Genomic DNA, 128,264 nt, shown 5'->3' with positions numbered 1-128,264 from the left:
GAGGAAGGAATCAGGAAGCAAACAGACCAAAAAATGGCATATAGTTCAAAACCACAGGTTAGCAGTACAGGTTCTGAATTTAGATTTTTCTCTCAAAATTTATGAATTCATTTCATTTGCACATATAAATGCTTATCAAGCACTGTAGTAGATACATATTCCACTGGCTATAGCAGATTACAGGGTTAATCCCAACATTAATGGCTAAAGGAAATATACTCCTCCCCCTGCTCTAGCAGAGTTCACTAGTCAGAGAGTAAAGATGGGAGAGGTGTAGGGTAGACTCCAGGTCTACAGAGGAGGGTGAGAGAGCATGGCATGCCAGGAAAATGGCATTACCATGGAAACTGATGCCCTGCAGATGTACATCTACAGAATTCTCTGTGTTTGTGGCCAATAAGATAAACATTTATCTCTGTGACTTTAAGGTTTTTTCCTAATAAAGACCATGTCAATAAGTAGTTTTCCTTAGATAATTTGATCCTACAATACATTTAGTACCTGGTTTCTTATGTCAGGTTAGATTCCTAATACACTTTGACATAATTAAGAAATCACAAATCAAATCTTCATCTTAAGAGAAGATAGAAACTATTTTTTAACCTACTAAATTATGGGTAATATAACTCCATATAGCTTGCAAGAAGATATTAATTAACATTTCTAAAAAGAGGTCAAGAGATGGGACTTCCCTGGTGGTCCAGTGGTTAAGATTCCTCGCTCCCAATGCAGAGGGCACGGGTTTCATCCCTGGTTGGGGAACTAAGATCCTGAATGTTGCACGACACAGCCAAATTAAAAAGAGGTCAAGAGATAGAGCTACAACCATTCAGGGTGACAAAACAGGGAATCTTCCTCTTCAGTTTGGGGTTTTGCAGAAAATTAGATGAACAGGTGCACTTATTTGTTTATATACTGGAGAGAAAGCAAGAAATAGATATTGAGAACTAGGGGAGATAACTATGATTTGGGTCTGATGGGTTGATAAGACCATTAGGTGCTTGAAAAATCTATTATAGTTAGCAACACATCACATGGTAAGGATCTAGAATGAAGGCTGCTTGCTGGTCTCTCATATGTTCCTCCTCCCAACATACACACACACACACACACACACACACACACACACACACACACACACACACTGCAGCAGATGCTACTGGTTTTCTGCCCATTTCCTTAATTTCCCTCATTCTTACCATTTTGGAGCACACTGGCTTGATTTTCAATGGCCAAGATCTGCATTTCTTTGCCTGATATCTCTCTCTGGTCACCAGAGCAAACAGAGCTGTGCAAATGGCAAGTTGGAAATGCTGAGGAATCAAGACCCCCAGGAGCAGCCCTCACCCGAACATGAGGTGTACAAACACCCCAGATTCACAGCTCCCTCAGAGGTATGTATTCTACATAGGCTCTGAGAATTTCCCAGCGAGACTGAGCTTAGTTACACACAGTGGAAATTTTCTTGATAGCAAGCTCTTTATGGCTGACTTTTCTTTCCTGTTTTTCTTCTCTACTCCCCACTGCTGTTTCTTGGAATTATCTCCAGATAAATTACTTACAGTCAAATCTTTGTCTCAAGGTCTGCTTTTTGGGAAAGTTGAACGATGACACATACATTCACAAACATATAGCAGGATGTTAAATAGAATTTTTCTTATTATGTCTGACTTTTGACTGAAGCCTCAAAGCTAGGCAACATGGGTTTTAAGTACTCACATGCTTCAAAGAGAGAAGCCAGTCACATTTCTACAAGACTTGTTAACGGGGCCAAACTGGCACAGTGGGTATTACTCACAGGTCTGTGTAAGGGAACACTACAGATACAAACCTAGAAATGCAAAACTATAAAAGGACTGGTTGGAGAAAGAACTTTTTTGAAGAGAGTTTGTAGGGAGCCCTGTACTGTTTCATGATGCTTCTTCCTATCTCTGCCAAGTTGGGGGCTGCAAGAAGCTAACATAAAGTGGAGTTGTCTGCAGGAAGGGAGACTGATACCTCATTTCCTTGCCAGATGCTTGCTGAGCTGCAGAAACCCATAGACTCGCTCCAACGCCAATAGAGGAGAGTGGGAAGGAGATCACAAGACAATTTAATTTGTGTCCCCAAGAGTTTGAGAGTGAAGTGAGCAAGGTGGAAGTGGGCAGGAGATCAGCCGGAGCAGCCTCAATGGCAAGTTGAGGGGAGAGGACAGTGGCTGGAACATCTGCATGTGCAGAGTTTTCCTTGGGCTAAGTGGCCTCCACAGAATGCTACTGGTCTCAAGTCACCCCAAAAAGCCCCTGCTTGAAGGAGCAAGGGGATCCCCAAGATGTGCTGATAATGGTAGCTGAGAGGTGTTGTGAGAGGTCAGAGAGCATCACTCTTGTCAGAGACTGGGGGAGTGAAGAGGTTCCCACGGAGTACTCTAAAGAATCCACAAAGGTCCCTTGTGAAAGGGCCAGCCAGCATCTGGAGGTGTGCCACAATAGAGGGCAGTGAAAACCAACAGAGGACCACAGATGACTGGCCATCTCTGAACCCTCCTCCATCTCTGTCATCCTCCTCTTCGGTCCAGACCTGAAGGAACTGAAGGGAGGGGTAGGATAGGAAAGAAAGAAACAAGGGAACAAAAGGAGAGGCCAACCCTTCCCTCTTCCCCATGACTTGACTTGTTCCAGATCAGGCAGCAGCTGGGAGTTAGAGGGGCTTTGAATTGGGTGAAAAATAGAAGTCTGGACTACTGTAATAGTCCAGAGTTAATGAAAAGCTACTGTTTTGCCTGAGATATTGTTCAAGGGTCAGAAAAGGAGCTTTGACAGAAATGCTTGCAGACAGTTGTAAGAGAAGATTGAAGCTGTTTCTTAAGTGTACCTGCCAAGTTCATCATGTTCAAATGGGTTATGTGTAACATAGGATAGAAAAATGCTTGCATATTGTTTACAAATATGAGTACTGTAGTATAAGGGGAAATGCTCCGATAGGACCAGAAATCATGAACAGTCCTTGAGAGATAAAAGCAGATAGGTAGAGAGTGAAGGAGAAAAATCACAGCTCCTAAGATAGGACTAATGCAAAAAATCAGAGGAAGTTTGGAGTTCTGTCAAGCCCAGAAGCAGGGGAGGAATGTGGGTGTGAATGTTGAGGAGTTTGAGTGGGGTCCCTAGTGGAAGCACACACAGATGGTGTGGTCCTCCCTTCTTCGAGCACTTGTGCCAAGCAGTGAGTAGCAGAGATGTCAAGATCTGCATCCTGTTCTGTTGGGTTCTTTCCACCTCTTAGGAGCAACCTCTTTCAATCTCTGATGCCTTGATGTCCAGGGGCCTATTTCTCCTCTTTTCCTGAAAACTCCTTCTCTATATGACACTCTTCATAGGGATTTTTGAAGTTTGGTTTCATTCCAATGTATGTATCTCAATTTGTGGAATTTCTAGCAACAAGCCAGAAATAATGGTCATGACCTTGAAATCACAGTAACTTCAGGCCAACATGTCTGATACTGGAAAGCAGAAGCAGTCCTGTGCTGATTGTTTTGAAGTCTCCCTTGTGTACTCTGTCTGGCCTTTTTCTCTGTGCTCATCCTCAGGAGTCATGAAATGTAAGTTGGTTCCATCTCGTGATTCTGAGAGATCTGGTGGACTTAATAAGCACTCTTTGCTCTGAGAGGAGGCATTCTTTTGGTGGTGCTGAATTTTAAATTATTTATGGCGAAGATTAGAGCATACCAGCTCCCAGGCAGGCCTCTCCTTTACAAAAATGTATTCTGTATATGTAAACTCCAGAAAAACTCCATGTAGGCTAATTACAGTTTTATACCTATGAATATTTTATTTCTCAATAATTCATAATGGTCCTCAAGGAGCCATTACCATTAAGTAAATATGCATAATCAGAAACCTCCCAAGATTGTAATTGCCCATATTTTTGTTCTGGGTAACATGTATATATACAGTGGGCCACTTATCAGTTTTATTAAAGGATTGTTCTCCATCTCTTTCTCCCACTTTCCTAGCTGCTTTCCTTTCTTTTGCATTCACTCACAAAGCTCAGAAAACAGCACCGAATAATATTATCCTGCCATACAAACTCAGTACTGCCTAAAACTAAATTACCAATGGATGGGCCAGTCTCAACTTTTTTGTCTTTTAGAAGGCATATTATCCTATTACGTATGAAAATAAATATTGGAAGACTTACTGGATTTGGTCTTTTCCCCCCAGAAGTAAAGTGAAGGCAGACTTCATAGCTAACTAAGGAAAGGAGAAAGAACGTTTGCAGGCATATGTCCCAAGGGGCAAAGAGGTACCCGGCTCCTGCAGACTAAAGCAAAAGTCTCAGGGTTCATCGGACCTGAATCTTGGGCCAGTTTCTAGCCTAGAGATGGAAGAGGAAGTAAAGGGGCATCCAAAAGGCCCCACTGAATCTATAGCCCAAGGAGAGGTTGAAGAAAGGCCAGAGCAGCACGAAGGAAAGCAGTTGCTTCAAGGGAAATAGTTGAGTCACTGAAAAGTGAACTTGAATTACCCCCACTCCTGAATTCACCCAAAACGCCATGAAATGGGTAGACAATATTTCTTCAAAGCTAGAGCAATGGTTTGTTTGCATAATAAGTAAGTGTTTTATTGTGATACTCTGGACACTGTTTTAACAGTGGGAATGTAGAGCAGGAAAGAAAACAAGAAGAGTATGTAAGAGACAGAGTGTCATACACACAAGTTCCTACCCCCTGCTCTAAGTAAACCCACACATGGGTGTTCTTGGATGCTGCTACCTCTTGATTTGAGGTAAAAGGGCACAAAGAGGGACTTCCCTGGTGGTCTAGTGGTTAAGACTCTGTGCTCCTAATGCAGGGGGCCTGGGTTCAATCCCTGGTCAGGGAACTAGATCCCGCATGCTGCAACTAAGAGCCCGCATGCCACAGCTAAAGATCCTGCATGTGGCAATGAAGATCCCACATGCCACAACTAAGACCCAGCTCAGCCAAATAAGTAAATAAATAAATTTTAAAAGGGCACAAAGAGGCAATGAAAGCCTCAGAGAAGGCATTGCAATGCCAAGTCCGTCAATGGCCCCCAAGCCTCTCGTTTCCATACTCTCTTTTCCATTTCTCCCGGGCCCTGTAGACGAAAGGGAGACACCAAGAGAACTTTCTAGATGAAAGGGAGACACCAAGAGAACTTTGGGAGGTGAGGAAGAAGTAACTTGGGGACCACGCTCTGTCTCCTTGTCATTCTGCTCTAGAGTAAACATCCAGATGACCCAGCTTCCATCATCTTTCTGTCTCAGTACCTGCTAACATCCCACCATACCAGTTCTAAAAGTGAAGTGGTAATCTGTACAAAATGTGCTATTACAAAGCGCTAATGAATGCTGGGAGGCTCCAAACCAAGCCAACATTACTCCTGGAGGCATTTCAGAGCAACCTGTCCCTAGAGACCTCCAAGGGGAGAGAATCCATGAGTACAATGTCACACACAGCGAGAGGTTCCCCAGGGACCCACTTCAGTTAGGGATCTTCTCAGGATCTCTCAGCTCATACCTGTGAGTTATGGCCCACTTGGTGGGCCAGCTCTGCTCTTGCTCCACACGGAAACAATAACTCCCATAATTATATTCTTGGGGTGAGGGTGGGACTGCTGAAGTGGACATTTCTGTGAACACTGCAAAGTGGGTGGTGGGAAGCCTTTCCAGAACTCCTGGGAGGAGGGTGCAGGCCTTTTAAAATCTCTGTCCCCTGAAGGCATTTGATCCAACTTCAGTGAGTTAAGGAGGTTTTTGTCTCAGGGTGTCACTTGACTACCTCTGCTGATTTCAACTGTCCACAGCGAATACACTTTACCCTGTGCCTATGGGCTCAGCCTTGCCTGAATCTTAGGATCCCTCTTAGCCTCTGTTAGGAGAGATTCACAGAGTTTAGCATCAGGCCACGTTTCTATGTGGTTGGGTTCAATCTGGAGTCTGACTTTTTATGACTAGTCTTATTTCTGATTCGTCTTTGACCTGTCCTCAGCCAGCTCTACTGTAGCCCAAAATTATATAATGTATGATTAAGAGTTTGGGACCTCACTCCTGTAAATGGTGTCTCCATATTTTCAGGTGCTCTGCCACAAGCCTTGGGGTCATCCTCAACTCCTCTATTCTCTCACACCAATAGCTGATCTTTTAGAAAATCCTGAAGACTCTTAATTGAAAATAGGTACAGAATCTAACTGCTGGTTTCCATCTCTAACTACCACTACCACTACTACAAGTCACCACCATCCCTCAGCTAGCTAAATGAATGGCCTCCTCACTGCTCTCCCTGCCTCCACTCTGGTCTCTTTATAGTCCATCCTCCATATAGCAGCCAGACAGAGACTGAAATGTTTAGTCATGTCACTGCTCTGTTCAAAATGCTCCAGTGGCTCCCATTTCACTCACAACCGGCCTTTCATGATTTGGCTTCCTTTACCCCTCTCACTTCTCCTCTCATGCACCCTGCTCCAGCCACACAGGCCTCTGTGCTCCTCCTAAAACATGCCAAGCATTCTTCTGCCTCAGATCTTTGGCGCTTTCTGTGGCTTCATTGCCACCTTTTCAGTGAGGCCTTCCCAGACCTCCCCTCTCCCACTTTGCCAGCTTTCCTTATCCTTTCTCCAGATTTATTGTTCTCCAAAGTACTTATTACCGCTAGTTAAACAGACATTTATTTTACTTATTTGTTTGCTGCCTACATCTCCCACTAGATTGCAAGCTCCATGAGGCCAGGGTTTTTTGCCCTTTTCATTCTGTACGCTATTCCTGGCACCTAGAACAGGGCCTGGTACATTGTGGCTGCTCAGTGAATGCTGCTGAGTGAATGACTGATGAACAACCAAATGTGGGAATCGTTATTAGGGAGGACATTCAACCAATAGGAAGGTGGGTGGTCTACTTTTGAGAACATTAAAACTATGACATTGTGTAGCATTTACTGGGTTAAATTCAAATGTTAGATTATTTTTAAAAACTATTCAACTATGTTCACTGGCATTTACAATGTTTGGATATTTGCTATAGGCTACAGTTTTTTGTAAATACTGCTAAGCTGTATGTTTCTTATATATTGAAATATGTTAAGAAATCCATAATAATGAGTAAAGAATTGCTAATTTTTCACTTTCGGTTTCTAAAAATTAATATTTTTTGAAAATTTAGAAACACTACAATGAGTGAGGATACAAAAAGTTTACTGAGAATCTGTTTTGAAACTTTACCCAGGGTCAGTCTTGTTCCTGGAGGACAAATAACAGTTTCCAAGAGGTGTGTGTTTCTACAGGAAGCATAGATATTTAGTAAATGTCATAGGCTAAAGAAGCCACAGAAAGTTGCTTTTGTTTGTCTTCTCTCCCATGTTCTCAATTTCATTTAAAACATCATTGTACTTTTGCTATGGCTGACAAGTCAGCTCATATGCCCTTGGGGGCTTAAAAGAATGTGGCAACCTGAGTTACCGTTTGGTTGTAGGATAAGCAGTTTCTTAACTACTCTGAGGCCCAAGCACCCAGGGTGAAATTGCAAGATCTGTGGCTTCCCACGTGCCAACTTGTATGTTTTCCAGCCCAAATGAGTTTAGGTGGAGCAAGATGTGATCCAACCATATCAAATTCTCAAAGGGCAGTGACTGCTCTCTTGAGAGTAAATTATTCTTTATCACAATAGTAGAGACAATTGTGTCTGCAGCAGATGCCCTCTGGTCCTGAGGGCTGGTAAGCAAAGAGAGGGCGTGAATGAAAATCATCAAGCACATGCTTAACTTCTCACCTCAATCCAAGTCAAAATGGAATTCTCTTTGGCTTCTTCTATCAGGAGCCAAAGTTGTCCTTTGAAGCCAGGACAAAGCCAGCAGAGTTCACAATTCTTACACTTTAGCAAGTGTCATCGACAATGCTCATGCTCTGTTCCACTCACATTTTAGTATGTGGCTAGAGGAGGGAAGAATTAAAATTAAATTTTAATTTTAGATTAAATGGACCACTCATTCTGATGTAACATTTTTGTATGTGGCCTGTGATATTGTGATTCATGACAAGAAATATACATTTAGTCTCTGTCCCTGTTTCTGGCAAAGAGCTCTTAAAACCCTTGGAATTTCCTAAGAGTGATAAAGTTGCCTTGATATTCAGAACAAGCCTCTTGTGACTGAGTTTATGTTAAGAAGGTGACTTTTGAAAGCACGTAAGGATGGGAGCTGGTTGCTGGGGGAACCAACCACATGATTGGAGAGTTGGAACTTTCAGTCTCATCCCCTGACCTCCGGGGAAGGGAGAGGGGCTGGAAGTTGAATTCATTAATCAATCATGACTATGTAATGAAGCCTCCATAAAAATCCCAAAGGATGGGGTTTGGAGAGCTTCCTGGTTGGTGAACCAAAGTGCTTGCATGTGCCATCATGCTGGGCCCCAAACTCCATGAGAACAGAAGCCCCTTTGTCTGAGACTTTGCCTTGTGCATGTTTTCATCTGGCAGTTGATGCATGTCTTTTAATATCCTTTGTAAAAAAACAGAGATCTAGTGACTAAACTGGTTTCCTGAGTTTGTTAGCCACTCTAGCAAACTAATTAAATCCAAGGAGGGGGTCATGGGAACCCTTCATTTATAGTCAGTCAGTCTTGGACTTGTGATTGGCACCTGAAGTGGAGGGCAGTCTTGTGGAACTGAGCCCTCAACCAATGGCATCTGATGCTATCTCTGGGTTGACAGTGTCAGAATTGAGTTGACTTGTAAGACTCCCAGTTGCTGTCTTACAGTTGCTTGGTGGTTTAGGGAAACCCCAAACTGCACCCCACTCCACACATTTGCATTGGTTCATCAGAATCTTTATGGTCAGAGGAGGGGAGAATTAAGATTAAATTTTAATTTTAGATTAAATGGATCACTCATTCCAATGTAACAAACATACTCTGAGCTGCTAATTAGATGCACAGGTAGATGTAGATGTAAAAGATGTAGGTTACGTAGATGCAGGTGCTGATATAGATGATGTGGTTTATGTAGATATTGTAGATGTTGTTGTCAATCACATAGATGTAAATGCTGTAGATATAAAGACAGATGTAGACAGAGTAGATTTCAGTATAGGTGCAGATGTGCATGGCATAGCTGTAAACATGGATGTAGATTAAATTTTTTCAATCTCAGCACTATTGACATTTTGGGCTGGATATTTCTTTGCTGTCAGGGGCTGTTCTGGGTATTGTCCTAGTTGCCAGGGGCATTCTCTCCCCCATCCACAAGTTGTGACAATCAAAAATGTTTCTGGATGTTGCTAAATGCCTCTTGGGTGCAAAGTTGCCTGGGTTGAGAACCAGTGATGTAGCCAACGTAGATACTGATGTAGATTTAAGCATCAGTGTAGATGATGCATATGATGAACATGAAAATGTAGCTGTAGATGATATAGATGTAAACACAGATGTAGGTAAAGTGTATGTAAATATGGATGTAGATGATGATGTAAGAGTAGATATGAATGATATAGCTCTAAACATAGATGTAGATGATGTGTTTGATATAGATAGATGGCATAAATATAAATTTTATGATCTGGGCAGGAAAATGTAGGTGTTAATGATGCAGATGACATAGATTAAGTATAGGTGATGAGATAGACATCTAGACAGATCAATATAGAAGTAAGTTTCCCAACTTGAATTTAAGTTGTTTGAAGGTGGTATATATTCATATCTCCAAGAGTAATTTGGAAGTGTTTATTAATGATCTGTTGATTGTTTAACTAGTTCTACCACTTAGGAGCCAATAGAGTTCTCTTTAGTATTTCAAGTATGCTTTCTATTAAGAAAAGATTATCTTTAGGAAAGTTTGTGGTAATTTAAAACCCCAATTTATAAACAAATGTACGTGGGTAGACATTTAATACACTTAAAAAATATCCTTCATATATTTTCCCAACATTTTATTATGAAAAAATTTGAAACATGCAGAAAACTTGATAAAAGTTTTTATTTATTTATTTATTTTTGGTTGCACTGGGTCTTCATTGCTGCACGTGGGCTTTCTCTAGTTGCGGCGAGTGAGGGCTACACTTCGTTGCGGTGCGTGGGCTTCTCATTTGTGGTGGCTTCTCTTGTTGCGGAGCACGGGCTCTAGGCCTGCAGGCTTCAGTGGTTGCGGCATGCGGGCTCAGTAGTTGTGGCGCACAGGCTTAGTTGCTCCACAGCATGTGGGACCTTCCTGGACCAGGGATCGAACCTGTGTTCCCTGCATTGGCAGGCAGATTCTTAACCACTGCACCACCAGGGAAGTCTCTTAATAAAAATTTACAAATAAGAGCTGTATACCTACCAGCTTTTACCATTAACATTTACTATCCTTACTTATCTCATGTCTATCCATCTAGACACCATCTATCCATCCATCCATCACCTCATCTGACTTCTTGATGTATTTCAAAGCAAGTCCTACTTATGTTTTTAATTGATTTCTTAGAAGACTAAATTCCTGAAAAATTACTTACTTCATATATTTAAATACTATCATTTTACTTGTGATGGTCATAGGTCACTTGGGATACTCTGCAGAATAAACCTTTGTAGTGTTGAGAAGGTCACCATGACATTTATTAAAAATTTGAAGCTGAAATTCAAGCAAGGATAAGCCCAGAGCTTATTAAGGAGAGACACTGAGAACAGGGAGGCTATGGCATTTCTCCCACCTCTCTTTTGGGAGAGTTTTCAGACCAAGGGTAAGCAGCTTTCTGTCAGGAATGGTTTAGTGTAGTGTTGCCTGAAGGCAGAGAAACTTCCCAGGTGATCTATTAAGGTCCTTTTCATTAGAGCCAACTGACTGAGATCTCCCAGTCTTTACTAAAGGTTGATAATCAGGGTGGAAGAAGAAAAAAGAAAATGATGAAAACCAGAAAGACATCAAATTCAAGCTATCCCTTCATTAAATAAGATTATACATCAAGCCTCAGATGGCCTTTCAACTCACTCAGTGAATCTTGGTAGGATGTTCATACACCAGACAACAACTGAGTAAATGTTTCTGCTCTCACCGAGGTCCCCAGCCTTTCTTCCCAGACATCGCCAAGTTGCCAATTCACAGCTGGCTGGCCCACAGTTTACACTGATGCTATCCATAGTCCTAAAAGAAACTGATCTTTTCCTTTGGAGATGAGAAATACTATATCCCCTCAAGATCACATACCCCAAACTTACCATGTTTAGCAAATAGTAAATCTCTCCAAAACATCAAAGCTGACAGGGACCTGTCTAAAGTGCATTGGCTGTAGACTGTGGCATTTCCAAACATCTAGGATGTTACTGAATGGATGGAGGTTGGAGTCAGTCAGTCAGTGAGCTTTATTCAGTTATTCCAGGGCTGTGGTCAGGGTCTGAGCTGTTAGCGTGTTACCAGACAGGGAGGAAAGAGGACTAAACCACAGAGTGACCCTGTAACATGGGTGGAGAGCTACTGAACAATGAGTAGTGAAGTAAGCAATCTGTATCAATTGGAAATTTGGTTTGGGGGAGGCAGAGGATGTGCATCTACCAGTTGATTCTGGGAAGATTTACTCTGGGCTCTGAATGGATGGGGAGCAGAAAGTTTGTCCACTAGTCTGGAGGATGAGAGAATACAGTGTAGCAGATGCTGAGGATACCCTGCCCGTATCACCCTGGGCCTTGACATTTTGTGCACAGCAGCCTGACTTCCAACTGCCGGAGGGCTTTTTCTGGTGGTTTGGGTTTGCTTTGCCTAGCCACACAGCAGGCCAGAAGTGCTGGAGAGTTAGTGCCTTCCCAGCTGCAACCTTCGACCAAACACTGTGGAATTGGTGTTTTTATACCCCAGCTCCATAACTCCTTGTTCAGGATAACTGAGGCTTACATTCTGCACTGGCCCCCCAGAGTTCCCCTATAGGGTTAAGTTCCAATTGTCCACAGTGGCATCTTCCTTAAGCAAGCACCTCCTATTGGCTTCCGTCCCTCCTGTCTCAGTTCCCCACTCCCCTACTCAAATAAACTACTTGCACTTGAACTTGTGCCTCAGAGTCTGCTTCTAAGGGAACCTAAACTAAGACACACAGGCAGTGGACTAATGCTTTGAAGATCCCTCTGGCTCATTATTTTCTCTCTTGTAATGTGTTAAGACGATCAGAAAACAGAGAAGACAGGGACTGCCAAGCACTCTTACCTCAGCCCAGGAAATGCAAGGACATCTTTTCCTGGTAACAAAAAAATTCTGTGCCTTTGGGAACAGCTGTCACAGTGTCAGCTCTGGCTTCATATTACGTACCCACACAATACTACCTTCCATTATAGAATTTGAGAGCCATCAGAAATACACTGAGAGAACAGTGACAGAATCCTAGCTGTTGCCTCAACAAATCTCCTATGTTCCAGCTCATCTCTGCCCCAATCTGATATGTAGCAACATGAAATATTTTCAAATGCAAATCTAATCACTAATGGAATCCTTGTAGGAGAAGTTTTAATGCCCTTGGAAGTCACTGTGCTCACACTGAGCATCTGAGTGAAAGTCAGGTGGACAGATCGATCTTCAGTTTTCCCCCAGAAATTAGGCCAGGAGACAGTCACTGAACTACTAGGACACAAAAGAAACTGTTTCTCCTTCAATGAGGTTAAATCCTTTGCAAAATCAGCACTTAGAATAGTGATGTTTGTCTGGGGATGTAATCCATTTTCTGGAGGTGGTAGGAAATATCTCTATATTTCGTAGAATTAAAATAACTACTGTTGTCTATGTCCTTACACTAACAGAAGTTCAATCGTGGAGATAAAGTGTCATCTGCTATCATGGGAGGATAATTAGCATCCTAAGGCTCTTTCCTCTATGATGTGGGTCATGGTGGGAAGCAGGATTCACTTCCTACTGTAGAAGCAAGCCAAGCCAGATGGCCCTTTCCCTGACCCCTGGCTGAAGAGGACAGTCACATTATCCAGCCTCAGCAACTCAGGTGTTCCCACCCTGGATTTTTAATTTAGACTCAGGGACAGTTCAGAATTCCATGGCAGCAGAGGCACTTGGGCTCTCGGCCTCAGCTGTGGTGGTGTCCATCGGCCAGAGAGGCATCAGGGCCAGGGTTAGGGACATTCAAATCAGGCTGTCCCTGCAGCATGACCTCAGCTGTGTTCCTGCGGCCCAGCCTCTCTCAGATCCTGCCTGTCTTTAAAACCTAGTTATCCAGGCTTCTGGTCAATTCTGTTAGCCCCCATTATCCTTCTACTAAAGTTAGCTGGAGTCTACTCCTGTTATGTGCCATCCAGAACCCCGAGGGGCACAGAGAGTGATATCCCCAAGTGTACAGAGTCTCTCCTGTAGGTCAGAGACCTAGCTCTTGTCTAGGGGACATCTAGATGTCTAGATAACTAGTCAAAGGAGCCTTATCTCCTTCGCTGCAGGGGGCTTGATTGCATAATTGTTAAGTTTCCTTTCCTGTTCTAAAAGTCTATGACTCTACATGGAGTGTTGGACAGTGAAGACACAAAACTACTTGAACTTCTGTATCCTTAGTGGTAAGAAGAGGGTTTCTGGAAAAATAAATGCCATTGTGTGGTGGTTTGGGTTTGCTTTGCCCATATCACCCAATCTGGCCCATATCAAACAATCAAAGAGTATCTCAAGTCTATACTATGTATATGTCCCCAAATATCTCAGTTCTGTATCGTGCATATGATTGTATCTGGTAAACATTGTTTGGGGCATATCAAGGCAAAGGAAACCCATAGTTCAATTAACAATGTTCACAGGTGTCTGTTATATGAATGGTCCTATTGGAGACAAAGAATCAGAGATGTTAAGACAGGGAGAGTGACTGACACTTTTACATACTCAGTAATATGAATGACTTTGTAGCCATGAAAACAGTCTGGAGAGTGGGCAGTGTGGTCATAACATGCATAGATCATGGAGTTTGGTTGGGAGAGTAGAGGTCATTTGTTTTTAAGCCCTTCCCATGGTCACACTATAACAATTTCAGGGAAAACCCACTTGAAACATTATGAATCAGGGAAACTTTTGTAGTTAATGATAAACCAATCTGGAGAGTGGTTCAAAACAGTTTTTGAAGGAAAGGGACTATTATAGATTAAAAGAGGCTTAAGAGATATGTCAGCCAAAAGCAATGGTATATCCTTGTTTAAATCCTGATTCAACTAAAACTGTAAGTTAGACTATTAGATGATGTTAAGGAGTTATTGATGATTATCTTGGAGGTATTAGTGGTATTGTGGTGTGTTTTTTTTCCCAAGTCCTTATCCATTAGACATACATGCTGAATCTATGGATGAAATAAAAGAATGTCTTGGATTTGCCTTAAAATATTGTAGCATAGTATTACTGAAAGTGTGGTCTGTGGATCAGTGCCAGTTTGCCAATTGTGTGCTATTAGTCTGTGGTAAGTGCAGACATTGACAATGAGTGTTTAGAAACCGTGACAGCACTTTGCATTGTCATGGCATCCAAGCAGCTATGAGTGGACTTGTCTCATTGACCAGCGCAGAGCCCAGTTGGGTATTGTTGAACTTGCATGCCCAACTGCCTGTGGTCCATGACAGATTGGAAATTAAACAGAAGGATTCTTCACCACTGATAGCTTAAGAAGAATTGCTTTAGCACACACACAAAGAGGGGCAGGGGTGGGTAGAGATAGATGAAAAAGAATGGCAGAAAGTTGATGACTGTTGAAGCTAGGTGATGGGCACATAGTACAATTCTCTCTATTTTTGTGAAGGTTTGAAAATCTACATCATTTGGTTTATTAAATAGTTTTTAAACACCCAGCCTGTTAATGGAGCTATTTTAAATACATACATTTTCAATGCATATATTTATATCTAAACATATAGTATATATGTATGTGTGTATTTCAAATAATATAAAAATGACACAGAATTCACACAGCTTACATAACATATGTAACTTTATTTTACAGAAATCTTAGGTAAACAAAGTAATTTCCTGGATCATAAGCTTGGTGAGCTTTTATTATATAATTATAATAAACAGATTATATAATAAACACCTTGAGGCCAAGGATCCTGTGAGATATCACTTCTGTTCCTCCACAGCACTCAACCCACAGTACTGCAGAGTTAATGGTCCCTAATAAACCCTGGCTGATAGGCTAAACTCAGGAACTGAATTGTTATGAAGAGTGGTTTAACTCTCCATGCACTAACAACACACCACTCAATCAATCAATTTGAAAATCAGTTTCCTGAATCCACCCTCACAGAGATTTGTCACGGAACATTTGAGATTGAGGAGGACTTCAAGCTTTGCTAATGTTCTCATTTTGCAAATGGAAATGAGGGCCAGAGAAGTTATATGAGCTTCACTGGATATTCTGCTTGTTAGTGCCAGTGCTGTTGCCTCTGATGCCTACAATTGGACTGTTCCTTCTGCCATGATGTTTCTCAGAACGTACAAGTTCACCTCCCACCCCCTGCCCCTTGCTCCTCATTTAAAATTATATGGTTTCAGTTGTAGGAAAGAGAAAGAAGTTGTCAAGCTGACTCCACCAGGAGGCTGAACAAGAGGTGCGACTATAGAATAGGTTCATGTAATGGTGAGTATTTGCCCAGCACTGCTCTGTGCCTCTGGCCTTCAGGAACTTTCTGTCTATTTGGGGAAAGCAGATGTACACATGTTAATAGAGGATGGTCCTGATGTGTAGGATTAAAGCATAAATGAGTAGGTGGGTACAGCCGGGGGTGGGGGGTGGGGCTGGAGAAGGGAGGAATATCTTGGAGGGCATAGAGCTTGGGCATGAGGTCAGAGAACCAAGGAGAGGGAAGAATCCTAGGGTTAGAATCACACAGACCTGGGTTTCTGCTTCACCCTGTTGGTATTAAAGAGCTTGGGAGGTTTCTGTGGGGAACAGGATGGGATCCAACACTGACTGGATTTAGAAAGACCAATATGGTAGCAACAGTGTGTGGGAGTGTCTGGCAGCAGGGAGAACAATGAGGAGGGCCTAAGGAGATGAAAGCGTAGAGCAGGTGATGGCAGTGGGAAGAGAGAGAAAAGGCAGATGTGAGAACTTTGACTTTTAAGTAAAAAAAAAAAACAAAAAACACCAAAAATCCCCCCAAGACTATGTGATGTGCCAGGTGCTGTTCTAATACCATACAAATCTGAACTTATTTGAACACCCTGAACTAGTATTATTGTTATTCCTGAAACTGAGACACAGGAAGGTTAAGTCACATGCCCAAGGACACACACTGATAAATGGTTAAGTCAAGGTCACACCCAGGCAGTTTGGCTGCTGCGTCTCAGCTCTTCACCACTGCATGCTATAGTGAAGTAAAGGTGTTAGAGGTTAAAGTCATGATGACTCCATCATGACTAAGTGACTTAGAAACTGTTAATGCCATTGACAAGTTAGATACATTAAATGAGAATATTAGCCTGGGGGAAAGCAGATACATATACTTGGTTTTTTATATGTTTTGTTTAAGTTGACAAGGCTGCATCTGAGTAGAATGTCCTGTGGGAAATTAGAACTATAGGACAGGAACTCGGGAGAGATGTAGTTGTTAGTTCCTTTCTGTCAGCGCTTGAAAAATGTTGTGCCACTTCATTCTGACCTCCATGATTTCAGATGAGAAATCTGCTGTCATTTGAATTGATATTTGCCTGTAAGTAATGCATCATTTCTCTCTTGTTGCTCTGAAGATTTTTTTCTTTAGTTTTCAGAAGTTTAATTATGATATGTTTTGATGAGGAGTTTTTTAGATTTATCCTATTTCAGGTTCACTTAGCTCTTGAATCTGTAGGTTTCTGTCTTTCACCATTACTTCAGCCATTATTTCTTTGAATGTTTAGTCCCACAGTCTCTCTTGTCTCCTGCTGGGATTCTGATGATATATATGTTAGAGCTTTTGTTACTGTCCCACAGGTCCCTCTTTTTCCCTAATCTCTCTTAGCTGTTTTTCAGATTGAGTGAATTTGATTGAATAGTCCTCAAGTCCAGTGATTCCATCTTTTGTAATCTTCAATCTACCATTAAGCCTATCCTGTGAGTTTTTTATTTAGTGGTTGTACTTTTCAGTTCTATAATTTTCACTTGGTTCTTTTTTGTAACTTCTATTTCTTTGCTGAGGTTTTCTATTTTTTCATTTTTCTGGGGATTTCATAATTGCTGGCTGAAACCATTTTAGAGTGGCTGCTTTAAAATCTTTGCCAGATAATTCCAACAACTGATTCATCTCACTAGTGGTGTCAGTTGATTATCTTTTCTCATTCAAGTTGTGATTTTCCTGCTTCTTGGTATGACAAGTGATTTTTTTTAATAGTATTTGGACATTTTGCTTATAATGTTAGGAGACTCTTGATCTTATATAAATCTTCTATTTTACTGGGCAGCCACTCTGTTTAGTTTTTTTTAAGGCTTACTTTTGTAGGCTATCATTTCAATGACATTTCTGAGCCCTTGCAATGTTGTTCTGATCCACTTTGTTCTTCTGGCTCTGCTTAAGCTCCAACTGGATCCCTACATATGATGCCTACATGGGTTAAAGGTGCTTCCCTGGGCTGCTTGGTGTCATTAGGCAGATGAAGGGAGATGCCCTGGGTTACCTTCTGTCACTGCATAGAAGGCTGGAGACACTGAGCCTGCTGGCACTACTAGTGAATTTGGAGGGACTTGCCTGTTGTCATCTGGTGTGGGGCAGTGGATGAGCTTGGTTCCTGGGTTTCTCTGTTTCCACCGATGTGGGCAGATTGGGTCGACTGTTGTTTGGGTGGGAGGGTAGGTCATGGGATGGGTTGGCTGACCTGCATTTTGCTGTTACCACCACTATGGGCAGATCAGTCTGCTGCTGACTGTGACTGTGGGGTGAAGGATGCGTTGGAAATTCATTTCTGCTTCTTGCTGCTGCTGTGAGCGGGTTGGTCCTGCTGCTACCACAGGGTATGAGTCTCCCCACTAAGGCTTTGGTATCATTCTCTTTTCCTGGTCCTTTAGCCAGAGAGAACAGACTTTTCTTCCTTCCTCCTCTCCTTCTTTCCTTCCTTCCTTCCTTCCGTCTCTTTCTTGCTTGCTTGCTTTCTCTTGCTCTTTCTTTCTCTCTCTCTCTCTTTTTGTCCATTGTTTTTGTTTTTTTTTAAATCTGTTGTCTGTTGTTGGTTTCAGGTTGCAGGTTGGCTGGTACCCAGGATCTATGGAAGATAAAAGAACACTCAGAGAATTCACCGTGGTGTTGTTCTTCAAGACATGAGGTCCCCAGCCAGTCCTTTTTCTTCTTTCCATCTTTAAGAGTCCTTCAGAGTAGGATTGTCTGTCGAATTCTTTCCATGGCATTTGGCTGTTTTTAGAGGGGAGGAGCCAGGAAAAATGAGTCTATATCATCTTCTCCTGGAACTGGTAGCTGCCTCAGGATTTTGAGCAAATGTGTTTGTTTAAGCCACTGTATTAGCTGCTGACTGCTGCTGTAATAAATTACCACAACCTTAGTGGCTTAAAACAACACAAATATATTATCTTGGGGCTGCATTCCTTCCAGAGGCTCTGGGGAGAATCCATTCTTTGCCTTTCCAAAGAATGCTATCTGTGGTCCCCTTCCAGCAATGGCATCACTTTGACCTCTGCTTCCATCATCACATCTCCTTCTCTGACTCTCAAACTCCTGCCTCCCCTATATAAGGACACTTGTGATGATATCAGGTCTACCTGGACAATCCAGGATGACCTTTTCATTTCAAGATCCTTAACTGAATCATACCAATCATATCTGCAAAGTCCTTTTTGCCACATAAGGTAACATATTCCCAGGTTTCAGGGATTAGGTCATGGACATCTTTGGGGACCAGTCTTCTGTTTGTTACAAAGCTAATAGATGTACTTTTGGATATAGATTCCCCAGCTCCCCAGCTCTTCTTCACAAAGGCAGCAAGAGTTATGTTTCTTCTGCATGTCTCCAAAGATATTTTACGCATCCACAAACATTTCTCTTTTGCCTCCATTTCCCCCACACAAATGGTAATTTACTGCATAGACTCTTTTTCTCCTTGCTTTTGTTTTCCAGTTAATAATAGAGTTTGGAGATCTTTCTACATCAGAATAAAAAGAACTTCCTCATTCTTTTACAGCTGCATAGTGGTCCATAATGTGGATATGCCATAATCTATCTAACCACTCCTTACTATGGGACATTAAAGGCTCCGCTGGGATTTGAGGGGGTGACTAACAATGGCCTTACTTTCAAGGGGGGAGGGTGCTAGTCACAGTCATGGCTGAAAGGGGCTTCAACTGAGCAGCAGTAGGGTAGAGGCCAGATTAGAAAGGGATGATGAACTAGTGAGCACAGAACATTACTGCCATTCTTACAAATTCACAATTTCACTGTGCTCTATAATTTACAAAGGGCTTTCAGACATGTTTTATATTAAGATATGTTGAATATTCATTAACTTATGAGAGCCTCATAAAGACTTTGAGACATAACAATCACCTATTATCTACAATTTGCAGATAAGTAAATTCAGGCCCAGAGAGGTTAAGTGACATGCTTGGGGGTGAACAGCAGCAGAGCCATCTCAGCGTCTTCTCTGTTTCCAAATTCCAGCAACTTGTGTCTTAGCTATTTCCTTGGTCCAGAAGATGGAAGCAAAGGGAAGAAGAGGAGCTGGACAGAGCTAACATCATTAAATGAAGGGTTTTTTTTTTTGCTGTGTGTGTGTGTGTGTGTGTGTGTGTATGGGTGTGTGTGTGTGTGTGTGTGTGTGTGTGTGTGTGTGTAATTCTTTTTTTTAAGATAAAGGAAACCTGGAAATACATGATGGAAAAGTGAGAGGAAATGGGAGAAGGCTGAGGATACAAGACAGTGGGGAGAGAATGTGAAAAATCACGGGAGGGTTAGGCACTGCATCCTTGCTGCCAGGAGTTCTTGAACCAGAGCATCTGAGAATTCCACACCTTATATCCAAATGGGCCACACACCTTCTAGAGAGTCAGTGGGGCAAGCATTAATCAGGATCCCGGGGGTATCTGGCAAAGGTAACCAGAACGCTTTCACAGCTCGAATACACATGAACTACATTCTCATAAAATAATGAAGTGTGCTTAAGGCATCTGACATTAAGCTGCAAATGCTGAAGGAGGCCGAGGAAAAAATAACAGTGACAGAGGGGTCCTGAGTCTTGTGTCTTCTGTGAATGCACTACCCAGAGAGACAGCAGTTGGAAAGGATTCACTTGGGTGGATTTGTAGAATTCTTGCTTCAGCTGCTGGTAAAACCACTTTCTCCAATGCACAGCTTTCAGGTATTTAAGAAAAAAGCAATGAGAGAATAAGGCTAGTGGGTTGCAAGCAGGTAAGCAGGCTTGAGTCTGGTCCACAAGCCTATTTCCTGAGAGAATCATTTATCCCAAAGGGGCTGTCATTTGGGTCTCCTTAACATGGACTTTCTCCATCCAAGCAAAAAACTGGCATAGGTCGCCACAGAAACAACTGTGCAGAGGTAGTCCAAGCCCGCAAGGGACAGTTTGGGTTTTCTGAACACTGTGTTTTTCTGGTAAATGAACCATGAGAACTGATCAGCTCTGGAAGGTCTAAAATCATGGCCCATGGACCAATAACATTCAGGGATGTGGCCATAGAGTTCTGTCAGCATGAGTGGGAATTTCTTGACCCTGTTCAGAAGAAGTTGTACTGGGATGTGATGATGGAGAACTATAGTAACTTGGTCTCAGTGGGCCATTCCATTTATAAGCCAGACACAATTGTTTTATTGGAGCCAGGGAAAGAACCCTGGATGGTTGTGAGGGAAGAAACAAGAAGCTGGAGTACAGATTTGTATTCAAGTTATAAAATAATCAGCGATAGAAAAACTTTTATATCTGGAAAATGTTCATCTCTTTCTGCATCAGAGAATTCACAGTGGTGAGAAACTCTATGAAGACAAAGAATGTGGGAAGGCCTTTAGTTATGCCTCAAACCTTGCTCAACATGGAAGAGTTCATATTGGAGCAGACAGCCAGGACTCCAAGATGGCATCAGTCGTACCACTGAAGGAGAAGTTCCTGGATGTCAAATTAGGGGAGCTGCCACACTGGATACTAATGCAGGATTTCATCCCTAAATACATTGCTGGAGCATTTCAAAGAGGTTATTACCAGTATTACCACAGTATTTTAACGTGAAGAAGGGGAGTGTTGCTGGACTTTCTATGGTGCTGGCAGCTTACGTGCTTTTCAACTACTGCCATTCTTACAAGGAAATTAAACATGTGCGTTCCCTGGCGGTCCCACGGTTAGGACTCCACACTTTCACTGGCTAGGGCCTGAGTTCGATCTCTGCTCATGGAACTACGATCCCAGATTTTGGGGTCTTGGTTCCCCAGCTGGGGGTCAAATCTGAGCCCCGGTGGTGGGAGTGCCAGTCCTGGCCGCTGGACCACCAGAGAATTCCCGGCCCCAGGGAATATTAATTGGCGTGAGCTCTCCCGGAGGTCCCCATCTCGGCACCAAGACCCAGCTCCACCCAACAGCCTGCAAGCTCCAGTGCAGGATGCCTCATGCCAAACAACCAGCAAGATAAGAACACAGCCCCACCCATCACCCATCAGCCTAAAGTTGTACTAAGCTCACGGACACCTCAAAACACACCCCTTGACACGGCCCTGCGCACCAGAGGGACAAGACCCAGCTCCACCCACCAGAGCACAGGCACCAATCCCTCCCACCAGGAAGCCTACATAAGCCCCTGGACCAATCTCACCCACTGGGGGCAGAGACCAGAAGCAAGAGGAACTATGACCCTGCAGCCTGCAGAAAGGAGACCACAAACACAGTAAATTAGACAAAATGAGATGACAGAGGAATATGGTGCAGATGAAGGAATAAGGTAAAAAGAAAAGAAATCTTCCATAAACGTGAGTAGCCAAATGACTACCACTGAAGAGGGCACACTCTACATTCCTGACCATGACCTTTGCCTGGCAGCCCTGAATCCTCTCATGTCCTAATGGAAAATTAACAATAAAAGATGACTGGTTAAAAAAAAAAAAAAAAAAGGATCTCTCAGCAACTTTCAAGTATGTAATACAGTAGTATTAACTCTGCTCACCATGTTGTATGTTACGTCCCCATGACTTATTTTATAATTGGAAATTTGTAGCTTTTGACTACCTTCACCCATTTCACCCACTGCCTCTGGCAATCATCAATATGTTCTCTATCTATGGCTCTGGTCTCACTTCTGGGTTTTTTTTTTTTTGGATTTCACATATAAGTGAGATCATACAGTATTGGTATTTGTCTTTCTCTGCCTGACTTCACTTAGTGTGATGCGCTCAAGATCCATCCATGTTGTCACAAATGGCAGGATTTCCTTCTTTTTATGACTAATATTTGACTGTATATATGCCACATTTTAAAAAACCCATTCATCTCTTGATGAACTCTTGTTGTTTCCATGTCTTGGCTTTGTGGGTGGTGCTGCATTGAACAGTGGGTTATAGATATATTTTCAAGATAGGGATTTTGTTTCCTTTGGATGGATACCAAGACGTGGAACTGCTGGGTTATATAGTAGTTCTAGTTTTAATTTTTTGAGGAAGCTCCTCACTGTTTTCCATGGTGGCTGCACTAATTTGCATTCCCTCTGGCAGTACATAAGGGTTCCCTTTTTTCCATGTCCTTGCCAACACTTGTTATTTCTTGTCTTTTTGATAATAGCCATTCTTACAGGTGTGAGGTGATATTTTATTGTAGTTTTGATTTGCATTTCCCTGATGATTAGTGATGTTGAGCACCTTTTCCTGTACCTGTTGGCCATTTGTATGTCTTCTTTGGAAAAATGACTATTCAGATCCTCTCTTCATTTTTTAATTGGGTCGTTTGTTTAATTTTCTATTAAGTTGTATACATTTTAAAAAATATATTGTGGATGGTAAGTCAACTATACTCCAGTATAAAGTAAAAATTAAAAACAAAAAACAAAAAACATGGGCTTTCTCTGAATGTAAACTTGCTCATAGAGATTGTGCTCTCTGACAGATAGGGAAAGTGGTTTTCCCCTGGAAAAGAAAGTAGAGTCTGAGAGAGTCAGCCACTGCAAAGTAACCTGGGAGAATGGGAATAGAGAGAGGAAAGGAATAAAAAAATGTTTTGAGTAAAAATGCAGACAAAAGCAAACTGGCTTGTCATTTACTTGGATGTACACAAACCAACATGTGAATGAAATTGATCATATCTGCTTCATCTTGCTTCCACTGAAGTATTTTAAAGTAAATTACAACCATCAAAATGTTTTACCGCTGAATCCTTCAGTACACATCTCTAAACAATACAGACATTTCCTACATTTTATTTTATAAATATAAATGAGTATTGCTGTTTGCCAGCCTGGACGTGCTAGGCATGGGTGAACAAGATAGAGCTCATGTTCCTTTGGTGGGGGTGGGAGATGGAGAGGTGGGAAGAGACTTAAACCATGTACCACATCGTTACATTTGTTTGGTGTAATCAAGTTATGAAGGTGATGCTCTGTGCTGCATCCATCACCTATGGAAGGTAGCCCCTCCCATAAGGGAAGGTGGGAGGGAGCGGTCCCAGAAGGCTTCTCTGAGGAAGGCACACTGTGGGTGGCCCTGGGGTGGGAGGAAGGTCAGCATTCTGGAGCAGGGAGCAGAGAAGGATAGCTTGGGGTTAGGTATGGGCTCTGACACCATCTCCACTACCTATTAGTTCTCTGTGCCTCTGTTTCCCCATCTGTAAAATTGGGCCAGTAACAGGGGTGTTTGAAATGATGGTTGACACTTATTAAGGCATCCACAGTCCTACCCAAAACCTGTTGGTTAAGGAGATGGCATGTTGAGCAACTGAGAAGCCACTGTGGCTGCAGCAAAGAGAGTAAGGGTGAAGCCCTGGGATGGGCAGGACCAACTGCTAGACCAAGGGCAGCGAGAAGCATGGAAGGCAAGTGGCAAGGTTGGGTCTATATTTTTAATTTTTCAGTTATTTATTTCATTGCAAAGGTAATACATGCTTTCATTTTGGATTGCCATGTCCCCACACCTTTGTTAACACTTCACGGGATTGATCTTTTCAATTTCTTACCAATCATATATATTCTAAAATGGCAACACTTTTTAAAAACTGTGTTTCTTTTTTTTTTTTTTTGCTCACTGCTGTGGCCTCTCCCATTGCGGAGCACAGGCTCAGCGGCCATGGCTCACGGGCCTAGCTGCTCCATGGCATGTGGGATCTTCCCAGACCGGGGCACGAACCCATGTCCCCTGCATCGGCAAGCAGACTCTCAACCACTGCGCCACCAGGGAAGCCCAAAAACTGCATTTCTTTTTTCTTGGCTGCATTGCGTCTTCATTGCTGTGCACAGGCTTTCTCTAGTTGCAGCGAGCAGGGACTACTCTTTGTTGCAGGTGTGGGCTTCTCATTGCAGTGGCTTCTCTTGTTGTGGAGCGTGAGCTCTAGGCGCGTGGGCTTCAGTAGTTGCCCTGCATGGGCTTCAGTAGTTCTGGTGCACAGGCTCTAGAGCTCAGGCTCAGTAGATGTGGCTCACAGTCTTAGTTGCTCTGTGGAATGTGGGATCTTCCCAGACCAGGGATGGAACCTGTGTCCCCTGCATTGGCAGGTGGATTCTTAACCACTGTGCCACCAGGGAAGTCCCTAAAAACTGCACTTCTGTGATAACTTACATCAAGCGGCTATTCATACTGTCCCCTGAGAAAAAAATGCACAACCTAACAGTTGCGAGTTATGTTTTATTCAGGGAACTTACTGAGGACTATAGCCTGGGAAGGCAGCCTCTCAGATAGCTCTGGGAAACTGTTCCAAAGAGCTAAGGGAGGAGCCAGGATACATAGGAGTTTTTGCTGAAAAACACAAAACAAAACATGTAGTTGAACATCAAAAGATTACTGCTAATCCCCAAAACCAGACATTTCAAGTTAATGATTTTAGTGCTTTAGTATGGGAAGATGCAAGAGTCTGGGCTCATTGAAATTATTCCTTTGATATGCACCTTAACTATGAAGGGCCAGCATCTAGTTTTTCTCTGTACTGAGTTCCCCTCAGGGTGCACCATCAGGGCAGCTGCCTTGGCTGAGGGCGTGATGGTTGCAACAGTCATTGTTCACTGAAATGCCAGGCAATGCTTTTTGCCCACAATATTTACTAACAATTTGCATTTCTTCTGTGAAGTACCTGTTCATACTCTTAGTTCATCTTTCTATTCATTTGCCATTTTAGCATTTATTTACAGAAACTCTTCATATATTACAACATTAAACTCTTGTCTGTTAATATCTGAGCAAATTTTTTCTCAAGTCTGTCTCTTGTCTTTCAACCTTTCTTTCCTTCTTTTTTAAATAAACTTTTTTTTCTATTATTAAGATTTCATACATAGAAAAGTAGAAAGACTAGTGAATCTCCATATACTCATTACCTAGATGTGGTAACTGATAACATTTTGTCATATTTGTTTCATTATCTTGTTTCTGATAAAGTATTTTAAGTATTATATATTTTTTTAATTTAATAAAAAATTATAGACATTAAGACATTTACCCTAAATCCTCCAGTATACATCTCTATTTTTTTTTACAAAACCATAATACCATTATCACATATTTATGATATCTTTCAAAGTTTTTTACTTTTATGTAGTCATAACTGTCAGTCTTTCATTGTTTTGCATTGCTATCGGTTTTAGGAAGTGCTTTCTCATGCAAAGATTATTAAAAAACTTATCTTTATTGTCATCTGCAATTCTATAGAGGTTTTTTTTTTTTGCACTTAGATCTTTAATCATCTGGACTTTATTTTTGTGTATATTGTGAGGTGGAGATCTCACCATTTATAGAATATTTAGGTGATTCAACATTTACCAGCGTTTTGAAATGTTGCCCTTAACACAGACTAAATTCCCATGGGGACTTCCCTGGTGGTCCAGTGGGTAAGAATCTGCCTTCCAGTGCAGGGGATGCAGGTTCGATCCCTGGTTAGGGAACTAAGATCCCACATGCCGAGGGACAACTAAGCCCACGTGCCACAACTACTGAGACCGTGTGCTCTGGTGCCTGCATGCCACAACTAGAGAGAAGCCCGTGAGCTGCAACTAGAGAAGCTTGTGCACCGCAACGAAGAGCCCGTGCGCCACAACGGAAGGATGCCACATGCTGCAACCAAGACCCAATGCAGCCAAATAAATAAATTAATTTTAAAAACTTCCATGAATATGGCAACTTATCTTAATTTTGCTTAAAATCTTCAAGTCCCACTGTCTTTAGAATAAAATTCTGATTCCTCATCTGGGCTTAAAAGGCCTCCCCCTGCTTACGAAACTCATCTACCACTCTGCCCTCTGCAGACTGTGCTCTAGCCCCAGGGACCTCCTTCCATCTGGGCACTCAGAGCTCATACCAGGCTGTTTCACACTGATTTCGCACATGCCATTCCCCCTGCCTGGATGCTCCAGCCTCTGTGTGGCTGGCTCTGGGGAACCTTGCAGCTCTTAGTTCAAATGGCACTTCTTCAGAGTCCTTCTCAGACCACCCAGTCTAAGCACCTACCCCAGGCACTACTACATCCCTTTTATTGCCCCAAAGCACCTCTCACTATTTGAAGTTACCTTGCCTGTTCCGTCACCCACTAGAGGGTAAACTCCATGACAGCAGGAGACCTTCCAGGTCTGGTTCCCTGCTGTTGGGTCAAAGAAAGTAGACTTTCATCATTTTGATAGAAGTTGCCAAATTGCCCTGAGAAAAGCTTTGCCACTTTACTTTCCCCTTGATAGTCAATCAGAGCACTTGTCTCTCTGTACTCTTGCCAGAACTAGAGTCCTTCCAACTTTTTACCACCTCCAAAATACAAAAATCAAGAAACAAAAACAGACAAACCCAAAACAACTAAGGGTATCTTATTTAAATAAATTAAAATTTAACCTCATAAATTGCAGTTCTTCGTGTTTGAGTATGGTTGTTATGCTTACTAGCCATTTATATATACTTTTTTCTTAACTATCAGTGCATATCCTTTGTCAGGTTTTTCATTTGGTTTATTTCTAATAATTTGTAAGAATTCTGTTTATTAAAAAATCTCTTTATTACATGTGTTCCCAGTATTTTTCCTCATTTTGATCTTGTTTATGACCTTAAATATTTTTTGCCTGCAGAATTTTAATATTTCTAAAAAGTCAAATTTATCACATTTTTCCTTTAGGATTTTCAGGTTTTGTGCCATTCTTAGAAAGATCTTCTCTATTCCAAGATATCTAGATAGCTCTTTCCATATATGTATATGTATACACTCATTTTTTATTCTAACATTTTTATGATTTTATTTTTAAATTTTGAAATCTTTAATCCATCTGGAATTCATTTTGATATCAGGAGTGAGGTGAAGAATCTAACCTTTTTTCCTTTCCTCCCCCAGGGTGGGGAGCCAAATGTGCCAAGACCATTTGCTAAAAAATCCACTTTTCCTCATGGATTTGAAATGCTACCTTCATCATATATTCAGTTTCCATCTACATTTATATCTATTTATGGGCTGAACTATTATTCTTCATCTATCTTTCTTTTCTAGTTGCTTTAATCACTGTAGAGTTAGAAACATTTTCACATTTGACAAGGCTAGCTCCTTCTCTTTAATTTGCTAGCTATTGATGCATATTTTGCTTTTTAAAAGGATTTGCACTGGGAATTCCCTGGTGGTCTAGTAGTTAGGACTCCACCCTTCCACTGCTGGGGTGGGGGTGCCCAGGTTCCATCCCTGGTCAGGGAAATAAGATCCCACAAGCCACGTGGTATGGCTAAAAAATAAAATAAAATGATTTGCACTATGGCTGCAGGGTAAAGAGAATGGAAAAGGTGGATGTGTCTTGACCTGATGGAACTTCCTTGTAGTATTCCAGGAGAGAGATGGTAGAATAGAGACTAGAACACAGAAAGTACCATAGATTACCCCATTGTATTCCAAATTTTAGTCATTTTCCAGTATACCACCTTTCATAATTATTGATATATCTAAATGTTACCTACACTATTATTAAGTTAATTTTTCACTACTTCAATTCATTTTAAAATTTTAAATACTTACATTAGGTGCATCCTATGTAATATCTGTAAAAGCATAGATCAGACATAGTAGTTATAATATTTTATAGTTATAAATGAATAGATAACAATGAAAATAAATATTGTCCATCTAGCACCTAAAGTTCTTTTGTGTACAACCAGTGGTTTGAGAAACGTTGATCTGAGCAAACCATTCTGATCAGTTCTTTGAAAATCTCCACTCAGCCTGGGCTAGCTGATAGTGTCCGCTGCCTGAGCGGGACGCTGGTTAACAGGTGGGTTCAGTTTGCAAAAATCTTCAAGATGTTCACTTATAAACACTTTTCCGTGTGATTGTAACCAATAAAAAGTTTAAAAAGTAAGTTTTTAAAAGTTTTAAAAGTATCACTGTATTGTTTTGTGCTAATTACCGGTAATAAAAGCTATTACATATATAGGTCATGCAAAGAAACAGATTAATGAAGTGAATAACAGTTACACAAACTTAAAACACTGGTAGCAGTTCTCTTCCTTAGAATTTTGAGGTTCCTGCAAGCAAATCCATCCTCCCATACATCTCTGAAATGGGTCACAGATGATATCTTAGATAGAACGTTCAGAGGATGATATGTCAGTGAAGTGATCTGTAGGGCAGAATTAGACAATGATGCCAGAAGCCAGAGCCTTAATATCCTTATCTCTTAGTCTTCATTAAAGGTAAACAGTGATAAATGGAAAATGCCATCCTAACTGCATGAAGATCAAATTAAGGAGCGAGATTGCAGGGAATCAAATATTTTGTACTGACCTGTCACAAGCACTTACTCAGAAACAAGTAAACACACACCACAGTCTTTTTTTACCTTAAGGTGATTCTGGTTTTTAGACTTCTAAATACTCTGCTTTCAGAGTTTACCTTTTTTCTGAACAGCCACAGCACTGATATTAATAAAGTTTACAAATTCGCTGATATTAAAATCTCACTGCCAAACAGAAGCTGCTGCTTCCCAGCATGGAAATTCAAATAGCTTGTATCTTTTGTCCTTCAAAAACAGTAGAAAATAATCTAGTTTCCTTCTGTTGGTAGCCATGGAAACTAAAGTCCAATATTTTGGTGACAGAATAATGCTAAAGACTACAGCATTCAAGGGCATCTATGGATTTGCTACACATCAATAAACAATAAAACTAGCAACTTCAAAATTCAACCTGTAGATTTTCAATTATAAGTCTCCCTGGTTTCAAAATTATTGGGGGGGGGCAATTGAATTGGAGAAAATGCAGATGATTGCTTGTCAGAGGAAGATCTGGAGTCTTGTTTTCTCAAGGACATGTTCATTTCCTCTTTCCTTTCTGTTAGGTCTCCTTCCAGTGGTGCCTGCCCTTTGAGGTGGATATTCTTCCTACCTCTAATCATCCCAAAGCTGGAAGCCTTACTATGTAATTCCTGACTTTTAAAAGGGCTTCTCTCTCCAGTCAAGAGTCCCTAAGAGACCTGGCCTGAGAGGGTGCCCTCATTCTTAACATACACATGTAGGCTGATCTATTTGCATAATCTGCTTTCTGGAAACCTTACAGAGTCTTATGCCAATTAAATTTCATCCAGAGTTTCTCAAAATCTAATTTTTCAGTATTTCCAGCTTCTCTCACTGTTCCCCAGTCAAGTGATAGAGCCCTTTCTGTCAGTACAATTTGTTCGAAGGATCTTCGAGAGAGGGATTAGCGCAGCGATTAGTGCGAGGCTTCTGATTACAATTTCAGGGAGCTCAGTGCAAGGAGATGTCCTTCTACCAACCAAATCTCAAACGAACATTCAGGACACAGCTGAGAAGCAGAGAACCTGCCAGCACAGGCCTGCTCAGGCTATTTAAAGCTGCGCTCCATAAAAAAGAATGAAATAATGCCATTTGCAGCAACGTGGATGGACCTAGAGATTGTCATACTGAGTGAAGTTAGACAGAGAAGGACAAATATCATATGATATCACTTATGTGTGGAATCTAAAAAAAGGGTAAGGGGACTTCCCTGGTGGCACGGTGGTTAAGAATCTGCCTGCCAATGCAGGGGACACAGGTTTGATCCCTGGTCCGGGAAGATCCCACATGCCGCAGAGCACCTAAGTCCGTGTGCCACAACTACTGAAGCCCGTGCACCTAGAGCCCATGCTCCACAACAAGAGAAGCCACCCCAATGAGAAGCCTGTGCACCGCAACAAAGAGTAGCCCCAGCTCGCCTCAACTAGAGAAAGCCCAAGTGCAGCAATGAAGACCCAACGCAGCCAAACATAAAAAAATTAAAAATAAATTAAAAATATAAAAAAAGGGTACAGGGCTCCCCTGGTGGCGCGGTGGTTGAGAGTCCGCCTGCCGATGCGGGGGACACGGGTTCGTGCCCCGGTCCGGGAGGATCCCACGTGCCGCGGAGCGGCTGGGCCCGTGAGCCATGGCCGCTGAGCCTGCGCGTCCGGAGCCTGTGCTCCGCAACGGGAGAGGCCACAACAGTGAGAGGCCCGCGTACCGCAAAAAAAAAAAAAAAAAAAAAAAAAAAAAAAAGATTAAAAAAAGGGTACAAATGAACTTATCTACAAAACAGAAATAGAGTTACAGATGTAGAAAACAAACTTATGGTTACCGGGGGTAAGGGTGGGGAGGAATAAATTAGAAAATTGGGATTGACATATACACACTACTATATATAAAATAGATAACTAAAAAGGAACTACTATACAGCACAGGGAACTCTACTCAATACTCTGTAATGGCCTGTATGGGAAAAGAATCTAAAAAAGAGGGAGTATATGTATATGTATAACTGATTCACTTTGTTGTACACCTGAAACTAACACAACATTGTAAATCAACTATACTCCAATAAAAATTTTTTAAAATTAAAAATAAATAAATAAATAAAGCTGCTCCCTGGCGAAGCAAGGGAAGGACAGGGGTGAGGGGCCAGCCATTCAGAGGGTGACAGAGGGTGCTGGCAGCAGGCAGGCAGAAGACAAAAATAATGAGAGGAAGGAGTCCACTTGGGCAAAGGATTCCTTTTTCTCTTCCACCACAAATTGACAAGCTTGCATCCATCAGCCTAGCTTATCATAAGTGATCTTACACATACTTTGGTGGGTGGTACACATTTTTTTTTTCTCACCTTTCATGTTTACAATCTGGTGGAGATGAAAAGCCTTTTTTAAAAAAAAAGTGCGAATCTTAGCTGTTATTTTAGATGGCTCAAATGTTCCTTCCATACCCAGTTAATGTTATAAAACAGGAAGCTCTGGTTTTGGAGAGGCAAAGGTATGATTAAGATGTGATGCACGTTTTGGAACCATATTTAAATCTTTGTATTATTGGGGGACATACGTTCCCAATCACATGGTCACAGTTTTACAATTTGGTAAAATTCTTATACTTGATTCAGCATAAGGCTTTGTTCCCTTCAAAAAAACTCACTGAGGGCTTCCCTGGTGGTGCAGTGGTTAAGAATCCGCCTGCCAATGCAGGGGACACAGGTTTGAGCCCTGGTCTGGGAAGATCCCACATGCCGCAGAGCACCTAAGCCCGTGCGCCACAACTACTGAGCCTGCGCTCTAGACCCCGTGAGCCACAACTACTGAGCCTGCGTGCCACAACTACTGCGGCCCGCGTGCCTAGAGCCCATGCTCCACAACAAGAGAATACAACGCAATGAGAAGCCTGCGAACCGCAACAAAGAGTAGCTCCCGCTCGCCGCAATTAGAGAAAAAACCCCATGCAGCAACGAAAGACCCAACACAGCCAAAAATAAATAAAAATAAAATAAATAAATTAAAAACAAGAAAAAAACCTCATTGAACGGAAGCCTATTCTCTTAGGTCGGCTTCTTCCAGAAGTAGAATCTGAGTCAAGGGTTCAGGTGCAAGAGATTTATTAAGGAAACGCTCCCAGGAGACACCAGTGAGTAAGAGAAGGACAGGGGAAGGAAGGAGCCAGGCAAGAGTGAGATTTCATGCGAAGCCCCAGCCTTGGCCTGATCAGGAGGAGAGCTCTGGAACTTGAATCATGCCTCAGAGCATGTCCTTCCTGGGGACAAGGAAGCTGGACTTTCAGACTCGCAAACCAGTTGGTCACCAGCCTTAGGTCAAAGGGTGGGGTAGGAGATGGGGTGGCCATGGAGGCAATAAAACCCCCAGACACTGCTGGCTCTCCATTTGGGCTGAACTGGCTCCAGGACCAGATCACAGATGCCAGCCTTTGCCTGCAAAGCACTTAGCTGGGGGTTGGGCACACAGAGCTGGCAAGAGACCTGAGGGGTTCTGGGAATGCTGTAACCACAGGGCTACCCCCCATATGCTTGCTCTCACCACCAGGCAACAGTTATGGGTCTTTCATCAAGTTCTGCTGCAAGAGGAAATGAATAATTTCTTTTGAAAGTCCTGGGGTCAGCTTTTCATCCTCCAGAGACGCACTTCCTTCTCTGGTTGGGTAAAAGTGGGCGTCCCTGGAATGCTTCTGTAAGATGGAGCAGCCGTCCCGGTTGAAGATGACCTGCGCCATTTGAAAACTGCGGAGGGTGTACCTTTGGTTCTCCTTGCCCTTCAGTTCATTGATTTTCTGAGAAAGGCACTGGTAGACAGATGTGGAGAGTGAATTTCCAGAGGCTGGCTGTGGATGGCCAAATACTTCATAGAATGTGTCCAGAGATTTCCGAAGTCCAGCATCCTCTGCGTTTGTCTCTGGTGGGCCCTTCACAGAAGGGTCAAGCCAGGAGTACTCAGAGGTCCAGGAATCATTTTGTTCAGTATTTAAGTTACTAGTGTCTGCAAGACAAAACACATTCCAATACTCAAAAACATATTTTAAAATATCAGAAAGCAAGGCAGGAGCAGATGATGTTTCTTTTCAATTTAACACACTCACTATTCCTGGGTAACTGGCAATGGACAGAATCAGCTGATTTCAGAACCTGTTCCCACTATCCTGGGATTATGCCACTTGTTTGCTCAAAGTAAGATACTTGCATGTATCAGGGGTTCTTAACCTGGGAGTCCTTATACAGAAATTCAGGGTGGCTGTGAACTAGTATGGGGGAAAAATCTTATCTTATTTTCATTAACCTCTACCTGAAATTAGGAATTTCCGTCCATGATGAATGTAGGCAACAAACTTATTAGCAGCAGTACCTGTGATCCTGTTGCCAACAGATCACAGTTATTTTCATTTCATATTAGAGCTTGTTGAAGATGTTTTAAAATACCATTTATGCTTATCATTATGCTATAGAACAAACTGTGTCCCTCCAAAATTCATATGTTGAAGGCCTAATCCTTAATGTGACTATGATTGGAGATGGGGCTTTTAGGAGGTTATTAAGGTTAAATGAGGTCATAAGGGTGTGGCCCTAATCAGATAGGACTGAAGGCCTTATAAGAAGAGGAAGAGACCCTTCTCTCTCCTTATTGCCTCCTACCACCCACCAGATGTGCAAAAAACCAAGGAAAGGCCATGTGAACATGTGAGGACACAATGAAAAAGTGATCTTCTGTAAGCCAGAAAGACAGTCCTAACCACAACATGACCATGGTGGCACCCTGATCTCAGACTTTCAGCCTCTGGAACTGTGAGAAAATACATTTCTGTTGTGTGAGCCACCCAGGTTACAGTACTTTGTTAGGGCAGCCCGAGCAGCCTAAGACACACTACTCTGAAATCACCATAGTTATTAGTTCTGACACTAGATCTTATTATGTGAGTCTTAATAAAAAAGCATTGCAGGGCTTCCCTGGTGGCGCAGTGGTTGAGAGTCCGCCTGCCGATGCAGGGGACGCGGGTTCGCGCCCCAGTCCGGGAAGATCCCACGTGCCACGGAGCGGCTGGGCCTGTGAGCCCTGGCCGCTGGGTCTGCGTGTCCGGAGCCTGTGCTCCACAACGGGAGAGGCCACAACAGTGAGAGGCCCGTGCACCACAAAAAAAAAAAAAAAAGCATTACATATTCTTTACAATATCATATCTTTGTTCTTTAAATATATATATATATGTATATTTTTTTAATTTGCAAGTTGTAGAATTCCTTATAAAACTACCAGGTTTATTCTTTAAAATTTCATACTTTAAATCAAAGTATATTTTCCTTTTTTCACTCTGATATAAGCTTTATTAAATTACTAACTTTAACTCCACACACACCCCACCCTTGCTAATTCAACAAGTAGTTATAATAAAAAATATTTGTACTTGCTAATGATGAAGAATGTTGAATGATGCAGTGGGTGAAGTTTTAGAAAAGGAGGCAGAATTTGGGGTTTTGACTCTAGTTTTACTACCAGGTAGATATGACACCTTTCTGAGCTTTGGCTTTCTCATCTACAAAACAAGAGTTTTACTAAATGATCTCTTGCCTAGAACTTCTATGGTAATACAGGGAATGGAGAAGTATAATCCAAAGCATTAGAGTATCCAAAAAAATGTGGACACACGTTCTGTGAGACACACGCAGGGCCACATGTGGACAAGCATTCATTGACTCAACACACATTTACAGAAAGGTGATGATATAAATGTAATTCATTACAAGTTGCTACAAGGTAAACAGAGGATGCTGAAGACCATGTTCTTCAACTGAGATAGTTAGACCTTAACTAGGAAGAGGAGACATACTTCTAGACATCAAACAACTGGAAAATACTCACAGGATATACATAAATACACAAAGATGTGATGACATTGACTGGGGACAGTGTGGATGCAAAGGCAAATGCAGAGTAAGGGAAGGATCAGCATGTAGCAGAATTAGTGAGGAGTGCCTCTTTGGAGAAGGCTACGTGCACTCTTATTAGGAAGGGACCAGAATCAGAAACTGTGGAAACAGGAGGGTTAATGAACAAGGCCATGTGGCAAGAAGAAGCAGAAACTAAAGTGCTCCATGGCTGGTTGTCATTATCCCCCTCTACCAGCTGGCTATACCTTCAGCAGCCTAAGACCCAGCCTGGAGGCAGAAGGAGAGAGAATTCACAGAGTGGCCAAACAGGCTCCTGGGACAGACAACAGCGACCATGCTTTTTAAACAATTCAGTGGCAGGGATGGCTTCCATTACACTGGATTGCAGCAAGCCTAGTTTATGTCCCAGGCCCCTCAAGCCTAAAAAATAAAATAAAATTTTTAAAACAGGAAAATAAATTTCCTTTGCTGCCGCTATGCCCAGAGCTTCTGCCTAGTTCTGCCTAAGTTCCTCCCAACAAGCCCATTGCTGAACTGCAGCCTCCTGGACGGGCATGGGGTGAGGGAGGCAGAGGCTGGCCTCTTTCCAGTTCTTGTGTCAGAGAAACTGCAGGAGAGGACTTCCTGGCCACCTCACTTGGAATGCTGAGCACACTTTCCAATAGCAACTTTCTTATCCATATAGGTCAATAGGTTCTACAATGTGGAAGGTGATGTGGATAGACAGAGTGAAAAGCTGGGGATCATCTAAAGCAAAGTGATCCGTAACACAGTCTCCAAAGTCAAGCAGACCCAAGTTCAAATCCCTGCTCTGCCAAATTCAAGTTGTGCAACACTAAGTTACTTAACATCTCTGAGACTCAGTCACCTGGTGTGCAAAATGGAGACACTACCAGTTATCAGCTCATGATTCTCATGTTGTGAGAATTAGCTAAGATAATATATGCAAAGCACTTAGCCCACCTTGAAGAATGGCTGATTCCAGGCTGGTGATGGGAAAGTACAAGATGAGCCTGGACATCTCACCATTCTCTAATGCTCGAAGAATGATGGGGGCACAGCAAGGGGGAGCTGAGGCCGGCTCAAAAGGGATCCCTTGGCCAAATCTAGAACAATTTGAGCATCAAAATAATGAGAGTTAACAGATTATAACCCATTTATTAAAACAGAAAACCATGAATCCATAAAATAATTGAAAGTTTGAAGAGGAATGGGATACTTACAGCCTCAGAGTACCTCCCCATAAGATACTTATTAGTTACAAAGGGAGAAAGAATAACTTTAAATATAGTGGAGAAGTGTGGCAAATATCACCATCCACAAGTGATCTAAATGAGCACCATCAGTAACGGGACAAATCAAAATCATGTGCCACCTGACCAGGTGTAATGGGAAGACCCAGCATCACTTCTCGGAGAGTCCTGCCAAAGGTGCATCACCTGAACCAATATGGGGAAGCGGCAGACAAAACCAAATCAAGAGACATTCTATGAAATAACTGGCCTGTACTCTTCAGAAGTGCCAAGTTCATGAAAACCAAGGAAAGGCTAAGCAGTTGTTCCAGACTGAAGGAGACTACAGAGACAGGACAACTAAATGCAGCACATGATTTCCTCTGGCTCCTTTTGCTCTACAGAACATTCTTGGGCCCCATGAATGGGGTCTGGGGATGAGATGGTAGTAATGTGTCACTGTTAATTTCCTGATTTTGATGGTTTCGTTGAGCTTTGTAGGAGAATGTCCTTGTTTGTAGGAAAATCAAGGATGGTGGGCAACAGGTTGGTGGCTTACTCTCAAATAATTCATGAAAAAAATGTTACTTGTACTTGCAAGTTTTCTGAGTTTGAGATTGTTTCAAGAAAAAAAAATTAAAACAAACCTCTGGAGGAATAATTGTTAAAATTTCTTTGGGTGGCCTACTTGAACATTAAAACAAACCAAACAGTCTTAGTCCAGGGCTTGGCAAATGTACTCACCTAACGAATGTACTGCCATTAGAGAGGCGAGAGGAAAGGGGAAGGGGAAGGGTCCCACCATGGCAGGATGAGGTGTTCCTTCCCACCTTCTTCCCCACAGATGATCTGGTCCTGGGGGGTAAGGCAGGAAGCCAGAGGCTGAGAAATGTCAATGGGAAGAGTGGGAGAGAGAAGGAGAGCTCAGCAGTGACACTCCAAGTAGCAGGGCGTGTACTTATTAAGTAACTGGTCAATAACTTTGATATGCAGATTTAAAATTTTTCATCTGTGTCTCACTGTTATATTTCATTTAATTTTTGAAATTCAGTATCCACGAAAGAACCTAAAAAACTAGCCTGTCTCCTCTATTTTACGTGCAAATGTCAAGCAGACAGCAGCTCATCTTCAAAGAAACCCTCCTTCCCCTTTCCAGAAGAGTAATGACAATATGCATTGCGTTATTTACTACATCAGTTCTTTTGAACACTGCCTCCAGTTCATTTCAGACTTTGATTTCCTTTTAAAATTTGCTTTACTTCCAACTACAAAGCCATCTCTCTAATTATGTGGCTGTTGTGGCCTTTTGGGCATATTAAATGTTTGGGTAAATTATTTAAATTTAAAACATTTAAGTTAAATTTAAACATTTAATATGTTTGGGTAAATTTAATCTAAAAATTCTTAAGAATTATTGTATGCTGTTCAGTTACTAGGGAATGCACTGCCATTCATGCATGCTGCACAAAGCAGGTGTCAGCACTCACTCAGCATTTACTGTGCTCCCACTGGGTGTGAAGCATGGTCCTGGTGGAGTAAATCCAACCAAGAATGAGGCTCTGAGGCATCTAGGCTGTCTTCCTCACTCCATCCTGGGAGGAAGGCATCCAAATCATTTTAAAATATTTTTATTCTAATATAAAGTAATCCATTTGTTCTCTAAGACATGAACTTTTCCGTCAGCTCTATCCTGTTGCTGTTGCAGTTGAAGGGTTTTGTTTTGCTTTGATTTTTATTTATGTGTAAAGAAACCTGCTGCAATGATTTCACAGATGAGAAACAGGCAGAGAGATACAGGGGTTTAAAAAGTTGCACAGCTAGTTAGTAGTGAGGCTCACACTTGACATTGGGATCCTGATATTTCATTTCTCAGATAGTTCAAGGATCAGTTTTGGCTTTCAAACAACTCCTTATTTTTACATTGGCTCATACTATTTCTTAGCTATTTGTACCCACCATTCCCTTGACCCATCTCCAAAAAAGGTAAACGTTTCATTAAAGAATTTCTAATTAACATTTATAGTACAAATAAAAAACATTATATCATGAAAAAAATTATTTAAATTTACCCAAACATATTAAATGTTTCTTCACCAGTATACAAAGCCAATCACTTCTTTTCCTGATGCACCTACGCATGGACAGAAGATGGATCTCTGATAACTTGGTCAGTTCCTGCTCAGTGGAGCATCCTCACGGCTATATTCAAACCCCACTTTATTCTACCTGTTGTTAGAGCTCAGACCTGTAGGGCTCTCAACTGGGCACTCTACTCTAGGGACAGACTGGGGACGTTATTTTGTCAGTGATTGGAAAGTGCTACTTGCATTTAGTGAGTGGGATCAAGGATGTAAACATCCTACAGTGCACAGAACAGTCCCATATATCAAAGAATCATCCTTCCCCCAAATGCCAGTAGTGCCCTCCACCCACAGAGAGCAACACTGGTTCAAAGGATTCTGGAAGGAGTGGGAAGTGAATGCTGAATCCCACTGAATTGTAATAGATTGATTTGCCTTGAGCTCCCCGAGGCACCTTTGCTACTGATCCCTGCATAGTGAATGCCCTTCTTGCTGGCACCTATTTGCACCATGCTTTCCTTCCTTCTCAGACCTTGAGATGGCTTTTTTTTTTTTTTTTTTCCTCAGTAAGGGCCCCAGTCCTAATGATTTTGGCATTATATAAATTGGGTGGAATTTCCCTTTTTATTTCAATATGCTTTCCATCATGAATAGATTTCTTTAGGATTTGCAAGAAGAGAGAAGGATGGGGCTTGATGCCACAATGCTCTTGCATGCATTGCTTCCAGGTCATCTATTCACCAGAACATCCATTTGTTAAATTTTTTTTTGACCAAGGAGAGAAGAGATAACGTATAGATATTTGAGATTCTTATAAACCTAAAACTATTTTTATATCTTGAGGAGTTATAGAGGTTATTTGAGTTTAGTAATCCGAGACAGTCAATTAGCATGGAGCATTTGAGATTAATGGCTGTGTTCTGAGATTAATGCCATTGGCCGTCAGAAACCCGGATATTTAATGGGGGTTTCTTCCAGCGACTCTTCTGTGCCTACTCCTGCGGCTGATAAGTGCACAGCGGGGTTTGACCTCTGAGGCACATTTTAGCTTCCATCCTTAACAGGTTCCCTTTAATGGGCTTGACGTTTAACTCTGCCTCCTTCAGGCAGCAGCATCAATAGCCGCCCACTCTGCCTATTTGTCCAGACTTTCTTTTACCAGCAACTGCTAATTGGGGGGATCTGTGGCTTCAAGGCTGTACAGAGCTGAAAGAAATCTACTCTAAGACAATAAAAATATGGCGAATTATCAGGATTCAAGGAAAGAAGGAACATGTGGTTTGTATGGTCTTCTATGTTGCTTGGAGGGGAAGCTGCCCCTTTCTCAGGGCACTGCATGGCACACTCCTAAGGGTGACCCGGCTGCCTTGGTTTGTCTGTTGGAGGCTCTAAGAAAAAGTCACGGGCATGAGAACAAGGTGAATGGGAGGAGGGCACACTTTGGATGCACTGACTCATCTTCTTCATGACAGCAGTCAGAGGCCTCCCAAGGTCTCTACATGGGTGAGCTACCAATTTTAGTATATTAGGGTTTGTGGTCCAAGGATGTGGGGCACCACTCTGCTAGGCTGCATCTTCCTGCTCCAGATCTCACCTACCTTTCCTTCATATCCTCTCCTATGCCTCTCATTCCTGCCTCCCCACTCCATACTTTGTGGAGGAATAGAGGATTGAACAGGATCACTGGATGGACAAGAATAAGTCCTACCTCCAGCCCCACAGGCTGCAGGATGCTGATACCTCTGCATCCTGGCTTTTTTCCTGATCCTGGAACGTATCAAGAATGTTCCCTCTTCAAAACCTTTGCACTTGCTGTTCCTCCCTGTGGAACATGCCTTTTCCACATATCTGCACAGTTGGTTTCCGTACAACCTTCAGTTCTCTGCTCAGATGTTACCTTCTCAGTGAGGCCTTCTATATTAGTCAGGATGGGCTAGGGTATACTACTTGACAAGCAAGCCCCAAATCTCATAAAACAGCAAAGGATTGTTTCTTACTACTTGCACTCTGTCATACTACAAGTGGATCTGTATCATCCTTGCCCTTTCCCTGGAAGCCAGGCCACTGGGGCAGCCACTACCTCAATACTGCTTAGTGACTATAGCAGAGGGAAAAGAGCACGGTGGAGCAGACAGTCACCAGGAGAGCTCTGTCACTTCTGTTCACATATCATTGCCAATGTTAAGTTGTATGGCCAAACCTGATTTCAAAAGAATGAGGAAGAAAAATTCTCCTGTAGGGAGAGGCAGAGATTACTGGTGAACATAATTCAGTCTGCCATACTTTCCTTGAGCACACTATTTAAAATTACATTTCCTTCACTCCCTAGACCCTGGCTGTCCTTATCTCCCTTGTCTGCCTTATACTTTCCATATAAACCTACTAGTACCTAATAATATATGATTTGTTTGTTTATTGTCAATCTTCTCCTACTCAAGGTTTTTTGTCTCTCTTGTTACCTGGTGTATCCCCAGGGCCAGCACATGGTAGATACATTTTAAAATTTTTGATGTTTTGTTTTATTTGATGAGTTTTACTTTCAAATGCACATGTAAATGTGTGTATTACTAGGGTGACCACTATTCACTAGCATGACTGGGATGTTTGCCCAGGAAATCCCCAGTTTGTGCCTATTGTCTCAATTAATTATTAATAGCACCCTTTTTCACTCTCAAAAGGGCCTTGGGTTACACAATCCACTGTGTGAATACATGAATCATGATAAATTACATATATAAGCTGATGCTGGAGGAGGGGGCAGATATATCTTGGTCAACAGTGAGACGTTCCACCACACACACCTGGGGTGGGGCAGGGGGGTTGAGTTTGATGCCAGAAATAATCCCAGTCTGTGGTATAAATAATGTACCTACAGACTTTTTTTTTTTTGCTAAACGTTCTGTGGATTTATTCTACTGTACTCCAAGACCATCCTCTTTTCCTTTCTCCTCTTTTTCATACCTGGTATTTCTCCTACCCCCTTGCTGTCCAAGAACCTTTTTATTACTGCCCTGCAAGTGAAGGGCCTCAGTTCACTCTACCCCATCAGCAGCTTGCTTAGATTCCTCTTTCTGGTTTCATCTGACTGTCCCCCTTCCCTTAAGGTATAACACCAGCCCTGTTACTTACTTCCTATCTTATTAATAATGTAAAATTAATGACAAGAAAAATCAATCAGCTTAAGCCTCCTTTTGCCTGATGGTTTATACATTTTAGAATTTGCAGCTGTTCCTTTAAAGGACAAAAACCACATACAAGGGAGCCCAAGGAGGTGTGGACATCAAGATATTTAATCCCAGTTAACACCTCAAAGGATGGATGGTCTGGTCAGGTGCTTTTGAAACCACAGTCTAGGTCTGTACTTACTTACATCTGAAAGTAAAAACTGGATGAATCACCCATGCTGTCACCTTTCATCCTAATGACGAACAGATGCAATGGGCAGAGGACAGAGACCTCTAAAAGGCAACTGCTGAGAAATAAAATGAATGCTGGAAAAATACAAAAATATGTGTGACAGGTGAACAGCCCTAAAAGTAGGTGCCCAGGGCAATTAATAAGGTCAATCTCTACTGTCTGATTCATAAGCTATCTTACTTTTACCTTGGCATTTTATGTTTTTATCTAAAGAAATTAAAATGTTCTGAAAATTACAGGGATCTATAATATCCAAGTTCACACCACTCGAGATTGACAATTAACATATGTCATATTTGCTTCAAGTCTTTTTCCTATTAAAGAAGAATTAAACAATTCAATTAAAGTTGACATAGAAATAGAAATTCCTACATAGAAATTGATTCCTTCCAGCCCATTTTTATACCTTACATATATATGTATCCATAAGCAAGACAGAGTGTTGCTTTATGTGTGATGATTTTTTTAATCTTATTTTCAATATACAAAGTTTTGCTTTTTTTCACCCAACCTTATGATGTTTTACTTCTAGCCATTATTGATATATATATATATATATATATATATATATATATATATATATATATGAATGTAGGGACAGGCTGCATTAGTTTTCATCCATTCTCTTGCTGAAGGACATGTAGGTTGTGCCTAATTTTTCACTATCACAAACAAGGCCTTAGTGAGCCCTTGAGCACTTGTGAGACTTTCTCTGGAAATACATACAGGAGTGGAATTGCTGAGTTGAAGGAAACGTGTTTTCAATTTCACTAGATCCTGCCAGATCACGCTCCAGAGTGGTTGCAGCATTTACAGTCCCACCAGCACTGTCTAGATTTTCCTGTTTCTCCACAGCTTTGCCAAACCCTGATACTGTCAGACATTTCAAGCAGTATCTCATTATTGGGTTCACATTTCCCTGATTACTTGCATGGCTGAGCTGCTCTTCATATACTTATTGGTCACTTGAGTTTCCTTACTGTGAACTGCCTGTTCATATTCTTTACCATTTTTCTTTCTAGTTTTTTGTCTCTTTTCTATATTCTTTTTAACGGCATAGAAAATGAATTATAAAGAAAACAATATCTTTCTCTGACTTTTCTCCCATTAATCTCATGACTAGTTTTTTTCCAGTCTGAAGGAGATTAAACAAAAAAAATGTGAGGATGAAATAAAGACTTCATGAGAAGCCTCAAGTTCTGTTTTTGTTTTAATGGCAAACCTTCTAAAGCAAAACAACTCTCTTGGTGTCAGCTTATCACTACCAAAAAGTGATATTATGTTTCTACTTGATTTAATAATAAAGTCATACACCAAGCCTGATCCAGGGGCAGGGATCACATCCAGCTTACTGAGTCTCATTTTCCAGGCAAGAAAATTAAGATAGGACCAAGTCTCCAGAGTCATTTAATGCAGGGATTGGCAACTAGAACACAAAAAAAGGTTAATCTGCTCATTAATTTTCTCAATTAAAATCATTTTCATGTAACTATCATTTGCCATAATGAGGATGGCTGTTGGTTTTACACGTTGGTGAGGGGTTGGTGAGGCAAGGGGTTCAAGAGCCTCCCGAGCTGATTCATAATTGACATTTAGAGACCACAGGCTTGGATCCTAGAAATGCATAACAATTCTCTTTTTTACTATGAGACTGAGGATTAGCCCAAGTTAATGGGACAGAGAACCTGACCCTTTCACAGCTGGAAAAGCCATGGGGAGTTACCTTGTTCAACTCTCTCACTTTCTGGACCAGAACTGTTTAGCTCCAGTTGGAACAAGAACTGTGGTCCCCACAGACATAGAGAATAGACTTGTTGCCAAAGGGACTGGTGGGTGCGGGAGGGATAAACTGGGAGTTTGGGGTTAGCAGATGCAAACTATTACATATAGAATGGATAACGACAAGGTCTTACTGTATAGCACAGAGAACTATATTTAATATCCTGAGATAAGCCATAACGGAAAAAATATTTTTAAAATGTATATATATATATATATATATATATATATATGTATGTATAACTGAATCACTTTGCTGTACAACAGAAATTAACATTGTAAATCAATTTTTTCAATTAAAAAATTGTTAGAAAAAAAGAACCGTGATCCACTGATTATTAATAAAAAGAACTGTGATCCATTGACCCCGTCCATGTCTGGGTACGAGGAGCCCTGAGAAGGGATGACCAGGAGAGGCCATCAGACAAGGGACCTAAGCTCCTTCAGGAGCCATTGCAAATTAGGAGCTTCACAGTAACATTTAAAGCCTGTGTTTTAAAGTGTTTTTCCCCCAGGTGGTTTTTAAAATCGCATTTACATGGGATGTTTCAGCAGATTTGTTTCAAATCCTGGCCTAGATAGTAAGGAACAATTGTGAGCAGAAAAAGCAAATGATTTGGATTTGGGTTGCTATGGTAACATTACCATTTTTGAATATGGCTGTTTACTTCAGCAGCCTTGATTTAAATGTGAGCCGCTAATTAAGATGATGCTTGAAACTTTAACCTTCACTGTAAGAAAAAAGTAAGCACTTTAAAAATGATGCTTGAAGTGTTGCTGGAGACATATTTAGCAAGAAGATCATTCCCCTTTGCTGGAGAAGCAGAAACCCAATCCATTTTCCTTGAAGAAGAATGAGGGCCTACTCACAATCTGTCCAAATCCACAAGTCAGTATTTCCTAGTTTTTTTTTCTTTTTGCGGTACGCGGGCCTCTCACTGTTGTGGCCTCTCCCGTTCCGGAGCACAGGCTCCGGACGCGCAGGCTCAGCGGCCATGGCTCACGGGCCTAGCGGCTCCGCAGCATGTGGGATCTTCCCGGACCAAGGCACGAACCCGTGTACCCTGCATCGGCAGGCGGACTCTCAAACACTGCGCCACCAGGGAAGCCCCAGTATTTCCTACTTTTAAGATTTAAAGAGGAACAGAACAGAATTCCTGTCAAAACTGAGCCAGTTCCAGTGTTGACACCAGCAGTAAGACTTTCTGAGAGTGACAGACAAGGAAAGTCTGATATTTCTCTACACATAGCAGTATTTTTGTTAGACACATATTTGTGTAAACAGATTTCACTCCACATCAAATCAAAGTTAAGTACATCTATGAAGTGACAGACTGAACTGGAAACAAATACACCAGAATGTAAATATATAGCTGAGTGTTCTCCCTTCAAAGTAATCACCCTGGGGAGTGGGGGGCAAGCTCTTATTTTAAAAATGTTGATGTTGCTGAGAACATTTTGGAGCCTCTTAGAAAGTGTCTTCGCTTGCTCTGGAAACTTTTTTTTTTTTAACATCTTTATTGGAGTATAATTGCTTTACAACGGTGTGTTAGTTTCTGCTTTATAACAAAGTGAATCAGCTATACATATACATATATCCACATATCTCCTTCTTGTGTCTCCCTCCAACCCTCCCTATCCCACACCTCTACGTGGTCACAAAGCACCAAGTTGATCTCCCTGTGCTATGTGGCTGCTTCCCACCAGCTATCTATTTTATATTTGGTAGTGTATATAAGTCAATGCCACTCTCTCACTTCATCCCAGCTTACCCTTCCCCCTCCCCGTGTCCTCAAGTCCATTCTCTACGTCTCCGTCTTTATTCCTGTCCTGCCCCTAGGTTCTTCAGAACGTTTGTTTTTTTTAGATTCCATATATATGTGTTAGCATATATATATGTGTTTTTCTCTTTCTGACTTACTTCACTCTGTATGACAGACTCTAGGTCCAGCCACCTCACTACAAATAATTCAATTTCGTTTCTTTTTATGGCTGAGTAATATTCAACTGTATATATGTGCCACATCTTCTTTATCCATTCATCTGTTGATGGACACTTAGGTTGCTTCCACGTCCTGGCTATTGTAAATAGAGCTGCAGTGAACATTGTGGTACATGACTCTTTTTGAATTATGGTTTTCTCAGGGTATATGCCCAGTAGTGGGATTGCTGGGTCATCCAGTAGTTTTATTTTTAGTTTTTTAAGGAACCTCCATACTGTTCTCCATAGTGGCTGTATCAATTTACATTCCCACCAGTAGTGCAGGAGAGTTCCCTTTTCTCCACACCCTCTCCAGCATTTATTGTTTGTAGATTTTTTGATGATGGCCATTCTGACTGGTGTGAGGTGATACCTCATTGTAGTTTTGATTTGCATTTCTCTAATGATTAGTGATGTTGAGCATCCTTCCATGTGTTGGTTGGCAATCTGTATATCTTCTTTGGAGAAATGTCTATTTAGGTGTTCTGTCTATTTTTGGATTGGGTGGTTTGTTTTTTTGATATTGAGCTGCAAGAGCTGTTTGTAAATTTTGGCGATTAATCCTTTGTCAGTTGCTTCATCAGCAAATATCTTCTCCTATTCTGAGGGTTGTCTTTTCATCTTGTTTATGGTTTCCTTTGCTGTGCAAAAGTTTTTAAGTTTCATTAGGACCCACTTGTTTATTTTTGTTTTTATTTCCATTTCTCTAGGAGGTGGGTCAAAAAGGATCTTGCTGTGATGTATGCCATAGAGTGTTCTGCCTATGTTTTCCTCTAAGAGTTTTATAGTGTCTGGCCTTATATTTAGGTCTTTAAACCATTTTGAGATTATTTTTGTGTATGGTGTTAGGGAGTGTTCTAATTTCATTCTTTTACATGTAGCTGTCTAGTTTTCCCAGCACCACTTATTGAAGAAGCTGTCTTTTATCCATTGTATATTCTTGCCTCCTTTATGAAAAATAAGGTGACCATATGTGTGTGGGTTTATCTCTGGGCTTTCTATCCTGTTCCATTGATCTATATTTCTGTTTTTGTGCCAGTACCATACTGTCTTGATTACTGTAGTTTTGTAGTATAGTCTGAAGTCAGGGAGCCTGATTCCTCCGCTCCGTTTTTCTTTCTCAAGACTGCTTTGGTGTTTTGGGGTCTTTTGTGTTTCCATACAAATTGTGAATTTTTTTTTCTAGTTCTGTGAAAAATGTCATTGGTAGTTTGATAGGGATTGCATTAAATCTGTAGATTGCTTTGGGTAGTATAGTCATTTTCACAATGTTGATTCTTCCAATCTGTGAACATGGTATATCTCTCCATCTGTTGGTATCATCTTTAATTTCTTTCATCAGTGTTTTACAGTTTTCTGCATACAGGTCTCTTGTCTCCTTAGATAGGTTTATTCCTAGGTATTTTATTCTTTTTGTTGTAATGGTAAATGGGAGTGTTTCCTTAATTTCTCTTTCAGATTTTTCATCATTAGTGTATAGGAATACAAGAGATTTCTGTGCATTACTTTGGTATCCTGCTACTTTACCAATTCGTTGATTAGCTCTAGTAGTTTTCTGGTAGCATCTTTAGGATTCTCTATGTATAGTATCACGTCATCTGCAAACAGTGACAGCTTTACTTCTTCTTTTCTGATTTGGATTCTTTTAATTTCTTTTTCTTCTCTGATTGCTGTGGCTAAAACTTCCAAAACTATGTTGAATAATAATGGTGAGAGTGCTCAGCCTTGTCTTGTTCCTGATCTTAGTGGAAATGGTTTCATTTTTGTACCATTGAGAATGATGTTGGCTGTGGGTTTGTCATATATGTTCCTTATTATGTTGAGGTAAGTAAGTTCCCTCTATGCCTACTTTCTGGAGGGTTTTTATTATAAATCGGTGTTGAATTTTGTTGAAAGCTTTTTCTGCATCTATTGAGATGAAATTAGCTAATCCAACAGCACACTAAAAGGATCATACACCATGATCAAGTGGGGTTTATCCCAGGAATGCAAGGATTCTTCAGTATACGCAAATCAATCAATGTAATACATTGTTATACAATGTATACAATGTTATACAATCAACCATATTAACAAATTGAAGGAAACTTCTTGGATGTCCTCATTGGTGGCAAATCTCCATCCACAGAAGACAGAATTACCCTTTTGGAAAAAGAGGCATTAGGAGTGAAATCTGATAAATAATGTAGGTGATCCTGCAGGGTAACTGGGCATGGGTTAAAAAGCAAGGTTTATCTCCAAAAGGAAATTGCTTTTCTTTTGTTTTGCATGCTGGTTCTGAAAGTAGTTCTCACAAAGGAATTCCAAAGTCAGTTCTATGCAATAGCAAGCAGCATGGTTTCAATGTACATATATGTTCAAATTTGCTACCTTAAAGGACAGGCTAATGTGGATTTAAGTTCTGACTATTGTAAAAAAGCTCATAGTCATAGATTAGAAGTCTGAATATTTTTGTCCTGACAGATAAGATGTTGGTGAGCGTGGACTTTGTATTTAGAAGACTTGAGTTTAGTCCTACCATGGCCACTTACTGCCTATGTGACCATGGGCAAGTTACTTTACATCTCTGAATCTCCATGTCTTCATCTGTAAAATGGGAATAATAGCTCTGCCTCATAGGACTGTTGTAAGAATTAAATGATTTATTAGTATAAAACCTAGCATGTAGTAAGGGCTCAACAAATATAAGCTACTTTATAATTATCACAGTGACAAGAGTAGTACCAGAAGCAGAGTTGTTACATGTAGGTATTAAACTATTTGCCATTTAGCATCTAGGACTATTTTTTTGTTTTTTGGCCACGCCATGCGGCATGTGGGATCTTAGTTCCCTGACCAGGGATTGAACCTGAGTCCCCTACATTGGAAGCACGAAGTCTTAACCACTGGACTGCCAGGGAAGTCCCAGCATCCAGGATTTAAAAAAGTGAATTGTAAATGCTCCTGTAGGTCTTTTCTGCAGTGATAAATTAACATTATAAGCAAAGTCTAGATGAACAAGCATTCATTCCTGACTGAAAGGAACATCACTTTTACTTACTGCTCCATCCTGGTGTCAGAGTTAGTGGGATGAATCATTAGTGAACATTGCCCATCTCACAGCAGTAGGACTATGATTACAGAGAGGTCCCAAGTGCATGCTCTGCAAAGCAAACACAATCCCACTGTGGGTGGAAACAGCAGATTCCTCAGCGTGTGGGCATGTCAAACACAGAAGCCCAGGCTGGTGGAGCCCTCATCTGTCCCCCTAAGGAGCACCAGCACCAGAGTGTGGGTGGGACTGAAATGACTCAACCTCCAGGGAGTCTGTGGGGGTGGTTGTTTTGGAAGTAGATGGAGATCAAGTGAAGAGCTTCAGGGAAAGTTTAGGTTAATAAATACATATGAAAGAGAAACAGGTTACATTAAAAATTAAAAAAAAGACTGAGAAACTAGGAAGAAAAGATCTGGGTTCACAGAATGACTGCTGGCTGAGTCAGAATTGTAGTGCTGAGTTAAATTTTAAAAGGCAAGATGAGACTGGGAAATACAATGAGAACAATTATAGTAGATAATTCTTAATTTCCTTCTCTCTTCTCCCTTCTCTCACTAACAGCTGAATCTGAAGAAAGGCAAAGCTTTGCACCTTCTCTTCTGTAACAAATAACTTCAGAGAACACAGAAAACTCAGTGGAAGTGGGAAAAAAGCCATAAACAAAATTTTTAAATAGCATAATATACAACCTATGCAGAAAAGGCCTATAAACAGCAGAGAAGTGAAAGCTAAGGCTGACTGAATGACAGAAAATATGGGCTGTGAGGGGTTTAGGATGTATTTGTGTTGAAAATGTTTCTAACATGGAAACATGAGCTAGAAGGGCTAGAAGTGGGTGCAAATATGGAATTTTAAATTTCCACCTTTATAAGGATATGACAAATCCTCCCTGTGACCAAATATCTAAAAATGCTGGCTAAGATATTTTTTAAAAATCTCTTACTGTGCATGACTAAGCTGGAATAAAGTAAAGAAAGTCCTCAGAGACCAAAAGGAAAACAAGAGTGGGTGTTCCAAGAGGTAAGTGAATCCTGAGCTGGTGCCTAAACCTAGCATATCAGCTTTAATGGCCACACAGCATTCAGGACACAAAGTCTAGGTCATGGCCAGATGGGGTGCTTGAAAGGAAACTCACTGCACAAGGCCGAGAGCCCTGTAGCTCCACCCTTAGAGAAAAGATGGACTAGAAAGAAATGTGCCTTGGAAAGGGTTGTAGGAACTTCCCTGGTGGTCCAGTGGTTAAGACTCTAAGCTTCCACTGCAGGGGGCATGTGTTCAATCCTTGGTCGGGGAACTAGGATCCCACATGACATGTGGCGAGGCTAAAAATATTTTTAAAAAATAAAAAAAATAAAAATAAAGAAAAGGGTTGCACTAAAAAAACTTGTCTGTCTTGGCTTTGCTCTGAGTGGAGAGAAAAAAAAGAACCATCTCTCCAGAAATATAACCATGAGCCAAACCTCACATATATTTGTGGCCTGAGTTGAGACTATTCTGTGATCTAAAATCCTCTATGCCAGGTATTTATTTTAATATGGTTCCAGATTAATGTGCTCTCATATGTTTAGAGAAAGCAAATGCAAACCATTTTTAGAAGATTGTACTCTCACTCCAAATCTCAAAAGAAACCCTACACACAAAGTTCCATGGAATATGAGTTTACAATAAAAACAATACTCACAAAATACCCATTTAAACAAGGCACCTTTGTTGAGAGGGAGTAAAGAAAAAGCACCAGCACTAGAATGAGACTCACAGAAACAGATTATTGGAGTTAATAGAATATAAAATAAATGTGTTTTTGTTAACGAAATAAAATAGGGATTCAGAAGTTTGACTAAAGAACAAGAGACTACAAAAAATAAACAGGTAAATTAGAAAAAGAGAAAAAAAGCTTAGAAAAATGTCAAATTATAATAATAGGTATTTATACCTCAGTAGATAGGTAAAACAGAAGATTAGACACTGCTGGACAGAAAATTAGAAAATGGAAATCAGATTTGAAGATTTACTCATAATTTACCACAGAAACAGAGATGGAGAAAACAAAACAAAACAAAACTGAGATGTATAAGTCAAAGTGAGATGTTCTAACGTGCATCTAATGGGAATTTCAGAAAAAGATAATAGAGAGACTGTAGGAAAGGCAATGACAATAAGTTAATGAGTGAGAATTTCTTAGAACTGATAAAAGCATGAATTCTCAAATTTAGTAATCACAGTGTTTTGCAAGCAGGATAAATAAAAAGAATTCTGTGGCTAGGTACCAGATAAAACTGTAGATTATCAAAGGCAAAAATAAAAATCCTAAAACCAGCCATAAAGAAAAGACAGATTACCTATAAATGAATGATAATTAAGTTGACTGTTGATGTCTCAATAGCAGCAATGCAAGCAAGAAGGCAGTGAAATAATATCTTCAAAGTTCTAAGAGAAAATAACTGCCAACCCAGGGCCACTCAGGAAAAAATGAGGAAATTAAGACATTTAACTGGCCATTTAACAAAATCATAAATGTCATAGCCAGACTTCCCTCACATCCAAAGCTCATCCTCTAAGAGTGCTTAAAATGTACAATATTCATACCACCTCAGTCAATTTATGGAGGTTTTATCTTAAGGCAGAGGAATGAGCTACATAGAATTTTCATGTTTTCTATTCCTTTTGGTGATTCACTAATATAGTTCAGCTATACTTGAAATGGTATTCCAATGCTAGACTTTGATCCCAAATCACAGGTGATCACCTTAAAAGTGTAGCTTATTCTACATTTTGTTTCCCAAAAGTTTCATTCTGTAATGAATTAATTATGCAAAATCATTCAACTTCAAAGTTGTTCTAGTTGGTTTTATTAAAAATGTAGATGCTTTTAATGTTTTGCAGATGTCATTTTCTCTCTGTAATCAACTGTTTCCATATGTTTTTCAAAAATTACTAACTTGATCTTCCTAAGTCAGCTCATGCTGCTACTCTAGTGCCCTCAGTATTGCAATATTAATTGTGCAGCCATTGGCCTACAGACCAAGCACTCTTTGGGAAAAAAAGGAAAATAATTATTTTTACTCTCTCATGATATTCACTCTCTTTGAAGAGATCACATGAAAGAAGAAATATAGCTTAATTTTAAGAAAGCAAACTTTCTTTTAGCCAATGAACTATGCCAATCATAAGAAGATAAACAGAACAGAGGTTATGACTCACAAACTTATTAGCGGTAACATTTACTGCCTTATTGATTTTTTGTTACCTAAGATCCTTCTTAAATTCATTTCATTTCACATATAAATGAAACCGTTTTCTTGCATAAACCTAGAAAGGGGTACAAATTTGTAGGGGACTATGAAGAAGGAAAAAGAGGAAAATGACCTAGTTATACTGGTCATTCCAGATAACTAAAATTTTTTGACCTCTGAGTGGCAAAACCTCAAATGCATTTGAAACTTCAGCTCTTTTAAAAGGAGCCCCCCAAACCCCATGCACACAATAAATCTTTCATGCATATTTCTTTTTTTTTTTTTTTCGGTACGCGGGCCTCTCACTGTTGTGGCCTCTCCCGTTGCGGAAAACAGGCTCTGGACGCGCAGGCTCAGCGGCCGTGGCTCACGGGCCTAGCCGCTCCGCGGCATGTGGGATCTTCCCGGACCGGGGCACGAACTCGTGTATCCACAGGCGGACTCTCAACCACTGCGCCACCAGGGAAGCCCCATGCGTATTTCTGTTTTCCTATACCCTGACCTAGGTCATAGATAATTGGGTATACATATGTAAAAATCCACCAAGCTGTAACACATAAGACTTGTGCACTTTATAAGAATTGTATCTCAATGTTAAAAATATCTACACACGGGCTTCCCTGGTGGCGCAGTGGTTGAGAGTCCGCCTGCTGATGCAGGAGACACGGGTTCCTGCCCCAGTCCGGGAAGATCTCACATGCCGCGTTGCGGCTGGGCCCGTGAGCCATGGCCGCTGAGCCTGCGCGTCCGGAGCCTGTGCTCCGCAACGGGGAGGCCACAGCAGTGAGAGGCCCGCGTATCGCAAAAAAAAAAAAAACAAAAAACCAAACACACACACACACACACACACACACACACACACACACACACACACACACACACACACTCCCTGTCTTCAATAAGTCTTGAATGTGGCATAGACGTTAAGTTTTTTTTTTTTAAAGATTCCCAGATGATTCTAATGTTCATCTAATGTTCAGTTAGGATCAGCTGCTCTAAGATAGCTGGAATATGTCTTGATTAGAATAGCCATTCGCAAATATTTGTTTCAACAAATGTATGAATGAGTGAATGATGAACCAACAAACTAATAAATATCTATGTTATTCACGGTTGTAGGTATACCATTGATTGAGGCCAGAAAAAACCCTAAGAATGTCCAAAAAAAAAAAAAAGGCATGCCACATATTTTAAGCACTTTAAATGCCTTATCTTTCCTCACAACAACTCCGTGAGCAAAGTTTACTGCTCCTGATCTTTAGTTGCAGCCAACATAAATCACTTTGGCTACCTTAAGCAGAAAGAGAGGTATTAAGAAGTATAACATAATTCACATCACTGTTAAGAGAACTGCAGAGACAGACTCTAAGCTAAACTTTTAGGAATTACTCCTCAAATCAATAAGTAGAACTGAACAGCCAAAGGGGCTGCTGGAACCTAAAGAACCAGGAAGCTGCTGCTACAGATGCTGCTCCAAGCTTCTCAATCAGGAAGCTGCCTGTCAAGTCAGGAAGCTATTACTACAGTTGCCAATTTCAGAACCATGCTGCCTCTGCCATTATCCACACCAGCTAGAAATGAAGGTCCCAGCCCCATCTCTCTTCCCACATAATCTAAGCCTGAATTCAGAGGTTTATGGGAATGCATTTGATTAGCAGATCTAACTCACATCCAGAACACTAGCTGCAACAAGTTCTAGAAATGAAAACTGCCACTCTCTGTAAGACAAGAAATGATGCTAGGAGGAGGTAGGAATGGGCATTAAGTGGGCTAATTAATAGACTCACAGATAATGAAACTGAGGCACAGAGATTAAGAAACTTGGTCAAAGACACATAGCTAGTAAGTGGCAGGGCCAGGATTCAAACTCAGGAAGTGGCCCCAAAGACTAATAAGGCACTGGAGAAAATGATAATTATTCAGTGCACAGGCAGGCTCATGGGTGTGAGGTTTCCAGTCCTGACATAGAAACTTTTTTGCTTATAAAGAAGAGCAACTTCTAATTTACTATACCTATTAATCCTGACATCACCTCTAGAATTTTAAGTCTGGTAGTTTCTCATCTTCAAAATTCAAAAATATATCATTAATTTATTTGCATTTTAATTTTGGTCTAGAAAGTGTTCTTAAGTGTTTCAGGGTGGGAAGGGGGCAGGGGAGAAAGCTGAAAAAGGTTATGGCACCCACTAGTGATGGAAAACATCCATACTCAGGCTTCAATGACCACCTCCAACTCCAGCTCCTCATATTACTTCCATGGTACAAATTAAAAGAACATTTAAAAGTATCTTGAAGTTATTTAGGACTTTCTAATGGAACATCTTACTGATTCTAGTTTCATCAAAAATTTTGAGAAACTATATTGCATGCAGTAGAATGATGGTTGTTTAGCTTCTGCTTGGAAAGCTAACCATTATACAGCTCTTATGGACTGGAAACCTTGAGACTAAAACCTGCGGTGTATTCTCTGTTATCTGGAACTGTATTTCCACACATCCTTAACACAGTTCCATCTGTCAGTCTGCCTATCTCTCTCTCTCTCTCCATCTATTCACCCACCCATCCATCTCTCTATGAGAATGACCCAGATAGCAGAATAAAAACATTAAACTGTATCCAAAATAAATATATCAATAAGTACGGACTAAGGCTGAGAGGAGTGAGAAGGGTCACTTCCAAGTCATAGGATGGAAATGTTGAAAGTTCCCCACAGAGGAGAATGTGTCAGCTACTTTTTAAAGACTATAATTTGGAACAGAGACCCTTCTGGGGTGGGGGAAAGAGGAAATGCTTCATCTGGCATGACAAGTTATAAATCACAAAACTGTCAGTTTGGGAAGGGTAAATATTTGCTGAAGATTAAGTACATGGCAAAGGTACGTCATTAAATCTAAAGTGATTAAAAAGCTCAGTTTGTTACACATACTCCATCTTTAATGAGCACACAGCCTCAATAACCATGAGCTGTAGTCTAATCTATCTCCACGGTGCGGAAGGAAATGATAAATGTTTTCAGCATGACTTCCAACAAAGTGAGTGTGAATTAATTACTCCATGTGCAAGTGCAAATGGATCTGGTTAAACAAATGAGCCTACCCACCAAAGACATCAGCCAGATACTAGACTGAATTCATATATTAATCAAACGTACATCAGACGGAATCAGTGACGTGCACAGAAGTAGGACTGCTCAACACTTATATTTTATTGATAATTCCTAACTAAATTTTATGTTTATAAAAGTAATATGTGCTCAGAGCTTTTAAAAGTCAGATGAGGATAAAAGTCTGACAATGAGCAATAATACTTTGGACCATCCCTGGTGGCGCAGTGGTTAAGAATCCGCCTGCCAATGCAGGGGACACAGGTTTGATCCCTGCTTCGGGAAGATCCCACATGCCACAGAGCAGCTAAGCCTGTGTGCCACAACTACTGAGCCTGCGCTCTAAGCCCACAAGCCAAAACTACTGAGCCCATGTGCTGCAACTACTGAAGCCCGTGTGCCTAGAGCCGTTGCTCCGCAACAAGAGAAGCCACTGTGATGAGAAGCCCGCACACTGCAACAAAGAGTAGCCCCGCTCACTGCAACTAGAGAAAGCCCGCACGCAGCAACAAAGACCCAACGCAGCTAAAAATAAATAAATAAATAAACTAAAAAAAAAAAACCACAATACTTCCTTGCCTCCTCCATCCTCCTCCCCATTTCTCAGAGTCTACATTCCAACTTGCTGTTCCTCCTGGTTTTTAAAATCTTTTTATGTCTAATGACCATGATCCTGTATGATAACTTATCAGTCTTAGACACTATATGTTGATATCATTAGGCCTCATCACATACACTTACACATGCCCCTGTGCATAGAGACTTACCTTCCCCTGTTCTCTAAATACAATTATGTCACATTTTTAAATTAAATCAACATTCAGTTTTTAACTTATTATAACTATATAAAGTTGATCACTGCTTTATTGTACGATATTATTGTTTCTGTGCTTAATAGTTAATTCTCCTTTGCATTTGCTTGCTTTGCTTTGTAACTATCCCTAACTCTACCCACACCCCCCAAGAGCCTCTCAGTGTAACGTCCACATGTCCACCTGGCAGAACAGGCTTTCAGTTCCCCAGCCTGCTGAGCACTTGCCTCTGCAGCTCTCCACCCTCCAGCTCCAGGCCTGCTCCACGGCTGTTGACCCGGGTCTCCCCTTTGTTGCTCTCCTAAATTTTTTATATTATTTCTATGATGATTTCCTCTGCCCCACTTTTTGTTTTGTTTTTTGTAGATTTCTTCTGCTCCATCATTGTCTCTGTTTCTTTTGAGTTCTTTTTTTTTTTTTTTTTTTTTTAATTTATTTTTTTACGGTACGCGGGCCTCTCACCGCTGTGGCCTCTCCCATTGCGGAGCACAGGCTCCGGACGCGCAGGCTCAGCGGCCATGGCTCAGGGGCCCAGCCTCTCCGCGGCATGTGGGATCCTCCCGGACTGGGGCACGAACCCACGTCCCCTGCATCGGCAGGCAGACTCTCAACCACTGCGCCACCAGGGAAGCCCCTCTTTTGAGTTCTTTATTTCATATTAGTCTTGGTTTCTACATTTTACAATGGAGGATTTCCACAAATACCTGGTGATCTTTGGCTATGAGTTCATAATTTAAGGGTGGGGTATTAAAACACTAATTGGAAGCTCTTGCCATGGGTAGGGCTTATAGACTGGTGGCTGGTGTACTTCATATAGGGTGACTGATTTTCATTCAGGCTTTCCAGAGATGGATCCTTTCATCTCCACAATGGCCAGGGAGTGATGCATGAGGATCCTGTTTTAGACAGAAAGGTCCAGACAGTCCTCTTTGAGGAGATGGCATTTAACTGGGAAGCCCTAAATGCAACGAGGGAAGAAGCAGTGTGAATATCTGGGTCAGACGGGTTTCAGCAGAGGAAATGGCAAATGCAGAGTCCCTGAGATAGAAACAGGTTTAGCAAGGATGAGGACCAGCCAGGAGGCCCTGTGGCTAGAGCAGAGGAAGCAACGGGGAGACAGAAGGAACGACGTGCATTTATAATTTATGGAAACAATTTTCACAGAGACCTTGTCAGAGACATTAAAAAGCCTAATATCAAAATATTTAGTGACAGTTTATAAAAACAAATCTGAATCATGTTTATGGTACTTGACATCAGACAAAAAAGATCACGGTAACTTGCCTTTGTTTGGTTAATCAGGCAAGCTTACAGTTATGTGAAATTGTTTATCCTTGTTCAACCTTGTGAAGATTGTGAAAAATGAAAAATCTATACCTCATAAACACTTACACTAGAGACTCTGAATAAGATATAAATCTGTCCACACATCTTAGCTAAATCAAAGGAAGCAGTTCATGTTGAGAAAAATCGAAAGCTTAAAAAAAAAAACCAACCAGTTGCCAAGGCAACAAGAAAAAAAATTAGACAGAAAATAAATTTTCCATCTCAAACACTATCACATTCGAAAGCTGAGTATCTTCTGGCCCTGCTTTCGAAGTTTTATTTAACCTTTATTCAGTCATTTCCGGAGATGGTGGAAGAATTGAGAATCCACAGAACCCAGGCCTCTGCCAAAGCTGGGGGGTGGGCAACACACTAGTAAAAAGCACTGTAAGGGGAGGGGAATAAACCCTCTGGTTCACAGGCTAAGGCATAAGAACTACCTTCTTTACTTGAAATTATTCTGCGACTTTTCCTGTATGACACAATTTTGCAGAGAACTTCCACTTATGAGCTAGACACCAAATGGTTATTGAGAGAGTGGAAGGTCAAATAATGTGCTGGAGGATTTCCAGATCCTTCCCCTTGAACCTGTATAATTTCAAAGGGTGACTCAGAGCTGACATTAAACACCATCTATGCTCCTCAACCAGCCACCCCGCTAAAAGCCCTGCCGCCCGCAGGCTGCCAAACACGGTCCAGACTCTCCCCTTGACAGCTTTCTCCACCTGGAGGCTCCAGTGCTTCTTGGGGTCCCTGTGGCCCCTCCTCTATGAAGCCCCCGCAGGTCCCCAGGCAGAGCTGACTGGCTCACCCCATGCCCCGCAGGGTCCAGTGTACGGCACCCAGTGTCTCTTCCACATCCTGCTGAAGGCCGGTGCACAGCTATTTTCTTAGATCTGATTGTGGCTTCCTCGAGACAGGGACCCTGTCCTAGCTACAGTGAGACACTGGGCCCAACACGAGCTTGGGGAAAGTAGTTTTAGCGAATGAGACAGAATTAATTAATATACTGCTCTAGATTTTAATGCTAAAGAACAATCTCAAAACACCATCAACAAGTAGCGGGAAGAATCTGGAAAGCTGGTGGAGGGTAGAGGGAGGCAACTGTGTCTGGCCCCAGCTCAGGCCCTGGCCCTGGCCAGCCGTGTGACTGCTGAATCTCTCTCATTTTCCAAACTGAGTCTGCAGAACGCCTCCTGTGTCCTGAGAGATGGTAGCAGGTGTTCCATGAAAAAGGGACTCAGTTTTCCAATAAGTTCCAGATGGTGGGGTCAAAAGCATAAGTCAGGTCTTTTTACCGTAGGCCTTTGTGCAATAGTGTCTCACCTGGAGGAGGATGGAAGGAAGCGGAGCAGGCCAAGCCCCTGAAAACACTGATTCTCATTTTCATTACTGTTGCTCTTCTCATCCATCTACACTCTGTAGATTTTTTTTTTCCCATAATGACGATAGATTATTTTTCATTAAAAAAAAGCTATTTTACTAAAATAATGAGTCAAATTAGAATGTAACCTAGTTGGATGAGCCTGTATTTATTTTTCCTGTATTATTATAGAAATGACCCTTTTTCTAAAGTTACACTCTATTAGTTTCGCTATCAAAATAATTTTTTTTAACTTTGGAAAGTTATATTTGAAGAAAAGCACTCACAGGATAGGAGAAACTCTCACCCTGGGTACGGGAAGCCTCCACCATAAACCTTCCTCCTGGCAGGCAGCTCTGTTCCGGCCTTCTGAAGGCTTGGGCTTAGAGGGTAGCTCCCGATCTGCTTTCCCCAAAACTGGCACTGCGTTCCTGACAATGAGGGCATAAATACCACATCTATGAACACACGCTTAAGCAGATATCTGCATTCCAAGGGTCACAAAGATGAAGGGAATCAAATGTAAACACACGTGAAGTTTTGTCTCCTCAATGCCAAGGACAGCAGGCACTTCTTAGATGAATGGGTTCCAGGCAAGAGAATTATAGGACCACTCAGGTAACTGAACATAGCCCAAGGTTTAGACAAAATGGAAATGATAAAGATGCAAATCCAAACTTTAGCCTCTTTCTCTTTTCTATAACTATTTGTACAGCTAGCTTTTATATAACTATTCTGTGTGCGTATGTGTGTGTGTATTTCTCTCTCTCTCTGTCGCTATCTCTCTCTCATATCTCACACACACACACACACACACACACACACACACACACACACACACAGCACAGGATCTGCATTAGATGGACTCTGTTCAGGACAATCATTTATAATAACATGGTGAAGCAGAGGCCTAGAGATAATGCAGATGTCACGAGGTCCCCAACCAGAGCTGAGCTGAACAAACAATGTTCCCATTAAGGTATTTTAAAGATCAAGAGAAACAGTTTTTCAGGGTTACAGGGGTGATTTTTCTTCTTACCAATGAAAAATCTCATTTAAATGAGTATCATTTAAATCCTTTAAGACTCTAAAGAGAAACTAGGGACAAAACTCAGAGGAATCTGGAGCAAAAAACTGAAGAAAGGAAGAGGAGAAGCAGAGGAGCCTATTTTAGGACTACTTTAAGAGGAAAAAGCAAAAGTACAACACTGTAAGGTGTGTGCACCCAAGGGCACGACAAATGGGGAGCTCCGGGTGTGACAGGAGGACAGACCCATCAGCCACATAGCACTGCTGCAGGAAGGCAATGACCACCTTGTTCCAGAAATGTAAAGAACAGCACAGCCTTGGACAGCTGCCCAGAAACCTCCTCCTGGAGAAGCAGATCTTCTGTAAGATTCTTGAGCAGAGACCTAGGATTAATGGGATGTTACGGTCTAAAAGATGTTAAAGTCTAAGAGATCTAAAAGATCTCATCCTGCTTTCAGGATGAGACTGAGAACAATACTATTAGTAAACAGAATGGCTCTATGCTGGAAGAATTCTAAGTCTTTTCAGTGATTTGGAGTATAATATACCCACCAGCCATGCTAATCTCAAAAATGTAAGCAGTGGATAAGAGAAGCTTCAGTTAAATATCATGAAATACTATTCTACGGCCTAGAGCTCCATCTAAGCTCCCCCTTCACACAGGGAGAGTAAAGGAAACCAAGGCAGGAACACATGCAGTTTCCACTCTACCCAAGAATCCTTCAAAAATGTGGAGAAGTCTCTCCTAGGCTCACTTCCATTACTCTTACGAAATGAAAAAAAGAAAACAATAGGGGGAGAGGAGGACAAGGAGCATGAAAGTAATGCATTGTAAGAAAAGAAAAAGAAAATATAACAAAATTGTAAGAGTTTCTCTCTGAGTGGAAGGATTATGGGTGTTTATCTTTTTCTTCTTGTGCTTTTTTATATTTTCCAATCTTCTACAGTAAACATGTAAACAAGAAAATGTTTAAAGAGAGAGAGAGATCAAAGGGACTAGAGAAATCAAATTGAGACAACTCAAAGGAAGCGACACAACTATTGCCACTTAAAAGCAAATGCTGGGCTTCCCTGGTGGTGCAGTGGTTGAGAGTCCGCCTGCCGATGCAGGGGACACGGGTTCGTGCCCCGGTCCGGGAAGATCCCACATGCCGCGGAGCGGCTGGGCCCGTGAGCCATGGCCGCTGAGCCTGCGCGTCCGGAGCCTGTGCTCCGCAACGGGAGAGGCCACAACAGTGAGAGGCCCGCGTACCGCAAAAAAAAAAAAAAAAAAAAAAGCAAATGCTTGCTCTGTCTCAGGCAGTGTCTCTGTTCATCTTCCTGTTTCTTCAAGGACAACAGTCATTTGTCAAATATTTATTAAATGTGCACCAAACGCCTGACCCTGGATGGAGAAATGAAAGGTGGGGGTGTTGTCCTCAACAAACTTGCAGTCAAGAAAGACTCAAAAGAAATAAAACACCAAGAGCACTATAAAATGCTAAACCATGTTCTTTTGATGACAGTTATACTCAGAGCTTATAGAGAACAGAGTCAGAGATGCCATAAAGAGTTCACTGAACTGGGACCCCAGACCTGGCTCCTAAAGGAAATGCGGATTTGGATAAACTCCCGTGGTTCTCCACAAAATGATCAAGGCTAGGTTGAAGTGTCTCTGCTTTCTCTTGGTAGTTAATTAATATGGTCCTGTTTAAAGACAATGCAGGGCTTGTGTGCCTGGACCTTTTGTCAAAGTGTCACTGTAAACTTCTACCATTTCTAATGAGCTGGCATGAAAATTATAGCAATGTTATATTTTCAAATTGATATATTTTCAACTTTTTATAAATTATATATATATGAAAGTGCCTAAATCATAGCTCTATTAATCTTCACAAACTGAACATACCCGGTATAACCAGCACCCAGATCAAGAAACAGAACAGCACCAGAACCCCAGAAGCCCTTCTTGTGCCCCCTCCCAGTTACTACCCTTCCAAGTGTTACTCTCATTCTGACTTCTAACACCTAGGTTGCTTTGTCTTTTTTATAGTGTATATAAATGGAATTACACAGTAGATACATTTGATATCTGCCTTCTTTCACTCAACCTTCTGTTTGTGAGACTCATCCATGTTGTTGTAGAGAGTAGCAGTTAGTTCATCTTCAATGATGTATGTGTACCATTGTATGAATACATGACCATTTAATTATCCATTCTACTGAACATGGGCACGTGGGTGGTTTCCACTTAGGGATGTTATAGTTGGTGCTGCTATGACTATTTCAGTGCATGCCTTTCCATGAACATATGGGTGCATTAACTGATGGGATACAGGGTACACAAATGTTCAGTTTTTAGAAATCCTGCAAGTAGGTGTCATAGCTTATCTGAGAATTAAGGGCCCATCTCTGCTTTTTCCTGTTCCTGGCTCTAATGATGGAGTCCTATTTCAGGCCTGGTCCAAATCTGATCTATCACCAAAGATGGGGAGCCCCCAAACCATTCTATTTTCATCTACCTTAAAAATATTGTCTTCAAAGACATTGCCTATGCTTATTTTTTTCCCAAAGAAAAGGCTGTTAACTAAGAAGGGCAGAAGAAATTACATTGTTATTAAAGGCAAATTATAAAGGAAAAGTTGTCTAGTAAAACACAACTTATAATTACAATTATCTTCAAAATAAATCAAATTATCTGTATAAACCCAATGACTCACTGGTAAATTAATGAAAAATATGACAGTGTTGAGCTTTTAATTGCTTCTATTGCAAAACCCCCAAACCCAAACTTCGGTTATCAGGCAGAAAAGAGGCAATTAGTTTGTAACAGATGTGTCAGTAAAAACCTGTTACAATATGGCTCCAGAGTTAATAGTTTCCAAATTTATGAAGTCCATCTGTCCAATTTTTTCAGGTTTTCACTTTAGACAATCCTACTTAGATAGTCCCTCCAAACTAATTGCTTTTTGTTTGTTTTGCTTTTGATCGGGGTCTTTTTTTTTTAATATTTCCAGTATATAAGCTTCACATGAGCCCTGTTATCTCAAACTCCAAGTTTAATTTCTTTTCCAGGACATTTTTTTCATAATATTAAACCTCAGAAAAACAGCAGATGACAAGATTATTGAGCAATGGTAGGGCTGAAACAAATTAAGGCTTTCAGGCTGTGTTGTTGCTGCTGTTTGCAAAAAGTAATCTTTTTCAGGTTATCAAACATCACTTGTGACCTTTAAAAAGAACTCCCTGAAGTCATTCATTCATAATAAAATCTGGTTAGACTATTACAATAATGAATAATGTAAAATGATGCCAATTTTCAATTATAAGACCTAATAATGCTTATTACACATCTTCAATATTATTGAATAGGTTTGAAATGATCCAAATAACAATCAAATATATTTTGCTTGGCACCATCAGATGAAGAAACTACAAATAAACACAATAAGGAAAGAGAAATGAGAAATAGAATAATTTCAGGGAAAAAAATTCCCCCAATAGTATATCCCCTATGGAGATGGAAGGAAAAAAGAATTTGCCCTTGGTACAAGATCTACTCCCATTCAAGTAGAAAGGGTGGTTATTCTACTGATGGGAGAGTGGGGTCATAAAGAAATGACCCCTTAAAGCAGTAAGGAATAACTTGAAAGGCATGAAAAGGAACTTCATGGGCCCTTCCATGGCACCTAGAATCCCTACTCTGCTGGCTTCCTGAGGTTATGACATGACACAGACCAATATGTTTATTCATTCAACAAATATTTATGAAGGATCAATTATGTACCATACACTGTTCTACAGTCTGGAGATTCTGTGATGAAAAACACAGCTATGGTCCCTGCCCTCATGGAGCTAAAGATCTAGAAGAGGAGGTAAGACAAGAAATAGATAACTCCACAGATAAATTCTAGTAAGTGACATATAGGGTGCCCCAGACAGCAACTAAATACTGGATATTTTAGGGAGAGGCAGTTGGGGGTGACTTAGTTACATACGACATGTGATACCAAGTGTCAACCAAGTGTTAAATATGCTGAATCCATTATTCATAACTAACACCATCTGTAGCCAGGTAAGTGATATCAATATTTACCGCATCTTTCCATTAGTCATTTCAATATAACTATTTTTGGGGGGCACTTATTTTTATTTCAACCACAAATAAATACAGAGTTGAGTATGGTGAGGTCTCTCTTCAAAGAGTGGATGATCAAGTCCACAGAGGAAGCAGCCCCACAAATAACCCTCCAGACCACAACATGAAAGGCACTGTAATGAAGTTGTGAGGGAATCTAACTGAAGGCAGGGGAAGACTGCAGAGAACAAGGGTATCCAGGCTGGACCCTGTGAAAATGTAGCACTTCTCCAGGCCTAGAAGGAGGGAAGGGCACTCTTGGGAAAGGGAATGGGCATGAAAAACCTTAAAGTGGTACACAGGTCATGGCATGTTTGATGGGCAGCCTGCAGACTGTCTGAGCGGCAGGGGAGGGGACCAGAGTGGTGGATTCCAGGGCAGAGACAGGAGGGCTTATGGGTGGAGAGATGGGTGTGGGCCAGACTACAAGGGGCCATGACTCAAGGCCGAGTGGGGGCTGCAAAGCAGGGGTACCACAGGGCACTATGCAGACATTTTCCACCCACCCTCTTACCTAGATCCACTCTTTACCTGGCTCCACCTTGCTCTGCCCTGGGAGGCTGACCACATGGACTGCACAGATGGGCACCCCTGCCCTCTCTCTTGGGGTTGAGAACCAAAGAGAGGCCTTGCAGGAGATGCAAGGAGGGAGAAAGGTAAGGTGGGACTACTCCCCTGGCTCCCTTCCTGGGTGGTTGCCATGGGATGACTGCATCCCTCCTCCAAGCTCACGACTCCCGTCAGGCAGCCCACTCACCACAGCTCCTGGAAGCACACTCTCTCAGGCCCTGGCCATGCTTCCCCTTGTGGTTTTCTCACTCTTGCTCACAGCTTTGTACATAATCTCTTTATTAAGCTTCCCTCAAATTACCTGGTTGGACTGTGTTCTCTGTTCCCCACCAAGACCTGAACTGATGTAGTCATGCAGCAAGGAAATCAGGAGGTGGCTGAGGAAGGCATCAGAGGCAAATGCAGAGAGGGAGATGCCTGTGGGAGAAGGAGGGAACTGGGGGATGGAAGGTCATGATGACAGAGAAGAGTGGGTCATCGGGGAGGTGGAATGCCAGACTAGCCACAGACTACAGCACTTATGTGAAAACTGCCGTGTGCCAGGCACTATGCCACAGGCTCTAACAAAACTCACTTAACCCTTACAGCTTCCTAATGCGGCATCCCGTTGAACAGATGAGGAAACTGAGGCACAGAGAGGATGAGTGACTTGATTAAGGTCCCAAGCTAGTAAGTGGTGAAGCTCAGATTTAAACCCAGGGAAGTCTAGTACCAGAGTCATGTCCTGAAACCTCTGTGCTAGCCTGACCGCTCTGGCTGGGCAGAGAAGGGCCCTTCAGAATTCAAGATCTTGGAGGAGGCAAGGCAATGGTGACAACAACTCTGGGGAAAGCCATCTGTGTAGATTGCTGAAGTAAGGCTACTTGAAGAAAACCTTGCTACCCTATACAAACTCTGCCTTAGTGACAATGTAGAATCTTGTGCAGAAATCTAAAAAAAAAAAAAAACTATGTCCAAATAAATTACAGTCAGTTGGGAATTCCCTGGTTAGGATCCTGGGCTTTCACTGCTGAGGTCCCAGGTTCAACCCCTGGTTGGGGAACTGAGATCCTGTAAGCTGCGAGGTGTGGCCAATAACAGAAACAAAAAAACCCACAGATTTACCATAAAACCATAATTATGTTCCTAAGAAACCTCACACTATCAAAACACATATCACATAAATAGTTATTTCAATATGGGAAAAAAAGGAGGATGGTGGTGAGAGCTGGCAAGACTAGATAATTTTTCCTGTAGTAGCTTCGACAATAAAGTTTAATTATATTTTGTTACCATCTAAAAAGAATAAATGACTTGATCACAGACCAACAGAGAACCACAAGCAAAACCTGAACAGCACAGAAAAATAACCTGCATCCAAGTTCACAACCAACAAAGACAAAGAAAAGGGGCCTCGGGCCACTCACATAGTGCGGCCGAGTGCCCTGTGCTCCACGGGCAGCCGCTTCCTTTCTCCAGCCCAGGGGAGCCTGTGAGGGCACTCACATCACAACCCCTACTGGTCCAGAAAATGCAAAACATGCTTCCAACACACTCAGATGCATAATAACCAGTTCACAGAATGAACTTACACCGTAAGGAAAATATTGGTCAATAATGTTTGTGTGGGGTCTCCTGCAGCAGGTAAAGTCATGAAATCAACAGGGCTCTGTGACGTGTAATTACAGCAGGGCATGTCCCGTGACTTCTTTTAAACGGCATCTCACCATCTCAACTCACTACCTTAACTCAAATAACTTCCATAGCAACAACTTTCCTTTCCTTAAGGAGAAAGAGAGGAAGGGAAAATGCTCCCTAGCCAGACTCGTATATTTTTCATTTGCCCGGTGCACTGCAAGGTTGTAATGAGGAATGCAACAACGAGCTCTTAGAAATGTCGCGGGGGGGTGGGGTGGGTTGCAGCCGCACGGGGGGTGTCTGACGATAGCTGACCTTAGCTGCTGACTGTGCTGAAGGGTCTCTGCCTTATTCTGTTCTTCCTGAACATCCTCAGGTGGGGTCCCAGGTACAGGAAAGACGGGGGCTGCAGAGAATAGTCCGTTTCTGCGGTTGTTCCCTCGACATCAGGGCAGGTTGCCATGACTGTGTGTACACTTAAATTCTTTTTGCAAGAGGGGGCAGCTGGCAGATGACATTTGTTAATCAGTACTGTTCCATACACTCATATTAAAAGGAGCCAAGAAAACCTACGCTACTGTGAATATTTATCCTTTCAGGTTCAAACTGCTAATTTGTTTTATAGGAGGACACCCTCTATTTGCCGTATAACAGGAGACAGTCAATAAAGGACTTTGAAAAGGATATGGTTTAGCTGAGTGTATTGCCAATTTTTAAAACCTCCTATTTTCTTGATATCTCAACACCCCTGAGCAGAGGCTGTGAGCACCCGCCAGGCGACCAGATGCGCAGTGTGATGAGGCTGGTCCCTTCTTGCCCTTCCCTGACTGTGACTGAGTGACATTCAAACACACCAGTAAAAATCCCTTCACACCTTTTGCTTGTGTGGGGATCGTGCCTGAACCTGGGTGCTCACTCTCTCTCAGCTCCTGACCCTCTTGCTGAGTCTGTTCCTCCTGTGCTCCTCCCACGAGGCCCCCTGCCTAGCCTGCATGCCTCCCTCCTCTAGGACCTGTGAATATAATAAACCCTCTCACTTCGTATGCTTCTCCAAGTGCGGCTGTGCTGACAGCATCCTTAAGGACCCCGCAAGGGGCACTAGTTCCCCATTTTCAACACACTAAGCAATCTGGTGGTTCTGAAAAGGAAGCTAACGCCTCTGATGACTGTGGCAGTTAGGAAGACACAGACTTCAATCCACATTGCAGAAAACTGGCGATTTCATCATTAAATTCTTCCATGGGAACATATTTCCCTTAAAAATGCCAGTTTGGGAAAGATAAATTTTTTTAGCCTGGATATGGTCAATTTATATACAAATGTATGTAATTTTAACTAGTTCTATTTCTTATGTTTCTGATCTATTTTAAAACATTGAATCCAGATTTCTTTTAATATGATTTATCCAATGACTGGTAATATTTCTCTCCCTGTTACCATTTGCTTTCAGCTCACTCAATTCCCTAAGCCCCCTCCTTTTTCCAAGAAGGAGAGGTTCACTTCACTCAAACCATGATCATGGGTAAAATTCATAGTCAAAATTCTAGTCCACTTTAAACTACGTTTGATAGCTACCATAAAGAGTAGCACTTCTAGTCCTCTTGACTAAAGGGTAAAAGTAGACAGTAGATAGCTGTAGGCTTTAGATCCTTGTGCAAGATGGTAACTTGAGCTGAATCTTGTAGATTCTACATTGTTACTGCTTCATTTGGGAAATAAAACTTTAGATCAAGGCAAAAAGTAGATACACAGGTTAATATTTCATCCCAGATCTCTACTGCAGTGTTTAAACGATAGTTCTTCAATTATGGTGGAAGAGGAATATTCATTCATTCATTCATTGTTTAACACAAATTTCTTGAGCAGCTGTTATGTGTCAGGCATTATTCTAAATGTTGAGGATAGAGCAGTGAATAAGGGAAACAAACAGCTTGCTCTCATGGAGCTTATGTTCCCACTGGTAAAACAGACAATAAACAAACAAATAGAGACTTTAACTAGAGACAGTGATAAATCCCATGATGAATATAAAGTAGAGGAAGGCGATAGAGAATGATGCGGATGGGGAAGACAGGTTGGATGGGGTAGGCCAACAAGGCTTCTGGGGAGTCACATTTGAGTAGAGATCTGAAGGAAGAGAGGGAACAAACAATGTTCCAGTGGAAGAACATTCCAGGCTAAAGGACCTGCAAGTGCAAAACCCCAGAGGTGGGAATAAGCTTGTGTGTGGCTGGTGAGAAGTAGGTGAGGAGGAGGGGGCATAGCCAGGCAGGGAGGGGCCAGATCACGTGGAGCCCAGAGACCAATGGAAGAGATTTGGATTGTGTCCTAAGTACACTGGAGGGGTTTAAGCAGGAGAGTGAAGTGGCAGAACTGAAAGTTTACAAAGAGGTTGCTCTGGCTGCTGCTGGAGAGTAGATCAAAGACGGCAAGAATGTGACTGGAGACCAGTTAGGAGGCTACTACAGAGTTAGTGCAAAATGGCAGCTTGGGCTTGGGTGGAGTGATGAAGGTGGTGAGACACTGCCATACCTGGAACACAACTTGGAGATAGAGCCTATGGGACTTATTTGCGCTGGACACAGAGGATAGGTTTGGGGCCTGAAGAACTGGGTGAAGAGAAGAAAATTAGAAGAGAGGCTGAGTTGTTTGTTTGTTTGAGGGGGATCAAGAGTTCTATTTGAACTTAAGTTTGAGGTGCTTATCAGATGGCCATCTAGAGCAACTGAGTAGGTAGCTGAATGTACATGTCTGGTGCTCAGGGAGAGCTGACATCAAAGAAGTTAAAAGAGATCACCGAGGGACTGATGCAGAGGGTGAAGGGAAGAGGCCTGAGGTCTGAGCCTGAGATGCTCCAGGGGTTGGAAATCAGTTAGAAGAGACAGAACCCAACAAAAGAAGCTGAGAAAGAGCAGCCAATGAAGAGGAGGGAGAAGCAAGAGGAAGGGGTGTCCCAGAAGCCAAGTGAAGAACAGGTGTCCAGGAAGGGGGTGACCAGCTGCATCAACTGTGCTGTTTGGTTAAACACGATGAGGACTGAGAACTGACCATGGGAGCTGGGAGACAAAAGGCACCACAAGTACACAATAATAGCAGGGGTGCAGTGTGTGGAGGTAGGGGAGGGGAGGCAAAAGCCCGACTGAGTGGGTTGGAGAGAAATTAGGAAGAATGAAGAGAGTGTGTCAGACAAGCTAGACTCCTCTTACACAGCCCTTTGCTATAAAAAGGAACAGAGAAATGGGGCAGTAGCCGAAGAGCAATATGGGGTGAAGGGAGGATTTCTTTTTCTCAAGATGAGAGGTTTTATGCTGGAAAGAATGACCCAGTCAAGAGGGGAAAATCAATAATGCAGGAGAGAGGAGATAATTGGAGGTGTGATGTCCGTGACCAGGAGAGAGGAGTGGGAATTGCGTACAAGTGGAGAGAATGGCCTTAAACAGGAGCACAAACTTAGTCACTGTAACAGACATGGGCCTCTGGGGACAGAGGCAGATGGTAGGAGATGAGAGAGTTCTTTTTCTGCTGTTTGAATTTTCTCAGTAAAATGAGAAGCAAGAAGCAAGGTTTATTGCTCATAGGGTGATCCTTAATAGAGGCCGAAATGACCCTGCTTCCTCTAGACCCAGGCAACAAGCAGCCGATGGTCCGATGGGGACACCAAAGCCCACTGGGCAGCCCAGCTCCCCACGTGAGAACTGCCAACTGCCAAACCCAATTCTTTTTCTTTGTTTCTTTTTCTTTCTCTCTGTCTCGCTCTCTCTCTCTCTTTTTTTTTTTTTTTTTGTGATTGATTCCCATTGCGGAGTTTACTCATGTTGTAAACTGAGCTACAATTTAGTTTTAGCAAAATAATACAGTGTATAACATTTAAATTAATGCTGTGATGTAGTGAATGTGTTAATTATTTTGATCTTGGTAATCATTTCAGTGTATAAGTATATCAAACCATCACACTGTAAACTTTAAATATATACAATTATATTATTGTCACTTATTCCTCAATAAAGCTGTAAAAAAAAAAAATGATGAGCCCATTTCTAAGAAGAGGAAACAGTTGTGAGAACCTGACTTAGCAGCCAGGAGAAGGCAAAAGAAGGCAAATCTCTGAGGAATCAAAACCAGGCAGGGAAAAACTACTAATCCTTCAGCAACACTTAAAAAATTAAAAATATTTGATCCATTTGCTTTCAATTTCCCTAGTGAACCTTGCCTACTTAGTGAGAAAAATACTTATGTTCCAATAGGGAAAATAGGCTAAGGACATTTACAAAGAATTCATAGGTAAAAAACGTGAATGGCCAATCCATACGAAACAATTACTGCATTTCATCCATAGAGGCAGAAAGTAGAATGGTGGTTGCCAGGGGTGGGAGTGAGGGAAATAGAGAGTTAGTGTTTAAAAGGTACAGAGTTTCAGATTGGGAAGAAGAAAAGCTCTGGATTTGGACAGTACATAAAAAAAATTCTGGATTTGGGTGGTATAAAAAGTCCTGGATGGGCTTCCCTAGTGGCGCAGTGGTTGAGAGTCCGCCTGCCGATGCAGGGGGCACAGGTTCGTGCCCCAGTCCGGGAAGATCCCTCATGCCGTGGAGCGGCTAGGCCCGTGAATCATGGCCGCTGAGCCTACGCGTCCGGAGCCTGTGCTCCGCAACGGGAGAGGCCACAACAGTGAGAGGCTCGCGTACTGGAAAAAAAAAAAAAAAAAAAAAGAAAAAGTCCTGGATGGTACAATGTACTTATTGCCAGTAAACTATACATTTTAAAAAATGGTTAATATGGTAAATTTTATGTTATATGTTATATACCACAAGTTAAAAAGAATTTGCATTTAATTGGTAAAGAAATGCAAATTAAAACAACAAGATGGGGACTTCCTTGGTGGCGCAGTGGTTAAGAATCCACCTGCTAATGCAGGGGACACGGGTTTGAGCCCTGGTTCAGGAAGATCCCACATGCCACGGAGCAACTAAGCCCATGTGCCACAACTACTGAGCCTGCACTCTAGAGCCCACGAGCCACAACTACGGAGCCCGTGTGCCTCAACTACTGAAGCCCGCGTGCCTAGAGCTCCATGCTCCGCAACAAGAGAAGCTACCACAATGAGAAGCCCGCGCACCGTAATGAAGAGTAGCCCCCGCTCGTCGCAACTAGAGAAAGCCTGTGCAGCAACGAAGACCCAATGCAGCCAAAAAAAAAAAAACCAAAAAAAAACCGAGATGATAGTTTGCACCCATACTCTATCCTCAGTGAGGTCACCGGGTGGGTAAGACCCCTGTGGAAGAGGTGGATGTTACCCAGAATGCAGGTAGACCAGCCCCCTCCCAGCTTGCTGGGTGGAGGATAAGCAGTGTCACTTTCCCAGCAGGCTATGGGACTCAAATGCTTTGACACTGTAATTTGGCTGTCAAGAGTCTATTCTAAAGAAAGCATCAGTAGCCAGGCTCAGAATATCTAAGTGCATATGTATGCATCCACTGTATGCTGGAAGGCCAGGAGGGCACCACCAATGGATGACAACTTGGAGGAGTGTCTGGAAGACACAAAGCACAATGGGCAAGATAGACCATAAAACTCAAAGGTGCGGGACACCCACACCCCAACCAGCTGAAAGAAAATGGAATGCAAAAAGTGAGTTTTCTAGCAGAATCTGAAATGATCCTGCAGTAAGAGCAGGAGGAGCTGGAAGGAGAAAGTGTGGGGAAAGGAAGAGGAGGAGGTCTGTCTGGATATTATTTAAAGGGATCAGTAGAGTTGAGCCAGGTCTCCCCTGTCACACACCATAAACATGTTCCTTCTCAGAGCTGCCAGCTCCGGTGTGTGTCAGCAGGATGCAACACGAAAAGCATGGGACACTGATGTGCACAGTGACATTATTTGTAAGAGTAAAAATATTAATAATAGCTGGCAAAAATGGTTAATAAATTATGGCATATCTATATAATGCAATATTTTTCAGCAATTAAAAATGATATTTTTGAATTTAGATGATATCAGAAAAGGCTCATAGTATAATGTCTAAAGAAAACAGACAATTGGCAAAAACTGAATCAGGTCTGTGGAATAATCCACAGTGGAGCTCTGTATAAATGTTGATTTTTCTGATTTTGATAATTGTACTGTAGTTGTATAAGAGAATGTCCCATTTTAGGAAGTACACACTGTACTAAAGTATTTATGAGTGAAGGAGCATTATGTCTACACTTACTCTCAAATGATTAAGTGAAAAAATAATATAATTCTCAAATGAATAAGAGAATGATGAAGCAAATGTGGTAGAATATTCTCAATGGGAGAATATGAGTGCAGGGTATAATTTTTTAGAAAAGCAAATAACCCAATTTAAAATAAAGAGCCAGTGATATGGACAGATAATTCACAGAATAAATTAAAATATCTAAGAAAATTATATAGGATGATGCTCAAACCTTACTAGTAATCAGAGAAATGCCAATTAGAACAATGAGTTCTTGTTTTTCACCCATATCAGTAAGGATGTGGGAAAACAGTCACTCTCAGACATTTTTGGTACAGGCTTTTGGAGTGTTAGCAGTACTTATGTAACAAATTTGGAAATGTGCATGCCCTTTGATGCAGTAATTCCACCTTCTATGCACCTATTCTACAGAATGAAAAAAAGCAGCATGCAAAATTATACATAGAGAATGACCCTTATTTGGTTAAAGAAAAAAAAAGAGCTACAAGTAAATCACAAAAATGGTGACAATGATTAAGGATTATCACCAGGTTTTAAAAGGAGATGGTTTTCTTCTCAGCATTGCTTTTAAAAATGTATGAAATACTCAAACAAGCAGGAAACATACAAAACTGAAAACAGCAAACCTCCATGTACCCAGCAACCATAGTTAAGTGATGTTAACAGTTATGAGAAAATAAGTCATCAGATATATTTGAAGACCATCCCAACTTCTTTCCATCCTTTTCATCCTAGAGTTTCTTCTTTCTAAGCTTTCTTCTTTAAGTTTGTTTGTATTTTACAATGTTAACCTATTACCGTTATAACAAATACGAACCTTTAGAAAAGCAGCGTTGAGTGGAAACAAGCAAATCATTTGCACACTGCTCAGAATGCCTGGGAGACCTCGGTAATTCCCTCTATTTGTTATTGGAGAAACTGGGGTACTGTCAGGTACCTCCACTTGCATGCCATAAGATTGGCTAGTTACAGGTCTCTGAGTGGAAACAAAATGCCATTTAGAAACCAGTAGATTTCACATCTGAATGCCCAGGTAACTCTTCAGTGGATCAGTACCTGGTGAAACAGCAGTTGCAACATGACTGAGCCGGAAGGAAGGCCTGTGCTGATTACCTTTCTTTCTAGTACAACCACTTTGTTACTGTTGAAGAATTTAAGTTCTAGAGCAAGCATGTGACTTGCTCAAGACCAGACCAGGAACTCATATAGGGGAGAATAAAGGAAGGGCTCTACCAGCAGCCTGGTACTGGATCTCTCTTTCCCTTTTTGGAAAATGAGGGCTAAAAGGCACCATAGCTTTGAGAAGGTGTTCCCAGGATGTTCCACTGAAAATAGGTTCCCTCCAGATTTCCCACACCTTGAGCCTAGTCAGTGCCCCCTTCAGTGGACACAAGAGAAGGGGCTTTTCCCTTGTACTGGGTCCCTGGTCTTGTTCAGGTTGAGATTGTTCATCCAAATCCAAAAGTCTGCTTGGTGATCAATCTGTGCCTCTCAGGTATCAGCTCTTTGGCCCTACTGTATGATAAGAAACTATATAATTGGCCTCATTGTTGGGATTTAAGGACACACACATGAACACACACATTCACAGCCCCACAGCTCTGGATTTTCACTTTATATGTCTCAAGAAGATGAACAACAGAAGCAGTAAACATCAATTCACCTGACCCAACATGATGGACTTTTAAATGAAATGACCACCTGACCAATAGCCCACATGGTTGCCAAGACTCCAAGATGACCCCTAATGATCCCCATCTCCTGGTATTCACACTCTTGAATAGCCTCCTACCATGCTGTAGTGGGGTAGGCCTGTGTGACGCATAGAACATGGTAGAAGTGATGGTCTGTTGCTTCCAATATTAGATTATAAAAGGCACTGTGGCTTCTGTTTTGAGCACCCTCCACCTCTCTCTCTCTTTCTCTTAACTCACTTGGGGAGAAGTCACCTGCTTTGTCTTGAGGACACTCAGCAGCCCTGTGGAGGGGCCTGGAGAACTGAAAACTCCAGCCAGGAGTGACATGAGTGAATCTTGTTGGAACCAGATCCTCCAGCTCCAGTCAAGGCTTTGGCTTGACTGAAACCTCATGAGAGACTTAGAGTCAGAAGCCCCCAGCTAAGCCACTCCCAGATTTTTGACCCCCAGAAGCTGTGAGGTAATGAATGTTTGTTGTTTTAAGCTGCTGAATTTTGGGGTAATTTTTTATCACTCCCAATAGATAACTGAGATCACTGTCCCTCAATACCCAGTATGCTACAACAAAGTTTTTACCAAATTATATTTTAGAGGTTAAGAAATGTTGGTCACAGACTTCCACAAGATTTTTTTTTGAATTTTATTTATTTTTTATACAGCAGGTTCTTATTAGATGTCTATTTTATATAAATTTATTTATTTATTTTTATTTGTTTATTTTTGTCTGCACTGGGTCTCCGTTGCTGTGCACGGGCTTTCTCTAATTGTGGCGAGCAGGGGCTACTCTTCGTTGCAGTGTGCGGGCTTCTCATTGCGGTGGCTTCTCTTGCTGCGGAGCACGGGCTCTAGGCACGCGGGCTTCAGTAGCTGTGGCGCACGGGCTTAGTTGCTCAGTGGAATGTAGGATCTTCCCAGACCAGGGCTCGAACCGTGTGCCCTGAATTGGCAGGCAGATTCTTAACCATGAGCCACCCAGAAGTCCCCATAATTTCTTATTTTCTCAGTTGATTAAACTCTGATAGTAAAAGATGTTTCAAAGGACTACAGATTGTTGCCATAACCCAATACCTGAGCAAACTGTGCCTTTCAAAGTAGGACTGGGAAACTCTCTCATAAAGGTTTTCAGGATGCTGCCTCCCAGCAGGCTCCCCCTCAGCAGGATGCTAAAATCCTCCATGTGCCTCTCAGATGGCTCTGGATCTGGGACAATACATCAGGCTCTTAGGTATGGCCTGGCTGGCTTTGTCATCCCTGGTCCCTTTCTCCAGGACACGGTAAATCAAAGGCCCAGGCTAAAGCTTACCCATCAAACCCAGAGATGAAAAGAAGACAAGACAAAAGGAGACATAAATAAAACCTTTCCCCTGTGAGACAGCATGACAGCAGCCTAAGCGATCATTTAATATCAGCCTGCAGTAACATTTTCCTCTCTTTATTTTATGAACTTTACTTGGACTTCCACAGCCATTCTTTTTTAAACCTACCCGTGACAAACAACTCTGAGTTTGCTGATAAATATATCACTGTGGGAAAATGTCTTCTAATCTGGACATTTCAGAAATGGGTTGCTTGGGTTTTCTATCACTAAAGGGTAAATTTAAATTCTAAGACAGCAGAGACTGTATCTAGTTCACACTTTCTCCCCAGGAGCTAGCACAGTGCATTTATTCACCAACTATGAATTTACTTTCCATCTTTGAAGGTCTATCAGTCAAAGGGTATCTGCTGAGTACCTATGGGTACAGCATGGTGGAAGGAGCTGTAAGGGCCATGAAACTTAACATGGCATAGACCTGAGGCACTGAAAAATACTATCAGGTCCCCATGTGTGTCCACTGGAATCCAGTAGTTCTTTAGGCATAAACACAAACGTGTGACTTTCTTAGCAAATTACCTGCTATTTAAATAGTTTATAGAGTTGCTATGGTGCCTGAAATCAATAAACATTCATTGAGTACTTATTATATGTAATGAAGACAAAGCAGTTACAAAGGTGAGCATTACAGTTAACAAGCAAAGTTTGAGATTGAAAATAATGGATAAAGGTAAGAGTATAGATGATTTTTTTCCTTCTAATGTTCTGTATTTTCAAAGTGTCCTAAAATTAGCATGTATTGATTTTAAAAATCAGAAGAAAATGAATGGTATTCCTGAAGGGGTGGAATCAGGTGAAAGGGGGAAAAATATTAGGCAAGTCAGCAAAAATGAGTCAGGGAAAGGCGACCTCTGCTGGTGAACCATTACGATGAAGAGCACGAGCTTTGGAGTCTGCAGGTCTGGGTTCAAATCTCAGCATTGCTGCAATATTAGCTGTGTCTGTGGGGAGGTAATTTTGCCTTTCTAAGCCTCAGTTTCCTGATCTATAAAATAGGGATAATAGTGTCTTCTTTAGGTAGAGAATGAAGATTAAATGAGATAATACACTGAAGGATCTCAACTCAGTAAATGGTGGCTATTATTTCTATATTATTATGGGTGACAGTGAGTGATATCTGATACAGCTCTTGGTGTTACTATAACAACCCCAGATTTCTCTCCTGATACACAGCTGTAGAGCTCTCTCCTACCCCATTCTTCTACCACTTTTCTTTTTTACTGTTTTCTCTTCTCTTTTCTCCGCTGCTTTTGTCTCTGCCAGTTGGAACCAGTAACACTCACTGGGGTGCTTAGGTCTGCAGGTGGGCTGTAGTTTAGTGAGGCAGGGCCAGATAATGTGGTCCACAGTTCCTGCCATCCTGCCAACTCAGTGTGTGATCTCAAACCTTTTAGTCACTCTTGGCAACTCTGTCATCTAACTTATAAAATGGAGACAAGATCTCTGCCTTTACTTACTACAGAAGAATAGTAGAAAAAAAAATCTAAGTAAATAACCTCCAGCAATGACAGACTAAGTGGTACCAGACTTGCACTTCTGCTGTAAACAACTAGAAAACAGGACAAAATGTATGGAACGACTGTTTTCAAATATTGGACACGGGTAGTATAAGACTTTGACCCCTGAGAAATGGGAAACAAAACAAGATGTGCCTACAACTGCCCCAGCTTCCTGCCTGGAGGCACTTTTTGGACCACAGTGCAGGGAGTGGGATCCAAGCAGAGCACAGCAGTCTCCACAGTGAGGAGACAGAGATTCGAGCTTAAGGTACCTAGAATTTGTGAGGCTAAGTTCTAGAGAGAAGGGAGCTACACAGAGAAAGAGATGCAGAGACTGGAACAAGGATTCTTTTTGAGTCTTCCACTGAACACTAAGCTGTGCACATTTATGGTTAAACTCCATAAAGCCAGGTAAAGCCAGAGAGGGAAGCTGAGCTGAACAACTCCAAGAACTTGCACAGGGCTAGGAGACCTCCATGTTCTGACAGCCACAGTGGAGAGACCTTGTTGAACATCCAGCGTATTCAGTAGAGACCCAGAACGGGCACACCTTGGTAGTAAGCTAAACTAAGTACAGAGTAAAGGATACTCCAAAATCTCTCTAATGAACTTAAAAACAAGCCTGAAACCATCAAGTTGATAAGTAACTTAACTGCCTGCCAAAACAAACTTCAGTACTTTTTAAAGACAGCAAAATCCAGACACTTAACAATGTAATATCATGAAGTCCAACCATCAAGTAAAACTTGATGGAGAAGAAGCAGTAATAGGTATTCTGAAAAAACCTGGCTCATTTCTAGATAAGTCCAAAACAACCACCAGTCCTTTTTGTTTGTTTCTTTTTGCTTTGTACTTTGAGGAAATAGTGCTGTAAATATATTACTATTTCTCTAATTGTTATTTTCTGATATTTGCATTTTCTCCTCTTCCATATAAAAGTATAGAAGAGGCTCTTTATCACAGAACTAACTTTACAAGCAAAGGAAAAATGTACTAATTTATTCCACTAAAACTAAAATTCTTCCAGCCTCTATGCGCATGTCACCTGTCAGAGGACTTTCCTGGCCATGGTGCTTAAATTGCACCCCATCTCTTATGCTGCATGCCTTTTCTTCATAGCACCAGCTGATACAGTATTTATTTATTTGTTTTGTTGTATATTTACCCCTTCTGTACCACCTCCAAACAGGACCCTGGTAACTAGAATAAAAGCTCCTTGAAGGCAGGGTCTTCATCTATTTTGTTCACTATGTATGCCCAGTGCCAAGCACAGGGCCTGGCACATAGTAGATGCACAATAAACATTTATTGAATGGATAAATGAACAACATCCACTGCATTTTAAAAAATCCAGTCATCAGGGGTTCAGGTAAACAACTGATTACAATATGGAGAAAACAGAAAAGAACTCAGTGTGTTGGTGAGGCATTAACACCTGGTGAGAGAGATACACATGGAAAAATTACTTCTCATTAACCTAATGATTTGCTCTAGAAAGCAGAGAGACATTTTAACTGAGCTTGAATCTTGGTATAATCTACTAAAAATATGATCCACAAACTTTACAGAAATCTCTCCACCACAGAAAATTTAATCAACAGAAACGAATAGCCAGCCACCCATTCACTTGTTCAAAGATATCAGAATTTTTAAAAATTGAAGGAATCAAATTTCATGCATCATAATCTCTAAGAAATAGTTATTAATAGTATTTATTACCATTTCCCAGTTGCCTATTAAGTACCAGGGCACAGTAAGCAGTGCTTTATATGCTCTGTACATCAAAGCGTCCTGAGTGCCGGCCTATAAACTCATGCTGGGCCATGATGAAATTCTCACCAGTCCACGGCCAAGTGAGAAAACTTGTGACTAGAGAAGGCTGATCGTGATTTTGGGATTAGGTTCTTCTTCCATTTTGGATATTAAAATATCGTGTCTTTCACAAAATGATGGGGGATTTGTGGAATGACTGGTATAGGCTGTTTTTTTGTTTGTTTGTTTTTGGGTTTTTTTTGCCATACGCGGGCCTCTCACTGTTGTGGCTTCTCCCGTTGCGGAGCACAGGCTCTGGACCCGCAGGCTCAGCGGCCATGGCTCACGGGCCCAGCCGCTCCGCGGCATGTGGGATCCTCCCGGACCGGGGCACAAACCCGTGTCCCATGCATCAGCAGGCGGACTCTCAACCACTGCACCACCAGGGAAGCCCTAGGCTGTTTTTAAGATCTTTCGTTGGCAAAATAAAAAGTTGGGCCAATCTCTATTGGGCCTCAAAAAAAGGAGGAGGAGGAGGTGAGAGAGGAGGAGAACCCAAACTGTATCCAAACACTGCGAAATGTCTCCAGGGGGCAAAATCACCCCTGGTTGAGAATCACTGGTATGGAGTGAAAACTTGAGTTATCTACAGAAGTGAGGGAGGATGGATGCATTGTTGTAAGACATAGAATAACAGTAATTAGAAGAAAATTTGTCCTGGCCTGTAGCTGGAGCTGCCGAGGGCCATTCTTGGTGGCAGAGTGGCAGTCCCTTCAGGAGCAAGCTGGAGTGTGGCACTGGGGACCCACCTCACATGAGACACACAGCTTTCCCAACATGGACGCCACTAATCAGACACCTGACCGAAGGGATGTGCCCACAAAGGGAAAAGGGGATTTAAGTGTGAACACAGAACAAATAAATCTAATTCTAAGGATCTGTTTAAGGAGAGCATATCTGTTCCCCACCCCCATAAATTATTTATCTATTTTTATTTTTTTTAATATCTTATTGGAGTATAATTGCTTTACAATGTTGCGTTAGTTTCTGCTGTACAACAAAGTGAATCAGCTATATGTATACATATATCCCCATATCCCCTCCGTCTTGAGCCTCCCTCCCACCCTCCCTATCCCACCCCTCTAGGTCATCACAAAGCATCGAGCTGATCTCCCTGTGCTATGCAGCAGCTTCCCACTAGCCATCCATTTTACATTTGGTAGTGTATATATGTCAATGCTACTCTCTCACTTCGTCCCATGTTACCCTTCCCCCCTGTGTCCTCAAGTCCATTCTCCACGTCTGCATCTTTATTCCTGCCCTGCCCCTAGGTTCATCAGTACTATTTTTTTTTTTTATATTCCATGTATGTGCATTAGCATACAGTATTTGTTTTTCGCTTTCTAACTAACTTCATTCTGTATGACAGTCTCTAGGTCCATCCACGTCTCTGCAAATTGCATAATTTCGTTCCTTTTTATGGCTGAGTAATAATTGCATTATTTATATATGTATCACATTTTCTTTATCCATTCTTCTGTTGATGGACATTTAGGTTGCTTCCATGTCCTGGCTATTGTAAATACTGCTGCAATGAACTTTGTGGTACATGTATCTTTTTGAATTATGGTTTTCTCAGGGTATATGCCCAGCAGTGGGATTGCTTGGTCATATGGTAAATTTATTTTTGGCTGCGTTGGGTCTTTGTTGCTGCACACGGTCTTTCTCTAGTTGTGGCAAGCTGGGGCTACTCTTCACTGTGGTATGTGTGCTTCTCATTGTGGTGGCTTCTCTTTGTTGCGGTGTGCGGGCTCAGTAGTTGTGGTGCATGGGCTTAGTTGCTCCACAGCACGTGGGATCTTCCCAGACCAGGGATGGAACCTGTGTCCCCTGCTTTGGCAGGAGGATTGTTAACCACTGTGCCACCAGGGAAGTCCTTATTTTTAGTTTTTTAAGGAAGCTCCATACTGTTCTCCATAATGGCTGTATCAATTTACATTTCCACCAACAGTCCAGGATGGTTTCCTTTTCTCCACACCCTCTCCAGCATTTATTGTTTCTAGATTTTTGATGATGGCCATTCTGACTGGTGTGAGGTGATACCTCATTGTGGTTTTGATTTCTATTTCTCTAATGATTAGTGATGTTGAGCATCTTTTCATGTGTTCATTGGCAATCTGTATGTCTACTTTGGAGAGGTGTCTATTTAGGTCATCTGCCCATTTTTGGATTGGGTTGTTTTTTTGATATAGAGCTACATAAGCTGCTTGTACATTTTGATGATTAATCCTTTATCAGTTGCTTCATTTTCAAATATTTTCTCCCAATCTGAGGGTTGTCTTTTTGTCTTGTTTATGGTTTACTTTGCTGTGCAAAAGATTTTAAGTTTCATTAGGTCCCATTTGTTTATTTTATTTCCATTACTATAGGAAGTGGGTCAAAAAGGATCTTGCTGGGACTTCCCTGGTTGCACAGTAGTTAAGAATCCACCTGCTAACGCAGGGGACATGTGATCCAGCCCTGGTCCGGGAAGATCCCACATGCTGCAGAGCAACTAAGTCTGTGTGCCACAACTACTGAGCCTGTGCTCTAGAGCTCATGAGCCACAACTACTGAGCCCACGTGCCACAACTACTGAAGCCCATGTGCCTAGAGCCTGTGCTCTGCAACAAGAGAAGCCACCACAATAAGAGGCCCGCACACTGCAACAAAGAGTAGCCTCCGCTCATTGCAACTAGAGAAAGCCCGCATGCAGCAACGAAGACCCAACACAGCCAAAAATAAATTAATTAATTAACTTTAAAAAAAAAAAGGATCTTGCTGTGATTTATGTCATAGAGTGTTCTGCTATGTTTTCCTCCAACAGTTTTATAGTGTTTGGTCTTACATTTAGGTCTTTAATCCATTTTGAGTTTATTTTTGTGTATGGTGTTAGGAAGTCTTCTAATTTCATTCTTTTACATGTAGCTGTCCAGTTTTCCCAGCTCCATTTATTGAAGAGGCTGTATTTTCTCCATTGTGTATTCTTGCCTCCTTTGTCAAAGATAAGGTGACCATATGTGCGTGGGTTTATCTCTGGGCTTTCTATCCTGTTCCACTGATCTATATTTCTGTTTTTGTGCCAGTACCATACTGTCTTGATTAATGTAGCTTTGTAGTATAGTCTGAAGTCAGGGAGCCTGATTCCTCCAGCTCTGTTTTTCTTTCTCAAGAATGTTTTGGCTATTCGGGGTCTTTTGTGTTTCCATACAAACTGTGAACTTTTTTGTTTTAGCTCTGTGAAAAATGCCATTAGTAATTTGATAGGAATTGCACTGAATCTGTAGATTGCTTTGGAGTATAGTCATTTTCACAATGTTGATTTTTCAAGTCCAAGAACAGGGTATATCTTTCCACCTGTTTGTATTGTCTTTGACTTCTTTCATCAGTGTCTTATAGTTTTCTGCATACAAATCTTTTGACTCCTTAGGTGGGGTTTATTCCTAGGTATTTTGTTGTCGTTGTTGCAATAGTAAACGGGAGTGTTTCCTTAATTTCTCTTTCTGATTTTTCACTGTTAGTGTATAGGAATGCCAGAGATTTCTGTACATTAATTTTGTATCCTGCTACTTTACCAAATTCATTGATTAGCTCTGGTAGTTCTCTGGTGGCATCTTTAGGATTTTCTTTGTATAGTATTATGTCATCTGCAAAGAGTGACAGTTTTACTTCTTCTTTTCCAATTTGGATTCCTTTTATTTCTTTTTCTTCTCTGACTGCTGTGGCTAAAAATTCCAAAACTATGTTGAATAATAGTGGTGAGAGTGGACAATCTTGTCTTGTTCCTGATCTTAGAGGAGATGCTTTCAGTTTATCACCACTGAGAATGATATTGGCTGTGGGTTTGTCATATATGGCCTTTATTATGTTGAGGTAGGTTCCCTCTATGCCCACTTTCTGGAGACTTTTTATCATAAATGGGTGTTGAATTTTGTCAAAAGATTTTTCTGCATCTATTGAGATGATCATATGGTTTTTATCCTACAATTTCTTAATATGGTGTATCACATTGATTGACTTGCATATATTGAAGAATCCTTGCATTCCTGGGATAAACCTCACTTGATCATGGTGTATGATCCTTTTCACGTGATTCTGTTTGCTAGTATTTTGTTTGCTAATGTTTTGTTGAGGATTTTTGCATCTATGTTCATCAGTGATATTGGCCTGCAACTTTTCTTTTTTTGTGACATCTTTGCTTGGTTTTAGTATCAGGGTGATGGTGGCCTCATAGAATGAGTTTGGGAGTGTGCCTCCCTCTGCTACATTTTGGAAGAGTTTGAGAAAGATAGGTGTTAGCTCTTCTCTAAATGTTTGATAGAATTCACCTGTGAAGCCATCTGGCCCTGGGCTTTTGTTTGTTGGAAGATTTTTAATCACAGTTTCAATTTCAGTGCTTGTAATTGGTCTGTTCATGTTTTCTATTTATTCCTGGTTCAATGTTGGAAGGTTGTACTTTTCTAAGAATTTGTCCATTTCTTCTAGTTTGTCCATTTTATTGGCATATCGTTGCTTATAGGAGTCTCTCATGATCCTTTGTATTTCTGCAGTGTCAGTTGTTACTTCAAGGACAGCATATCTGTTAATGCTATCAAGATTTACTCTAAACAGTAGTTAGTATTCATTTCATGGAATTAAAATGGGTTGCCCATTTTTGTGCAAACATGTACATTCAGCTCCTTTCTACTATTTTGTTGTACATCTAGTTCTTTAGTGACTTTTTATAAAGCTGTCACTTTTATCACTTATGAACACAGTTTTAGAAAGAAGAATCCACCCCAACACTTCTCACCTCCTCTTATGAAAAATTCTTTTATAGTTCCACCTCTGGAAGAACATTCTAATGATGCATGTGCCACAGCTCTGTATCTGCCACTATGGAAACTCATTTAAAAAGGCCACCCCCCTTAAATTCCTTCATGGCATATTAATTTGACGTTCTAAAACAAATATTTTACCATGAATTAATTCCTAGCAAATAGTAAGATCAACCCAACTAACCTGACTTCTATAGCCCTTCCGCCATCTGTAAATGTTTCTTATACATTCTTAAAGGGATCTTTTGTTAGTCAATAGGCTTTATTATAAATATTCTCCACTAAAATCTACTAAATCACTAATATTTAAAATAAAGCAATATAGTTCTCAAGATATGATTCTATTAATGAGAGTATTCATTCACCAAATGCATTGGGTAAGATATGTTATGAGGAAACCCACTACCAGATTGTCTGTGAGAGTTAAAAAGTGGGGATGACCTAAACATCCACCAACAGACATCACATCAGATAAAGTATGGTCCAACCATACAGTGGAATACTCTGCAGCCACCCAAAATATGAGATTTACATGTACTAAAATGGCAAGATGCCTTAATATAGCATTAAGTGAAAAGAGTAAGATACAAAATGCTATGTATAGTAAAATCCCATTTGCATTTCTAAAAAACAGATACATGAGCTGTTTGTGTTATGTGTAATATATGTGGTGTATGTGTATGTGTGTATATGTATGTATGGGTAAGTATAACTATATGTATGTATATGCTTATAACTGCATAGAAAATATCTGGAAAGATGCACAGAAGTTATTTATGATGATCTCTAGGGAGAAGTACTGAAGAGACATGAGACTTTTATATTTCATTTCATACCCTTCTGTGTTATTTATTTAAATAAATTTTTTAAAAGGATGACTAATGTCTTCATCACTAATATCATAACTATCATACATATACCAAAGTGGGGACCTCCCTCCAAAAATGTAGCAGCAAGTCTGCAACAAGAAAGATATGCGTTGGATTTTCTCTACAGCTCATTGCCTGAAATCACTAATGGCTTCCAGGGCACGAATCCTGAAGCCTGACAAAGAAAGGCTATATCTTTAAAAAGGAAGTCTCCAGGGCACTGCTTTTCCAGTAGTGTTCAAATAATTCTAGGGTTATCTGGCTTGCCAAATTGGGAACATGCCACAGAAATAGGACTCTAACTTATGAAACTGCTTTGAATAATGTAGTATCCTATATATTATTTTCAGAAATATTTTCAGAAGTCAGGAGTTTACACTGTATTTCTGGATTTTAATTATTTAATACCAAAATGTTATCATTGTCCCAATTTTGAATCACAATTCAAGCAGAATCAAATGTGGCCAAGAGCTGCCCTTGGCCCAGCATAGGAAAGGGACCCAAGACATAGAGCACAGCCTTGCGGGGCTGCAGCTGAAAGCAGTGGGCACTGTCCCAGCATGTGGCTGCTAGCCAGCTGACTTCTAAGCTAGTGTGCTCATGAACACAATGAGGATTCAAGGCAGAAAATTACAGGTGATGGTTACAGGACAACTCACTTGCTCTCAGGTACTAAAAGCAAGTCTTGCAGTGAAAGACACAATATGTGGCGTATTAGTGGAGAAGATGGTGACAGGGCTGGCAACCATCAATGCCACTCTACACCCTTTCTCACCCCAAGTCACTCAGTTTACATCCCCTGGGTGTACAGAAACAAAAACAGGGGATACGAATAAGGAATGTTGGTACCTTAACTAATCAGCACAGCATAGGCAGGCAAGATGGCTAGGAAAGTCAATTCTCCCATCACTCTGAAGAGACATAGTGATGCTGGATCTCTCTGTCCATAGCCAGGAGCAGATGCCAGCGACCTCAACAGATCCAGGGACAACACTGTGGACCTCTGTTCCACTTCTATCAAGATTATTGTTTGATTTCTTTTAGCCCTAAACCCAATTCCTTCAGAACTTGGGAAGTAGTTTATCAAAACTCAGGCCTGACTGGTAAGAGTAGAAATGGGCACAAGGCATTTATTGCAGATGATACGCGTTCTCACAGTAATATAGGAAAATGATCAGTGCTCTTAACCATCACAAGAGATGGATATATGATAGAAGAAAAAGAGACAAGTGTCTTAATTTTCAACAGGGAGGAAGAAGGTATAATCCAGAAATCTATACATTATGGACCATTGAGCCTGATGCTTAAACAAGAGTTAAAAGTATAGAGGTGAGGACTGTCATTTGTGACACCTGTTGTGTGTCCAACCCCATTGGTTAGGTGTTATTAGCCCCATGAAACAGATGAAAAAACTGAGGCTCAGAGAAGTTCTTAACATGCCTAAGGACACCCAGTAAAAAATGATAAAACCCTTTAAGCCCCAAAAGCTGTACTTTCTCTCCATTCAACAAAGAAAAGGAGGTCGCCAGGCCCAGCCATGTGTCCTACAACATTAGGCTCACCTCTGTCTGATCACAAATTTAGCAGACAGTTCAAATATTTACATTCTTACTTTGTTGCCTGCCCCAAAGTACCTTTTTCCTGTCTAAAGAAACCGAAAAATGTACCACTGTAGAAAGGTCTAATTTCTTTATTTCAAGAAACTAAAAGGGTGATGGGGAACTGATTGATAAAGGACAGTGAGCAGGGGAAACACAGTCCTGTTACAGTAGCTTCATGACTGTTAGACCAAGAGTTGAGCATCAGGTACAGCTTTCCTATGTCTGGCAAAACAAGATTATCTTCTGGGAGGGAAAGGGGGCATTTGGGGACAGTGTTGTAAGATTTTTGTTTTTCCCTCAGCTGATCACCGTGGGATGCTGCCAGGGTTCCTGCTGCCCGGACTCCACAAGATTTCCCGGGCTGGGCAAAGGCCTTATTCACCACCAGCACATAACTCTCTTTTCAGTAAATAAACTGCCAAAGAATCTGAATATGTGGCATCTCTTGGGTTGTTTGTTGTTTTTCTCCTTGCCTTCAAACACTTCAAGCTTACCAAGTCAATAGGAAACATCTCATGCAAAGCTGAACAAGAGGGCTTCCCTGGTGGTGCAGTGGTTGAGAATCTGCCTGCCAATGCAGGGGACAAGGGTTAGAGCCCTGGTCTGGGAAGATCCCACATGCCGTGGAGCAACTAGGCCTGTGAGCCACAGCTACTGAGCCTGCGCGTCTGGAGCCTGTGCTCCGCAACAAGAGACGCCGCGATAGTGAGAGGCCCACGCGCCGTGATGAAGAGTGGCCCCTGCTCGTGGCACTAGAGAAAGCCCTCACACAGAAATGAAGACCCAACACAGCCAAAAATAAATTTATAAAAAAGAATTATTATTAAAAAAAAAAAAAAAGCTGAACAAGATCCGGCTTCTAAACATAAATCCCTGTTAGATGCACCAGCACATGTATCCACATATCTATGCCAGTGGAAAAATGTCAAGTGCACTGGTCTACAGGGTTAGGTAGGTGACAGACACCTTCATCTAGGGCAATGTCTGCGATGGAATTCCTGTTAGGCCATCACGGAAATGTTCTTGTACAGTCCCAGATTGGTTCCAAGACAGTGAAAGATTTTACAGGATGTGGCAGACCTTGAACAAACAAAACTAGCCTGCAGGGACCTTAAAGTCACGTAGAAAACACACAAGAGACTGAGTGGAAGATAGATTATTCTTTTCGGGAACTATACTAATGTTTTGCATTAATTTTAATGATCAAGTCATAGGAATAGGCAACTTCCTCTTTTGATTGAGGAGGAAGGAGACAGCCTCCCAACCCCTAGTTAGCAAGCCCATCAACACCTCCTCTTGTCATTGTTGTTTTATTCCTTTAAATGTTAAATCAAGGCCTAGGCTTCTGGCGGGGGTTCCCCCAAAACCGCATGCTACATTTGAGGCCCCCTTTTTCCCCCCGTGGGGAAAGTTTTCATTTTTTCTATCAGATTCTTTTTTTTTTTTTTTCGTCTGTCTGCACGGCTTGCAGGTTTGCAGGATCTTAGTTCCCTGACATGAGATTGAACCTGGCCCCAGCAGTGAAAGCACCGAGTCCTAACCACTGAACTGCCAGGGAATTCCCCAGATTCTTTCTTTTTAAAAACCATTTTTAAAAAATTGAAGTATAGTTGATATATAATGTGTTAGCTTCAGGTGTATAGCAAGATGATTCATATATATATACACACATCTATCTATCTATATATATACATCTATATCTATATCTATATATTCTTTTTCAGATTCTTTTCCATGATAGGTTATTATCAGACACTGAATATAGTTCCCTGTGCTACAGTAGGTCCTTGTTGTTTATCTATTTTATATATAGCAATGTGTATATGTTAATCCCAAACTCCTAATTTATCTCCCCCTTTGTCTCTGCTATCCCCTTTGGTAACCATAAGTTTGTTTTCAATGACTGTCAGTCTATTTGTTTTGTAAATAAGTTCATTTGTATCATTTTTTAGATTCCACATAGAAGTGCTATCATATAATATTTGTCTTTCTTTGTCTTACTTCATTTAATATGATAATCTCTAGGTCCATCCATGTTTCTGTAAATGGCATTATTTCATTCTTTTTTATGGCTGAGTAATATTCCTTTGTGTACATGTACCACATCTTCTTTATCCATCTATCAGATTTTTGAAGGAATCTTCAGTCAAACAAGGTGAAGAACAAATGTCCTCATGCCTCTCTGGTCTTCAAGAATGTTGCGTTGAAATTCAGCCCCTCTTGAATTACAAGTGTTTGTGGGCTTATTGAGCATACGCTTAGGGTGAGAATAAGCCCAGGACAGTGAAAAGGGAAGGCCAGGGCTGGTGATCAAGCCAGATGGGAGCCAGAGCAAAAAGTCACCCATTTCCCTTTATCCTGGCCCTGGCCCAGGAGTGTGTGTGACAGAGAACTTGATGGTGTCAGCCTTGGAGGAAACCTCGAGAAGCACTGCTGCTTGAGGGAACCACTTGGGCAATATTGTGTATGGTGGTCACTGACAAAGCTCTGGAGTGAGACTGCCTAGTTCTACCATAGTCTTGGTTAAATAACTTAGCTGGGCCTCAATTTTCTCAACTCTAAAATGGGGATGAGGGAGTTCCCTGGTGGTCCAGTGGTTAGGACTCTGTGCTTCTACTGCAAGGGGCACGGGTTTGATCCCTGGTTGGGGAACTAAGATCTCACATGCCACACAGCCAAAAAAAAAGAAATCTCTAAAATGGGGATGAAAACAGTATCTCTCCCCTTGCTTATTGAAGGATTACCTGGGATAGGGCCAAGGAAACAATAAATGTCAGCTATTGTGATGACTATTTATAAGTGACTTTATACTCCCCTTGTAATCATTCTCTTGTGTGACCTTTGCAGTGAGCACTTCCTGAGGGTGAGAGATGCATCATAATCTCTATGTTAATTCTCCTTTATAAGAACTTCCAGCCACGTCTTAAAGGTACATTCTAAAAAAAAAAAGTATATTCTTACCTCTGCTACTTAACTATTTCAGAACTTCTATCTTCAAAGGACCAAAGAAAGTTTATTTCATCCACGTTTTTCTAATATTTTATCTTCTGTAGATATCGCATGAAGTCTACAATGATTTGAACATTTCTAACCTAACAGACAAAATGACAAAGTGGATTTTCCAACCTCTGCCATTGATAACACTCACTGGCTAAAAATTTCTCATATGTGTGATGCTTTGAACTTCTTTCAGTGCTTTCATAACTCTCTTTATTTTATTTATATGGTTCTTTACTTACTTATACCCCTACCTTTTCCCATCAAGGACTGAAGGTGGCTTTAAGGACACACAAAATCACAAGATAGCATAAAATAAAGACAGAGCCAAGGAAGAAAAACAAAGAAAAAAGAACACCAAAATCCCTGGGAATTGGGGAGAAAAAGGCCTTGTTCCTATTTCACAGAGAAGGAAAGCAGGGCACAGAACCACTAAATGACTTTTGAAGCTGTGTGGGTTAAAAGCTAGAAATATCATGGGCTTCCCTGGTGGCGCAGTGGTTGAGGGTCCGCCTGCCGATGCAGGGGACACGGGTTCATGCCCTGGTCCGGGAAGATCCCACATGCCGCGAAGCGGCTGGGCCCGTGAGCCATGGCCACTGAGCCTGCGCGTCCAGAGCCTGTGCTCCACAATGGGAGAGGCCACAACAGTGAGAGGCCCGCGTACCGCAAAAAAAGAAAAAAAAAATTATTGTGATACAGCAATTTTTCTTATAGAAACATAGCTTGAAGAACAATTTAAGGTATATACAAGGGTTTAACCATAAGAATGTTGAACACAGCCCTTTATAATAGCAAAACATTAGAAACAGTGAAAATGATCAAAGATAGGCAACTGTTTATTTGTATAATGATTTTAAAAGTTGTTTCAGAGAAATATAAGGCATAACAAGGAAAAGGTGATCTGACCGGCATTTTAAAAAAAAAAGGACCAGTATTTCTTGAGATGTCCAACAGATTTTTTCACAGGAAGTTTTATTGAAATAAGCCTGAGAAATAATGCAGATAGATCCTGTGAACTTCTACCCACCTTCTCCTAATGTATTGTACTTCAAGCTGTAGTATATTGACATTGATAAATCCAACCATCTTACTCATATTTCTCAGTTTTACTTAAAATCATTTATGTGTATCTATACGATTTTATCACATGTGTAGATTCACACATCCATAATCACCATCAAGATACAGAATATTTCCCTCACCACAAGGATCCCTCATGTTGCCCTTTATAACCAGGCCCACATCCTTCTGCCCACCCCAATCCCTGGTGTCCACTAATCTGTTCTGAAATTTCTAAAAATACTGTCATTTCAAAAATATTATATAGGGCTTCCCTGGTGGCGTCATGGTTGAGAGTCCGCCTGCCGATGCAGGGGACAGGGGTTCGTGCCCCGGTCGGGAAGATCCCACATGCCGCAGAGTGGCTGGGCCCGTGAGCCATGGCCGCTGGGCCTGCGCGTCCGGAGCCTGTGCTCCGCAATGGGAGAGGCCACAACAGTGAGAGGCCCGCGTACCACATAAAAAAAAAAAAATTATATAAATGGAATACAGTATGTAGCCTCTGGGAATTCGCTGTTTTTTCCCATGCAGCCTAATTCCCTGGAGATTCACCCAAGCTATTGTGTGCATGGCTAGTTCATTCCTCTACTGCAGAGCAGTGCTTCATGGTCTGAATGCACCACAATTTAACAATTCTCCTATTGAAGGATAACTGGGCAGTTCAAGTTTTTAGCTATTATGAATAAACATGCTATGAACATTCATGTACAGGTTTTTGCACAAATCTAAGTTTTCAATTCTCTCAGATTAAATGTCCAAGAGTGCAATTACTGGATCATGTGGTAACTGCATGTTTAGTTTTATATAAGAAACTGCCAAACCATTTTCCAGAGTGGCTGAACCATTTTACATTCTCACCAGCAATGTATGAATGATCCAGTTTCTCTACCTCCTCACCAGCATTTGGTGCTGTCATATTTTTTATCTTAGCATTCTGATAGGTATCATTATGGTTTTAGTTTTCCTTGTGGCTAATGATGTTGAACATATTTTTACGTGCTTATTTGCCATCTGGATATCCCCTTCAGAGAAATGTCTCTTTGTGTCTTTTGCCCATTTTCTAATTGGATTGTTTATTTTTTTCTGTTGAGTTTTGAGGTTTCTACATACTCTAGAGATACTGGTCCTTTGTCTGATATCAGATTTGCAAATACTTCTCCCAGTGTGCATCTTGTCTTTTCATCCTCATCATGTGGGTTTTCAGAGAGCAAAAGTTTTTAATTTTGATGAGGTTCAATTCATCAGTTTTTTGGCTGTTGTATTTTTCATTCTACCATTTACATTCGCTTCTTTTTCTAATTCTTTGCTGAGATTTTCTATTTTTCATTTATTTCCAGAGAATTTGTAATTGACTGTCAAGCATTTTTATGTTGGTTGCTTTAAAACCCTTGTCATTTAATTCCAAATCAGTGTGATTCATCTCACTGTTGGTGTCTGTGACTGCTTCTTCATTCAAGTTGTGACTTTTCAGCTCTTGGTTTGACAGGTGATTTGGGGTTATATACTGAACATTTGTCCACTATGTTTAGAGACTATTCATTTAGAGAATCTTGCTCCTATTTAAATCCTTCTTTTTAGCAGGCAGCCATTCTCTTTAGGTTCAGCACTCAGGTTCTGGCCTGCTTTCATGGGCTGCGGTCTAATTTTCAGAGACTCTCCTGTTCATTGTGGTTTGTCTGGTGCTGCTGAGGCCCCCACAGGTCCCTGCTGGTATTGTCTGAGGGCCTGGCCTGGCCTATAGGTGTTCCTTGGCAGGGGGAGATCTCAGGCCCCTGGGCAGACTTCCCAGGCAGGGCTGCTTGTTGAGGTGGGGTTCCCCTTTACAGTGCCCCCCTCTTTGCTGCTCCCCAGCTGCCAGAGTGCATGTGGGTAAAGGAGGGGAGTCTCAGGCCCATTAAGATAAAGGGACTTCCCAGGCTGGGTCACTTGCAGTGCTGGCAGAATCCCCCTGTTTGTGCCTCCTGGATGCCTAGGTCTGGCTTAGTAGGGGAGGGGCATCTTGGGCCCAGTGGAGGAGAGCACTTCCCCTGGTCACTTATTGCTACGGGTCTCCTATAGGCTCCCCCTTGCTGGGTGCTGGGTTCTCCTGATGATGTTGGATAGACAACCAGTCAATCATGGGGTGAGAGGAGTCTATGTGACCCCTTCTTGTTTCTAGATGTAGGTCAGGGTGCACTGCTCCTGGTCACCTTCTCTATGCTGTTCCTTCAGTCCTGGGGCCCCCAAAACAATTCATCTTCTTCTTACCACTGCAAATGTTCTACTTTGGATGCCACTTGCGTTTCCAGGGTATATAGTTGTACTTAGCAGAGAAAAGCAGGGAGAAATAGGTCTACACTATTTTGTCAGATTACAAAAGATTTTTAAAATCTCTTACCTTTTAATGCGCCTATAATTTCATCAAATAAGGCATATTTAAATCCTTTGATCTTATCTTTTCAGAAGAAAATATAACATTTATTTGGCAAATATGCAAAAAAAAAGTCAGATAGCATTTTTTATATCTTTATTCTACCCTGTAATCAATCAAGCAAGATATGTGAAAAGGTGTCCTCAAATTATATAACATGTGCAGTAACTAGGCCTAATTAATAAGTCATTTTCTCAGACTTCAAATGAGTAAAATAATCTCTAACAACTTTGTTCATCTTTGTTTTAAGATGAAAAAACTCTGCAAAGAATGAATTACAAAGGCTTAACACATATGGTACATTTAAATTCTTTTTCTCTGTAAGGCTAAGCAACATGAAAAAAGTGGCCACAAGAGGGCAGCAGACTCAAACTCTGCCCCATAGCAAGAGCCTGCCAAGCACGTGCCCAGGCTCCAGACCCAGAGTAGCTGCTTAAGTATTACTGGCTAAAAACACAGGATATTATTTTAACCCATTCTCCCCTTACACTTTACTTCTAAAATGGCATTGGTCCATGGATAACGTCGTCATCTTTTTATCTATACTGTGCTTAACATGCCCCAATATTTTCCAAAAAGTTCTTTGTAGAAGAAAATTCTGGACATAACAATTACTGAATACATTGTAAAGAAATGAAGTTAAACCGCTTTCCTTGTTTGTTTTTAGAATTTATTTTAATCTTCCACTCGTTTGTATTATTTTGTAAGCAGGAAAAAACTCACAATACTATAAAATATAAGAATACAGTTTTCTTAATAGCTTTAAAAGACAGTCTTTAGGGGTATCCTTAAAACTGTAATCTCAGGCTTCCCTGGTGGCGCAGTGGTTGAGAGTCCGCCTGCTAATGCAGGGGACAAGGGTTTGATCCCTGGTCCGGGAAGATCCCACATGCCGCAGAGCAACTAAGCCTGTGTGCCACAACTACTGAGCCTGTACTCTAGAACCCATGAGCCACAACTACTGAAGCCGGCGTGCCTAGAGCCCGTGCTCCACAACAAGAGAAGCCACCACAATGAGAAGTCTGCGTACAGCAACAAAGCCCCAATGCAGCCAAAAATAAAGAAATGAATAAATAAATTTATTAGAAAAAGAATTCTACTCAAACTGTTATCACCTCTACTGACTATTTAACATTGTCTACAATTTAGCAGGCTAAAATACAGAACTATATGTATGTATGTATATATATATATTTTTAAGGGATAGAAAAGTCACAGAAGTAGTCTGTAAAGAGGGTCTCCAAGGAAATAGGAGTTGCCAGGTCACTATGTGACTTTCGGTGACTTTCTTCAATATCCTGGGGTTCAACTTCCCCTTGGAGAAAATGAGACAACTAGGAGACCTTGGTAGTTTTCAAACCTTTTTTTTTGGCCCTGACATCCTTTCTTCCAATGAATAATTATCTGGAGGATGAGCAAGAGTGGAGAGTCCAGGGCTCACTACTGTCTCCCAGTCCTGACCTGTAGCTCTCAAAAAGCTGCCTGGAGCACAGTTTGGGCACACTGGCCCAGAAGCTGTACCATTCTCTAACTCTGTGGGCCTTAATCATGTACACTTACGGTTTACCCTTCACTCCTTGGGCCACACAATTAGGACACATTGCTGCCTTCCAACAGTGGCAAGAAAAGAGTTCAAAACCCGTTTAGAACCTGAAAATTAAGCCTAGTTGGCTGAATCTGCATAACTCAATCCAGGAAGTGGTAACAAAATGCAGAGATGCATTGCCATGAAGAATACTCAAACTTCCCAAATAAAACCCATCAACTTGATATGTGATAGGAAGTTTCAGATTTTGTTCTATGATTTCTCAGAGAATTGGCTCATCAGTCTCCTTCTTTCCCTTCCTGAGTGTATCTTAGGTCCAGTTTAGAGGAGGCTCTGTCATTAGCTACTAGGTTGGGTACTATTTAATGCAGCTATAAAGAAAATGTCTTTAACATTATTTCCATGTCTGAAATATACCCTGACTCCTGTTTAAAATGACAACACCACATCCAAAATTCTACAGTTATTATGTAAATTCTTTTTGAGATTTTGAATTTAAGAGCTTATAATTTCTTATGGAAATAAAATATTCAAGAACTACAAATGGATACCACATAAATAGCAGAAAGGAAAAAGACATACTTATCTACTCTTAAAAAATAAATTCCTTAGATGAAATGCCTAAACACACAGGTTATAAAATGGCCTTTGAAGATTGGGATGTTGACAGATTCCAAAAGAAGAATAAGGAGCATCAAACCACCATTTACTTTAAACTTATAGCCACTCGTCAGCAGGGCCTTTAATCATCTAAGACACTGTGTTTAATATTCAACTTGCTGTATACACTCAACTAATTTCCCCAACAACTGCTCTTAGAAGTTCAAGTTGGAGGAAAGGGCTGAGGTTTCCCACCTCCACGCTGCAATGTCAAAGCAACTGCAGAGGAACACTGTGTCCTGCATTAGAATACATCTTGGGTGCTCTCCAGGATAAAGGTTTGCAAGGGCTCTGATGAGACAGGCCACGTGAGCTACCCAGAGTTTATCAAGCTAGAATGGTACACACAGGACTGCACCTCCAGGAAGCCTTTGTGACCTTGAGTTTGAGAGGTTTCTCCAAGACTATTTGCCATTTCACTCTGCACTTTCATTCTGTTTACTATATGCTTTCTTCAAGCCCAGTAATGAAAGAGAAAGGAAATGTATATCTAAGAGGCAGGGAGTTCAAGTCCATCAACAAAAATGTACTTGGGACTAATTGACAGGTTGAATTCATCAGTCTCTGGAGTGGACTGGAGCTAATCAGGGAGGGGAGAACACACTTCAATGAGGGAAACAATGCAGCTGAGGCACCAGGGCCTGACTCAGCATAGAAACAGGCCCGACTGGAACAGCAGGCCTGTGTTAATGAGTACTTAGACACCAGCAGGGGCTTGTATTCAGCTGGTGTGCACCTGCACAGCCTTGCCAGTTGTTAAAATATTGCAATACTGTTGAATTGGTTGTTAAATATTTTGAACAAATACCCCAGACATCATATTACACAGTCCTGAAAATGAGGCACAGGAGCCTTGCGAAGGGTTGGCAGGAAAGTGAAGTGGACCAGGACATCTCAAGGGGATTTAAATAGAGGACGTGAAGCCAACTGTGTTTCGGGAGGACCTTCTTGGCGTGTGGCTCTTCTGCCTGATCTCCCCAGGAAGCGCAAAGGCGGGGGTTTCACGATCCTGTGCTTGGCCAAGGTGATAGGTTGTTGTTTGCTCCCCAGCAATTCATAGGAAGTGGCTAATCGGTCACCTCAGGACAGATGAGCTCTGTTTATTTAGACAGAGCCTGGCCTCACCTGCCTTTGGTACCCAGACAGAAACGACCAAGGCTTTGAGGTTTTTCTGACTAATACTCTCAGATTCTTATCAACCCGCGCACTTCTTGGAAAGCACTCTCAAGCCTCACGTCCTTTGCCACGAATCCCCTCCCCCGGGGCACGGGCAGTGAGGTGGCAGCTGGGCACAGCAGATAAGGGCAGAGGAGTATCTGTTTCACTCCCGGCACCTGAGCAGGAGCAGTTGGGGTGGAGGTCACGGCCGGAGAATGAGGAAGAGTTTTGCGTGAGGTGACGAGGGAGGAGGCAGAGCAGGGCCTTCTTCCAGAAGCTGGGTCAGTGACAGGCCCACAACAGAGGCAGATGCATGGTGACACGGGGAATCCATACAAAAGGAACCAAGTGCAGTGAGTCCCAGGTTGGATGCGCCCAATGCTGGGCGACTCTGGTGACTGCAATGGAAACTTTTGACCATTCACCAACCCCTAGAAGAGCAATTTCCTAACAACACACAGCAGCAAAAAGCAAACCAAGAATGAAGTTGGCTTGGGAAGTGGATGTGTTGAGAAGCTGAGACGGGATGGCCACCATCAGGACACCTGCAGAAACCAATGTGCAGATAGGCCAGGTTTCTGACAAACTAGGGATCCAGAGTTATTGGACTAGATTAAAACATGGGCCAAAGTCTCCAGACGGCTGGTGAGGGAGAGAGCCTGTAACCAAAGGCACCTTAGAACATGCAGTGAGGGGAGGAAAGCGACTCAATTTACAAGTAGAAAGTGAACCCTCAGGCTCCTGGACAGTCTGAGAAACACGTGGTGGAAGATGGTCAGCGCAGAGCCCATTGGCTGGACACTCAGGGCAGTGACTCCCCCAGAGGTTAAGGCTGTCCATCTCAAGTTCATGGCTTGGTAACGGCCAGATTACAAGTGACAACCTAAGTTTACTTTGTAGAAAATCTTCTCACCAAAGGCAGATCTAGAATGTTTACAACAAAATAAACAGCTTTCCATGTAAGCATCTCCTACTGATGTCAGAATGAAGTCCTTTTGTGGTGGATAAACCTGAGCCCAGTTATTTCCATTTAGCATAAACTCTCAGATGCGGGCTGTTAAATAAACGGACGGCTGCCTCCCATTTGACCCCAGCATAATCCTTGCTCCCATCATGGCTCAAACATACCATTTCCACTTAGTTCACAGGAACCTCTGGGTGATCTGGTCCATTTTTAAAACAGTCACGAGTATTGTCAGTAATAAATGGCATAACCTACAAAAGTACTAGAGTGGCCAGGTGTACAGCCGAAGAAAATTTTTGAAAATATTTAAGTCTGAATAAAATAGTATCAAAACCTAATATTCCTACCTAAAATTACCCCCTCCCAAAATGAGTTGTTTGCTCTATCAAGCTAACAAACTTGCCTACATTTATTTCCAGCAGCTCCTCGTCCCAAGGGTATCAGCCCCTTGGTTACTTTCCAGGTTAGAAAAAAGCAAACTTGTCTCAAAGTATGACTTAAAATGCTGCCTTTGGATTCGCCCCAGCTTTGTCATTTAATTAGTGACACTGGGCAAGTTTCCTAACTTCTCTAAGCCTCATGTCCTCAAGTATAAAGTAGGGCTAATTTCCATTTTTTAGGTTTGTGGTAAAAATGGAAAGTGGCAAAGGTTTGTGAAACACTAAGCATGGAGCCCAGCAGCACAGAACCTGATGCGCAGCAAGTCCTCCACAAACAGAAGCAATCATTGCTCACCCATTCTAAGACATTCCAGAACGCTGTTGCGCAGAGAGAAATGCCCAGGCACAGAACCTTCCTTGGGGGACTGTGTGCACCCCAGCGGGAGTGCTGGGAGTGCTGCAGAGGGTCAGGCACAGCCACGGGCAAAAGGCGGGAGATGGACGCTAAGGACAGTTCCACTGGGAAAGGTCAAGCTCCGGGGTGGGGAGGGGAGGGGAGTGTGAGAAGGTGTGGGGGTGGGAAACCTAAACAGGATGCTTTTCAAGGACAGCAGACAGGCAAATCCCCAAATCTCTCTCCTACCTGCCCTGATTCCAGAAATTGAACCTCTCTTTTAGGTTAAGGCTCAGTACTCTTAAAAACTGGGACTCCAAAAGCACAGAGGCGGGTGACTCATCTGTGTGTGTGTGTTTGCCTTGACAGAAGCGACAGAGTTTAAGCCGCTGCACAAGGGTCTATAACTTACTTTACACACGATATATATATATATATATATTTTTTTTTTTTTTTTTGCCGTACGCGGGCCTCTCACTGTTGTGGCCTTTCCCGTTGCAGAGCACAGGCTCCAGGCGCACAGGCTCAGCGGCCATGGTTCACGGGCCCAGCCGCTCCGTGGCATGTGGGACCTTCCCGGACCGGGGCACGAACCCGTGTCCCCTGCATCAGCAGGCGGACTCTCAACCACTGCGCCACCAGGGAAGCCCCACGATATATTTTTTTTAAATATTTATTTATTTATTTGGCTGTGCTGGGTCTTAGCTGCGGCATGCGGGATTTTTGTCACCGCGTCCGGGATCTTTGTTGCAGCATGGGGGATCTTTTCTTTAGTTACAGCACGCAGGATCTTTAGTTGCGGCATGAGAACTCTTATCTGTGGCATGTGGGATCTAGTTCCCTGACCAGGGATCAAACCCGGGCCCCCTACATTGGGAGTGTGGAGTCAGACACTGGACCACGAGGGAAGTCCCACTTTGCACATGTTAAATGGCTGACAGTTCTGCCGTGTCTCCATCAGTTACACATTTTGACTTTTCTTTTGGGAGGCAGAGGAAATCTGACAATCTCCTCCTCCAACACTGAACATGCTATGGGGCTAAATTCAGGCTTTGAAACTGAGGAGGACCCTGTGGGGCTCCCGGGCATGGAGACTTTTCTGTCCCCCGTTTCTTGTGAGCAAGACTCTGGCCTCCATAACCTTCCCTGAGTTCCAAAGGGCAGATTTGAACTGTTGCTAATCAAGGGAGGAGCAGCCAAGAAACCACCTGAGGCCAGATTAAAGACCAGAGAAGCTCATCAAGATTAGGAGATCACCTGAGACCCTGCACACACCCTCATCTTGTCAGCAACTCCACCCTTGAACTATTGCTATAAACTCCTCATCAAATCCTCCCAGGTGGGGACACATGGTTTTTCAAGACAGGAGCCCCCTGTGTCCCCCTTTGCTCAGCAAAGCAATAAAGCTATCCTTTTCTACTTCACCCAAAACTCTGTCTCCAAGATTCGATTTGGCACTGGTGTACAGAGAGGCTGAACTTTCAGCATCAGCTTCACCTAATTCAGTGCTGCCTATGACTCCCAACCCTTATACTGGAACCTTCCAAAGTTATCCATAAGCATCCTTAAGCTATGTATGTGCATGGGGAGTGGGGAGGGGAATGGAGACACTTTATGTTGTGATCAACTTCAGCCCTAAATAAATGTGGGCCTCTCTCGTAATGAAATAATAACAGCATTTACTCATCCATTCTTTCTTTTTAATTTTTGTTTTGTTGTTGTTGTTTTTATTTTTACTCATCCATTCTTCATACAGTACCTGCTATCCTGGAATTTATGTTCTAGTTGGGGGAGACAAACAAATAAATTAACAATAAAATACATAGGGTGCCCAATGATACTAGTGCTGTGGAAAAGAATAAAGCCAGGGAAGGACATGATGAGGGAGCATCAGCAGGAGAGAGGCAAGGCTGGGCCTCTCTGAAGGGTGAGCGTGCTAGGCAGCAGCCCAGCCTGGTGTGGGAAGGATGGGTGATGGTACAAGGTGAGGTCAGAGAGGCCAGGCCCAGGGCCCCAGGGGCATGGGGCCAGGTTAAGTCCTCTTAAGTTTGGCTTAGGCTCTGAGTCAGATAAGAAGCCACCAAAGACTAATATAATATGATTTACACTTTAAAAGGATCCTCTGGTCTCTGTGTTAAGAAGAAACTGTAGGAGTGAGGAATCAAGATGGCAGAATAGGAGGATGCGGAATTCACCCTTCCTCACAAGTACATCAAGAATACATCTACAGGTATGGCCCTGTTACCTTGGAGAGCTGAAGGGGTCTGGAGGTCCTGTGACGGTGTTCTGGGATGGAGATCTAAACAATATAAACATTAAACGGTACAGCTGCCTCAAATCCCAGGGAATTTCAGAATGACTGACACTTCTGAAGCTGTTACAAATTTTGAAGAGATGTTTGCCAGTAGATTCATAGAAGATGACAAAGAGTACCAGGAATACCTGAAACGCCCTCCTGAGTTCCCTCCAATTGTTGAGGAATGGAATAGCAGAGCTGGTGGCAACCAAAGAAATAGAGGCAATCAGTTGCAAGATAACAGAGAGTTTAGAGGCAGGGATAGCAGACGGGGGTAGCCAAGTGACAATCGATCCATCAATGGCATGGACAAACCTGGGGTAACAGTTACTCACAGCACAGACAAGAACCTTACTATCCACATCAATATGGACACTATGGTCACAACCAACGGCCTCCCTATGGCTACTACTGATAGAAATGTCAGCAGCTTTTAGTAAAACCATTTACTCTGTTAACATGACAAAAGTTTATGTTGTATTTTCTGTTGGTCATAGTTTTACATCTGATTGTAGAGAGTGGATTGATTTTTTGGAACTTGAGAAAGAAAGAAAAAACAAAAGAAAAGAAATGAGAAGGGCCAGCATCCCTGGTGGGGAAATCAAGGTGGGGAGAGGTTCCTGCACTCAGAAAAGCCCATTCATGGCAGGAAAATCAGCTGGGGCAGAAAGGGACCTTTGGGGGACTGGAGGTGAACACAGCAACCGGTCTGTGGAAGGCAGGACAAAGTAAGAACTGCGTACATGGTCCGTGCCACAGCCCTGCGCACCCCAGCCTGAGTCACGTGTCTCCTGGTGTGGAGGGGGCTGGGTGCTGGAAACTGGGGTTTGGAGAGTAGACCCGGGGAGGACAGCGATTGGCTGTGAAGAGACAGCCTGAAGGGACAGGAGTAAGGAGCTCCACAACAGGGAAGGTTTTTGGAAGAAACCCAGGCTGCTATAGAAGCAAGGTATCATTGTTGAGTGGCACACAAGGAGAGGAGCCGCCATTGCAACCCCCTTCCCCACCGCTGGCCCCTGCCTCCACAGACACTGGGAGGGACTCCCACCAGAGCGAGCATGTCCCAGTCTGTTGCAACTTCCTGCCAGTCTCTGTCACCGCAGACACTTTACACGACCCAGTTGTGGCTGCCTTATCCCTCCACAGCCTGAGTGAGTAAGTTCCCCAGTCAGCGTGGGTGCCTCAATCACTGCTGCTTTCACCACCTCTCGCCTGGGTGGGGAAAAGACACCTAACGGTAGCCCACATGCAGAGGTGGGACCAAAACCAAAGCTGAGCCCCAGGAGCTGTGCTACTAAGGAAGAGGAACGGAATTCTCTCTGTGCAGTTGCACGAGCTGTGGATTAAATCCCTGTGATCTGCTTGGTAAACCCTGCATCTGAGGAATATCTGAATGGACATGTGCTCCCACAACTGAGACCAGTCTAGCTTTAGCAGCTGAGGGCAAGTACATGTGGGAGATGGGCGAGGTCAGAGTCTGAGCTGCTCCCACAGGGCCCACAGCAGGTCCAGAGACCTACCTAGAGGTATTGGAGGGCCTCCTGGGGAGGGAGGGGTTGGCTGTGGCTCACTGTGGGGTCAAGGACACTGAGAATGGAGGCCTCAGGAAAATATTATTATTACTATTGTTTTCCTATTTTTAAATTAATTTTTATGGGGTATAGTTGCTCCACAATGTTGTCTTAATTTCTACTGTACAGAAAAAAAGTATGGAACGCTTCATGAATTTGCATGTCATCCTTGCACAGGGGCCACGCTAATATTCTCTGTATCATTCCAATTTTAGTATATGTGCTACTGAAGCAAGCACTCTTTTTTGGTTTGTTAGTTTCACTTTGTTCTGTTGTTGTTTTCTGTTTTAATTTTATTTAATTTTTAAATATATTTTTTACTTTTCTATTTTTACTTTATTGTGGTTTTGTGGGGTTTTTTTCTTGTTTTTCCTTTTGTTCTTTTTTTTAATCGTCTTTGTGTGTTTGTTTTATGTTATCTTTGCTTTTTTTTTTTTTTGTGGTACGTGGGCCTCTCACCATTGTGGCCTCTCCTGTTGTGGAGCACAGGCTCCAGACGCGCAGACTCAGTGGTCATGGCTCACGGGCCCAGCCGCTCTGCGGCATGTGGGATCTTCCCAGACCGGGGCACGAACCTGTGTCCCCTGCATCGGCAGGCGGACTCTCAACCACTGCACCACCAGGGAAGCCCCACCTTTGTTTTTAGTTTGCTTTCTGTTTTTGTTTTGTTTTGTTGTTTTTGTTAGTTTTTTATTGTTTGTTTTGGGGTTCTTTTGTTTGTTCAGTTGTTCTCTTGGGTTTTTTTGTTTGTTTGTATTTTCTTTTCTCTGTTTGTCTGTTTGGTTTTGCTTTTATCACTTGTCTTGGATTTTGCTTGTCTGCTTGTTTTCTTTTCTTCTTTTTCTTGGCTGTGCAGCTTGTGGGGTCTCACTTCCCCAGCCAGGGGTTGGGATAAGAGTGCCAAGCCCAGGATACCAGACCACCAGAAAACTCCTGGACCCAGAGAATATTAGTCAGCATAAGCTCTCCCAGAGGTCTCCATCTTGACACTAAGACCTGGCTTCACCAAACTGCCTGCAGATTCCAGTGCTGGATGCCTCACACCAAACAACCAGCAAGACAGGAACACAGCCCCACCCATTAGCAGACAGGCTGCCTAAAAGTCGTACTAAGCTCACAGACACCCCAAAACACACTACCTGACACAGCCCAGCCCATCAGAGGCAAAAGACTCAGTTCCAATCAACAGAGTGCCGGCACCAGTCCCTCCTACCAGGAAGCTGACACAAGTGCCTGGACCAACCTCACCCACCAGGGGGCAGACACTAGAAGCAAGAGGAACTACGACCCTGAAGCCTGTGGAAAGGAGACCATAAACACAGTAAGTTACACAAAATGAGACAACAGAGAAATATGTTGTAGATGAAGAAGCAAGGTAAAAATCCACAAGACCAAATGAATGAAGAGGAAATACACAGTCTACCTGAAAAAGAATTCGGAGTAATGATAATAAAGATGATACAAAATCTTGGAAATAGAATGGAGGCACAGATTGAGAAGATAAAAGAAATGTTTAACCAGGACCTAGAAGAACTTTCAAAGAACAAACAGTGATAAACAATACAATAACTGAAATGAAAAATACACATAAGATAGAATAAGTGAGCTGGAAGATAAAATGGTGGAAATAACTGCTGAGGAGCAAAATAAAAAAAAAAGAATGAAAAGAAATTAGGACAGTCTCAGAGACCTCTGGGACAACATTAAATGCACCAACATTCGAATTATAGAGGTCCCAGAAGACAAAGAGAAAGAGAAAGGGTCTGAGAAAATATTTAAAGAGATTATAGTCAAAAACTTCCCTAACATGAGAAAGGAAATAGCCACCCAATTCCAGGTAGCACAGAGAGTCCCATACAGGATAAAGCCAAGAAGAAGCATGCTGAGACACATACTAAATACACAAAAAATATTACATACAAAGAAAAAGTATTAAAAGCAGCAAGGGAAAAGCAACAAATAACATACAAGGGAATCCTCAGAAGGTTAACAGATGACCTTTCAGCAGAAACACTGCAGGCCAGAAGGGAGTGGCAAGATATATTTAAACTGATGAAAGGGAGAAACCTACAACCAATATTACTCTACCCAGCAAGTATCTCATTCAGATTTGACAGAGAAATCAAAAGCTTTACAGACAAGCAAAAGATAAAAGAATAAAGCACCATCAAACCAGCTTTACAACAAAAGCTAAAGGAACTTCTCTAGGCAGGAAACACAAGAGAAGGAAAACACCTACAAAAACAAACCCAAAACAATTAAGAATATGATAATAGGAAAATACATATCAATAATTACCTTAAATGTAAATGGATTAAATGCTCCAAGCAAAAGACACAGACTGGCTGAATGGATAAAAAACAAGGCCCATATATATGCTGTCTACAAGAGACCCACTTCAAACCTAGGGACACACACAGACTGAAAGTGAGGGGATGGAAAAAGATATTCCATGCAAATGGAAATCAAAAGAAACCTGGAGTAGCAATATTCATATCAGACAAAATAGACTTTAAAATAAAGAATGTTAGAAGAGACAAGGAAGGACACTACATAATGATCAAGGGATCAATCCAAGAAGATATAACAATTGTAAATATTTATGCACCCAACAGAGGAGCACCTCAATACATAAGGTAAATACTAACAGCCATAAAAGGGGAAATTGACAGTAACACAATAATAGTGGGGGACTTTAACATTCCACTTATACCAATGGACAGATCATCCAGACAGAAAATTAGTAAGGAAACACAAGCCTTAAATAACACATTAGACCAGATAGACTTCACTGATATTTATAGGACATTCCAACTAAAAGCAGCAGAATACATTCTGTTCTCAAGTGCACATGGAACATTCTCCAGGGTAGATCACATCTTGGGTCACAAATCAAGCCTTCGTAAATTTAAGAAAACTGAAATCGTATCAAGCGTCTTTTCCGACCACAACACTATGAGATTAGAAATCTATTACAGGAAAAAAAACTGTAAAAAACATAAACACATGGAAGCTAAACAATACATTACTAAATAACCAAGAGATCACTGAAGAAATCAAAGAGAAAATCAAAAAATACGTAGAGACAAATGATAACAAAAACACGATGTTCCAAAACCTATGGGATGCAGCAAAAGAAGTTCTAAGAGGGAAGTTTATAGCAATTCAATCTCACCCCAAGAAATAAGAAAAATCTCAAATAAACAATCTAACCCTACACCTAAGGCAACTAGAGAAAGAAGAACAAAGAAAACCCAAAGTCAGTAGAAGGAAAGAAATCATAAGGATCAGAGCAGAAACAGAAACAAAGAAAACAATAGCAAAGATCAATAAAACAAAAAGCTGGTTCTTTGAGAAGATAAACAAAATTGATAAACCTTTAGCCAGACTCATCAAGAAAAAAGGGAGAGGACTCAAATCAATAAAATTAGAAATGAAAAAGGAGAAGTTACAACTGACACCGCAAAAATACAAAGCATCATAAGAGACTACTACAAGCAGGTATATGCCAAAAAAATGGACAACCTGGAAGAAATGGACAAATTGTTGGAAAGGTACAACCTTCCAAGACTGAACCAGGAAGAAATACAAAATATGAACAGACCAATGACAAGTAATGAAATTGAAACTGTGATTAAAAATCTTCCTGCAAACGGGACTTCCCTGATGGTGCAGTGGTTAAGAATCGGTGCTCCCAATGAAGGGGGCCTGGGTTCAATCCCTGGTCAGGGAACTAGGTCCCAGATGCATGCCGCAACTAAGAGTTTGCATCCCTCAACTAAAAAAGATCCAGCATGCTGCAACTAAGGAACCAACGTGCCATAACTAAGGAGCCCACATGCCACAACTAAGGAGCCAGCAAGCCACAACTAAGACCCAAGCAACCAATAAATAAATAAAATAAAATAAATATTAAAAACAAATCTTCCAGCAACCAGAAGTCCAGGACCAGATGGCTTCACAGGTGAATTCCATCAAACATTTAAAGGAGAGCTAACACCTATCCTTCTCAAACTCTTCCAAAAACCTGCAGAGGGAGGAATTCTCCTAAGCTCATTCTATGACGCCACTATCACCCTGATATCAAAACCAGACAAAGAACTCACAAAAAAAGAAAATTAGAGGCCAATATCACTGATGAACATAGATGCAAAAATACTCAACAAAATACTAGCAAACAGAATCCAACAACACATTAAAAGGATCATACACCATGATCAAGTGGGGTTTACCCCAGGAATGCAAGGATTCTTCAATATATGCAAATCAATCAATGTGATATGCCATATTAACAAACTGAAGGATAAAAGCCATATGATCATCTCAATAGATGCAAAAAAAGCTTTTGATAAAATTCAATACCCATTTATGATTAAAAACTCTCCAGAAAGTGGGCATAGAGGGAAACTACCTCAACATAATAAAGACCATATATGACAAACCCACAGCAAACATCATTCTCAATGGTGAAAAACTGAAAGCATCTCCTCTAAGATCAGGAACAAGACAAGGATGTCCACTCTTGCTACTTTTATTCAACATAGTTTTGGAATTCCTAGCCATGACAATCAGAGAAGAAAACTAAATAAAAGGAATCCAAATTGGAAAAGAAGAAGTAAAACTGTCACTGTTTGCACATGACATGATACTATACATAGAGAATCATAAAGATTCTACCATAAAACTACTAGAGCTAATCAGTGAATTTGGTAAAGTTGCAGGATACAAAATTAATGCACAGAAATCTCTTGAATTCCTATACACTAACAATGAATGATCAGAAAGAGAAGGAAACAATCCCATTCACCATTGCAACAAAAAGAATAAAATACCTAGGAATAAACCTACCTAAGGAGGTAAAAGACCTGTACTCAGAAAACTGTAAGACACTGATGAAAGCAATCAAAGATGACACAAACAGATGGAGATATACCATGTTCTTGGATTGGAAGAATCAACATTGTGAAAATGACTATACTACCCAAAGCAATCTAGATTCAATTCAATCCCTATCAAATTACCAATGGCATTTTTTACAGAACTAAAACAAAAAATCTTAAAATCTGTATGGTGACACAAAAGACCCTGAACAGCCAAAGCAATCTTGAGGGAAAAAAAATGGAGCTGGAGGAATCGGACTCCCTGACTTCAGACTATACTACAAAGTAACAGTAATCAAGACAATATGGTACTGGCACAAAAACAGAAATATAGGTCAATGGAACAGGATAGAAAGCCCAGAGATAAACCCACACACCTATGGTCAACTAATCTATGACAAAGGAGGTGAGGATATACAATGGAGAAAAGACAGTCTCTTCAATAAGTGGTGCTGGGAAAACTGGACAGCTACATATAAAAGAATAAAATTAGAACACTCCCTAATACCACACACAAAAATAAACTCAAAATGGATTAGAGACCTAAATGTAAGACCAGACACTATAAAACTCTTAGAGGAAAACATAGGGAGAACACTCTTTGACATAAATCACAGCAAGATCTTTTTCAATCCACCTCCTAGAGTAATGGAAATAAAAACAAAAATAAACAAATGGGACCTAATGAAACTTAAAAGCTTTTGCACAGCAAAGTAAACCACAAATAAGACGAAAAGAAAACCCTCAGAATGGGAGAAATTATTTGCAAACTAAGCAACTGACAAGGGATTAATCTGCAAAATATACAAACAGCTCATGCAGCTCAATATCAACAAAACAAACAACCCAATCAAAAAATGGGCAGAAGACCTAAATAGACATTTCTCCAAAGAAGACATACAGATGGCCAACAAACACATGAAAAGATGCTTAACATCACTCACTAATTATTAGAGAAATGGAAATCAATACTACAGTAAAGTATCACCTCACACCAGTCAGAATGGCCACCATCAAAAAATCTACAAACAATAAATGCTGGAGAGGATGTGGAGAAAAGGGAATCCTCCTACACTGTTGGTGGGAATGTAAATTGGTACAGCCACTATGGAGAACAGTATGGAGGTTCCTCAAAAAACTAAAAATAGAACTACCATATGACCCAGCAATCCCACTCCTGGGCATATATCTGGAGAAAACTATAATTCAAAAAGATACACATGCACCCCAATGTTCACTGCAGCACTATTTACAATAGCCAGAACTTGGAAGCAACCTAAATGTCCATCAATAGAAGAATGGATAAAGAAGATGTGGTACATATATATAATGCAATATTACTCAGTCATAAAAAGGAACGAAATTGTGCAATCTGCAGAAACGTGGATGGACCTAGAGACTGTTATACAGAGTGAAGTTAGTCAGAAAGAGAAAAACAAGTATTGTATAATATTGCTTATATGTGGAATCTAGAAAAAATTATACAGATGAACTTATTTGCAAAGCAGAAATAGAGACAGAGACAGAGAGAATGGATGTATGGTTATCAAGGACGAAAGAGGGGAGTGGAATGAATTGGGAGATTAGGATTGACATATATACACTATTATGTATAAAATAGATACCTAATAAGAACCGAGTGTATAGCACAGGTAACTCTACTCAATGCTCTGTGGTGACCTAAAGAGGGGATATATGTATACGTATAGCTGATTCACTTTGCTGTACAGCAGAAACTAACACAACATTGTAAAGCAACTATACTCCAATAAAAATTAATTTAAAAAAAGGAAGAAATGCAATTTTTTTGAATATTCATATTTAGTTGACTGGGTGTACCTAGTTAACCATTATTATTCAATTATTTAATTATTTGTTTGTTTATTTATTTATTTATTTTGGCTGTGTTGGGTCTTTGTTGCTGCACACAGGCTTTCTCTAGTTGCGGTGAGTGAGGGCTGCTCTTCATTGTGGTACACGGTCTTCTCATTGCAGTGGCTTCTCTTATTGCAGAGCATGGGCTCTAGGTGCATGGGCTTCAGTCGTTGCAGCACGCAGGCCCTAGAGAGTGTGGGCTTCAGTAATTGCAGCGCATGGGCTCAGTAGTTGTGGCTTGCAGGCTCTAGAGTGCAGGCTCAGTAGTTGTGGCTCACGGGCTTAGCTGCTCCGTGGCATGTCGGATCTTCCTGGACCAGGGATCGAACCTGTGTCCCCTGCATTGGCAGGCAGATTCTTAACCACTGTGCCACCATGGAAGTCTCTGTTCAATGTTTAATTTAGTGACAATTTACTGTAATTATAGATGTCACTATACACAAAGCTTATTTTTATTATGAATTATTTCTTTAGTTTTGGTTAACAGAACTGGAATTCCTGCATGAAAAGTAAAATATTTCTAAGCCCATGTATATGTATTTCCATATAGTTTCTATATGAATATGTGAAAGCACAACTTATGAGTGAAGTTTCTCTGCTTTTATATATTCCATTAAAGACAATAATAGAAATAAATAAAAATTTAAAAAAAAAAGAAGAAACTATAGGAGGATAAAGAGCAGATGTGAGAAAAGCTAGTTATGAGATTAACAATAATCCAGAAGACAGATGCTACTGGCAGGGACCAGGGTGGTGGCAGTGGAGACAAAGGAGAGCTGACAGGATTTGCTGATAGACTGGATATGAGATTAAAGAGAAAGAAAGAAGTTGAGGATGACTCCCAGGTTTCTGCCTAAGTGAACAGAAGGATGGAAGTACTTTTTTGAGATGAGAAAGCCTCAAAGAACAGGTGTGTCTATGTATATATGAGACGGTAGAGGAATCAGGAATTTGGTTATGTCAAATTTAGGAAGTCTAATAGAAATCTAAGTGATGATGTGAAATACATAGATAGTATAAATGTCAAGCCAGAGATCCAAACTAGAGAGAGAAATCTGGGACTGAGCGGGGTACTGAGAGCATTTAAGGCCCCGAGACTGGATAAGATCACTCAGGGAAGGGTGTGATGACAGACAGGAGAGCTGAGGACTCAGCCCTGGGCTCTCCAACACTAAGGGGTTGGAGAGGAAGGAATCAGGCAAAGAAGACTGAGAACGAATAAGACAGAAAAGTAAGAAAAAAAAATTAAGATGCTGCTTCCCAGAAAGCCCACTGAAGAAAGAATTCAAGAAGGAAAAAAGTCAATGCTGCTGACAGATCAAGAAGGAGAACGCTTGAGAAGTGACTACTGGATTTAACAATGTGGAGGTCATGACCTTGACAAGAGCTATTTCCATGGAGTGATGGAGATAGAAGCCAGGTTGGAGGGTTTTAGGAGGAACTGGGAGGAGACGAACTGGGGACAACAGGTGTAGATGACTCTTCTGAGGGTTTTCTGTAGAAGAGAACAGAGGAATGAGTCTGTAACTAGATGGGGATTTGGGGTCTAGGGTGGGCATTTTGTTAAGATGGGAGCTATTAAAGCATGTTTGTATGATCATGAGAATGACCAGTAGAGGTGGGATCAACGATGCAGGAGATTACTAGAAGTGACAACCTTGAGTAGGTGAAAGCAGACTGGAAGAGAAGGACAGGCAGGGATGGGTTTCCCACAGAAACAGGAGGGAAGGAAGCTGATGGATGTGAAGTGTGAGTGTGTGCTCATTCTCTTTTGAGTGCTTCTGTTTTCTTGATTAAATAGGAAACTAAGATTATCAGCTGAGAAAGAGGTTGAAGGAGGTAATGGGGGTTTGCAAAGAGAGAAGAAGATACTACAAAGTCATCCAAGAGGGCAGGAGAATGAACATGCTAGGAAAATAGTGTGTGATGGATGGGCAGCAAAGAGGCTCAACTTGAGGTAGGAGGTTATGAATTTAATGGATCTTGTCATGAGGATGCGGAGAAAAGGGAACCCTCATACACTGTTGATGGGAATGTAAATTGGTGCAGCCACTGTGGAAAACAGTATGGAGTTTTCTCAGAAAACTAAAAGGAGAACTACCACATGACTCAGAAATTCCACTCCTGGGTACCTATCTGAAAAAAACAAAATCACTAATTAAAAAAGATACATGCACCCCAATATTCATAGCAGCATTACTTACAATTACTAAGATATGGAAACAACCTAAGTGTCCATCAACAGATGAATGGATAAAGAAGATGTGGTATACACACACACACACACACACACACACACACACACACACACACGCACAATGGAATACTGTTCAGCCATAAACAAGAATGAAATTTTGCCATTTGCAACAACAGGGATGGACTTGGAAGGTATTATGCTAAGTTAAAGAAGTCAGACCACTTACATGTAGAATCTAAAAAATAAACTAGGGACTTCCCTAGTGGTCCAGTGGTTAAGAATCCGCCTTCCAATGCAGGGGACGCAGGTTCGATCCCTGGACGGAGAACTAAGATGCCACAGGGCAACTAAGCCTGCGCGCCACAACTACTGAGTTTGCACGCCTTAACTAGAGAGCCCACGTACCACAAACTACAGAGCCCATGCGCTCTGGAGCCTGTGCGCCACAACTAGAGAGAAGCTCATACACCACAACTAGAGAGAAACCCACAGGCCGCAACTAGAGAGAAGCCCAAGCACCGCAATGAAGAGCCCAAGCACTTCAACGAAAGATCTCACGTCTCAACGAACATCCCGTGTGCTGCAACTAAGACCCAACGCAGCCAAAAATTTTTTTAAATAAATAAATAAAATAAAATAAATTAAAATAAATAAATAAAACAAACTAGTGAGTATAACAAAAAAGAAACAGACTCAGAGATATAGAGAACAAACTAGTGGTTACCAGTGGGGAGAAAGAAGGGAGGGGGGGCAAGATGGCGTAGGGGATTAAGAGGTACAAACTATTATGTACAAAATAAATAAGCTACAAGGATATATTATACAACACAGGGAATATAGCCAATATTCTATAATAACTATAAATGGAGTATAACCTTTAAAAATTGTGAATCACTATGTTGTACACGTGTAACATATAATATTGCACATAAATTATAGCTCAATTAAAAAAAAAATGGAGCCTGGTCAGCGTGGTGGTGTGCTGAGGTGCCCAGGCACTGAACTCATGAAGAGCTGGATTTCCAAAGCCCACCACATGCCAGGCATTACACCTCATACACTTTGACCCTCATTATGGCTGCCCCGTGACAAGGTAGGCAATACTATCTCCATTTTACAAATGAAGGAACCAAGACATGGAGGCCAAATGACTTGTCCAAGGCAAAACCACAGAAAAAAGTAGAACCAGAATTCAAACTAGACAGTCAAATGCAGCACCACCACTCCCCATGCCGTGCAAAATGGTTGTCTCAGGATATGAGTGCTCCTTCCCATGTTTAGACCTTTATAAGGGCTTCCAAAAGAATCTTTTTTCATGAAATGTCTAGATTTTAAACAAATACTCCAATATAAATATTTCAATGGTCAACTCAATTCAAATTAATAACAGTTGCTTTCTTTGGGATGGAAAGTAATGTAGAGGCAGCAGGATGGGAAGGGGAAGAGGAAAGGTTAAATGAACTAAGATTCTGAGCCTAGAAAGAAAAAGGGTAAGAAATGATCTAATTCTTGCTCTGGAACTAAATTAAACAGGAATCTGACTGATCCTGATTACTATGTCCTGAAAATCGGAAAAGAATCATCAGGAAGTTTAAAAGTATTTTTTTTTTCATAGAATTCTTGAAGATAATGACAGGTACACATCCTACTTACTGCCAATGTTAAATTCATCTTCATTAAGGCCCACATTTTCTTAGTACCTGCGTGCTCTTTAAAAATATATATTTGGGTTTCTTAATATTAACAACAACAACAATAATAATAGCACCAGAATACTGTAATAGCAATTGCCTGAGCACCAATGTATGGCAAACACTATAATGTGTCCCTGCACTGTTCCCTGAGTTAAACCTACTCCATGAAGCAAGCATTTTGATCCCCATTTTGTAGCTGATTCTGGAACTCAGAGGGGTTAAGAAATATGACCTGAGTCACACAACCAGTAAGTGGCAAAGCTTTGAATATGTGGACCTACAGGCCTGGATTAGGCAATAAACAGGGAGGAGATGGGCTTTACAACCAGAGATGGTCACTAACTATGTCAAAGAATTATCATTAAACTTAAAAAACAGACTTTTCGGCAATTCGGTCAGGGAAACTTACAGAAAAGTTGTTACCTAAATCCAGAGTATACTTCATAAGAGGAACACTAAAGTCCCTATGACACACAACAGGCCCACATGGCTATTTTCTGAAGTTTTAAAAGAACAAAACAAAAAACCAATTCTACCCTCTCCCAGTGAACCAAGTGCTCCCTGCCTCTAAATGGATTTGGATGGAGATCAGAAAGGGACTCAGACAACAAGGCCTCCAGGAAACAGCTCCTTGTCCTGGTTCCACCAGGGAGGCTGTCCTTTGAAGTCTCTCCCAACAGTTTTGCTTAGATAAGATGTTTTTCTCCCCGAGACAATGAGATCTGCCTTTGGAAGACAGAGAAACAAACTATCACATATAGGTATATGTCAGGATTTTTTTGTTTGTTCAATGTTAGTTTGTTTTAAACTGTGCTTCTTACCTGGATCCGTATCAGAAGAGCAAGGAATAGAAAAGGCTTCCTCAGAACTAAAAGCCTCACTGTTGGCCTCCTGGCTGGGTCTCTGCAACACGTAATCCCTTATGTCATAAGCTGATGGCAGGTCCAAAGCATTGCTCTCCTCTGATTGGCTTCCTGGAGTGGCTTCCTGATTTGCCATAGTCCTGCCATGGAAAAAATAAAACAATTCAATACAGAAGGTATTGCATAAGAGGAGCCTCCATTACAGCCATGGCTTAAAGCACCTTAAAGGCCAAAAAACAGTAGAACCAAAATAATTTACTTTCCTGTTACTAACAGTCTTCCTTGTCTTTGCTTTACTTTCCTGTTATTAATGGTCTTCCTTGTCTTTGCTTTAGACCCAGCATTTGTTTACCATGTTTCTTCATCATGAGAAACAAATAACTCTCAGCACAGAAAGAAACCATGAATCATTTCAGCTGGAAAGTGAACTGCATGTCTGATAAGGATGAAATACTGTTTAGCACTATAATCCAAGGACTACACAAATATTTAATGAGATGGGAAACTGTCCATGATATATTAAATGGAAAAAGATTTAAAAACTATAGGTAGGGTTTGATCCATATTTTATAAAATATCGTGTGTGGGATGTGTGTGTATGAAATATACAGACCTATAGCTAGAAAAAAAAAGTCTAGAAGGGTATATCCCAAATTAATTCCAGTGATAATTAACTCAGTGGTTTAATTTCTGGGTAGTGAAATTACAGGTGATTTGCATCTTCTTCTGTGGCCTTCAGACAACTGTTAACATGCCAGGCCCCAGGGATGCAAAGATGAATGTGATACACACTTCCTTTGAGTTGCTCAGGTTGGGATGATCCAAACACAGAGACAGACAGTGCTAACACCATGATAAGATGAGGAGGCGCCCAGAGAGGGGCAGTAGGCTTTCTGGAGGAGGCTGTCCCCAAGTGTGGGGCAGGCCATGGCCAGGGGACAGTATGAACCCCAGAGGAACCAGCTTGGGCAACCACAACTGGCAAGAGGTGTTGAGAGTTTTGGACATTTCTTGTTAAAAATTAGGTGTCCCTTATCCCTCCTGGTTGATGTCTACCTGTGGGCTGGAGGGCTCTTTGCAGTACATCCAGCCCTGCCCACCTCTCTGTAAAATAATTATGGGCCTGGAGAGATCCTGGACCCTCTGCTACTCTCTGCCTCTTAAGTTGTCATCAGTAACTCTTACTATGGTCAACACCACACCCTGTGACTACCACAGGCCACCAGGTACCATGCAGAGGAGACACATGGTCAGATCTGCAGATTTGGCAGCTGGACAGCAGGCAATCTCAGGAGCGACAGGAATTCAGACAACTGTTGTGGTCCCAGTGAGAGAGGAAGAGCAGGGCAGGGCACTAGCAGCCAAGAGCAGGGGACAGACTAAGAAGATGTTTAGGAACAGAAATAAGAGTCAAACTTAATAACTGAATGGATAAAAGGGCTAAAGAGGAACCAGAAGTCAACAAAGAGTGGTAGCTTCAGTGACAGGTTTGTATTATCAACTGAGTGAGAGCAGACCGGAGAAGGATAGGTTTGGGAGGAGGCAGTATTCCAAATTTTGGGATATTATCCAGCTGTTAAAATGACAGTCAGAACTTGAAAGATCTATGTCTGAATGACAGAAGCAATTTCAGAATAACATGAGCAGTATAATAATACGAGTAGTTAACATTTATTAAGTGCTTTTTGGTTGCCAGGCATTGTGCTAAGAGCTTCATCTCCAACAGCCCTATGAAGCAGGTAATCTTATTATTACCCTCATTTACAGTCAGATAGTCGGCCCCAAACACAGGAGAAGTAGAGTAACTAGCCCAAGGAAACCCGTCCAGAAAGTACCAACCTAGGATGAACCCAGCTCCAGAGCCTCCCGACTGCAGCCCAAACTACCACCTGATCAAGCAAAGATAGGAGGTATAAAAACAAATCAACAGAGAGACCTGGCAAGACACCTCTCATTTCAGGACACCCAGTCACATGCTGTTGTGGACATTCGCTCAGGCAGACAGTGAGCCAAGACATCAGCTGATTGCTTCTGGAAGGAGTGAGGTGATCAAGATTCCCAAAGAAACAAGAACATCCTGTCTTTGCACACTGCTATATTAGCCAACCAAGCCCGAAGTTTCAGCAAACACCTCTGCTGCAGGCATCTGTGGCTCCTCCTTCTGCCCTCATCTTACCAAACACTGCTCTGGAGGTTTCTGGAAGGGAACAAACAGGTTAATAAATGACAGCCACGTATCCTGCTTGCCTACAAAGTTGCATTGAAATCAGCCAGCAACAGAAGTCGTTATTAATGACATGGAACAAAAGGAATCCTTTTTGAAAACAAATAGCACCTTGATGTGATATCTATCTTTTCTTTTATAATCACTTATATTAAATGTCAAATACATCACAAACTGGTTATTTGAACAAAAAAAAGAAAAAAACAATCTACTGAAAGGCAGAATCCTGTTTATTACAAAATAAGTACCTGTGCATGTAAAACATTATTTTGGATTCAATGAATTTGTACAGGAGAAATCAAATAATAGGGACAGGTGAGACCCTTCTAATGATCTGAAACTACCTAGGCTGGCCAAGTAGAATGCAATGATTATCCTTTGCCCCAAAACTTTTGATATGTGGTTCAATTTCCTTCTCTAGAAGTGCTTATTTTCTTCTCTTAAAGGTGCTTTAATTACACAATCTAAATATTATTTTCCAATACTTGGGAGTATAGGATGCCTTGTGACTGCAGGCACAAGAAGTTTCTCAGTACATAAATACCTGCTTACCAAGAGAAAGCAGCCATTGCTCTACAGATTCTTACAAATCTACAAAAACAACTCAGTCAGGGTCCATGTATAAGAAGCAGTTTAATTTCATTTACTTTTTTCTTTTTCTTTATTTTTGGCCACACCATGTGGCTTGCGGGATCTTAGTTCCCCAACCAGGGACTGAACCCAGGCCATGGCAGTGAAGTGCCAAGTCCTAACCACTGGACTTCCAAGGAACTATGTACTTTTTTTTTTTTTCTTCCAATTAAGGCTCTTTCCTCCCAATATTTTAGATGAAAAATTTCAAACAAAGGATAGTGGAAAGAATTTAATACAATGACCATCCATATAGCTACTGCCTAGATTTCTTTATTCTTACTCAATTTACTTAAACACCAAAACAAAACCAAAAACAGTTCACCCATTTCTTCCACCACTCTCCCCCCGCCACTTCTGACAACCGCCAATCTGCTCTCTGTATCTATAAGCTTAATATAAAGTATTTGTATTTCTCTGACTCATTTCACTTATAGTGGTCTCAGGGACATTCATGTTGTTGCAAATAGCAAGATTTCATTCTTTTTTATGGCTGAATAATATTACATTGTACATATATATCACATCTTCCTTATTTACTCATCCATCAATGGACCCTTAGGTTGTTTTTCTATCTTGGCTATTATAAATAATGCTGCAATGAACATGGGGGTGCATATATCTTTTCTAATTAGTGTTCTTATTTTCTTTGGATAAATACTCAAAATTGGAATTCCTGGATCATATGGTAGTTCTATTTTTAACTTTTTGAGGAACCTCCACACTTTTCTATAGTGGCACCAATTTACATTGCCATGAGGTTTCCATTTTCTCTATATCTATGCCAACACTTGTTATTTCTAGTCTCTATTTATTTATTGGCCACGCCCTGCGGCCTGTGGGGTCCTAGTTCCCTGACCAGGGATCAAACCTGCACCACTGCATTGGAAGCGCAGAGTCTTAACCACTGGACCACCAGTCTTTTTTTTTTTTTTTTTTGCGGTACGCGGGCCTCTCACTGCTGTGGCCTCTCCTGTTGCGAAGCACAGGCTCCGGACGCGCAGGCTCAGCGGCCATGGCTCACGGGCCTAGCCGCTCCGCTGCATGTGGGATCTTCCCGGACTGGGGCATGAACCCGTGTCCCCTGCATCGGCAGGCGGACTCTCAACCACTGCACCACCAGGGAAGCCCAGGACCACCAGTCTTTTTGATATTAGCCATTCTGACAGGTGTGAGGTGATATCTCATTGTGGTTCTGATTTGCATTTCCCTGATGATTAATGATGTAGAGCATCTTTTCATGTACCTGTTGGCCATCCATATTTCTTCTTGGGAAAAAATGTCTACTCATATCTTCTACCCATTTTTTAATTGGATTGGTTGTTTTTTTGCTATTGAGTTGTATGGGTTCTTTATATATTTTAGATATTAGCCCCTTATCAGATATATGATTTGCAAATACTTTCTCCCATTCAGTAGGTTGCCTTTTCATTTGTTGATGGTTTCCTTTGCTGTGCAAAAGATTTTTAGTTTAATATAGTCCCACCTGTTTATTTTTGCTTTTGTTGCTTTTGGTTTTGGTGTCAGATTCAAAAAATCATCATCAAGACCTATGTCAAAGGGACTTCCCTGGTGGCACAGTGGTTAAGAATCTGCCTGCCAATACAGGGGACATGGGTTCGAGCCCTGGTCTGGGACGATTCCATGTGCCGCAGAGCAACTAAGCCCCGTGCGCCACAACTACTGAGCCTGCACTCTAGAGCCTGCAAGCCCCAACTCCTGAAGTCCCTGCACCTAGAACCCGTGCTCCACAACAAGAGAAGCCACCATAATGAGAAGCTGGCGCACTGCAACGAAGAGTAGCCCCCACTCACCACAACTAGAGAAAGCCCGCAAGAAGCAACGAAGACCCAATGCAGCCAAAAATAAATAAATAAATAATTTTTTTTAAAGATGTATGTCAAGGACTTTATCACCTCTATTTTCTTCTAGGATTTTTACAGTTTTAGGTCTCAAGCTCAAGTCTTTAATTCATTTTGAGTTAATTTTTGTGTATGGTGGTCCAATTTCATTCTTTTGCATGTGCTGTCAATTTTCCTAGCACTATTTATTGAAGAGACTGTCCTTTCACCATTGGACATTCTTGTCTCCTTTCTCATAAATTAATTAATATATGCATAGGTTTATTTCTGAGCTCTCTATTCTGTTCCATTGATTTATGTGTCTGTTTTTAATGCCACCATACTGTTTTAATTATTATAGCTTTGTAATAAAGTTTGAAATAAGGGCACATGATGCCTGCAGCTTTGTTCTTTCTCAAGATTGCTGTGGCTATTCAGAATCTTTCATAGTTCAAAATTTTTTTTTGTTTGTTTTATTACTGTGAAAAATGTCATTGGGATTTTGATCGGTATTGCATTGAGTCTGTATATTGTTTGGGGTAGCATGGACACTGTAATATTAATTCTTCCAATCCATGAGCACAGAATATCTTTCCATTTATTTGTGTCTTCTTCAATTTCTTTCATTAATTTCTTGTAGTTTTCACTGCACAGGTCTTTCACCTTCTTGGTTAAATTTATTCCTAGGTAAAAACAAAAATCTTTTAAAAAGAAAAAGAAAAAAACTTATTCCTAGGTATTTTATTTTATTTTATTTTATTTTATTTTTCTTGCGGTACACAGGCCTCTCACTGTTGTGGCCTCTCCCATTGCGGAGCACAGGCTCCGGACGCGCAGGCTCAGCAGCCATGGCTCACGGGCCCAGCCGCTCCGCGGCATGTGGGATCCTCCTGGACCGGGGCATGAACCCGCGTCCCCTGCATCAGCAGGCGGACTCTCAACCACTGCGCCACCAGGGAAGCCCTATTTTATTATTTTTGATGCAATTGTAAATGGGACTGTATTCTTAATTTCTCTCTCTGATAGTTCATTATGCAACCGACTTTTGTGTGTTGATTTTGTATCTTGCAACTTTGCTGAATTTGTTTATTCTAACAGTTTGTTGATGGCGTCTTTACGGTTTTCCATATATAATATCATGTCATCTTCAAACAGTGACAGTTTTACTTCTTCCTTTCCAATAGAGATGCCTTTTACTTCTTTTTCTTGCCTAACTGCTCTGGCTAGAACTTCCAGTACTATGTTAAACAGAAGTGGCAAAAGTAGGCATCACTCTCTTGTTCCTAATCTTAGCTGTGGGCTTGTCACTTATGGCCTTTTCCTAGATTTCATAATTAACATTTTACTATGATTTTCTTTATCAGATAACCAGCTATCCAACTCTCTATTCATCCATCAATTCACTTATTTTTATACATATTTCCATTTAAAAATTGATATAATGAAAGCTTCTGAGGGGATGTGTATGATATAATCAATTTGCATCTTCAAAGGCTCACTCTGTCAGCTGAGTGAAACACAAATGAGAGGAGGGTAAACGTGAAGTAAGGAACACAGCTAAGAAGCTCTGCAAAAATGTCCAGAGATGTGCAGGGGCTCTGGAGTTGGAGAGACTGCTCTCACTTTTTAGCTGTCACCCTGGGCAAGTCACTTAACCTCAATTTCCTCATCTATAAAAATGGCTTGATTACTATGCTTACCTAATAGGGTTGGCATAAGGATTATATAAAATTAATGCATGTAAAATACTTAGTACAGTCTCTGTGCTCATGATGGTTAGCTCCAATAAGTAAAACAGTAATAATTAAAAAACAAATCACAGGCTCCTCTCTTCCCAGCCAACCACCAGCCCATTTGCCCCTCTACTTCCCATCCTATAGCCATGTTGCTTCTTTCATTCTTTTCCAGTAGATTCTATGGTTCACAGTCTTGTTAATACCCTGAACTTCCCTGCCCTGCCCATTCTGTCTTTTCATCACACTCCTTTGGCAAAATTGAGCCTAGACGACCTCAACTATCTCCCTATTTTCTGTGTGCTGGACATGAGAGTCATCAAACAGGTCAGGGCAGACTGGCTCTCTCTAAGTGTCTGAGCACCCACCGGGAATGGGCTATCTGGCTAAATGGATCCTGAGATGTTTATCTCATAACTTCCTCTCAACCCCCTCTTCGACTCTTTCATATTTTCTCCACTCTTCTTCAACTCAGACCCTCTCCATCACTCACATACCTTCCTCCTCTTTTCAGTATATCATCTCACTTCCTAATTGACAAGGGAAACAGAAGCCAGCAGAGAGGAACTTCTTCAGCTCTCTCAACATAACAAAGGCTCCCACGTCCGCACACTGCTTTACCTCTCTGTAAAACAGGGAGCTGTCCCTTGTGTGGCAAAGGCCAACCACTCCACCTGGGCTTTAGATTCCACTCTCTGGACTTTTCCAGAAGCCTTCGGAGACGATAATCCCTTCTCTGGCTTCTGTTCCACTGGATCTTCACTTACACTTTTCAACAGGCCCAAATCACTCCCATTTTCAATAAAACCTGGTGTGTAAAAGAATATCCTTATTCTTTGGAAATACCACTCAAATATTTAGTGTTAGGGAGACATGATGTCTGCAGTATATATATATATATATATATATATATATATATATATATGAGAGAGAGAGAATGATAAAGTAAATGGGGCAAGTGTAGACAATTGATGAATCTGGAAAATGTTATTTGGGAGTTCCTTGTACTAGTCTTGCAATTTTTTGAAGGTATAAAATTATATCAATATGAAAATTGTCAAGAAAGAAAAGCAAAACGAAAACCTTTGACACCTGCCTTCCTCACAGCCAATCTCCTCTCACTTCCACAGACTTCTCAAGGGTCTACAATTGGCTCATTTTCTCATCTCCACCAACTCAATCACTCCACCATAACTTCTAGAAATTCCTTCTTCTGACACTCTTTCTTTACTTTTCAGGAAGCCACTCACCCAGCTGACATCCCAGCTAGGCCTGTTCCTTCCTGCCTCCTCTGTGGCTCATCTTCCATCTCCAACTGGACTTCCTCAAGGATATCCCAAGGCTTTCTCCTCTTCTTTCCTCCTCTGAAACATTAATTACCACCCAGAAACTTCTAGCCTGGTTCCCCCAACCTCTGACCCCACTTCTATCTTTCCATCAGGTTTTCCAATAAGCCTTGCTTCTTCCCACTGCACCTGTCCTTCCCTCTTGTGGATAACTATTCTAAAAAATGGAAGACGGAACACTTCCCAGTTTACGCAATGAGCCCACTGTTATCCTCACACCAAAACTAGACAGAGACATAACAAGAAAACTATAGACCAGTATCATGAATACAGACACAAAAATCCTTGACAGAATACTAGCAAAATGAACCGAGCAACATATAAAAAGGATTACACTCCCTGACCAAGCAGAACTTATCCCAGAAATGCAAAGTTGCTTTAACATCTGAAAATCAATCAATGTAATACACTATATTAGGATAAGGGACAGAAACAACAACAGACACACACACACACAATCAACTGACAAAGTCAAATACCCATTCATGATCAAAACACTCAGCACACTCGGAAAAGAAGGGAACTTCCTCAATCTGATAAAGGGCATTTTTGAAAAAAACCATAGCTAGCATCCTACTTCATGGTGAAAGACTGAATGTTTTCCCCTTAAGCTCAGGAACAATTTAATATTAACTGCTCTCATCACTTCTATACAACATTGTACTGGAGCTAAAACCTTTAGCTGCACAATTAGGCAAGAAAATGAAATAAAAGGCTTCCAGATTGGAAAGAGAGAAGTAAAACTATTTCTATTAGCAGAAGACATGATCTTGTGTATAGAAAGTCCCAATGAATCCACTTAAAAAAAAACTACTAGAATAATTAAAGTTAAACAAGGTTGCAGGATACAAGATCAATACAGAAAAATCATTTGTATTTATATACACTAGCAATAAACAACCTAAAAATGAAATTGAAAATATAATTTTGGACTTCCTTGGTGGCACAGTGGTTAAGAATCTGCCTGTCAATGCAGGGAACATGGGATTCAAGCCCTGGTCTGGAAGATCTCACATGCCGCGGAGTAACTAAGCCCATGCACCACAACTACCGAGCATGCGCTCTAGAGCCCACAAGCCACAATTACAGAGCTCACGTGCCGCAACTACTGAAGCCCACATGGCTAGAGCCCATGCTCCGCAACAAGAGAAGGTACAGCAGTGAGAAGCCCGTGCACTGCAACGAAGAGTAGCCCTCGCGGGCTGCAACTAGAGAAAGCCCATGTGCAGCAATGAAGACCCAACACAGCCAAAAATAAATAAAATAAATTTTTTAAAAAAGAATGTAATTTCATTTACAATAGCATCAAAAAGAATAAAATACTTAAGTACACATAATGAAAAATATGTAAGTCATGTACACTGAGAACTATTTTAAAATGTTGAAAGAAACTAAAGCTCCAAATGAATGGAAAGACATCCTATGTTCATGGAATTGAACACTTACTATTTTAAAATGGCAATATTGCCCAAATTGGTATATGGATCAATATGGTTCTTACAAAATCTCAGTGTTTTTTTTTTTAAATTTGCAGCATTTGACAAAACTGTTTAAAAGTACATATGGAAATGCAAGGGGCCCATAAAGCCAAACCAATCTTTTTTTTTTTGCGGTCCGCGGGCCTCTCACTGTTGTGGCCTCTCCCGTTGCGGAGCACAGGCTCCGGACACGCAGGCTCAGCGGCCATGGCTCACGGGCCCAGCCACTCCGCAGCATGTGGGATCTTCCCGGACTGGGGCACTAACCCATGTCCCCTGCATCAGCAGGCGGACTCTCAACCACGGCGCCACCAGGGAAGCCCAAGCCAAACCAATCTTGAAAACGAAGAACACAAATTTGGAGTACTCATACTTTCTGATTTCAAAACCAATTATAAGCTGCAATAATCAAGACTGTGTAGTATTGGAATAAAAACAGTCAGTGGAATAAAACTGAGAGTCCAGAAGTAAAATCTTACAGTTATAGACTGAAGTTCCCTAGATGCCAAGACAATTCCGCAGGGCAAGGACAGTCTTTTCAACGCTAAGACAGCTGGATATCCACATACAGAAAGGTAAAATGGCTCAAGTACTTTGGAAAACAGTTTAGCAGTTCCACAAATGGTTGGATCAGGCGATCCCACTCGTAGGTATATGTGCTCAAGAGAAATAAAAACATGTGTCCACTCAAACTGTACACAGATGGTCACAGCAGCTTTATTCATAAGAACCAAAAAGTGGAAACAATCCAAATGTCCATCAACTGATGAATGAACAAAATGTGGTATATGAATACAAGGAATATTTTTCTGCAATAAAGGAATTAAGTTTCGATACATGCTACAACAAGAACAAACTTTTAAAACATTATACTTAGTGAAAGAAGCTAGTCAAAAAAGACCACATGCTGTATGCTGCTATTTATATCAAATATGCAAATTGACAAATCTATAGAGACAAAAAAGTAGACTATCAATTGCCTAGGACTGGGAGGCCATAGTGAATAGAGAGTGACTTTTAATGGGTACAAGGTTTTTCTTCGAGATGATGAAAATATTCTAAAATTAGATTGTGGTGATGGATGCACAATTCTGGGGATATATGAAAAACCACTGAATTTTACACTTTAAATGGGAATTTTTTATAATATGTCAATTATGTCTCAAGAAAGTTGTTTTTAAAAAAAAGAAGAACCGAAGCTCATTTAGACACACTGCACGCAAATTCTGGGGCTTCCCCAAGGCGTTCGCTGCAGAGGCCGCCCGTGGTGGGGGAGGAGGGGTTTGGGAGCAGGCCAGGGAAAGCAGCCGTAACTTCCCAATTAGGAGAGAACGGCCTGATGCCTTGCGGAGACCCCCTCCCTTCCCCCAATCCGATCCACTCGTGAGTCCGCAGAGAAAACTGGCCCAGAAAAGTCGCCAGGCCCCGATTACACTCACCGCCCCGCAACGGCAGCCGCCTCAAACCGGAAGCGGTGACTCCACGTTTGTTACCGGAAAAGCAGAGTTTGAAAGGAAGTCGCAGGAACCATCTTTGCTGAGGTCAGAAAAGAACAAGGGAAGGCAGTTACGGCCATCTTGACTGAGGGCATTGGCCCCGCCAACACCGCTTTCCACAAATGGCTAGTTCGGGAAATTTCTAGAGGTTTATTGATAAATGTGCTTGGTGGATACTAAAGGGAACAGAGAAATATTTTAAATGTTTAAAAATTCGAACGTCTACATTTAAATAAACATAAAAAGTAGAGTGAAATTAACAAAGAGAATGTTAATATTTCAACATGTTGCATTCAGGTAGCTGTACACAACTGCCAGAACTGCAGGACCACGCGAAAGAGTTAAGGGTTATTGTTCCATTTCATCATCTTCTTGAAAACGTCCTGTACACTCACAGCCTCCTATAGATGTCTACACTGGGATAGAACCCCATAAATCAGGAGTCCTACACTAGCTGAGGTTTGGCCAACTACCTGCCAGATACTTTGAGCTTATGGCAAGCAAGCTGACTGATGTAGTGACCTTTTGAAGACAAATTTTTTTTTAGATAAATTTATTTATTTTTGGCTGCTTTGGGTCTTCATTGCTGTACGTGGTCTTTCTCTAATAAGTTGCAGTGAGCAGGGGCTACTCTTTGTTGCGTTGTGCGGGCTTCTCACTGCAGTGGCTTCTCTTGTTGCGGAGCATGGGCTTTAGGAGTGCAGGCTTCAGTAGTTGTGGTGCACGAGCTTTGTTGCTCCACGGCATGTGGGATCTTCCTGGACCAGGGCTTGAACCTGTGTCCCCTGCATTGGCAGATGGATTATTTTTTTTTGGTTTTTTTTGCGGTACGCGGGCCTCTCACTGTTGTGGCCTCTCCCGTTGCGGAGCACAGGCTCCGGACACGCAGGCTCAGCGGCCATGGCTCATGAGCCCAGCTGCTCCACAGCATGTGGGATCTTCCCGGACCGGGGCACGAACCTGTGTCCCCTGCATCAGCAGGAGGACTCTCAACCACTGTGCCACCAGGGAAGCCCATATTTAGACAAACCTAACAAGGCGACTGTAAATTTCACTTTTGCTTCCAGCTTTATGCTTTGATAATCAGTGTATAAATTTTTTGTTAATATTTACTTATTTATTTATTTGCTGCACAGGGTCTTAGTTGCAGTATGTGGGATCTAGTTCCCCGACCAGGGATCAAACCCAGGTCCCCTGCATTGGGAGTGCTGTCTTAGCCACTGGACCACCAGGGAAGTCCCAATCAGTGTATAATTTTGATTTTCTCTTTTTTCCATGTGTATCTCACAAAAATACACATGCTACTCTTCCAAAGTAGCATGATAGATTGTGATTAGAGAAAGCCTGGAATGACATTAAGTTATTTTCCCGTCCGTTTTAGGAATGATAAACTCAAACATAACTGAATGAAATTAATTATCTCATTATGCAACCATTAAAACTGACTTTAAAAATAACAACTTGTTGGGGAACTAAGATCCCACATTCTGTGGGGTAAGGCCAAAAAAAAAAAAAAAATTACGACTTGCTACAGGACTTCCCTGGTGGTCCAGTGGTTAAGACTCCATGCTCCCAATGTAGGGGGCCCATGTTCGATCCCTGGTCAGGGAACTAGAACCCGCATGCTGCAACTAAAGGATCCCCCGTGCTTCAGTGAAGATCCCGTGGCTCACCCAAATAAATAAATATTAAATAAATAAATAAATATATATATATATATATATATATCAAAAGAAAATCCTGGATCATGCATTGCATTCTCAGTTTTCATGTCTCTTTACTCTCCTTTAACCTCCGTTTCTGTCTTTGTATTCTTGACGTTGACATTTTTGAAGAGTACAGGTCAGTTATGTTGTAGAATGTCTCTCAGTGTGTTTGTCTGATGCTACCACCTGGTTCTCAATGGCATTGAACATTGCTGATCACTCCCTCTCTCTAGAAAGCCCTTGTCCCTGAGTTCCCCTGATACCACCTTCTTCCAATGTTTCTCTTTCGCCTCTCAATCATCTAAATCACCTTTACAAACTCTTTCTCTTCAACGTGGACCTCTCTCAGTGTTCTTAAATCGACTTCTCTTTTCCCTCCCATGCAGATGATTCCCAAATCTCTAAGCCAGTCTCCTCCTGCGATTCAAGTTAACATATCCTCCAGTACCTTTATCTCAACCTCCGCCACAAAAATTGTAAGAAAGAAGTGTTTATTATTTGCCGCAAGTAAGAAAAACATCAGGACCTCTCCCAAAGCAGTGTCTTCCCAAAGCAGTGTCTCCCTGAACAGCATAATTGAGGAATTTTTAAGCTAAGCATACATGCATATTCATGTAGGGGTCTGAGCAGAGGATAATTAGCATAGAATTGGGGCAAAGGTTGACAGAGTCCAAGCTTTCATTGACTGTAGTCATGAAGGTCAGTAAATGTCAATATCTTCATCCCTTAAGTTCCAATTGATCTGGTGGTTGAGTGCTGGTGGGAGCAGTGGTTAAATTCTGCAAAACAGCTCAAGAAATTGCTTCAGGTTAATTTTTACCATTGAAACAGAACTGGGAGTATTTACAACAGATTTATTATCTTTGTTATTGTTACTTCTCTTGCCTGATAATAGTCATTTGTTCCTGCATTCTTTTTTTCCCTTAAGATCATTAATTACTGAGAATCGTTCAAGGGCAAGCACTGTGCCCAGGCTTAGATCACAAAATTGGCTTAGGCCAAAAATGGCTTCTCTTATGTCAAGAAAGCCATGCCTGGTTCTCTGAGTAACCCCTACACTATCTGCTTACACTCCCCCCCACCCCAAATCTCCTGTCTCAGTGGCCAGAGCGTTTGGTTGCCAAAGACAGAAACTTTTTCTCCTCCTTTGTCAGCATGTCCCATATCCATCAGTAATCTTACAGATTCTTTCTCTTAAAGATCTACTGAATAGATCTTAATTCTCTCCATCCTCACTGCAACTTGCTGAGTACAGCTCACCATTATTCACCACCTAGATGACAAAAGCTTTCCATCTCCCCCTGAAGCCAAAGTTCTCTTTCTCTTCTTTTTTTCTTTTTTTTTGATCCCTCCGCTCAGTGCTGAGCCCTAACCACTGGACAACAAGGGAACTCCCCAGAGTTTTCTTTTTTAAATGAGGAGTAATCATACCACTCTCTTGCCCTCCCTCAGGCTGAAACTCAAACCTCTTTTTTTTTTCAATTATTTTTTAAAATATTTTTTTGGGGGGCCACGCAGTGTTGCATGTGGGATCATAGTTTTCTAACTAGGGGTTGAACGCAGGCCTCCTGCAATGGAAGGGTGGAGTCCTAACCACTGGACCACCAGGAAATTCCCTGAAACTCTTAACTAGGCTTAGAGGACCCCTACTCCTTATCTCCCATTACTATCCCCCAACCCTCCACCTATGCACCATTTTCTTTTCCTTAAATACTCCACACTTGCTCTCTCTCACCTCTGAGCTTCTTACCCATACAATTTCCTCCTTAGGAACACTCTCCTCTCCTCTTCTTCTGTCTCTCCCATGCTTCTGATCTCAGCTTTAGGGAATTCTTCCAGGAAACCTTCTCTGACTTGTCAAATAAGAGTTAGTTGTCCCTCCCAGGAAAGCTCACACTCTTCCTGATTATCCTAAACTCCTTTGCCTTTTTGGTTTCCCCCACTAGACTGTAAGTGCCTTGAGGGCAAGTACCATGTCTATTTCATACTTGTAGTCTAGAGCCCTGCCTAAAGACTCACATGGAAGTACTCAAGAAATTTCTGTTATATGCAGGAATAAATAAATCTCTTCCCAGGTCTCCTCCATTCCCCACCCCACTCAACACTTACAACCTGCAAGAAATGTAAAAAACATGACTTTTTCCTGACCTGTTATCAGTGAAACAACCCTTGGAGCCTTTTGCCACAGTCATTCTTTCCCTGAAAAACAAGTTTGTTTACTTATAAACTAATTCTCATTTATTCTCCTGTGGCCTTTCTGTGATAAGTTTTATCTTTCTGATGGGAGCAATTTCCTGGAGCAATTTCTGAAGACTGGAGTGACTTTCTTTGCCATATAGCATGCCTCAGACCATCCTTTTTGGTAATATCACTTTCACTTGGTCAGTGCACAAGAAATGAAAACTAATTGAAGTCATCATCAAAACAAAATAGTTAATAATTGGGACCTTTAATCTGCAGAGATGGCAAAACAGTTTATTGCATTCCAAAAGGGCCAAAAGGGAATGCTGTTTTGCCATTGATTGTATAATGACTGTATAAATTGAGTTATGTCACAGTTTTATGAAACTTTTATATTTCAGAGTTGAATTTTCTACCATCAGCTAAGCAAGCTACTTTAGCCAAATCTATTTCAGCAGAAAGAAGTCATTTTAGGTGAAAGACCAAAATAGCTCTTTCAAAGTAGAATAATATTGTTTGCAATGACCTTATCTCTCTTTGTCATTCTGAACCGTGATCTAATTGCTCTTCCATCTGGGGAGTTACCTTTAAGAAAGAAGAAAGGAAAACTTACTTCAAGGGTTAGGTAACTGATGAATTTCAAGGCATCTTATTGTTTTTCAGTCATGCAATATTATAAAACTATAACTAAGCAATAAGTTGATAACAAAGGAAAGAATATCAGATAGATATTCCCTGACCAGACTGGAAGATCCATAAGGGTGGAGGTGTGGGTTTTATTTACCAATGAATACCCAGCACTGGACAGTGTCTCACTCATTATAATGAACATAAGCTTGGACCTTAAGATCTAAAAATCAGTGCTAGCACAATACTAGGCAAATAGTAAAGACTTTAAAAATACTGCTTATTGGACATTCCATGATACTGGAGAAAAACATCTATTCCTAGCAACTCGACCCTATGAGGACTTAACAAATAACATATGATTTCACGATGAAGGGGACAGATATGTCTGACCAACAGCCCAGAGCCACCATGGACTGTCTACACTCAACCGTGGAGCAACAGGTGCCTGAATGTGCTGTCAGGAGACTGAGCTTCAAACCTAACCAATTCTATGAGTGTAGCCATTTAACCGCTGTGAGCCTTAATTTTCCCACCTCTAAATCCTTTCCAGGACTATTAAAAAAAAAAAAAAAAAAACTGCTTGATGGAGTAATTGACTGGCTGATGGCCAACAATACTAAATTCACTTTTCTCCCAAATTAATGATTTGAGCAAGGCCAGTGTCTCCCTTGATGTAACAGGAAGAGAACGACCAAATCTCTAGAAACTCTTATCAATGGAGAAGGCACTGACTTAAATCTGCATAACAAGCTTTCCCTTGTTTACTGTGCTTTTCCTGTGCCCATAACTGAC

At 41.5% G+C, this 128,264-nt stretch overlaps 1 protein-coding gene and 2 non-coding genes across 19 annotated transcripts; 1 reads left to right on the top strand and 2 right to left on the bottom strand.

Moving 5' to 3' along the window:
• Positions 1–4,786: 4,786 nt before the first annotated feature.
• On the top strand, positions 4,787–4,859 carry TRNAR-CCU (transfer RNA arginine (anticodon CCU)). The gene has a single exon. It is a non-coding gene; the product is annotated as a tRNA-Arg (tRNA).
• Positions 4,860–25,730: 20,871 nt separating this feature from the next.
• SHLD1 (shieldin complex subunit 1) lies at positions 25,731–122,982 on the bottom strand. Of its 17 annotated transcripts, none has more exons than XR_007472384.1 (4): positions 114,144–119,496; positions 112,166–112,347; positions 31,562–32,805; positions 25,731–30,123 (listed from the first exon to the last, which is right to left on the bottom strand). XR_007472384.1 is itself a non-coding variant. In XM_049700004.1 (4 exons), the coding sequence occupies exons 3-4, from the start codon at positions 112,341–112,343 to the stop codon at positions 32,363–32,365; spliced, it is 621 nt and encodes a 206-aa protein (XP_049555961.1). In that variant the 5' UTR covers positions 112,344–112,347; positions 114,144–114,404; positions 122,899–122,977; the 3' UTR covers positions 31,897–32,362. The 17 variants fall into 17 exon arrangements, 14 of the variants coding, with proteins under 14 accessions (XP_049555961.1, XP_033296179.1, XP_049555962.1 ...); XM_049700004.1 differs by lacking the exon at positions 25,731–30,123 and adding an exon at positions 122,899–122,977 and having other exon boundaries at positions 31,897–32,805; positions 114,144–114,404; XM_033440288.2 differs by lacking the exon at positions 25,731–30,123 and adding an exon at positions 122,899–122,935 and having other exon boundaries at positions 31,897–32,805; positions 114,384–114,404.
• On the bottom strand, positions 100,831–100,937 carry LOC117203903 (U6 spliceosomal RNA). The gene has a single exon (XR_004486863.1). It is a non-coding gene; the product is annotated as a U6 spliceosomal RNA (small nuclear RNA).
• Positions 122,983–128,264: the final 5,282 nt, after the last annotated feature.

This window comes from Orcinus orca, chromosome 16 (assembly GCF_937001465.1).
Source record: "Orcinus orca chromosome 16, mOrcOrc1.1, whole genome shotgun sequence".
Lineage (NCBI taxonomy): Eukaryota > Metazoa > Chordata > Mammalia > Artiodactyla > Delphinidae > Orcinus > Orcinus orca.
Note: the sequence above shows the minus strand (reverse complement) of the source record. Positions and strands in the feature narration are given on the sequence as shown.

Coding starts and splice junctions, on each gene's coding strand:
- SHLD1 (XM_004276448.4), bottom strand. CDS start 112,343: ATGGCAAATCAGGAAGCCACTCCAGGAAGCCAATCAGAGGAGAGCAAT. Junction 32,806..112,165: donor CTCTTCTGATACGGATCCAG/GTAAGAAGCACA, acceptor TTTGTCTTGCAG/ACACTAGTAACTTAAATACT.